The 140,826-nt window shown below is 42.7% G+C and overlaps 7 protein-coding genes and 2 long non-coding RNA genes across 20 annotated transcripts in view; 6 read left to right on the top strand and 3 right to left on the bottom strand.

Annotated features, from left to right (window-relative positions):
- Window positions 1-3,663, top strand: part of LOC116994876 (C-type lectin domain family 5 member A-like) — an 11,591-nt gene extending 7,928 nt beyond the window's left edge. The window contains exons 6-9 of the mRNA XM_033056823.1: window positions 250-381; window positions 1,245-1,387; window positions 2,024-2,133; window positions 2,678-3,663. Of these exons, the coding sequence (XP_032912714.1) occupies window positions 250-381; window positions 1,245-1,387; window positions 2,024-2,133; window positions 2,678-2,804 (512 nt within the window). The 3' untranslated portion in view covers window positions 2,805-3,663. The remainder of the gene's footprint in view (window positions 1-249; window positions 382-1,244; window positions 1,388-2,023; window positions 2,134-2,677) is intronic.
- Window positions 3,664-8,852: 5,189 nt separating this feature from the next.
- LOC116995898 (C-type lectin domain family 2 member L-like) lies at window positions 8,853-13,699 on the top strand. Of its 2 annotated transcripts, none has more exons than XM_033058991.1 (5): window positions 8,853-8,937; window positions 9,053-9,136; window positions 9,752-9,933; window positions 10,632-10,732; window positions 12,325-13,699. In XM_033058991.1, exons 1-5 carry the CDS (start codon window positions 8,904-8,906, stop codon window positions 12,440-12,442), a joined length of 519 nt encoding a protein of 172 aa, XP_032914882.1. In that variant the 5' UTR covers window positions 8,853-8,903; the 3' UTR covers window positions 12,443-13,699. The 2 variants fall into 2 exon arrangements, with proteins under 2 accessions (XP_032914882.1, XP_032914881.1); XM_033058990.1 differs by having other exon boundaries at window positions 8,857-8,937; window positions 9,749-9,933.
- A 1,195-nt stretch (window positions 13,700-14,894) lies between these two features.
- LOC116995896 (killer cell lectin-like receptor subfamily F member 1) lies at window positions 14,895-26,491 on the bottom strand. Of its 2 annotated transcripts, none has more exons than XM_033058988.1 (7): window positions 25,027-26,491; window positions 21,289-21,366; window positions 19,402-19,500; window positions 18,655-18,795; window positions 18,150-18,301; window positions 17,604-17,710; window positions 14,895-16,090 (listed from the first exon to the last, which is right to left on the bottom strand). In XM_033058988.1, the coding sequence occupies exons 1-7, from the start codon at window positions 25,106-25,108 to the stop codon at window positions 15,955-15,957; spliced, it is 795 nt and encodes a 264-aa protein (XP_032914879.1). In that variant the 5' UTR covers window positions 25,109-26,491; the 3' UTR covers window positions 14,895-15,954. The 2 variants fall into 2 exon arrangements, with proteins under 2 accessions (XP_032914879.1, XP_032914880.1); XM_033058989.1 differs by having other exon boundaries at window positions 14,895-16,087.
- On the top strand, window positions 23,106-25,119 carry LOC116995899. Its single transcript, XR_004417815.2, has 3 exons — window positions 23,106-23,437; window positions 23,998-24,047; window positions 24,799-25,119. It is a non-coding gene; the product is annotated as an uncharacterized LOC116995899 (long non-coding RNA).
- Window positions 26,492-41,954: 15,463 nt separating the features above from the next.
- Window positions 41,955-44,295, top strand: LOC116995881. Its single transcript, XR_004417812.1, has 3 exons — window positions 41,955-42,029; window positions 43,769-43,898; window positions 44,067-44,295. It is a non-coding gene; the product is annotated as an uncharacterized LOC116995881 (long non-coding RNA).
- Window positions 44,296-46,686: 2,391 nt separating this feature from the next.
- ARFGAP3 (ADP ribosylation factor GTPase activating protein 3) lies at window positions 46,687-71,864 on the top strand. The gene is made up of 16 exons (XM_033058181.1): window positions 46,687-46,830; window positions 52,194-52,312; window positions 52,791-52,863; window positions 55,218-55,349; window positions 56,746-56,832; window positions 58,085-58,166; window positions 58,458-58,514; window positions 59,588-59,634; window positions 60,608-60,753; window positions 62,688-62,813; window positions 63,243-63,365; window positions 65,870-66,007; window positions 66,681-66,804; window positions 67,675-67,765; window positions 70,165-70,286; window positions 70,936-71,864. Exons 1-16 carry the CDS (start codon window positions 46,762-46,764, stop codon window positions 70,951-70,953), a joined length of 1,554 nt encoding a protein of 517 aa, XP_032914072.1. The 5' UTR covers window positions 46,687-46,761; the 3' UTR covers window positions 70,954-71,864.
- Window positions 71,865-72,182: 318 nt separating this feature from the next.
- Window positions 72,183-91,440, bottom strand: DNAI7 (dynein axonemal intermediate chain 7). 9 transcript variants are annotated; one of them, XR_006162964.1, is made up of 18 exons: window positions 91,210-91,299; window positions 90,722-90,742; window positions 89,430-89,481; window positions 88,711-88,802; window positions 87,689-87,790; window positions 85,411-85,548; window positions 84,546-84,692; window positions 84,013-84,116; window positions 82,635-82,911; window positions 81,411-81,516; window positions 80,207-80,364; window positions 79,376-79,520; window positions 78,939-79,153; window positions 78,194-78,361; window positions 77,899-78,012; window positions 77,093-77,368; window positions 75,461-76,493; window positions 72,183-72,235 (listed from the first exon to the last, which is right to left on the bottom strand). XR_006162964.1 is itself a non-coding variant. In XM_042779201.1 (17 exons), exons 1-16 carry the CDS (start codon window positions 91,210-91,212, stop codon window positions 77,093-77,095), a joined length of 2,118 nt encoding a protein of 705 aa, XP_042635135.1. In that variant the 5' UTR covers window positions 91,213-91,299; the 3' UTR covers window positions 76,152-76,236. The 9 variants fall into 9 exon arrangements, 6 of the variants coding, with proteins under 6 accessions (XP_042635135.1, XP_032914069.1, XP_042635137.1 ...); XR_006162966.1 differs by lacking the exon at window positions 77,093-77,368 and having other exon boundaries at window positions 75,461-75,964; window positions 76,140-76,236; XR_006162965.1 differs by lacking the exon at window positions 77,093-77,368 and having other exon boundaries at window positions 75,461-76,236.
- Window positions 91,441-91,442: 2 nt separating this feature from the next.
- Window positions 91,443-98,937, top strand: ETFRF1 (electron transfer flavoprotein regulatory factor 1). The gene is made up of 4 exons (XM_033058184.1): window positions 91,443-91,537; window positions 92,391-92,495; window positions 92,599-92,844; window positions 98,721-98,937. The coding sequence occupies exons 2-3, from the start codon at window positions 92,451-92,453 to the stop codon at window positions 92,812-92,814; spliced, it is 261 nt and encodes an 86-aa protein (XP_032914075.1). The 5' UTR covers window positions 91,443-91,537; window positions 92,391-92,450; the 3' UTR covers window positions 92,815-92,844; window positions 98,721-98,937.
- KRAS (KRAS proto-oncogene, GTPase) lies at window positions 95,509-119,124 on the bottom strand. Of its 2 annotated transcripts, none has more exons than XM_033058182.1 (5): window positions 118,965-119,124; window positions 117,879-118,117; window positions 112,296-112,474; window positions 110,559-110,718; window positions 95,509-99,041 (listed from the first exon to the last, which is right to left on the bottom strand). In XM_033058182.1, exons 2-5 carry the CDS (start codon window positions 117,987-117,989, stop codon window positions 98,925-98,927), a joined length of 567 nt encoding a protein of 188 aa, XP_032914073.1. In that variant the 5' UTR covers window positions 117,990-118,117; window positions 118,965-119,124; the 3' UTR covers window positions 95,509-98,924. The 2 variants fall into 2 exon arrangements, with proteins under 2 accessions (XP_032914073.1, XP_032914074.1); XM_033058183.2 differs by having other exon boundaries at window positions 117,879-118,001.
- Between the last annotated feature and the right edge of the window lie 21,702 nt (window positions 119,125-140,826).

The following is a 140,826-nucleotide window of genomic DNA, read 5'->3' as shown; positions in this document are numbered from 1 at the left end:
AAAGAACCTTCCATGCAGATGGAACTTGAGAAACTAAATCATTATTGAGATACAACTTGTATAAATGAACCTTTTCTCAGTGGAACCTGACCTGACTATTTTATAATTTTTATAGCAGTATCACGAGCAAACAGGCAGAGTTTACATTCTGTGTTGGGTGATGGGGGGTCAGAGAGGTCCAGCAGAGCTCTGATAGTTCATGGTATAGTGGTCATTCCTTGCAAGTAGAAATTGTGTTCTTATTTCCAGATGGTCCAGTTGCAAACAGTCAACAGGAATCAACAACGTGGTACCCCACCAGCAAACAGGACACAACACAAATGACCCCCACCAGACAAGAGGGCTCAACAAAGTCACCACACAGGCAGGGAGAGGCACCAGGTAGGCAATCCTCTGTCATTCCAAAGGGAGTTGTCAGGAGCCTGTTGGATTGACTGTTAAGGGGGACAGAAAAGGAACTGTGTGAGGATTTGTTCAGAAGGAAAACAAACAACCCCTCTGCCATGTCAGAGCTCTGGAGCCCATGGAGGGTTTGCATTTGCACCTCCTTTGGAAGCAGTGCTGGCTCAGCTCTGCATTCCTGCTGCACAGGGCAGAAGTGATGCCTCTGTGCTGCCAGAGCAGAGCAGTGTGAGGCAGGGCAGGGACAGGAGGAACAATGCCTCTGGTAGCCAGCCCTGCAGGGAGCAGGATGGACAATGTGCCTGTGCTGCTTTGCCAAGGCCCCTCCATTGCCAGCCTTTGACCTCAGTGCAATTCCATGTGGTTTTTAGGAGCTGCTGGATCTCCAACCCAAGTGTCTCCTGCAGGCCCTGTCTCCCTGAATGCCATCCCCCTTTCCTGCTCCCCCTCTCTGCTCCTGCTGCTGCCCTGCCTGGCAATGCACACAAATGTTGGTGCTTTCAGCAGCACCTCTGCTGCCCAATTGTGCATCAGGCAAAGCAGACTCTGGCAATGGGAGAGCTGCTTTTGTGCCCTGAGCATTTCTCTGTCTGGCCTGAGCAAGGATGGCAAAGGCTGGATCGTGTTTGCTGTGCTGCTCCCTGTCTGGCTCCTGCCTGGTGATTTTGGGCTGGGATCAGCTGCAGAGCCTGTGGGGGATCCCTGGTGCTCTGGTGCCAATTCTGAGCAGGAGCACACAGGCATTTGTGTGGCTGCAATTGCCTCTCTGACCTCTCTTTTGTCATGGCATCCTTTGGTCAGTGTGAACATGGATTTTCCACACCTCTTCTTCCCTTCTGCAGGCTGTTCCCCACCATGGAAAAAACATGGGAGAAAATGCTACTTCTTTTCTACAGAGCAGAGAAAGAAGGACTGGAATTCCTCCCGTGCAGAATGCACTGCCCTGGGCTCAGACCTGGTGATCATTGAGAGCAGGGAAGAGCTGGTGAGATCCAAGTGCTGGGGCAGCTGCTCAGGGGCTGGAGCTGCCTGGCCAAGGGCTGAGCAGTGACACTTGTGCCAGCTCCTGCCACATGTCCTTGGGCTCTGGGCTGTGCTGTCAGCCTTGGACACCCCAGTGCTGGCAGTGGGAGCAAAGCCCTGCCCAGGGAGAGGCCTCCTGGGCCTTGGAGTGCTGGTCCTGGGAGCTTCTGTGGCCAGGCCTGATGCCATGGGAAGGAGCAAAGTCCCTGCCCAGCTGGCTGGGGTTCTACAGGGATTTACTCACAGGCCAAGGAGGTTGAACAGACACTCCCTTGTGAGAGCCATGGCTGTGACAAAACCTGAGAAGGGTTTGCCACCCTCATCAGACAGGAAACGTGTGTCCCAGTATCGAGTCACAGCTCTTGAAAATAAATACAGCTTCAATGGCAGCACAGGTGTATTTTTACATTTATTATACTCATAAGGGGCCTCTAAAATGGAGAAATGCATGCTCTGGAGCCTTGGGCAGAGTGGCTGTAGCTGGGTGCACACTGCACTCTCTGTGCTGGCTGTTTAGCACTGAGACTTCTGTGCCTCTACTGAAGAAAATGTCATTTTCATTGTTTCATTGTATTCCCATTGTTGGCTTCCTTTCCAGAGTTACCTTCTCACACAATCACGATATGGGTACTACTTACTTGGTCTCAGATACTCTCCAGAGGAGCAGAAGTGGAAGTGGATCAACAAGGTGGAGCATGACCCAGCCATGTGAGCTCATTCCAGCAAGTCCCTGCCATGCAGTGTCTGGGAAGGGAAAATGCCAAAGGCAGAGCAAAGAGCAGAGAGCCCAAGGGAGATCAGGGCCTGTGCTTTGGGGGAAGCTGATTGCTGGAGATGCAGGTGCTTGAGCACATGGCTGTGCCAAGGCCAGGGAGCCTTTCAGTGCCAGGGAGCACAGGGCTGTCCTGTCAGGATGGCAGGAGAGGACACAGCTGTAGTTGTGCTGGGCAAGGAAGGATGGGAGTGGATGCAGTTCCCTGGGGAAAGGAAGGAGACAGGAGGCAGGGACAAGAGAGAGGGTGATGGCAGCACCATTGGCTGCAGGGGAGCAAAGCAGGGGAATGTTTCTGCAGAGGAAAGCATTGCCCAGAATCTTTTGTGGAGATGTGGGGGGCAAAAGTGAGGAATGGGAGGGAGATTGCAGCAAGGCAGTTCCTGATGCCAGGGAGAGTACCTGAGCTGAGCAGGTGCCACTCTGCCTTTCCCTGCATGTCAGGAATGGAATCACATTTGGCTTTTCTCTCCTGAACAGGTTCCGAATAGAAAGACGTTATATTGACTATTACTGCACAGTCATTGGATTTGGTGAAATAGGAGCTGCACCTTGTAGTGGAACCCAAACAACACAAAACATGTGTGAAAAACCTGTAACAATTTGAAAAAGGCATCAGAAGGAGAGATAAAAACAAGAGCTCCAGGCTGATATGTTATCCCAGCTTCCCGTAGGAAACGTGGATGGGATGTGTCTCATTTCTCTTCACCTGCCCAATCTCTGCTCCCAGGGACTCCTGCAGCCCCCTCCAGACTCATGGCCAAGCTCAGCCCAGCCTTTCCCTGATGCTGTGTGAGCCTGGCTGGATCCCCTCTGGAAGAGCTGGCTCTGGCACACAGGAGCACTCTGGGACTGTCTCATGCCACAGGTGGCACCTGCAGGCAGGCAGTGCCAGGGGAGAGGAGTCCAGGCTGGGGCCAGGGCTGATCCCAACCAGATCCTGGCTCTGCAAGTCCCATCCATGCACAGCCCAGTGTTCCCAGCCCTGCCTGTGCCCAAGGAGACCCTTCCCCAGCTGGTCACAGCCTGGCCTTGCCTGCAGCCACAAGGGAAGGGCAGCACAGATTTGTGGTTGGGATCTGGTGGGGAAGGGCAAGGCCAGTCCTTGCCAGGATGGACAGGACAAAGTCAGGGGTGGGTGTGGATAAACCTTCTGCTGTCCCAGACTGTTCCATGAGCACATGGGATCCCAGAGCCTGTGGGGGAAATGGGAATCAGCCCAAGGGAAAGAATCCTACAGCAGCACAGCTCTGGGCATAAAATCAGCCCCAGTCCTGTGTGGGGAAGGGAAGGAGTGTCAGATTTGGGATCTGCTGGGAAAGGGCACAGGATGGAGAGCAGCAGAGACCACGAAGGCCTGAAGAGCAGAGTGCCAAGAGAAGCTGAGCTGGACAGAAAACAGAACAATGAAAGGCACAGTGAGCTGTGAAGGAGCTGGTGAGAAGTGTGAGAGTGACCCCCAGGGAATGGCCACACTGTGCTCTGCCCTCTTTTCCTTGGAGATTGTGCACTGGAGGAAATTATTCCTGAGAGCTTCTCCTGCTCAGAAAAATTCAAGCCATCAGCAGAAATAGGGAGCACCAGGAAAAGTGAGCTGTGATCAGCAGACAGGGAATGTCACCAATGCTCTCCCCATGTGCTTCAGTGGCTCTTGGGACCCTGGGCCTCCTGTGACTCCAAGAATTTTCCTTCTTAGTGTGTCCTTGGAGGCAGAATCATTCCTCCTTTACTGGTGCCTTTCATGGCTCTCTCCATCAGCTGCAGGATGGAGAAAGCTCTGTGAAGTCCTTGAGGAAGTGACACTGCTGGCCTGGTTTACCACTGGGAAAACATTTGCTCTGTCAAACAATCTCTACCCAGCATGTTGTGGCCATTGGAAGGGAAAATGGAATCCTACAGGGAAAGCTGTCTCTTTCTGACTTGAAAGCACCTTTTGATGTTCCTCACAGCAGCCTTCCTCCTCACTGACTGCTCTCATCAAGATGCTTTGGAAATGGATTTGCACTTCTTTCCCTGACTTTCAATCTGCAAAGAACAGAGGAAGAACATGGAGCTGTAGCAGAACAATGTCAGTGTCAGAGCCCAGGATGTGCAGAGTTATTCCAGAAGGAAGCTGAGCTGGAGGGGCTCTTTGCTTGCAATCACTTTACTGGAGAGGTTGGGAGAGCATTCTGTGTTGTGTTATAGATTTCTGCCCTTCTGTTTTCATATTGCAGCTGCTGGAATGTGTCCCCTGGGCTCAAGTGGGCTCTCCTGAAGGCAGGGCCAGGGAAAAGCCTCTTCCCTGGGAGCCACTGGCCCTCACTGGGAGCCTTCAGCAGGCAGCAGAGGCAGCAGCTGTGCACCAGAGGGGTGGGAAGGGGAAGCCACCCTGGGGCCTCTGTGGAACTACACAAACCCCAGCAAACCCAGAAAGCCACAGCAAGTCTCAGGACTTAGGAGCAGCTCTGACTTGCAAGGAAATCCCTGCCAAGGGCAGAAGTTTGATTGGAAGTGCTTTGTTTCCTCTGCCTCTGTGCTGCTCTTGTTCACGCTTCTCTGATCTTGTGATTTAAATTTTACAATAAACTTATCCTTTAGAGCTTGTGATTCTTGGATTACCTCTGGCATCCCTACTGCCAGGGAAGGGTGAAACATTTCCTCCTCACTCTGGTGGGCTCAGGGTCTAATGCTGATGCCAAGGCCAGGCAATCCCTAAGCAATCCCAGCCTAAGCTCTCGCTGCTTCTGTGCTCAGTGCCTCAGAGAATGCCAGGCTGGTTTAGTTCTTGCTGCAGCTGGGCAATGAGTGACACTGCCTGAGACAGGCCAGGCTGGCAGCAGCAGCCCCAGAGGGCACATCCTGGACACAGGACTGGCTCCATCAGTGACCTTTAGCAAGGAGAACCTGTGACAGGGAGAGCTCCAAGAGCTGATGCTCAGGGCTTGTCCTGTTTCTATAGACCTGTATCCCAACTGTGTCTCAAGCCACCTGTGGAATTCAGGATACACTTGGTGGAAAAAATGCTCTTGAGTATCTTGGCAAAAATCACAACCAAGGGATTTTGATTTTGTTTCAGGAGAAAACAATGAATGAAGGCAAGGTTCTTAAACTAAACCACCTCAAACCATTAAAAATGCCAGAAGATGTTGCCTAGAAGTAAGCAAGCAGAGACAGACATGAATAGACATTGCAGACACAAGGGATATTTTATGTAAACTAAAGAAGTTCCTGCTGTACTGCACATGGAAACAATTTTATCTGACTCTAAATGAGAATTGTACCAATGCAAGGAAAGGACCTCAGTGCCAAATGGGCACTTCATGGAGGATGCACTGCCACTGCAGATTTGGTGTCAGAACAGCAGGCAGGGTTCAGGGCACACAAAGAACACCTTAAAGGTGGCACTGACAGTGCTACAGAGCTCACAGCATCACTGGCAGATTGGTTTCCTTTTGAGCACAGGCTGCACTTTCTGGAGCTGGTTTGGGTTTGCTGCTGCAAAGGCTTCAAATGGTGAGTGACTTTGCAAGGTGCTGAGTGTGATGTTTGCTCTGTGGTGAGTCACAAATTATCTGTAAAGAAATTCTGTTCTTTCATGGAAGTGGCCCATGGGAATCTCTTGGGGTTTAACAGGACCAGGTGCTGGTGCTGCCCCTGGGTCAGGACAAGCCCTGGCATCAATCCAGGCTGGGGATGAGCAGAGGGAGCAGCCCTGGCAGAAGGACTTGGGGGTGCTGTGGGTGAGAGCTGGCCCTGCCCCAAGCCAGAGCCCCCCTGTGCTGGGCTGCACCCAGAGCCCCAGGGCAGCAGGGGAGGGGGGATTCTGCCCCTCTGCCCCGCTCTGCTGAGACCTACCATCCCTGCAGGGCTGCACCCAGCCCTGGGCCAGCACAGCAAGGACAGGGAGCTGCTGGAGCCAGAGCAGGGACACCAAGGGATCAGAGGGATGGAGCAGCTCTGCTGGGAGGAAAGGCTGAGGGAATTGGGATTGTTCAGCCTGGAGAGGAGAAGGCTTTGGGGTGACATTGTTGTGGCCTTCCAGTGCCTGGAGGGAGTTTATAAAAAAAGAGGGAGAGTGACTTTTTACATGAGCAGATAGTGACAGGACAAGAGTGAACAGTTTTGAAGCAGAAAAGATTTAGAGCAGATATTAGGAAAAAGTTCTGTACTCAGGGGGTGGTGAGACCCTGGCACAGGTTTCCCACAGAAGCTGGGGCTGCCCCATCCCTGCAAGTGTCCAAGGCTGGAAGGGGCTCTGAGCAACCTGGGATAGTGGAAGGTGTCCCTGCCCATGGCAGAGGGGTTGGAATTACATAAAGTCCCTTCCAGTCCAAACCATTCCATGATTCTATGATCAGTGAGTGACAAAAGGTAATCAAAGATCATTTGGGGTAGCTGCAGCCAGGAGGCAGCAGACAGCATCCAACTCTGCCTCTTCAAATCAGTCCCATGAGAGCCCTCTTGTCAAATGCCAGGCTTTTTTCTTACATGTTTGCATTTTTCATCAGGGTAGCATGGTAATATTTTAAAGTCATTTTCCAGTGATAAAGTTTGGAAGGTATTTGTGCCTTTAGCCTTGAAGAAATTCCTGTCTTGTTTATCAACTTTCAATTTAGAAGTTTTCTGGAGTCTTCTTGGCCAAATTGATCAGGGAATGTGAAGGTGCTGGTGAGTGTCTCAGTTCCAAGCACCTGGGGTTAATAACAGCAGTTTTGGAGGATCAGATGATTCACAGCATTGTTGACAGCATTTCTCAGGGTTTTTGCCAGCCTGGACAATCTCCTGCAGCTCTCAGAATTACCTTCTGAACTTGTGGGTGAGCATGAAGAGAGCCCTCCCTTCTGAATGCTCTGTGGTTAAAAGCCACAGTGCTATTTTTGAGCTCAGTGACAGCAGCACTGAATGGCAGGAGCCCAAGCCACTCCTTCAGAGTGAATAAATGCTGAAACAGCTGTTCCTAGAATGCCAGCTGTGCACAGCCCCATGTTCCATTGTCTCCTTGGAGGTACAACATGCTCGATATGCAGCAGGTACTGAACCTCCCTGCTGCCCTAATTCCACACCCCACTCTCATCCTCTGCCCCTCTGGATTCATGGCTTGCCAAACCTCTGGAAAAGTCTCCAGCTTGTGCTCTCTGGAGCCATCACCTCTTCCTTCTCCTGGGGATCCTCAGTTCCCTAAGCTCCCTGAAGCCACCATGCCTTAAGCCTTGTCACAAATATCTTTGGGATTCTTCTTCATCCTATTATCTTTCATTTTCTCCCCCGGTGCCTTCCTGGGAATTTTAACCAGTCCATCTCTCCCAGTTCAGTGCTTACATGAACTCCTGCAGCAGGCAAAGGCTAAAATCAACTGCAATTCCAATTATACTCATGGAAGTATAAAGTTTACATGGTTCTTTATAAACTGTAACCATAAACACCTGGAGATGATTTTCAGCACCTCACCAGTGCTCACAGTCCTTGACAATGAAGGCAACTGGAGACTGCAGTGAAAGGTTAAAGTGTGACCCCCATTCCCATGGTTTTGTGTTTGAGGTTTCCTGCCCAGGTCCAGAAGGATGCTCATTGTGGATAAAGCACTGCAGAATTCCTCAGCAGCCTCACACAGAGCCCAGATGATGACTTGGAGAGGGCTGTGCTCCTCAGGCTGTTTGAACACACAGCACAGCCCGGATCTGTTGTAAGTACAGCAGTTATTGTGCAAACCACCAGATGAAATGGATGATATATATGGCCCTGTCTTTATTGCAGTGTTGAAATTTCTGTTGCACCTTCATCCCTGCAGCTTGCAAGCCAGCATCATCAGCCTTTCTGCTCTTCTAGATAAATCACTAGCCAGGTATTCCAAAGAGGTTTAAGTAATCATTGTTTAAATACTTGATTTTACTCTCCTCCTCCATACACAAGAAGAACAAATAAATATGAAATTAATGAAATTGGGGAAAAAACAAAAAAACCAAAACGCACGAAAATAAACCAAAACCAAATAAAAACCCCCATCAGACAAAAGCAAACCAAAGCAGAGCCTTCTGTCATTGTGTTAGTTCCTGGAATTTGCTGATGTCAGAGAATCCAGCGAGATCTTGCAGGAGCTGACTTCTCCTTGAGCGCGTCCCCGTTTCCTATTTCTCCGGAGTTGCGGGCTGACTGTTCCCGGCGCGGGGCCGCGCTCGGCACCGAGCCCACGCTCCGTGGCCATGCCCCTGGGGGCCGGCGCGTCCCGGGGCGTCAGCGGGGCCGGGAGCCAAGGGAGACAAGGGAGCGGGGCCGGGAGTGAGGGGAGCCAAGGGAGCGGGGCCGGGAGTGAGGGGAGCCAAGGGAGCGGGGCCAGGAGCCAAGGGAGCGAAGGGAGCGGGGCAGGGAGTGAAGGGAGCGGGGCCGGGAGTGAGGGGAGCGAAGGGAACGGGGCCGGGAGTGAGGGGAGCGAAGGGAACGGGGCCGAGAGCGAAGGGAGCGGGACCAGGAGTGAGGGGAGCGGGACCAGGAGTGAGGGGAACGAGGACGGGAGCGGAGCCGGGAGTGAGGGGAGCTCAGAGATCGGGACCGGGAGCTCGGGGAGCGGGGCTGGGGGTGGGATCAGGAGCGGCGCCGGGAGCTCGGGGAGCGGGGCCGGGGGTGGGATCAGGAGCGGGGCCGGGAGCTCGGGGAGCAGGGCCGGGAGCTCGGGGAGCGGCTCCCCTCGGTGCGGCCCCGCCGCTCCGGCCCCGTCAGCCCCACGCCCATGGCGGGACACGGCTCGGCTCGCCACAGCAAAGGTGACACCGAGGTCCCGGGCTCTACTTCCCTGTCAGCTGCTTCTTATTTGTTGTTTGCTTTGTTTTGTTTTGTTATGTTTTGTTTTGTTTTTTTAATTCCTTTTTTTTTTTTCAGGTCTGTTCTCAAACATCTGGCTGTGGCGAGCTGTCGCTGCAGTCCTTACTGTTGCTGTCGTTTTGATTTCATGTATTCAGTTTGGTAAGTAAGGGATTTTAAAAGAAAATATAAGTAGCAATAGAAATTCCCAGAGTTTGGGGTTCTGTGCTCAGAGGGTGGTGAGGCCCTGGCACAGGTTGCCCAGAGCAGCTGTGGCTGCCCCTGGATCCCTGGCAGTGTCCAAGGCCAGGCTGGATGGGGCTCTGAGCAACCTGGGATAGTGGAATCTGTCCCTGTCCATGGCATGGGCATGGAGCAAAATGATCTTTGAAGTCACTTTCAACCCAAGCCACTCTGTGATTCTGTGTGAATCTGTGATTTCTGTTGGAAACCGTCGGTTAATTCTGCAAAAACTACTCCACATGCGGTGGGGTAAGGGAGGCCTCAGTTTAGTCTTAGTGTACTTTTGGTATCAAGTTTCTTTACTATCACCTTCTCAGATACTTCTACCAATGTGTCCCTGACCATCCTTTTAAGAATACGTCAGTAGGCAGAAGGGTGCAGGATCCAGAATATATCATTTGTTTGCAACAATTATTCCAGCTGGGCAGAAGTAACACTGCTGTGGCTAGACTGTTTTAGAGGATGCAGTCAGAAGGTAAAACCTTTCCCAGCTGGAAGAAATGGGTAGATTGTTTTTTGTCTTTTCACCAGTAAATCCTTCTGTGGCCAAAGACCTCCCTGTGTGCCCTCCCCTGGAGCTGTGTCCATCAGGCTGGCTGTACTTCCAGAGGAAGTGTTACTACCTCTCAGAGAGTGAGGCTGCCTGGAACTCCAGCCAGAGCCACTGCTCTTCCCACAACGCTTCCCTCCTGGTCATCGAAAATCATCAGGAGCTGGTAGGGGAACCAGAGGGGGATCCTGTTTTCACCCCCAGTTCACTTCCAGGGAACTGCTTCTCCAGCCTCCTCAGCTCAGTTAGGAAGCTGATGTAAGACCACAGTGAGTCACAGCCTGCAGAAAACTTTGTGCCTCTTCTCCCTGAAAACAGGAAACATCAGTTTGAGCAGTTGATGTTTTAGAAAATATCTGAGTGCTTGTCTGAATTGAATTTGGTGCTGCTAACAGCTATAAAATACTCATATTGAAGGCATCTATCAGGGTAAACACTGTTGCATCTCATTTATCTTTAATTAACAACTGTTTTCTCATATTGAGATAGGTTAATGACACACAAGTTGGTAAATATGTTAATTGTGACCTTCGGAGTTAGGAGATAGTTACCCCAAGTAAAGCTTGGAATGTTTTTTCTATATTATACCACAATATTAGGAAAGATTCCACCCTGCACACAGGCCTAGGAGAATACATTCTTCTGTATATGTTCCAGCTAGCAGACCTTGATATTTTAAAATAGCCTCTCTCTAGGTCACTCAACCCTATCCCAATCACCAGTCTCTGTATATTTAGGTTTTAATATTATTTCTTCTGCAGGAAAGGCTAGGTTGTTGTTTTGCTTTTGCCCTGGTTCAAAGAGTTTGTATTTTGATAGCTGGACTGAACATGCAGCTTTTCGTATGTGGGTTTGTTCCTACAGAGCTTTATGATGAAGATAACAAAGCAAGACCCATGGATTGGACTCTCTAAAACAAATGAAGAGTTCTTTTGGGTAAATGGAAAAGCATTAGACAATGAACTGTAAGTTGATGTGGAGGGGTTTTGCTGATGATATTCAATTATGGGGGGTAAGAAAAATAATACAGAAATAGTGACTTGTAGGAAATATCTGTTATTATGTTGAAGGGGTGATTATGAAGAGGATATAGAATGCATTGAAGGTTTCACTTGGCATTGTTGAAACTGTGGCAGATGAAAGTTAGGGGATAAATTTGTAATGTTGAGAAGCAACATGAGGCAGGCTCATGGTAACAGATATTAGAGAAAGTGAAAGTTAAACCAAGAGACATCAACATACCAAAGCAATGAGGGGAGGAAGGACAGATTACAGTAACACAAATTCCTCATATATATATTTGCAAAAATACAAACCTGCATGTAAACTGTGTGAGGTTTATGGCAAAGAGATTTGGGACACTGCTAAGACAAGTTTTCATTTTCATACAATGTTCCTCTGAAAGAGGCTGCTGGAGGGAAAGGAAGATGTGAATTTATGTTGCATGAGCTGCTTTGTGGCCAGAGCCCTGTGCCAAGTGTGAGGCACCCTGTTCCTCTCCCTGCAGCCATCCCCTCTCCTCAGAGGCTGCTGCAGCTCATCCTGGAGCAGCTGCTGGCAGGAGTTGGCAGAAATACCATTGATAGGCATAAGCACTGAGATTTCATAAGTCTGAAATTACCTTAAAAGGTGGAGAATTTAAATATCTGTGGCATTACTGGTGATGTGTGACTACACTCACTTCATCCCCAAGCCCTGAAGGCTTGATCTGACAAAGGCATTTAATGTGAGATGTGAGGAACACGTGGGCACCTCAGATTGAAAACTGCAGTCCTTCCCACTCTTTTGTCCCCTGTCTGCAATACAAACATCCACTGATGCTTTCATTTTCAGTGAGGTTCTTCCCATTCTTAGACATCTGCCTCACTGCTTGCCTCAAACTGCCCCTCCTGAACAGGGGAGGGCAAACACCTTGCTGTCTAAACTCAGGTGTTACTGCACTGGTGGGGATTTGTCCCTTGGCTTTTCCAGAGACCATTTCAGTTTGTTTGGCTTATCCACAGAACTTTACAGCACTTTGGAAACAGAGTTACTGAAGGAGTCCCTTTCCTCTTACGTAGGGACACTTAGAGTGTGGAAACTGAGGTTTGCTCCTTGGTTTCCCCCCACCCCCTTAGCCATGGTGCCTTTTGGGTTCTGAAGAAGGAGAAATTAGAGGAACATTTGCTTCAGAATTTCTGCTGAAACCTTTTAACTGTGTAGGAGTTTGTGGAAATGCAAGGTGGTGGTGCCTTTCTTGATGGCACAGCATTCCTGAGAAGGGCAAATCTGAGTTTCAGTCTCTGCTCCAAGGGTGTATTTCACATAAGTGACCACCAAACAAGATGCAGGAGTACTACAAGTCCTGGATTTTGTATTCTGGGCACAAGATACTAGTAAGAAAAGACAATCTCCATGGTGTTCTCTTCAAGGCCTAAAACATCATCCTCCTATGGTGCCTTGCTTGAGATAAATCAGGCTTTCTTCAAAGACCTGAGATGCCCATAGCTGCCTTTGCTCTATTGTAGCATTTGATTGTGAGTGTCCAAGTAATCTGTCTCCCCTTTCTCCCTGACAGGTTTGAAGTAAAAGGCTCTGGAAGCTGTGCCTATCTGGAGTCCAAAGGAGTCTCAGCCTCAGGATGTTATTTAACCAGGAAATGGGTCTGTAGCTTGGCTATCAACTCAGCACAATAAAGGTGGACAAAGCCACCACCCATGACATTCAGAGCTCTGATATGATGCCTACACAGGCTCTGTCTGTACTTTGGGACCTGGGAATGTGTCCCAGCTCCTACCTGTAGGTGAATGACTTTTCTGGTAGCCAGAATTCTCCAGCCATGGAAGAAAGCTTTAAGATACCATTTTAAAGGCTCTCTTCAGCATCTTGAGAAGTCATTTCCTTGCCCCATTTTTCCAGCTACTGCCCAGTTGTAGCTTTTTCTTGTTGTGTCATTCAGTATTTCTTCATTTACTCTTCTCTTGTAGGAGCATCTCCTTCTTTCCCTTTTGGGTGTGCAGCTGGAGGTTTTTGTTCTGCTTTTCCTTTTGCCAGGCTCTGTGTGCAGGGATGGGTGGTGAAGTGGATCTGTCTGGAGGGCTGCCAATGGATACAGGGCAATGCAGAAGGGAACGCTGTTATATCAGACAGGATCACAGCAAATTCCTCTCTTTCCATTTGATGGGATGCACCTTGCACTGTATTCTGTGTTTTGTTATGTTACTTTAATTTTGTTAAATCCTGGTGATCATGCTGTCAAGCTAACTTACGCAGCTGCACTGCACCTTAAGTTATTCTCACAACACTTTGTTTAGTCAAAGAAATGTCACAATGGATAAGAATATTTATTTACCTGAGCATCTGCACTGATGAGGGGGAGAAGAGTTGGAAGAGTGACAGTGAAGCTGCAGGCATTAATGTGTGAAGGTAGAAATAGTCCTCTGTGCAAGGAGGCAAAATCAGGAGAAGGGAATGAGAAAATTAACATCAAGGGATGTTCCTCTGTGTTTTCCTCATGCCCAGTGCCTGTCATGGTGTGAGGCTTCAGAGCAAGGGGGACATTTGCAGATGGACAGTCAGTGTTTCCTTGTGTGGGTGGCATTTTCAGCAGCAGCCTGCAGTGCTCTTGGATTGCCTGAACAGAATTAGGGCACAATCCCTCTGATTGGCTGAGTCCTGCTCATGTCTAGCAGGTCATCCAAAGATTAAAAGTGTCATTTGACCCAGAGGAAGCAAATTTTCCTGGAAGGAATATGACTATCAAGTTTCTAGAGAAGAAAGAATGGGAAGTTCACGTTCATTATTTTCTGTAACAGATGCACTTGACTGTAGCAGGATCATGCACATGGATACTGTCAGCAACTTGTGACTTTCAGAGGTTTATTTAAATATAATCACGAATTTTGCTGGATTACACTTTTCTTAATTGCTTGTATTCTTTATAGGCAAAGTAACAGGACTCTACAGTATGAAAAGCCCAATTATGTATTAATTTATATGCTGGGGGGAGGGAGTTACTCTGCAATGTTTTTAAATTAACCTGGTTCTGAAGGATATGGTATGTGCAATAGTCCTGAAAAGATACTTAATAAATATCTTTACAGACCCCTTGAATTACAGTGATTTGTATCTAATATTGGGACATTTAAAATATTTTTTTATCTCAGGCACCATTTCGGTGAAAGAGAAATCTGAAGTGAAGTAAAATATTCAGGTTTTGGAGATGAAAAAAATCTTTCATCATAATGTTGGGGCTGACATGGAACAGGACATTTGATTCAAAAAAAGAATGCTTTTCCCTTTCTAGCACCTCATAATGTGTCAGACTTTTAACAAAAGGTTACAGTGAAAGCTCTTCTGGAATCTGACTCCTCAGGGATGCAATGAACATCTTCAGTGATGTTAAGAAAAGAAGGGTCAAGCTGCAAACTCTGCCAACTTTCTCTGCTCTGAGTGGAGTTTGATGAAGTACTTTAATGGTAATTTCTTTTTCTTTTTTTCTTTTTAAATAAGTGACTGCTTGAATTGTAGGTAAGAGCTTCAGTAAGGCGCTGGAAAAACTTGTTTAATTACATGAATAACAGCAAGAAGGCCCTAACAGTGGATGTTTAATGAATATTGTTAAAACCTAAACACCACAACTAGTTTGAGAGAATCCAGCTTGCAGGAGTTTCTTTTTCTTGTTAAATTCAGCATGAATCAAGAAAGATCTGCCATAAAACCAGCAATTGTCAACTCCACTGCTTGGAGAAGGGTGTGCTGTGAGTAGCCTGAAGTGAAAATTTCTCAGCAGTGAGAAATTATCTCTCTATAAAGCATGTGTTATATAGGTATAGATGATTATCTTACTCATTTCACACTCTCCTTTTCTTTGCTTGTCTGTCTAGAATGATGAAAGCAATCCTCTTCCCCCACATGCTGTGCTGAGTTTGGGGGATTTTTGTTGTTTCCTCTTACATAAGAGCAGTTTCTCACGAGTCTTGAGCTGCTGATGCTGCATTCTGGGGGGTAAATCTGTGCTGGGATTTTTTTGTTGTTATTCTTTGAAGGGAAGTCCCTGAAGTTACAGTTCACTTTTAAATCTGCACCCCTAAAGTGCTGGACATTAACCCTCCCCAGGCATGTGCAGGTGTGAAAAAAACATCTCTGTGAAACTGCAGCTGCCTTTATTTGTGTGCATCACAACAAAGATGAGGTAAAGGCTCACCATCTCAAAAACCACATTAGACTTGTTTCTGTTAAATTCCAGTCAGTGCCATTTTTGTTAGAGTAGCACCTTCAATTCATGACATTTCTTCATTCCTGTCAAATATGTGAATCTAATAAAGGCATTAGGTCTTAGCGTTTTTGTGTTCTAGACCCAGAAATAACATTTATTCATGACACTTCAATGCATTTACTGAGTGCAGTCCCAGGCATTAATTTCACCAGTCTTTGTGAAGTCACCATACCATCACTGGTTGGAATTTACAGTGCAAAGGGACAAAATATAGAAAGAGAAAGGTTATCACCTTTTACTTCCTTGCACTGCAATGTTGTCTTACAGTCCAAGCCCCTTCCCTAGTTAATCCCTTCAGACTCCCAGGCTCAGCACCAGAAGAAGATGGGAGCAATCAGCACATCAACCACAAGTGTCACAAGTCACTCCGTGCCTGGGCTGCTGCTTACACCCAGTAGCTGTGCAGCAGCTTTGAATAAGACACTGTCCAATAAATGCATTTTTTCACAACCCTCAAGTGGCTTCTGTGAGTCACAATTATACCCCAAGGGAAAAAAAAAAACAAACAAAAACCAAAACCGCAGACTTCAGAAAACACTAAAATCCTGAAACCCAAACAAGACGTGCTCAGCTCAGCAGCTGCCTGCTGGCAGAGGTGACAGCAGTGGGACCAGCACACCCTGATCCCCACAGGGGCCATATTCCTGCACATCACACAGCTCATGTGCACAGTGCTCTTCCTCATGAGTATTTCTTCTCCCCTGACCTTCCTGAGGCAGCTGCTGCCAAAATCTTCTGTGTGAAGGCTCAGCACCCCAACTTCCTCATGTGACAGCTTGCAGGACCTGTCTTCTGACTTCTTAGGGAGCACAGCACAGCAAAGTGCAAACTTCCCTGTAAGTCTGATAAGAATTATTTACATCACAAGTTGGTTTGTCTGTAAAATGGGTCTCCTGGCAAGAAGCTTTGCCTGTTGTGTGGAAATGGGGCTCAGAGCACCAGCAAAGTTGCATTCTTCTTACAGATCCACTCCTTTAATGTCTGGCAGTTGTCTGCCTGGATCACGTTTTTCCTTCTGTAAACAGCACAATTCTTTTCAGCCTCAATGCTTTTTAGAGCTGTCCTGCTGAGAGACCAAAAGGAATGCCATGGGTTGCTGTGCTTAAACTCAGCACTGGTTAAAAATCCTGGTGGTGCTCTGAGTGAGAGGGGTGGATGATGCCCACTCAGCCACCCCCTTGAAGCACAGCAGCTGTGCACAGCTGGGTTGGGCACCCCCAGCAGGGCCTGCTGGTTTCTGAGGGATGGATGCTTGGGATTACAGTAATTTCACGATTATAAACCGCACCAATTATAAGCTGCACTTCAGGTGTCAGCAACTTTTCGTTCTTTGTCCATACATAAGCCGCACCTGATTATAAGCCACACGTTACAATACAGAGTGTGATAAAAGGTATCTGTTCTATCACCATCTGTTCAGGGTGGGGGCAGTGATCCTTATCTCCATGGCAGATATTCTGCTAATGGACCATCCATTGAAACCAGGCAGGGCATTGTTCTTTATCTTTTCACAACCCATCCTTCCTCCAGCCAGTCATTTTCTGCTAATGGCCATTGAGTCCCACTGTGGGACTGATAAAATTACTGCATCCCATTGGAAGTTGCTCCAGCCAGGGGGAAGAGCCCAACATTTCTTACCAAGATAAAAACAGAGGTTTTGGGACATTAAGGGAGCCCCTTTCTCCACTGGACTCCAGAGGAAAACCGGATTTCTCCACATCACCACTGGACCTCCAGAGGGAAACTGCACCTTGTACAGGAGCACTGCTCCAACTGAGCCACATCTGTCACTGCAGGAGGATGCAGCCACCATTTAATGGGACTGCTACCAACACCCTGCCTGACGGGGTGTCAGGTTGTACTCTGACTGTGTCAGGGTTTGGGGTTTGTTTCTTTGTAGTACTGAATTTCTATTTTAATTTCCCTTGTAAAGAACTGTTATTCCTAATTCCCATATCTTTGCCTGAGAGCCCCTTGATTTCAAAATTATAATAATTTGGAGGGAGGGGATTTACATTCTCCATTTCAAAGAGAAGCTCCTGCCTTTCTCAGCAGACACCTGTCCTCTAAACTAAAACAGCAACTTTTCGTTCTTTGTCCATATATAAGCCGCACCTGATTATAAGCTGCACTTTGGGTTCGGACCAAAATTTTAGTCAAAATGGTGCGGCTTATAATCATGAAATTACTGTAATTAGTGGTACAAGGATAAGGCTCCTCCCCATGCAGCCACAATGCTGAAGAAAGCTGCGCAGATCCCAGCCAATGCTATGTGACAGGCATCACCTTCAACAGAGAAGGCAGCATAGGGTCTGCAAAGGGAGTTTGTTGGCAGACGTGTGTAATAATATCTCTGCATTAATATATATATCAGCTGTGGCTCTGGTTGGTCCTGGAGGCAGAAATCAATTTCCAAAAGTGCCCAGCAGGAGCCTGGAACTGGCCATGAAATAGACTCTGAATACATACCTGAGGTTGCAGGGTCTGTGCTTTGGGTAATTAGATTCAGAGTTGTATTTCCAGGCAGGGATACCACACTTTGCTTTTCCCAAAGATATCCTCCCCCCACAAATCATCACCTCTTTTCTTTTATTCTGTGATCTTCCACTGAACTCCTTGTTTTCTTCATGTCTTCAGAGCCAATCCAGATATATTTGGTGTCTTTGTCTTTGTTGTCTATAAATTCCTGTGGAATGATTAGAAGGATGTTAGCTGTCAGAAGAGCTTTCCTGCTGTGCCTGGGTCACAGTCCTGCCTCTTGCACAGCTTTTATTTCCTCTTGAACATCAAGGACAGGGATGCAGCCATGGCAGAGCAGCCCCTTACATCAGCCCATTCACATGACCAGCCTCCTCTCTTCCCAGAGCCAAGTGGTGGAAATGAGTGGAAAATCCCCAGCATTTCTTCTTCCCAGTCAAAACTACTCTGGCTTCCACACTTGGCACCTCTTATGCTCTGTTCAGCTCTGCTCTGCTGACATTCCCAAACCCAGCTCCTGTGCAGGGAGTCAAATCCTTTCCCTCACAGGGCTCATGCTTGTCTATCATGTACTCTGTACATCCAGGCCATTTTCTCTTGTTCACCTGAGGCCTGTGATGTGTTTTTAGGGCTGCTGCATGACTCACCATCTCAATTTCATCCTCGATGACAAGCAGCTGGGATTTCCTGGCCAGGCAGTTTTTCTGGCTGTCCTCCCAGCTCCTGGTCTCCTCGGAGAAGAAGTAACATCTGCCCCTGTGCAGCTGCCACCCGGGGGGACACAGCTCACATCTTGTCCCTGTGGGTGGGCAGGGGGAACATTTAGCTGCTACAATGGATCCTGTTTATCCTCCTCCCCCTGTTTATGAATCATTGTGTGGAAAGTGTTCTCCGGGACAAGAGGAGGATATATAGCATTTCTGACAGCAGCTCCTGGCAGAAGGAAATGGATATACCAAAAGAGGAGCAAGACTATCATGTATAAAAATGTTAGTTTAGATTTTGTTATCACTGCTCTGCAGGAACACCATGCTTCCTGGGTAGCAGCAGTGAGTTCCCATAAACCACAGGGTGTCAGGGAAACGGGAACAGAGACAACAGAACTGTGCACACCACACGTCTTCTATGCTAGAAAGGACTAAGGTGCCTCACCCTGTCCATCTTCACACAGCTCCTCCATGAGCCATTTCAGGAGCGCTGCTGGGATGGTTCTCTCTGAAGAAATGTCACTGCTGGTGCTATTCAGACCATACTGAGGCAAACTTTCTGATTCTCCCGCTCTACCCTTCAAAACTTGAACAGCCCAAGGCCAAAAGAAATAATAAAATAAGAGAGAGAAATCATGATTAACAACAAGGATAAAGAAATGCAGTCTTTGTACCCAGAGCTGTACTGTGAATGTGAGGATGTCTCTGTGGTACAGGCACAGCCATGAGCAATCTCAGTGAGAAAAACTCAGTGAGCAAAACTCAGTGAGCAAAGCCCTTCTGAGAACACGCTCATGGAATGGCCTGGCTTGGAAAGACCTTAAAGATCATTTCATTCCATAGCAGGGACACCTGCCACTATCCCAGGTTGCTCAGAGCCCATCCAGCCTGGCCTTGGACACTGCCAGGGATGGGGCAGCCACAGCTGCTCTGGGCAGCCTGTGCCAGGGCCTCACCACCCTTACAGGGAACAGTTTCTTCCTCATATCCCATCTAAACCTCCTCTCTGTCAGGGTGAAGTCATTCCCCCTTGTCCTGTCACTCCAGGCCCCTGTAAAGAGTCTCATTTCCTGTAATTGTGTACAAGTTGACACTTTTTAGTGTGACACTAAGGGAATTTTTCTCTCAGCTCTTTCAGAGGTTTAACCCTGTCTACAATGAAGGGATGAAGCAGGAAGTAGGATCTACTCACCCAGCTTGGCTTGTATGACCACAATTCCCAGCAGGATGAGCACGAGGACTGCCAGGACCAGCGCCACGTAGAACCAGGCTGAGCTCCTATGCCTGCAGCCTGCAGGGAAGCGGGGGGAAAAGCAGCTTAAGGTCCTGGCACTCTTAAAATTAACACTGGGGAAACAACACAGAAGTCATCTGCCTAAAATCAGTCTGCAGTCAGGAGGATGCAGTGGCATTTTCCTTACTAAAAATCTGCATCCATTTTGCATACACGGAAGTGAAATCAAAATATTTGATCACACAGAGCAAGAGATTGTCAACCATTAAGAATTTGCCTTTTCTCCTTTAATTTACTTTTCTCAAGCATTTCCTCCTCCCACCTACCTCCACATCTCCTGCAGGATCTTGCAGAGCAGTTCAGAGAAAGTATCAAGGATGGGTGTGGTGTCTGTCAGGGATGGGCTGTGGTGTCTGTCAAGGATGGGCTGTGGTGTCTGTCTGGGATGGGCTGTGGTGTCAGGGATGGCTGTGGTGTCTGTCAGGGATGGCTGTGGTGTCAGGGATGGGCTGTGGTGTCAGGGATGGCTGTGGTGTCTGTCAGGGATGGCTGTGGTGTCAGGGATGGCTGTGGTGTCTGTCAGTGATGGCTGTGGTGTCTGTCAGGGATGGCTGTGGTGTCAGGGATGGGCTGTGGTGTCAGGGATGGGCTGTGGTGTCTGTCAAGGATGGGCTGTGGTGTCTGTCAGGGATGGGCTGTGGTGTCAGGGATGGCTGTGGTGTCTGTCAGGGATGGCTGTGGTGTGTGTCAGGGATGGCTGTGGTGTGTGTCAGGGATGGCTGTGGTGTCAGGGATGGCTGTGGTGTCAGGGATGGCTGTGGTGTCAGGGATGGCTGTGGTGTCTGTCAGGGATGGCTGTGGTGTCTGTCAGGGATGGGCTGTGGTGTCTGTCAGGGATGGCTGTGGTGTCTGTCAGGGATGGCTGTGGTGTCAGGGATGGCTGTGGTGTCTGTCAAGGATGGGCTGTGGTGTCTGTCAGGGATGGTTGTGGTGTCAGGGATGGCTGTGGTGTCTGTCAGGGATGGGCTGTGGTGTCTGTCAGGGATGGCTGTGGTGTCTGTCAGGGATGGCTGTGGTGTCAGGATTTGGGCTGTGGTGTCAGGGATTTGGGCTGTGTTCCTCCTCTCTGCTCCCTAGCGTTACTGTTCCCGTCCCACAGCTCAGAGATAACTTCCCTAATGCACAGCACTGACACCTGTACTGACACCTGCTGGTACAGGGAAGTGAATCAAAGCAAGCATCTCTCCAGCTGTTTGGCATTCACCCTGTGTCACAGGGAAACACTCAGGGAGCCACAGAACCTGAGGAATTTTGGGGTGAAGGTGCCAGTTCCAGGAGTCACAGACTTGCATTGCCATAACCACTGTTTCCCTGACCTTGCCTGCATCAGAGGAGCAACTGCTCCATCCTCTGGCTGCCTGACTTATCTGTTATAATGTTCCCTTTTCCTGGCAGGGAAGTCCTTCAGTACAGGGAAGGTGACAATCACCAGGGCACGAATGGCACATAGACATCTGGGCATTACCCTGCCTCCAAAGCCAAATGCATCCCTGGGACTCTTCCACCACGAGGGTTCTAAAAAGCATGGAATTTTAGTTTGCTTCACTACATTTTCCATGTAGGGCACAAAGGCATTTTTAGAAATTATTTTTTAAACATCTCTCAATAGTATTTTGAAAAGGAAAGTGCAAAATCTGAGCACCCAGTAGAAAAAGCAGCAAAAGAAATGATAGATAAGCCTTTCATTGAGAGAGTGTACATAAAGGCTCTTGATAACAGGTTTCACTGTTAGGCAGTAGGAGAAACTACATCTATAATTAGTAACCAAACAAAATTTCACAGTACCAGAAGCGGAAGTCTCTGCTCTGCTGTTTCCTTGGGGCTGGGGCTTCACATGCAGCTCAGCATATGTGATTGTGTTTCCTGTAAGGAAAGGTCAACACTCACATTTGTGGCTGTGCAAGTCACCGAATGGAGGAACAATAAAGGCTGAGCCTGTGTGAAAAGGGGTGTGTGTTTCCAGGGCTGCTTGTTCAGCATTTTCCTAGGCAACGACAGGCCTGATGATGATTTACCACTTCCTCCTGCTGTCAGGCAGGAAAAGCCTCCTCCATAAGTAAGCTTTGAACTGTTGGGTGCTGTGTGGCTGGAGCAGGAGCCAGATAAACAGGCTGAAGGATGGGAAAGACCTGGATCCTATCCATGGCAAGCATCCCAGCTGTTGCTAAGCCATCTCAGAAGGTACCACAGGGGCTGGAGGGGCACCAGAGCCACGACTGCTTTGTGGGGCAGAGAGATGCCAAAAGGAAAACCAGCACTCAGAGAAATGCTGCTGCAGCAAGGTAATTCCTAGGGCATTCCTGACTTGTGAGTGTTTATCCCAGGATATTTCAGGTGGTGCCTGTAGCAGCACAGGAATGGACATCCTTTTCCAGAAGCACATTTCCAAAACAAAACCCAAAATGGCATTAAAATTTCATGGTGTGGGTTCAAGGCATGTGGATTCTTTTTGAACATGTTTTCAATATAATTTACCTGGGTATTTTGCAGAGCTGCTGGTTAGTGTTGTGGAAGGTATCTGGACCTTTGGGACACTGCTTTTGTTTCCATAAATGGAGAGATTTTATCCATCTGTATCAAGAATGAGCTTCTGTGCTACCACCCCAGTTTGTGACCACTGGGGCTTTTAAAAATAAGTGTTGTATTAAATTTCACTGACCAAGGAAAAACTTGGCAGAAGAGAGTCTCATTAGGTTAAAATGAGGATCATTTCATATGAGAATATGAGTATAGAGAGGTTTTACAGTAAAAAAGTCCACTGAGAACCTGATTGGTAAATAAGGGTTATTCATATAGGGGAGACAATCCATGCTTTAGAGAACCTGACCTAACACACCTGGTTGTTTGTTTTATTTCAATTTATTAGTTCAGTGAACTACAGAAAATTTCTAAATTAAATGTAATTGTTCTCAAATCAAATGCCCTAAAAGCTTTTCTTCTTAGAATGTAAATAACCACTCAGGACTTTTAAACTCTTAAATGCACTAGGCCAGTAAATGGAGATACTTCTAAAATACATACTTTAGACATTCTGCTACTATTAGTAAAAAATTTGTCTCTCAAATGCACATTTATTCTGTCAAAGGGTATCTCTAAGTCTGTAAGGAAAAAGCTCACCTATGCAAGCTGAATATTTAAACAAAATCATTCTTTCTATTGTAGTGTGTATGGGCACATGATTATTTGAATGTGAAGTCTTCAGAAGTCAGCAGGGGGTTTCAAAATACCACATGAGCTTAAATTCTGCCGGATGCTTCCACACCCTCACCTAATTACACAACAAGGTGGAGATCTCAGTCACTAAAACTGAAATTTCACTTCCCTGTGGCTGCTGGCAGGTGCAGAAAAACATCTCTGTTTATTGGAAGTTTCTGCTCAGTGAATGTGCAGACAGAGAGTGCTCCTGGGGGGTTGTCCATTAGGAATTTTGTGTCCAGATGTGGGCCAGCACATCCCAGGGTCTGGGGGAAGCTGGAGAGGCTCCAGGTGGACCTGGCCAACCCCTGGAGCAGCCCAGGGGATTGAGGAGGGGAGCAAGGAGTTCAGAAAACTACAACCACTTGTGGGTTAATTTGGGGATGGAATGGAACTCTCCTTGGTTTGTTCTTCTCCCAAGGAAAGTTCTGTGTCACCACTCACAATTCATAACCAGGCAACTCTCAAATTATCCATGAGGGAACCAGGACAGAAAGGCTGCCAGAGTTTTCTGCTGGAAAATTGATTCCCAGGTGTCTTTATCCTTGCTGGGATTTGGGAACACTTTTCTACGTTTGAACACCTGTTTTGAAGCACAGGTACAGTAAAAGCACCTGCACCTACCAAAGCCTGTGCACAGAGAGTGCCATTGCTAAATCCTTCTCAACACTGGCAGAGCATCCAAGAATCCCCTCATCCTTGTTTTTCAGAGCACCTGAGTGACAGCTGGAGTCCAACTGTAAGTCCAAGCCCAATCAAATAAAATGTTTTTGAGTATAATCAGACATAAAAGTGGGGGAGTTGAGACTGGGAGCTATAAACAGTGAAGAAAATATTAGCTAAGAGATTTTTGTCTCTGTGTGATCGAGACAGCATAACCCAGACTTGTAGAAATACTGGGTGGATCTCTGGTGCCCATTTTTTAAAGGAAATGGAAGCACTGGAGTATGAACAGAAGAACGTCCATACAAATGATCAGCATTTTTGAGAAATAAAATATTTAAAGGGAAAAGGGCATTGAGAAGTCACTTAATTATCATGGCCGGTAAATTCATGCGAGAAAATACCAAAAGTTAAAATCAGTTCAACAAAAGTTTGCTAAGAGCCATCCACATCTTAATGATAAATTTCATTGGAACTGGCCTATCCAAAACTGAGCTTTTCCTTTAGGCAGCATGATCAAGGAATAGTTTTGGATGTCTTCTAATCAAGATTTGATGTCTGTCTCCCTTCACAAATAAGTTTTATCACTTTTGATAATGAGTAAATATCCAGGCAAGCCCTCTTTGTTTTGCACAGGTTACAGCAGTGCAAACAACATCCATGGGTGCATGAACACACAGTCTAAGGTACTATTTTATGTCATATATATAATAAACTCATTTTTATCTTTTGGCTACCAGTCTTGTAAAAATACATAAAAGGTATTATTTTCTGTCATTTAAGTGCATGTATTCAGAGCACTATCATCACTATTAATTTCCATTGCAAGTAGAATATCTAAAAATGCTCATTACACCATGTTGTTTCCTTAAGGGATTAAATACATTAATTATAATGAAAACATGAAAATTGCCTTAGTCTGATGCCACAAGCACTTCCTATTTGCTAATAATAAGCTTCATTCATATTAGATGTGATCCAGAATTTTGTCTAAATGCTTTCATGAACGAATTACATTTTTTTTCCAAGTAGTAGCGATGTCACTTTTTCAGAAAATTTCGTTCAAATCATCTCCTTACCCTGAACACTGGTTTAATCCTTTGGGGGTTTTTTACAAATATATGAAGTGATCACAGGTTGATAGCTTGATTCTGTAAAATCACCACTGGAAAATTGAAGAGAAAGAGTAAGAAGTTTTTAGGAGACATTCAGTACTTCCTTCAGGGACAGTGACTGCACTTTTGACTGCTACTACTTTCCTGATTTACTGGTTAATTTACTGCTCCTTTTCCATGAACATAACCAGTGATCTGATTTTGTGGGCTAGGTAGTAATTCAGTGGAGCATTGTCTTGATCATGTTACTCATTTAAAAAGAAATATTTTGCTCATTATTCAACCAATGAACACTTCTTCTTTCTCATTCTGTTACTTAAAGCCTGGGACCACACCTGAGCTGCTGCTCCTTGGTGGTTGTGATTCGGGAGCAGCTTGGCTGATCTGTACTGCGAGGATCTCATCTGCTACTCCAACTTCTTGCCCTGCCTATGGCATTCTTCTGGATTCACCCAATTTAAAGTGTGAGAGAGAAAGAGAGAGAGAGAGAGTTCAAGACAGCAAACAAGAGGTTTTACCTGGGTTTACCTGCGTGCCCAAGAGGTTTTACCTGGGTTTGATGTCCCTGGAGGAGCGCGTGGCCTTTCCCTCGGCAGCATCGCCACGGCAGCATAGGTGACATCCCCTGCCATCCGTCAGCCTGTCCCCCAGAGCTATGGAAAGAACCTGTCCCTCAGAGCTATGGAAAAAGCAGCTCTAGCACAGTCATTTGCATCCTGTTTCAGCTTTTCCTCCCTCCAAAGCACATGCTCTGTCTGCTATGGCTCTGAGGAAGGCTGAGAAACACAAAAAAAAGGAAGTCACTGAGTTATTTATTTCAGTGCAGCTTCAAAGCCTGTTTTTAGCCACTATTCTGTCTCTTCTTGCCCTTCAAAATACAGGAGAAAATGAAGATGAAAACCTATTATTTTCACTAATATATAAGAAAAAATCTTATTGGTCAAAGCAGAGAAAATTCTCTAAGGAATGCCCAAAAATGGACTTACACAGGTATGCAAGGTTTGCTGGTTCTCACGAGAATAGAGAGCACAATTTTTGTGCTGTGGCTGTTTTGTGCTCCTGTGTATGATCTTACACAGCCTCTCCACCTGAAAGAAAGATAAACAAGAAGTACATGTAAGAGTATGTGCTGGGGTTTTGGGGTTAATGTACTGCGACCAGGCAGCTTCAAACATGTAACTCAAATTCTAACCTGCTCCACCCACAAAGTACTTTAATGGTTTAACAGCTGAATTTAGGTGATATTGATGATGCACTAACATGAACTCAAAATGAAATTTAGAAAAAATATTCTCAACACTTTTTACAAGAATGTTTCCATACTTTACTGTAACAGTAGTTGAACTATTCCCTGCTTGAGCCAACAGCTCCCCAGATAGAAAACCTGAGTTGCCTTTATTACCTTAAACTCCTTTTTCATTACCCATATGCTTGCTGCAGGATATCTTGATGCCAGTGTTTTTGTTCTCTATTTCAGGCGAGGAGGAAGCCTCAGAGATTTTAATTGAAACATAAACACCTTCTAAAGCCTAAAAACACATTCAGAACACTCAGACACTGAGTCCTATGTGTGACATTTCCTGCTAAGAGCTACACTTGATTTTGTACCTTATTCCCACTTAGAAAATTCCCTCCAAGTTCAACACAGAGAAGGTCTGTACATCTATATGGTCTGTTGAAAATAATGTTTATACAGGCTGCTTGCAGGTTTTTGTTACATTCAAAGGGACCTGAAAAAAAACAAAGTTTGGGGCTGTAAGTTTGTATTACTGATTTTTCCCTTCTGATGCTCAATACTGGTAACAGTGTTAAGTGCAGAAACAAAAAGGTTTAGAGGGGGAAAAAAAAAAGAAGAACCTTTGATGGTCATGGAACAGATTAGTCAGAAGTGCTGCCCGAGTATGATTTATAAGCCACGTATCTAAATCATGATGGGTTTATTATCTGATAATAGATCAATACTGTGAACTGGCGCCTGGTGAGGTTTGTTTCACTGACACCTACATAGCAGCCGTATCACCAGGCCCCACATGAAACACAACTTTGTCCTCTGAATCAGTTTTCCCCTGAACTTCTCAGCATCCTTTACAGCAGGATAGTTAGGCTCCGAAATGGAAAAAAAAAAACAAAACCAAAAAAACAACCAAAACCCAACCCTGAACCAAACCCCACTTTCCTTATTTGGGGGTTTTCTGAAACTTTAGTCCATAAAGGAGAGTTAGAAGGCCAAACAGGTTGTTTGAACTCAGTCTCTTTCCATCACTGCCCACACTTGAGCAGCCTTTCCTCACATGATTGCCTCCTAAACCAGTCACAGCCATCCAGAGGTAACCATGTACAGTCTTGAGGCTGTTTCCTTTAATCCTGTCCCTTGTTCCCTGGGAGTAGAGCCTGACATTCCCCCAGCTGCCCCCTCCTGTCAGGGAGTTGTGCAGAGCCACAAGGTCCCTCCTGAGCTTTTTTTCCTCCAGGCTGAGCCCCCCCAGCTCCCTCACCTCCCTCTTCACAAGCTGTAATCTGGGTTGAGTTTAATTTATTGCATTATCCACCCTTGCCTTGTGTCTTTTGGGTTCTCCAGATAGAGCCTTGCCTCATCCTCTTCTTTCCTCCCAGGAAATAAATCTGGGTTAACATGCAGAGCTAATATGCAGCACCAGGGGCTGTGTATCAAACATCCATGTCTGAGGAGGGGAGAGAGGTGTTTTAGCCTTGAATTTTCAGACTTTTGGCAGAACATGGAGATATCTGAGGGTCCAGACTCTCTTGCAGCACCTGCAAAGACAGATGGTGGAATTTTTATGTAGGATTTCTCTGTACATCACGTAGAGGTTGACAGCCTGGAGCTTCAGGGACACTGTGGGGTGAGCAAAGGGACGTGAGCTCGTGTCATTCCCCATCCTGATGTCCTCCTGGGTGCACACAGACCCCCCTCTTCCAACTGCCAAGCCTGGGTGATGTCACTGAGTGATGTTGTGGTGTCAGCACAGTCAGCAGCTCCAGCCGTGCACAGAACAAATGTGGTGACAACTGATGTCACCCCTTCTTGTGGGTGTGACAGCATCGCCTTCAGTGCCTGTGGAGGCAAAGGCAGACTGAAAACAGTGATGTGAGGTGCAAAGCAGAATCCAGCAAAGCAGAATTCAGCCCCTCCTGCCACAGAACAGGCAGCTCAGCCCAGGGCTCCAGCTGCTTCATAATGCACATTTGAAAGAATTTGAACTGCTGGCCTGACAATAAAACAGTTCCCAAAGGCTGAGCTGTAACACAGAGCGTTCCAGCCCAAACTGAGGGAGTCCCATGAGTGAATGTCCAGTTTAGGTTTCAATTCTAAGCCTCTGCTGTGTCACAGCAGAGCCTGTTTGTATGATGAGGTGCAAAAGGCATGATCAGAGCTAGGGCTGAAACAAAAACACCTATTGCCATAAAGGAATAAACGGTGGTGTGCATGGTTATCCCATACTGCAACAGGAAAAAAAGACATCATTTAAACTTTTCAACTCACAGGCTGAAATTTATTTATCTATCCTGTTAGTCCTTCCCTGTTGTGCTCTATTCTGCCACACAGACACAGCCTGCCTTGCCTCAGGTCTAGCTGAGCTCCTGCCTCTTACCCTCATGGCTGAATAGGTCTGGGTTTTGGGTATCACTTTAACCCGTGGGTCTGAGAGCACTTAGCAAAGACCATCAATTCCAGGATGCAGTTGGAAGGGCAAAAATAAAAGGACTTTCCTGAGCCCATCAGTAGGGCAGGGGCTAGAAGACTGCTCAGCACTCCTGTCCCTCAGCACAGCACCCTTTTCTGAAGGTGTGCTGGTTTGGGCTGGGACAGAGCTCATTTCATTCACAGGAGCTGCCATGGATTTGTGCTGGCAGCAGTGTGGGTAACACAGGGGTGTTTTAGCTACTGCTGAGCAGTCATAACACAGCATCTTTTCTGCTTCTCACCCACCCCAGCAGCCAGGAGGCTGCACAGGAGTTGGGAGGGGACACAGCTGGGATAGCTGACCCCAGTTGACCAAAGGGATTTCCCATATGGCATCATGATCAGTATTTAAAGCTGGGGAAAGAAGGAAGGGGGGATGTTTTCAGTGCTGGTGTTTCTCACATCACAGTTATGTGTGATAAAGCCCTGTTCTCCTGGAGATGGCTGAGCACCTGCTGCCCATGGGAAGCTGTGAGTTAAATCCTTCTTTTGGCTCTTCTTGTATGTGCAGCTTTTGCTTTATCTATTCGAGTGTTATCTCAACCCACGAGCTTTCTCACTTTTACCCTTCTGGTTCTCCTCCCCATCCCCCAGGTGTGAGTAGCTCTGTGGGGCTGAGCTGCTGATGGGGTTAACCATGACAGCAGGTCAGGCTGATTGCTGATACCTCATAGGTTTGTGGGTTGTTGCTTCAAAAACTGTAAAACCTGAGTCCAGATTCATCAGTTCCCCTCTTTACATGTATTCCAGAGCTCTTTCTGGATTTACATACCCACACAGACTTAGAAATCTCTTAGCCATTAATGCATTTATTTTATGTCAAAGTGCTTTGGGGTAAAAGATTTCTTTCTGCTTGTGAAATTGGAAGCAAAGCTGTTGTAAGAGTGGGACCATCTATACATTCTGTAGAATGGAAAAATGGTGCTTGTAAGTATAGCTTACAGTTTTTCCAGAAGTTGTTGGAATTAATAGCCAGTGGCAGGAATGAAGAATAAAGACCATTCCCTTCCAGTGCTCTCTAGCCTTACTTCTTTACAAGTATGTGACATCTTTGCATTTTCCCCAGGAGGCAGAAATGCAACTATGAATGAAATTTTCTTGATAATTTCAAGATTCAAAAACTCTTCTCACATTGGCGTCAGAAGAGATTAGTGTAACAATGCAGATGATGCAGCCCCTAAATTATGATGTTTGCATTGGAAGGGGGTTGAATTTAAGAAAAGTTTGATGTATAAGAATCTAGCTTGAGCAACACAGAGGGAGTCAGAGTGAGCAGTAAGACTGTGTATTGTTTGGGTGGAATGAACACATTTAATCAGTCCTGGCTGTAAAATTTGCTGCCAGTGAACTGCAGCAGTGGAACTGGAGAAGGAGGCTAAGTGAGAAGCAGGGTGTTAACAGGAGTGCCCAGTGTTGTGTGGATCTTGAATATTGGAAAACAAGGAAGTAGAAAGAGCAGTACAGAAGAACAAGCAATCCTTTTCAATCCTGAGTTTATCACCACTGAGCGGTTTCAGTAGAAAAATCTTTGTATTTTGTCCCTTGCTGGTCCTGATGCTTTTGACAAAATCCCCAGAAGTTGTTGAAAGGAGCTTGGGGGATAGTAAGTTCCTGTCTTACAGTGTTAATTTCAGTTATTCTTAAATTTTCCTTAGACATTGTTCCTGTAAACAAACCAATGTGAAACAAACCAAGCAAACAAAAAGCAAAAGCAAACAACACACACAGAAAATCCCCCAAAACCTGTAAACTCCCCAAAGCTGAGATGATGTCTAAGGACCCTTCCACCCCAAGGGTTCCAAGTGTGGCTCTGAGTGTGCTGAACAAGAAGGGAGCAGCAGATGGTCACTGTGCTTTGAACTGAAGCCATGCAGCAGCAGGACTAGGAAAGGAACTGTACAGTGGAAATTGCACAAGTAAACTCTTTCTCTCTTCCTTTTCTCTTCCTCTGTCTTTTCCTGACAAACTCCAGACCTTTCTAACAGTGAAATCTCACAATCTTCAAAACCACTCTTTCAATGCACACACACTCCTTCCTGCATGGAGAACAGATTTGACTCCCTTTTACTGGATTGGTGGACTTAATTTCATTTTTCCTACATTAAAATCAGCTGTCTTAACTTCTGGGGTTTTTTTTCAAATGCTGGAAATTGCTTCTTACTTTACCAAAAGAAGATGGTGTGCCTGTGTCTCATTGAATAGCTGGAAAGGACATTTAAATGTATGTATTGATCCTTAGTTCTGCTTTGTTCCTGTCCACTCAAGGAACTGTTGGTACATTTGAGCAGCTTAATGCCATTATTTAAATGGAGACTTGTAAGGTCTGGAACTATGGAAGCAGTTCTGTTGAAACCTTAGAGCTGGCAGTATTTCTATTGCACTTCAAAAGGACGAGCCTGGGCTTTTTGTTAACAGCAAAGATTTGTTAACTATGAAATTCACAGGCAAGGTCTTTTCCACAAAAGTGAAATGGGCATTTTAGCAAGCCCTTGGTGATCTTTCAAGTGCTTTAACTGGAATATTTCTTTCTGGAAATTGAGGGTTCAGTGGAAAGTTAGTGTTTGTTTTTTTTTTTTCTTTCTGAAATGGTTATAATGATTTCTGTCTGCTGTCAGATTCAGCAAGGTTCAACCAGGATTTTTTGGAGGTCAGGATTTCATCCTGACTTCACCTTTATTGTGTCCATAGTGTCTAGTGGTGATAAATCATGAGAGTGCAGTCCATGGAGGATCAACCCTGGAGCAGGGGCGCAGTGTGGGGTGAAGGAGAAGCAGAGAGGAGCTATTATGGACTGACCCCATTGCCCATCCCACTGTGCCTCTGGGGTGGCAGGTGGGGAGGGGAGTGAAGACAGAAATAAAGCACTGAAATCAAGGGAAGAAGGAGCAGGAGCAAGGTGTTGCTTGAATCTTTTTGTCTGCATTTCTCATTATCCAAATCTATTTTAATTTACAAAAGCAATTCGCTTTCCCTAAAGCAAGCCTGTTTTGTGCATGATGGTAGCTGACAAGTGATTTATCTGCTTTTATCATGACCCTTGTCCTCTTATTTTCTCCCCTGTCCTGTTGAGGAGCAGGAATCAGAGAGGCTGGATGGGTGTCTGGCTGCCAGCAAAGGTCAATCCATCATAACCATCTTACCAGCCTGTATTACTTTTCAATTTTTTTTTTCTTATATCTGTTTGCTAAGCTGTGGATCCTGTGGTTATCTAAAGAAACTCTTAGAATTATTAGCAAGAGACCGCCCATGGGAATATTGACAGTAACTGACTCCTAAGTGAATTATTCTCTTGAACAGGAACAAACCAGTTTTAAAAGTCAGGCACCTGCTAAATAAGCTGTTCAAGTATTTTAGTCTTTTGTTTCACTTGCACTAAGCCCCCTTTACATTCTCAAATTAGTTTTTGGAAGTTTGGAGTAGAAGTGAAAATATTTTCATGTAATGACACATAAAGATAGCAGAAAGCCCACCCAGGGAAAGGAAAACCAGTCTTTTAGTCTGACAAGAGTAACACCCCTCTCATCTCCATCCAAGTCAAGTGCAAGGCTGTTAAGAGGTTGGCAGCAGAAATTGATACCAGCATTTCAAGGATGAAGGTCAGAGACGGTGCCAAGCCTTGAATATCCAGAACACTGACTCTACAGAAGGATGAAGGTTCCAAAGGGGAGCAATCCAGGAAAACACGGGCATGTCTACATTTAAACATAATTTTTCTCTGGATTTTTCTGAGTAGGTGTGTACCTGCAGTTGGTGTGCAGTGTTTTTTCAGGTCACAAACCTTGTTCTTCTGCACATTAAGAGTACTGGGTTTGTTTTTCATCCTGCTTCTTCTTACTCACACTTCAGATTTTATTTCACCAGAAAGAAAACTTCAAAGCTACTCTCACACATATATAAAATGCTATATCACTTCCTCTTCTTTTGTGAAGTCCAGCACATGCTTTAACTGAATAAACAAAGAACAATTCTGAGAAATGCAAATCCTTTCTTGGGAAATTTGTGTTGTGAATCCAAGGCAAAAACATTGGGAATTTTCCTTTGTTTCAGAAGGTTTTTCTTATTCCTTTTATTGAGATGATAGTGAAAAATGGCAGAGATAAGCAACCAGGCAAGAACAGCAAGAAGCCAGCCTACAAAGAGGCAGATGTTGAAAGGAAGCAAAATGAGAGAACTATAATTTCTGTCAGGCTGTCACTAGTGGGGTTCCACAGGGCTCCACCCTGTGTTCTTCCACATCTTGTAAATGACCTGGACACAGGACTGGGAGGGGTACTAAGTAAGTTTGCAGATGATCCTAAATTGGCAACAGTTAGCACAATGTGTAAATGCATTGTTCCTTTTGACATCTACTTTGTTCTTCTAGCTAGGAAGCATCCAATTCCTGAATGCTATAATATTGTTAGGTCAGTGATGTTGCCCATAAAATATAAAAGCTATGAAATCTGAAATACAAAACTCCTGAACCACAAAAACTCAGTTTCTGGTCACCCAACTGGTGAAGACTTTTTGCAATGCCTTGACTTTGTCTAAAGAAATCTCTTTACATGCCTAAAAGCAGCCATGGTTCTAGCAGGTCTCAGTGGTTCATTATCACTCAGATATGTTAGGAAAATCAACTTGACTTGTACTAACATTTATTTTTGTAAACATCCTTACAGTGCAACATGTAACAAACCCAAACTTCTTGAAATTCCCCTTCAAAACATGTTTCATGTAAAATTCCTGTAAGTGGCTTTGGCACCATCTAAAGAAGCAGGAAGCTGCCTAGAGATTTTATGATACAGATCAAAAGACACTAAAGGTGCTTTAATAGAATGTAGATGCTCTCATACAGTCAGAACAAAAATCAGAGGAACTAAATTTTGCAAGTATTTCACTTTTCTTGTTCCAATTGAAGCTCTTATCAGGCTTCAGACATTCACAAGTTCTAAACCATTGTTATCTGGTAGCGCTGTGGGCACAAGGCTGGCACCCTCTTTTTCCATCCTGTACTCTGCCTTGGGCTTTCTTCTGCAATTTCCACCTTCATTTTGCTTTCTGCAGAGCAGCCTGGAGCAATGTGCTATGTTGTAGAATTATAGAATGGTTTGGGTTTAAAGATCATCTTGTTCCACCACCCCTCTGCCATAGGCAGGGACACCTGCTGCTATCCCAAGTTGGTCAGAGCCCATCCAGCCTGGCCTTGGACACTGCCACGGATGGGGCAGCCACAGCTGCTCTGGGCAACCTGTGCCAGGGTCTCCCCACCTTCACAGGGAGAAATTTCTTCCTGACAGCCAACATAAATTGACTCCCTTTCAGCTTAAAGCCACCCTCCCTTGTCCTGTGACTAACTTTCCCTCTCCAGCTTTCTTACACACCTCCTTCAGGCACTGGAAGGCATCCAGCTCTGAGGTCTCCACACCTTCTCTTCCTCAGGCTGAGCAGCCCCAATTTTCTCAGCCTGTCCTTGTAGGAGAGATGCTCCAGACTTCAGAGCATCTCTGTGACCTCCTTCAGACCCATCCCAAGAAGTCCCTGTCCTGTGCAGATCCACAGAGCTGCACACAGGCTCCTTTCCCAACCACCTCCTTCTAAAGCTTTGTTCCTGGGAAATAGGTCCCCATTCTGCAGCCACCTCTTATTTGTGGATGATTTAAAGAAAAAGAATGCAAATAGAGTGTGAGAGAGTTCTTGGATGACCTGATTTGAGCCACCAGCAAATGGTACTGTGCTTTCAGCAGCCTCTAAGCCTCTGAGCAGTACAAAAATGGTTGCTGCAGGAAGTGGAGGTAACTTCTACACATGGGTAGCTTGTCTTCTCTCCTTGCCAGGGCTGAGGTGAGCCCTGTCTGTCTCACCCATGGCCTTCCAGCTGTGCCAAGGCTGGATGGTACATCCATTGGCACAAAGTCAGAGATGAAGCCTTGAGAGTGGAGCTAAAACTCTTGACAAATACCCACCTCTTCTGCATACTCAGACTTTCCATTGCTGCACCCTCCGTGTCAGTCAGCACAAGATCTTTAACTTGCCACTTATGTCCGGTTGGTGCTGCCTTTTTTTTTCAGGAGGGATCTTTATAAATGGGCTAGGAAGTTGGAATGTGAGACCTCAGGCACAGTTCTCACATGTGTTTGTTCCTGCACTAAATGTTACATGACCCCCTCCTCCCACCCTGGAGGACTGTCAGGAACCCTCAGGGTTGTTGGGGTTAACCAGGGAAGGAAGGAAGGTGTCTGTGGGTGCAAATAGCCCTGACACAGGGGAAAAAACTGCTGCTGCTTTTGTCAGAGCCCTGCCCCAGCAGCCACCATCAGTGTGTCCTGCCTGGCTACTGTGGTGACACCCACCCTGGAGATCTGCCCCGTCAGAAGGGCTTGAGAACATCAAAACCTCAGAACAACATGAGGAGAGGCTGTGGGCAGCACTGCTGGGCACTACAGTTTCTGAACCCCAAAGCCTCTGGACACAGTAGATCCCTATAACCAAGCTTCTATAGAGTTTCCAGTTAATGCCAGCAGGAACAGGATGATGTCCAACAACCTCTGAACAGAAATAATTGGCAACTAAAGAATCGGAATGACTGTGGGCTTTGAGATGGGTATCTCTGAGGAGTGTGTTCTGTTTTTTAGGTTTGCCTTGCATGGTTGGAAAATAGTTGAAATGGGGTGTTTGCAAGAAGAAAGGGATCTGTCTGATGAGTTCTTATGCAGCTTATAAGAAAAATGACAATTCTGATGGACTTCAAGGAATCATGCATGAGCAGGCATTTAGACCTTCCCATCTCCCTGCAGAAACATTTCAATCAGTTATTGAAATGTTTGATATTTGACATGGGCTTGTGTGACTGTGTCACTGCTGCTGTATCAGTCACTCTTGCATAATTCCCTCTCTTTGTCCTCTGCAGCTGATCCTGAACAGCAATTTCGAGCAGAAGGACAGTGTGTGCAAATATCACTGATGGCCAAACGTCTGCTTGTGCTGCCTGAAGGCTGCTGAGCTCGAGTGAAACCTTTCTCATAACAATAAATATGATCTCATAAATGCCAGCATTGAAAAGGTCTTTGGTAACAGAAAATAGCCCAGTTTGGCCCAGACAAACACAAAACAAAATTTGCAGTTGTACTTAAGTGCAGCTCATTCAAGACATTTTCTGACTCTGTTTGTCTCAGAAATCCAGAGAGAAAATCCAAGGTGCAACAGCTAAAATCCCCAAACTGCTTTACCACTCTTCCTCTCTCAAGGAGCCTCTTCCCAGGAACTCAGGGTGGGACCTTTCCACATTGTAAGTTTGAGACTCACTGCATTGCTCTTAGCATTCTGTTTGCATCAAAATTAATGATTTGCGTAAGTCATAAACCACCTGCACAGCTCTTGAAATGCAGATTATGAGCTCTGATTTCAGCTGCACCAGAGTAAAGCAGGGAGAACCTTAGGGCAGTTGACTGTGGAAATTCCTGGGTGTGAAGCTGGCATCAGTGGGACTTCAGGACTTTGTCAGCAGGTCCATCTCAGTGTTTCTTGTCACCAATGGAACACCCACCACCCTTACCTGAGTGCTTTCCTGTGAGCTATCAGAGCCAGTCAGGCTTTGATTGACTGAAACAGAAAAACTCTGGAAAAAGGAGACTTTATTCATTGTAGAATTACAATTAATAGGTCTTTTCATTCCTTAACATTTAAATAATACTAGTTCAAAATTATGCAATTATGCAATGAAAAATAAACTTAGTTTAGGTTAGCTGTGCAAGGGATGGACCAGATTTCAGTTTAGCTTTTTATTTTTTTTAGCATGTTCAAACTAGGACAGCATGGAATAAGAATAAAAACAAACAGCTATGATGTCTCCTGCACAAACATGATGTTTCCTGCAGTATTAGAACTTCCAGGTAATCTATCTAAAATTTCAATAACCAATTTTTACAGGAAATGTGCCTCAAGTATCAATGCTTCCAGTGGGATTTTACTACCATTCAGAGTTTATCTTAATGCATCTTAAAATCTTTAACATCAAGCCTTTTTGAACATTGTGCATAAAATACTGCATTACTTTTTGGCAGAAGGCAGATGATTATTAATTTCCACCCAGCATCACATCCCTGTTGTTAGTGTACTTTTTGATTTGCATTGTAGATTCATCTGCTCAGGCTCCAGAAGATCTTCAAATATTTAAAATAAGGTTGTCAGAGGAAATCTTGAAGGTACATCCAGTACTGTTGAATTTGAAGTATTTCTCTATGCCCCTTCTAGGAAAACATGTAAGGGAAAAAGTGGTTAATTATCAGATGGGAAGGCCTCCACCCTCCTGAAAATAAGGATTTATTATCCAGGGTACTAAATTTGCACCTGCCAACTCATACAGATTGCTTAAAAGGGTGGGGGGAAAAGGTAATAGTATTAAAAAGTTGTTTTTATTTTTTTTTTTCTTCTCAGCGGCTTTTATTCTGCTTGTTCAGCTTTAGTCAGCTCCTTAGGTTATACTCAAAAGCTGTAAACTTAAAGTGAAACCTAAAGTGAAAGTGGCCTATATTCGTGGAGATTTACATCCATAAATGTGCTTGTTTTGGATACGAATTATATTGATTTATTCTCTATAGTGAAGAGTTCAAAACCATGAAGTAAAAAAAGGTTTCCTACTTCCTACTCTGCCCAGTGCAAGAATAACAACCTGCTATTATCTATTTCAGGGAGGAAAATTGCTGTGTTTTTTAGCCTAAGCCAGAGGATTTCCTTTAGGTGCTGGGACAGAGCAGGCTTGTCTGCAGAACTCAAGGAGTCAAACATCAGTGTTATGTAATTCATACTTCTGAAAAAAAAGGCTACATCATCACCACAAATTTCCCTCAGTTTAAATGGAATAGAAATTCTGATACATTCTATGGTGAAGTGGTGACATCTAGTGACTATTTTGTGTGATTCAAATGCAAAGGATTAATGTAGGCGGGAAAAAAACTTTCAAATTCTTGAATATCCTTCCAACAATAAGTACGTCTTTATATATAAAATAAATTTAGACTGGCTTTGCATTACTGGCACTGAGGATAGTTTAGTGCCTAAATACTAACACAAATCCCTTCCTCATGTTACTTTGTTGAAGAATCTTCCTCAGAACAACTTGGCTGCAATCTCAAGCACAACATGTCTTTTTTTTATTGAACCATCACCTGCCTGCTAAGGGAAGTGGAAGATGCTGGAATCAGAAGGGGAAGGATGTTGGAACTGGAAGTGGGCTGGAATTAGATGATCTTTGAGGGCTCTTCCAACCCAAATCATCCTGGGTTTGATTCCACACTGCTTTGGACAGAAAAGCTTTAACCCCATAATCTTCTGCTCACCCACCTAGATGCTGAATCTCAACTCTTTACAAACTTCTGCTTTCCAACTGGAACCTTCATAGTCCTCCCACTTTCTCCTGAAAGGTGACTCAGTACTGGAATACCATGGGACACTTGAAAGTTTCTCATTATATTTCAGCAACCAAAGAGCACATTTTTCCAGAGTATGAGGGAGTATCACTTTCTCTCTTTGCTGTCCTCCTTTCCATGAAAGAACATTGTGGTTCTTCTCCGCTCTGCTGAGACCCCCCTGCAAGGCTCATCCAGCCCTGGGCCAGCACAGCAAGGACAGGGAGCTGCTGGAGCCAGAGCAGGGACACCAAGGGATCAGAGGGATGGAGCAGCTCTGCTGGGAGGAAAGGCTGAGGGAATTGGGATTGTTCAGCCTGGAGAGGAGAAGGCTTTGGGGGGAACTCATTGTAGCCTCCCAGTGCCTGAAGGGATGGAGATAAACAATCTGCAAGGGCCTGGAGTGAGAGGATAAGGGGAAATGGCTCCAAAGTGACAGAAAGGAGATTTAGATTGGATATTGGGAAGAAGTTGTTCTTGAGAGGGTGGTGAGACTCTAGCACAGGTTGCCCAGAGAAGCTGTGGCTGCCCCATCCCTCAAGGCCAGGCTGGATGGGAGCAGCTTGGTCTGGTGGAAGGAGTCCCTGCCCATGGCAGAGGGGCTGGAATTACACAATCTTTAAAGCCTGTTCTAATCCAAACCAGTCCATGATTAATGCAGAACCTTTCAGTTACCAGCATCGTGAAGGCCCACTCTCAAAACACCTCAGTGATAAAAGCTGAAAATGTCAAAGTGCTCCTCCTTCTTCAAAGTGCTCCTCCTTCTTCAAAGGGCTCCTCCTTCTTCAAAGTGCTCCTCCTTCTTCTATGGCTGGTCCAAGAGGGCAGAATATTGCACTCCTTAACTTGCCACCATGACAACTCCAAACAACAACATTTTCTGCGTTCTTGAGAAAATTTTAAGGTCAACATGCAAAGGAAGCAGTGGTTAGACTCAGCCCTGGTTTAATTCTGAGCTCAGTAGTGCCCCAAGGATGTGAGGATTAGCATGGGGTGTAGAGCTGGTTGAAGAGCAGAAGTTCCTCTGTGAGAAGAACTCAAAGTTTTGGTATCATTCTAAGTAACCAGAAACCCCAAAAATGTAGAAAAAACCACCAAAGTTTAGAAACTTCTATGGGGAGGAAAGTCCAATGAAAAAAAGGAAGTGGGCCTTGTAGAAACATTTTTAAACCCAACTTTTAAAAATAATGTTATTCTGTATGAAATATTTTAAGAAAATGAAAATTCAGAAAAACATTATTTTAAACATACTTAAATTAGTTTTTTCATCAACATCAGATATTCTTTCTGTTTCTCCCCCGATCATTGCTTTCTGGTTTCAACCCTGAAATATGGAAGTTTAGGAGGAAGTGATCTAATAAAAAAGCAATCTAGTAATCCCAAAATTTACAATCTAATAATTATGAATTGTTTTTTCTGTTGAAACACATTTTAATGTCCAGTTGGTTTGAGGAGGATATGAATGCACTCAGTGTGTCGCCAGCTCAGGCTCTAAATGAAAATTCTGTGTGGGTTAAAAGTTACAGTTTGAGAAAATTGATCAAAATCTGTTTTTATTAGAACATACACCAAGAGAAGTGAGTAAGAATTGTTTATCAAAAGCGACAAGGTGAGAATTTACATTTGATAAAAAAAGGGTTCTGGTTTCCTTCCGCTTGGCAGACGTCTAAACACTTCGGTTGGCCTAATGTGGTGTGATGGGGGGAGCTCAGAAAGAGAGGCTGTGTTTTCTTCAGAGTCCATTTGGATGGCAGACCTGAGAGCTGAAAGCAACTTCTCAAAATGGCAAGTGAGGTGATCTATGCCAAGGTGTCGCCCAAGGAAAGAGTGGATTTTGTTTCAGAAGATTCAGATACAGGTAAAAATTGTTTATCTCAATATTACTTCTTTTTCTTTTGCTCATGAATGCTTTCTTAAAACTTTTGCTCTTTTTAAAATTGTTCTCAAGCAACTGAAGTCATGTGGAAAGCCTTTTTAACCTTTAATACCCGACTCTGTTTATTATACATATCTACTGGCATGGCAAATTCATGTTTATTGATACAAGGAATGCTGAATTCTAGCAAAAGTGAAGATTAACCTTTAAAATCCCATTCTGGCTTTCAGTAAGATGCTGAAATAGTGTCTTTATTAAACACATTAATGTTCAGACACTGATCTTTATAAAAATTATTGGAAACTCATTGACAGCTGAAGTTCACTTCTCTCTTCTGCAGTCCACTTAGATTTTGTCTTTTAATTTGATTCAGTTTCTTAGACACTGGAAATATTTTTAAATTCTAAAGTGATAAGTCTGATTCTGTTTTCTTTTTTCCTTCTCTTTTCTTTTTCTTTCTCTCTCTGTCCCTCTTTCTTTCTCTTTTAAAAGTTCTGTGTTGAGAAAAATACAAGTCAAGATCTAATAGAACTTTCTATAATTTTGAAAACTCTTAGTACTGCAATTTGTATGCAACCTTCAACTATAAAACTGCATTACTTGAAGAAATTATTTGCAAAAAAATTAACGTGCAAAATATAGCCATTAATGGATTTGGGTAGGAAATAATTAATGGTTTTAAAAGTATTAAGTTTTACTTTTTCAATTCTGATCAAAAACAGATATTTTGTTTGTTGTAATTGAGCAAGGAAAGTTTATTTTAAATTATAATATTCAGAGGTTCCCACAGGAAAGAAAAATATGTCCTGAATACGCCAGTAAAGCAATAATTATTCTTAAAAATTAAATATGTGTATTCATTCAATGGAACAGAGTACAAAAAGCACCTGTACAGATACGAAATCTTTGTCTTTCATTGTTAACTAACCTTGCCCCTTAAATTATGTGATCAGTTCTCTGCAGAAGAGCTGCACTGCCAGGACAATCCTTGGAACTCAGTGTAGAACTGTCCCCTAAGGATTTATTGGAGATGCACCCTCATGCCCAGTACAGCTCACTCTGAAAATGCCTCGAACTTGGGGAGCATAAAAGTCTCTTCCATCGATTTTTATGTTTTTCCTCACCTGTCCCTTAAATTTCCAGTTCTGTGTTACAGTTTTAAGTGCTTTCACACAGCTTTTAATTGACTTCAATGAATCTTGCTTAGAAATTGCTGTATAAATTTTTTTGAGAGCCCACTAAGCCAAGATCACACTTCTGAAATCGGCCAATATAAGGTACTTGGAAATACAGAATCTAAAAAATTCTAATGGCCAATTATGAGGCTAATTAAGTAACCAAATTTCACACTAAGTGCTTTCCTTATGTTTTAGAGTATGCCAGCATGGTGTTTAGCCTGTCATAATTTTTTTTAAAAAATATTTTCAATTGCAATATCTATATTCTGGTCACTTCTGTGAATCTTCATCCTTGTTGGTGTCCCAATAAAAGCTTTACTTGAATAGCATCCTAAAACAAGGACTTCCACAGGCTGATTGATTTAAAGTATTTCTTTGTAGAAGATATTACAATCTTGAATTGACACCTGTTAATAGCACTAGTGTGTCCAAGTGACATATAGCAGAAAAGAAATCACCTATGTAATTAATATTTTTTCATGTCCTTATAGATATAAAATCATATCTATACATTCTTACAGTCTTCATATACAATTTCTTCGTGTGTTCGATCACTTTTCTACTTGAGAGCACAAGTGCAGGAAACCAAACCCTCATCTTGTGCCAGATGCTGTTAACTTGTTCTGTAGAAGTTGTTGTTGCCAGTGAAAGATGCTTAGTTCTGAAAATGGGTTGGACTAGATGCTTTTTGTAAATGTAAGGTTGATTTCAGCAGCTCTGGCACCTTTAGGAGGCTGCTTTTCTTCAGGCAAAAATATCTGATTTCAAGTTTTTTGAAAGTAGCTCCTGGGGAATGAGGTGAAACATGCAAAGCAGGCAACCCTGGAGGCTGTGGTGTGTTGCAGTTGATATAAAAATACAGCTCCTTCCTGCCTTCCTTCTGCTGCCTCAATTACCAAAAACTGCTGGGGTTAGTGACACATTCCACACCTTTGGGGAAGCAAACCCTGGCAACACTTTTTATGTTCTCTGTTGGTTGCAAAAGTCTGGTAACACAGGATGAAGCATTTTTCATGTTGGCTGTGACCATGTTACACCCTGCTTGTGGCTTATTAAGAAGTGAAAATAATTTAGCCAAGACAGGTTGCCAGTGATTAACTTCTGCTTAAAGATTGACAGAATATATAAATGTGTATGTAAGACATGGAATGACAAGGAAAAAATGGAATTCATAATAGAGTAGTTCAGTGTATGGTAACTGAGAAGGATTTGTAGAATTGTCTAAAATTAAATAAATTAATATGTATGTATGTATGTATTTATTTGGAATACTGCACTGAAGAACCATTGCAGGAGCTCTTCCAGTACTTTCAGCCCTTTTTGTCTCTCCAGGTGACCAAGTCACGTATGCTGAGGTGAATGTGAGATGGAGATCTGACGGACCTGACAGCACACCTGGAATTCCACATTCAGGTATGACAACACCACAGGACACTTCTTCATGTGCTCTCATTATATTTCAGCAGAAAAACATAATCTTTTTCCAGAGTATGGGAGAGAGTAACTTTTGTCTTTGCTGCAGGTGATTTTAATCCATTTTTCCCTGCTCCCCACTCCTGAAGGATGCTCAGAGCATGCTTAAAATTAATTTTGCAATGGAGGCCCTTGAAAATTCTTTTGTTCATTTTAGCAACAATCTCCATATATTGTTCTTCACTTCTGAATGAACTTTGGGTGAATGAACAGGCCAACATTAGTATTTAAAGCAAGACTGAGTTACTCTTGGAAAGTAATAGCCAAAAAGAAAAAAATTCTGAACAGCTTTTTGACAATTCCAGAAAAATTGTCTGGCTTTTCTTAAGTTAAAATTTTAAGATTCTTTAAGCTGTTTCAGAGTGTGTAACCAGCCCTGAAAGAAAATTTTGTTCCACGAAGTGAAATAATATATTGGATATGAGTTTTGACTCTTGTGTATGAGGTGAAAATGAAGAAGAGAATATTGCATTCATGTGATGCATAAGAGCAATTAATATATGTATGGAAAAAAAGTTAGCTAGTGCAAACAAACATTTCCATTGGGGTTTAATTTGGCCTCACAACAAGGGAAAAGAAACTGAAAGCTTCAGATGGTTTCTCTGAATAAAAGTGGCAGTCAGGCAGACAAGGGAGTGGGACAGGTGGACACCTTGTTACCAAGACAAAACTAATTTACTGGCTTCATTGAAATGCCCTATGATTTTATCCCAGTGAATCCAGGCTTGGAATGTAGCATGGAAAGTGTTGTCAGTAATGCAGTTTTGATACACTGACCTGTCTGCTTTTTGGCTCCTTTTTACATCCCAGTCCTCAATTTCTCCCTTCCTTTCTCTGATTCTGGCTGCACCATCCAGGTTTTTAGAATTTTATTCAAGGAATATCAAAATCCATATATGCTCTACATATGGATAAATGCTGCTGTTTTTTCTGATTCTTGTTTAGGTTGGGGAGCAGTTTAAACGGAAAAGCACTAAGGAATGGGGATCAAATGAACACAGTGATTCTAGCCAGGATTAAAGTTGGTGGAGAAAATGATGGAGGCAGAGATTTAAAGACCAATTAAGCAAGTGTGTTTTTGTGTTTAAAATTATGGTAATGTGGGAAGAGACTCCAGAATTTCAAATTGCAATAATTTCAGGACTATAAGGCACACCGGAATATAAGGTGCACTTCCAGGTTTCCACCAAAATTTTAGTCAGAAGGGTGCGCCTTATAGTCGTGAAATTACTGTACCTATAAAATCTTTTTTTAAAGCCTGAATGGGACCTGCAAACTTCCCTTGTGGGTCTTCAGTTGTGTAACCAGAGAAAATTAACACAGGGCAGCAGAACCACTTCAAGCCATTTTCCAAGGAAAAGGCAGGACATATTCCAGTGGGAAGCACTGGCAGTGCTGTGTGTGCACGTGGAGAATACTGGCATAGCAGTGCTGGCAAAGCTGTGCTCTGCCACCAAAGGCAAGAGGTTGCATCTTTAGGTTTCTTCTCAACAGCTGTGATGATAAAATTTAGGACTGGCCAGGAAAAGCTATCTTCTGACCCTGAAAGTGTGATTTTAATAGTTACACATAGGTTTGTATACATACAAACCTATATAGATACACAGGTGCTGTACCTATAGCAGGAGCACAATGATTTCTCATATTCCCACCCCTGTCCCTTGTCCCTTTTTTGGCAGTGACCTGCTTGGAGAACAATCCCTGGTGTTACGTTGTCTTTGCCCTGATCTTCTGTGCTGTGGTTCTGCTTCTCACAGTCATCCTGCTGGCAGTGAAATGTTACAGCCGCTGAGCCTGCTGCCACACAGGGTAAGCCCTTCCCAGCCCTGCTGGATTTCCATACAACACCTTGGCATTCTGCAAGGAAGCTCCCAAATCCAAGGCTGGTATTTTTAGGCAGCCCTGATAACACTCCCAGCAGGTTGAGCTTCAGTGAGGTGCTCACATTCTAGCGGCTTTTGTCTCTTTTGTTTCCAGATAAGTCAGCACAGGAAGGTTTTGCTTCTTCAACGATATGGGACGTAGTGCTTGTTTTATTTGACATCATTTTGGCTGAAGAGACAAAATGAAGACATGCCATCAGTCTGATCACTCCAGCAATGTCATCCCAGATCTCTGTTAAACCTCTAACCTCTCCATAGGTGGACAAAACAGATATTAATTTTATTTGGAATTTCCTTAATTCTGTAATACCAGCAACCATCCACTATATCAGTGCATGTATCAAGACATGGGCTCAAGCTCCTGCATCAAAAGGTGGATTTGGGCCTAGGTTAGGTGGAGACATACTTTTAGTTCACATCTGACTTGATTCTGCATTGATGTGGAATACAGATAAGCTTTTGGATTACATGCCAGTACAAAAACTCATGGACAAAACATGGAATGTGAAAGGTTGCACTGAGCTTTTTTATAAAGCCTGGGCTTTATAAACTTAATTTTTCTTCTGACAGCCTTTAGTTGGATTTGCATGAAAGGGATATTGAAGATTCAAGAAATGAAATATTGTTAGCAGGGAAGTCTCAGTTTCATCTCCTCATTGGCTTGAATTAAATTATTCTGCTGCACTTGTCCAGAAGAGCATCTCACAATATACTGCTTCTGTCTTGGGGTAGTAACTGATTTTTGTATTTGTTTGGGTTTTTTTTTTTTTTCCCACGTGTCATAGTTTCAGTTAAAACTGAGTCCCCACTAGAACTGAGGCACCTCAAGTTCAAATGCATTTGTTTGTAATTATGACCTTATTGTCTGATTTTATATTCTTTTTGGATCTTACCCATTTTCTTCTTTGTGACAGACTGCAGAGGATTTGCAGACCCAGAGTAGTAGGAGTCTGTAGAGCAAATATTTCTAGAATATTTCTTGTAATCAAAAGTTACCTGTACTTCAGATGTTGCTGCTGTTGGGAATGTACCCCATCTTTATAATATATTTATGCACAGAAATCAATAAAGGGATTCAGTAAAGCACTTTTGTTTTGGTTGGTTGGTTTGTTTTCCTCCAGTTTTCTATTAGTCAGACTAGAGGAAAAATAACATTTAGGATATGTATGAGTGTCAGTTTTTGTGGGGTAGCCTGTTTATGGCACACCTGTTCCATAGATCTTGCTACTTACCCTTTTTTTTTTTCAGACTTACCCTTGCCCTCCCATCTTCAAGATAAAAAGGTAGCACATAAAACCCAAAAAACCAGAAATTAGACTCAAGACAAAATCATGAGACTGGACTGGATTTGGTAATATTAGAATATTAGAAGTACAAGATGGGCAGTAGAAGACAGTGCAAGGTCAGGGTAACATAAGACAACCAGTGAGGTGTCAGAAGCAAATATGCCAATATTACTTTAAATAATCTTACAATTTTTAATAGTTGAATACAACTCTGTCTCAGAGTTGTAGGAAGAGGAAGGCTACATGGCTGGTATTTCCAGGGAGGTCCATTTCTTTTACTCTTCAGCTTGCAAATGTCTTCAGCCACAGCCTCACATGTCCCCCGGGTCATACACCCCTCAGATTTCTGCAGTGTGTGAAGGGGGAAAACTTAATTGATTTTATGATAATTTCCTGGACATTGGCTCTGTAGCCTATTCCTTTGTGAAGTATAAGGAGAGACAGGAAAAAAAGACTTTTATTGTTTAAAAAAATAATAAACATCTTTATGTCAGGCCTCCTAGCTCAGTCACAAAATTTCTTAGAGGTCTGAGAGAGGCTGATTCCCATCCTCACATCATGTGGGATCTGGGCAGGCTGGATAAATGGGGTGAGAGCGAAGGAGTGAGGCTCAACAAGACTCAGTTTTGGTCCTGCCCTTGGGTCGCAACAACCCCCAGCAGCTCAGGCTGGGCAAGAGTGGCTGGGAAGAGCCCAGCAGGAAAGGGCTGGGCCAATGGCCCCTGGGCTGGGTCAGCAGTGGTGTGGGCAGCAGGACCAGGGCAGTGTCTGTCCATCCATGCCCCTGCCCTGGGCACCGGTGAGGCCTCACCCCAAGTGCTGTGTCCTTCTGGGCCTGTCACTGGAGATGGACATTGAGGGGCTGGAGCTGTCCAGACAATGGAAGGGAGCTGGGCAAGGGGCTGGAGCACAGGTCTGATGAGGAGGGGCTGAGGGAGCTGGGGCTGTTTAACCTGGAGGAAAAGAGGCTCAGGGTGGCCCCATTGCCCTGCACACCTCCCTGACAGGAGGGGACAGCCAGGTGGGGGTCAGGCTCTGTTCCCCGGGAACAGGGGCAGGACGCGGGCTGAGCTGTACCAGCGAAGGTTTCGTTTGGACAGAAGGTGGATTTTTTTTTCACGCAAAGGGTGATTAGATATCAGAACGGGCTGCCCCGGTGGAGCCCCCACCCCGGGAGCTGCCAGCAGGATGCACGTGGCGCTCGGTGCCACGGTGGCGAGCGCTCAAAGGTTGGGCTCGCCCATCTCCGAGCTGCCGTGACTCTGTGCAGAGCCCAGGCGGTGGCCGCGGGTCCCCCACCACCGCCAGCAGCCCGGGGCCGCCTCGCAGCGCTCCCGTCTCCGCGGTAACCGGGCGGGGCCGCGCCGCCCCTCGGCGCCAGGCGCGGGGCCGGGCCGGGCCCGGCGGGCGGAGCGTCCCGGAGCGGCGGCGCGGGCAGCCCCGGCAGCCCCGGCCCTTCTCCCTCGCGGCTCTCCCGGCAGCCCTGCCGGTTCTCCCGGCGCCATGTGCGAGCCCAGCAAGCAGGACATCGCCGCCATCTTCAAGCGGCTCCGCTCCGTGCCCACCAACAAGGTAAGGGGCCGGGCCGGGCCGGGCGGCGGGCAGCGCTCCGCCGCGGTGACACGTCGCACAGCGGCGGGGCGGGGGAGGCGCGGGGCCCGCGGCCCGGGACAGCGCCGAAAGGCCCCGGGGAGCCCGGCCCGGCAGCGGGGGAGCTTTTCCCTGCTGGCCCCGTCCCTCCGGCCGGCATTCCGCATCCCGAAGGGATGAGCCCTTGGGAAGGGAGGTGCGATGCCTCGCTCCGCTTCGAGGGCATAAACGCGTTCCAAGCAGCTGCAACGTAGGGTTGAGTGTGTGTTGCCTCTTTTTTTTTTTTTTTTTTTTTTTTTTTCGTTCCTCCTGTGGCACAGTGGTAAAAGTTTGTCGTTTTTGAATCCTGTCCGGTGCTCGGGTGGGTTTTTCGGCGGTGTGAGGGTGTTCCTGTGGTTCCTTTGCGTGGGGAGCTGTGGGCTGGCCAGGTGTGGGCACAAGTGCCTTGAGCTGCTGTTTGTGTTGGCTTTGCGATGTGCCTGGGAACGAACACACGTGAGATGTACACCCACCAGGAAACTTCGGATTAGCATTGCAAGGAACACGTTGGGTTTGTTTTCTGGGAAGAGGAATCCGGATGTCTGTCTGTGGTCCAAAATTGACTTCCACTCTTTGAACGCAGTTCATTAAGACTGTACCGAGCTCAGAGGTGAACATTCAGTTTCTAACAGAAGTATTCCTGAAACTTGCCTTTGCAATGGGATACAAAGTTTGTTAAGGAAAGGTCCTAGTCCCAACAACGGGCGTGAGAGATCTCTTACAAGCTCCTGAAATTCATTGGCACTCTACCTCAAAATTGAGTAGTTCAGGGCTACTGTGATGCTTTTTCTGTGTTGGGATCACAGGAGAATCAGAAATTAGTGCCCTGCCTGGCAAGTGTGGAGTGCCCCGAGCAGCTCCCCTGTGCTGAGCTCCTGGTTCCTGTGTAGATTTAATCCCATGGATGTGCTGCCTGTGGTTGCTCAGGTGTATCTGATCCCCATGTCAGATGGCACACAGAAATTCAGTGTTGACATAGCAATGTTAGCACAATGTGTGCTACCAGGGACAAAGAAGTGGCTCAGGCACAGAGAACTCGATAACAATGCAGTGATTCCCGGTCTGGTTGACCTAAGAAGGCACAGAAGGAGAGTGGAAAACAGCAGCTAAGATCTCCCAACTCTCCCATGCCCATCTGTCTGTTCTCCTGGAGTAAAAGTTGTTTCTTCCATCAGTTTCTCCTCTCCTGTTTGTTTCCTCTCTGTATGTTTCTTCTGTTTGTTTCCTTTCTGTTGTGTTCTTCTTAAGCAGTGTGTTCCTTTTATTTGTAAGTATTTTTTTTTGTGTTGGGGAAGAAAGACATGGGAAAGTGCAAATATTGAAAAGGGTTCTGGATTAAAAGTTTAACTGTGCAGTTTATGGAAGAATTGCCTGCTCTAGTCAGGCTTGTGCATTTACACTGTTCTGGGTGCTCTGCAGTAGTTCTTAGTGCACGTGAACTTCTCATTTAAATAAACATGCAGTTTAATTTGTGGGTTAGAGTGTGTTGAAAGCGATGTTTTAATAATTGGCTTGAAATTAACATCAGTAATTTGGTGCTAGTTCTCTTTATGATGAAGTTGTGAGTTCTTGGTGTCTTTGGCTGTTCCATAATGTGGAGCTGCCTGATGACAGCAGACTGGTGATCAGCTGCCTGATGACTTAACAAACGTGTTACAGGTATTAAATAGAATGTATTTTGTACCCATAAAAATGTTCATAGTCCTTAAGCTACTTGATATTGATAACCTGAGTGTTTTGAGCTTTACAGCTCAGCTCAGCTTTTTTCATGACTTGCACACTCAGGCTGTGCTAAAAGTCTCTTATTCTGTCATAGATCTGTTCCTCTGAAAATGTTTTTTCATTCTTTTCCACCTGGTTGTTTTCTTTGGTTGATGATGGTGTTCCTGTCTCTGCTTGGACTCCCAGTGTGTGTTGTGCTGGTGATTTATCAGTAGCTGAGTTCTGTTATTGCAGCGTGTTGGGTGTGGTTTGTGTTTGTGTTGGGTTTTGCCCCAGATTGACTCTGCTATCTTGTGTCCTTTAAGTCATTTTGAGATGATGGCACTTCCAAAACAAGCAGTCCTCTTGCCTTCCTGTGGCCCTCACTGCAGTTCCCTCCCTTCCGGTGGCATTCCCGGCCAGGTGCTGTGCTCTGAGTTGTCCCTACCTTTGCTCTGAGTCCAGAGCCGCTTCCCAGCGGGATCAGCAGCTGGGATTATTAGTGCTGATGCAAGGGAAGAAGGAAAGCGTATCTGGGGACAGTGGCTGGTGACTAAGAGGAGCTGTTTGGGTTTAGATCACCTAGGCTGAGTGTGGCACTGCTTCCTGATTGCAACTGGGTTAGTGTGGCTGCACAGCCTGGGAATGGCGAGGTGTGGATGTGCCCTGGGCTGGAGCCCCGTTCCAGGGGAGCTCCAGAGTGCAGGGGCTGGAAGTCTCTGTGTAAGCCTGACCTCGGGGTGAGTGCTCTTGCTGAACCCACTCACCTCTTCTCCTCTTGCCAAAAATAGCATTTCTGTCAGCTGTTTATTACTGCATTTCCATAGCCAATGTCAATATTTTATTTATCTATTAATGTAGGTGTTTTGTGCAAGGTGGGTGTTGTATGATTTATTGACTGTTATACCCAAATCTGTGTTTGCTCTTGTACAAACATCCAGTTGGGTCTTTGGCTGGTTTATTCCAAAGTGACTCTTACTGAATCTACACTGTGAAGTGTTTCAACACAAAATAAACAAAAAGCATGCAAGTGTACTTTGAAAGCACTAGATTATTTAAGCATATCCTTCAAATATAATTTTAATAAATATTTTAATATTTTAGTTATACCTAAATTTGTACAGAAAATATAATTTGTTTTTAAAATGGAAACAATTTCATAGGGTGGCTGTGAAATTGATTTTAATTGCTTCCTCTTGATTCTTCTAAAAATTTATGTGGTGGGAAGCACTTTAAAAATTGAGAAAACTAAGCAAAATTATTCAAAATATTAATGAAACATGCATCTATTTCTGTTGCATAACATTGATGGAAATAGCAGTTCCTCCTTTGTTTTCAGAAGCAAATTGGATGTTCCTGTTGCATCTCAGTCCTGAAAGGTCCATTTTTCTGCCTGTGAATAATCTCCACAGGTGTCTGGTAGGGACTCCTGTGTGAGTGAAGCTGCTGAGCTGTGGCAGCCAGCTCCAAGGTGATGCAATTGACTTTAAAATGTTGAAATTACAAAGTGCTCCTAATTGGAGGAAAGGAAAGGGAAAGGAGGAGAATCTTCAGGTATATTTATGACTGAATTTTTAAAAACATGGGTTTTTTTCACCACCCACTCCAGATTCCTGTTTCCCATTTGTACTCCAGGGAGTTTCCACAAGACTTCCAGCCATAAGTCAGCTTTGCTGTCCTGTATCAGAAGTGAGACCAGGGTTGCTCTGTTGGCTTTGGTTGCAAGTAGAATCTTCTCCTTTTTTTTTTTGTCCCCATCCTTCTTTGGCCTTGTAAGGAAAAGCCTGAAATAGTCAATTTAAAATGAAGATGAGTCTCATGTTTTTTAAGGACCTGCTTCAAAGAATTTGGTTAAAAAAGAGCAAGTTCTGACTACTTAGGCTGTGTGTTTTCTTGGAACATGGCATACATAAACTCTTACTCATTGTTCTTTTTCCCCCTCTGTGCCGTTGTTCCTCCTGAGCTGGTTTCAGGTACTCACTCTGACCTCTCCTGTTGTCACCCATTCTGTGTTGCTTTCATTCCTGCTGTATGCCAGTGAATGTCCCATTTCCACACACAGCTGTGTGTGTTACCACTCGTTCCCTAACTGAAGCTCACCCTCAAAGTGTTCAGTTGTTGGAAGAGTTAATGCTGGATCTGCTGGTGAGCTGTGCTTGTGCCTGATGAATTTGAACTGCCCAAGCTAAATAGACCCACATGAACTGAGGAGTTTAGCTCAAACTGCTCCTGGGCATGTTCTTGAAATTAATTTGGGTAGATGATGAGTGACATGACTTGAGCCCAGACTCAGAGCTTGTTTGACTGTGTATGTACAAAAAAGTAGAGACAAAATTCTCTATCCAGGTTTACAGAGGGAGTTTCTGGCAAGAAGATTTCTTCATTTATTTTTATTTTGTTTTTCAACTTGGTAAGGAGGTGCTGGAAGCTCTGTGGCTTGTTTGTGTTGTTCCATATGTCCCCACTTGACTTGGAATAAACTTTATTTTCTATATCTGCGTATAACTTGAACTTCCATTGCTATCTGAGGATGCATTAAGTTTAGAGGAGGATGCTAAAGGATAAAGTTGCCAGTTGGAATGCTGTCAATTTGTGTGTAAAAGCTTATCTCTCTGTGGAGTTATTTCTTGTTAGGTGCCACTTTTGGATACTTTTACTGTAAAAATACTCTGCAGCCTTTGCAGATACCTCTGAAAAAGCATTGATCAGATAAAGTCCTGTCATACAGGAATAGGTGTGTACACATGGCATTAACTCAGAATAGCTGTTTCTGTTTAAAATTGTTGTGTTCCTTGCATTTGATAATTGATTTGTATCAGGTAAGTTTTTCTGGTTCTTGCTTTCCTTGGTCAAAGAAGCAGAAAACTCAGAATTGCTGAAAAAGGGCATGAAAGTCATGATCTGCCAACCTTCAAAGTGTATGAGACACACACAGGCACAGCTCTTGCTGTTCTGGCTGAATGTTAGAGGTCCAGTCTGGTGCAGAGGATAGGAAATTCTGGGTCTGTCCATGCAGTAATTGTGGACCTGGTTGCTTTTTAACCAGCGTGGCACAGACGCTGGAAAGGCTGATGTGGCAATTGGTGTGTGATGAATCATGCAAGTATCTGCAGGGGCTGCCCACATGAGCAGAGCTCAGAGGCCTTCTTCACACAGCTGGATTGCCATGGCTTGCCCTGAAGGTCAAGGTTTCAATATAGGAAAGTAGATAATGATGGCATTAGTCCTGCTGATAACCTTCTGGGGACTCACAGGTGCAGCATGAGGAGAGCCTGCCCTTGGGGAAATATTTCTTAACCAGTTTGCTATTCCAGCAGTGCTGCAAGCGCTGTGTTAAACGTGTGTTTGAACTAGGCTGATGTGGGTTCTCTGACCTGATTTCCCAACCTGTGTACAGTGGCTATTTTTGGGAATGGGGAGGCTGTAGCTGTGTGGGCAGATTGTGTAACTCCTCCTTAGATGTCTAAAATTAGGACACATGGAGTTGTCATGTCAACAAACACCCTAAGAATGAGTTAACGGAGTTGGATCACTGCAGGGGTCTTACATTGCCCTGTAATTAAGGCCTGGTTGTGCTCAAGTTACTGATGTTTGTTTGCTTTAAGGTGTGCTTTGACTGTGGAGCCAAGAACCCCAGCTGGGCAAGCATCACCTATGGAGTGTTTCTCTGTATTGATTGCTCAGGGACCCACCGGTCCCTTGGCGTTCACTTGAGTTTCATCCGGTAAGTATTGCTGTGTTCTGACAGCAAAATCCATCTTCCCATAGTTTTGTTTGTGCACAGACCTGCTCAGAGACAAAAACCCATTCTTCCCTCAGCTTCTGATTCAATCCTTCTTAGTGTTTGTGTTGGCTCTGCTGTATCTGACAGCTTCTTGGGAATTGTGTTCAGTTTGCCAGCTTTGCTTCCTGCAGCAGCGCATTGTGGTGGCACCTGAGTTCTGCCCTTCCAAGACAAATTATTCTGTGGTTCTGGTACTTGGGTAGAGCTCAGGCAGTCAGTGGTGCAATAAGTCTGCACCCTGAGCTTGTCCTACTCCAGGTGAATGTCCCAGCTGCTGACTCAGGGCCTTTTGGGGTCTGATAAATAACTACAGATCACAAAGAAAAAAAAAGTGGGGACGCAGACACTTGGTAAAAACGCCAGAAGCAGAGTGATTTTAAATAGCATTGGTGGTAACTAAAAGCTTTTTTGTGTTTAGGTCTACAGAACTGGATTCCAATTGGTCCTGGTTCCAGCTGAGATGCATGCAGGTTGGAGGAAATGCAAATGCTGTACGTATTCCCAAGTGTTTGCTTTGCGCACTGAAGCTTGGTAGGCTTGGAAAATGTTGTCTGTCCTTACTGCCTCTCTTCCTGGACTTATTTTTATTTTTCCAGTCCTTTTTCTTTGTTACAGCCCACCCCTCCCCATTTTTTAAGAATCCATTTGGATGCTGATTTTATCTTCCGTTCTTGCAACTTCTCAATTAGTCTGAAAATGGTTTTTTTTCTTAGAAGTCAGTGATGAACCTCACTGAAAAGGCCAGAATAGATTCCTTGTCAGGACATGTCTAATTTAGCAGCTGCTCAAAGGTGGCTTGTAAATCAAGCTCATGGCCTCTTCCTGTGACCATCATTCCTTCCATGGCTCATGAAAAAGCCATGCCAAACCCATGGAACTGCCAAAAGTCACCCTGGAGTCGAGGTCTGACTTTACCTGAAGATAAGACATGCTGCATTGTTGGAAGGGAACTAGCAGTGTCATGGTTTGGGCCAATTCATACTGGCTGTTCCTTTCAACTTGACTTTTATGTAATTACACAACTTGTTTGTAAATTCTGTTCTGTTGACAGTTGTCTTGTTCTCAGTCTCCCTTTTGGTATTCTTTTGTAAGCTCTTTGGCAATCTTTTCACAGCTTTTTTTCACAAATAACTGAGAGTGCTTCCTTAAGTTGGCCCACCCAGTGTGGGAACATGGAACTTCCAAAAGCAGTTTCTGCTTTTCTTCTAATTCCTGAATGCTTGTCACTTATATTTTTTTATTTGTGCTTTAAGAAGCTTCACCCAAACTTGCTTTCCATAGTCTTTTCCTTCACACTTTTAACCATCTTTCCTTAGGTCTTTAGGGTTTTACTAATTTTTTCCTGTTTACATACAAAAAATGCTGGGTTTGGGGTCATTGTTACTTATCTTCCACTTCTGTGTATTTCAAAGAAATATTTTTTTTAATTGGGCATGCAGCAAGTCACTATCTCAGTCTTACAGGTCTGAGCAGTTACATGGTGTCTTCTCCCTCTTCTGCCTGTCCTTGCAAAGTTATTCCTTTCCATGTTAGCACTGCTGTTATGTGAATGTCCTCATCAAGTTATGCCACTTAGTACATAAAAACCACAGTTCTGACTAATGACAAGAAGGAGATTTAATGTTAAGAATAGCTTCTTTTGTAGCCAAATGCTTGAAGGCTTTCATTAAATTATATCAGTTTTACTATGTAAAAAGGGTTTGAGGCAGTTGGAAAGAAGGGATGGCAAAGTCTGAAAAAATCTTCAGTTAATCTTAGAAAACCTATTAGCAGATGAATAACAATAAACCTTAATTGTTTATTTTATGGGGTTTTGTCTTCCTGCTTGGATGTCACTGTTTCCTATCATACATTGTACCAAGAGGTGCAATACACCCTCAGCAACTCCCCAAATACCTTAAATTCTCAATGGTCTGGTTTGGATTACTTCAGAAGATGAATACTCAAAACTTGAGAAAGCAGATTGGTAAATTGTCTGGAAATTTGAAGTAAAATTAACACTTTTAATGGCACTAAAAAGCCATTCCCTTTTGGTTCCAGTTAAATACCAAATCCCAGTTTTACTAACTATTGACTAGAAGCATTGCTAGATTAAAATCAATCATTTGTGTTCTGTAATTGCCTGATGATGCTGAATCCTGGATAACAGTGGTCCTGAGATGCCTGCTGTGCTTTAGATAGGTAGAAAATCTAAAGTGTCCTTAGATCCTTGTGCTTTCAGGTAAGATCTCTATGGTAAATGAATTAAGGTTTCTAAGAACCCCCTCTGACTACCAAGTTAATAGGTGTATATGTTTACTTGCAGAAATGCGCAATCTTCATTTATTCATTTTATTTAACACCTTTATGCCTGTATCTGGGCACAGAGATATGTGCATAAACGCCCCTTTCTCTTGAAGGAGGATCATTTTTGAACACTCATTTTGATGCTGTTAAACATACATTGATCTCCCCAACTTGACAGAGATGAATCCAAGCAATGTCTTTTAGAATATTAGGAATGTCCTGTGGGGCACAGCTACTGGCAATTAATTTTACCTCTTCCTTCCACTTAATCACTCAATTTCAGAACAAGGATTTTTTTTGTATGTAATGGAAGCTTGCATTTGTGTATGCTCTTAAAGCATCACACATGTTGGGTTTTTTTCTGTTTTATTCATATGTAAAGTACTCATCAGAGTGGAGTTCCCTTTGTACTTTGCAGATTACTTAGACTCCATCATTTAAAAGATTAAATTCAGGCAGAGGAGCACAGCAGTTTGCTGCATTGCAATATATTTTTGTGTCAAATGTCATTAGCTGTTAAGCCTGTTCCTCATAGCATTTTCTGTCTTCTGCTTCCCAGTCTGCATTTTTCCACCAACATGGGTGCACAACCAATGACACCAACGCCAAGTACAACAGCCGTGCTGCTCAGCTCTACAAGGAGAAGATCAAATCTCTTGCAACACAGGCCACAAGGAAGCATGGCACTGATGTGAGTAATGTGTGTCCTGAGGCCTGGAGAGTCCTGAAGAACTTCACCTTCTTTCCCTCTAAAGTCACTTGAAATTTAAGTTAATAATACAAAAGTTTATCAATGTTCAGATAACAAGGCCGTTTCTCCATGAACCGTGTAGTGGTTTTGTTTTTGCTTGTCTGAAATTGAATATTGAGAGGAGTACAGCATGAAAAATTGTAGTGGAATTAATTGCAGGCTGTGTGTGATTTAAGTGGGGTTTGTTTTCAACAGGTAAATAATGTATTTTTATTTTTTTCCCTACAAAACTTAATATTTGGTGTAGAACTTGCTGTTCTCCATCAGAAATGCTGAGGCAGTTCATGCAAGCTGTCAAAACATTGTTAGGTTGCTGACAGGAGTTAAGCAAAGTATCCAGAATTGATTTCTGAAGTGTTAGCTAAGCTTGACAACAGTTCTCTTCTCCATGCACAGAAAACATGTTTTGATTGTTTAATTCAGGTTGTTGATGTTTGTGACTGGTTCATTTGAAGTTCATCAGATGAGTGGAAATTAAAAACAAGAAGGCTTGATTTTTTTCTCTTAGCATGAAATTTAATGCATGATTCTTAATTTTTCATACTATGGACAATATGATTCACATCACTAGGTTCAGATAATATTTCTTTTGACTTAGTTAACAGTGTAAGATGTGAAATGTGTTCAGGTAAGTTCAATGTACTGCATGTATCTTAGGTTTATGGCAGGTTCCCCAAATGACTCTGTGAGGAACTCTGATTATCTTGCTTCAGTTATAGATTCCATCCAATTGTTTGGTATTAAATAATTGAAAAATCCACTAAATATTTAGTAAGTATTTTTAGCTGTGCACTACAAACTTAAGTGATTATGTGCTGTTTAAATTACTGAATTATTCAGATAATTGCATTTAGTACCAACCATACTTTCACCTATCACATGGCAAAAATTTCCTTTTCTGGTTTACTAATAGAGCTGGTTATTGAATGGTGAGGTGAGCTGGTTGTACCTTCACTGTCCATTCTGACAGAGGTCATTATTCCTGCATGGAGTAGGAAGAACCATGAGAAAAAATTTGCCTGTGGGTAATCTTGAGGTGCAAGTCACAGGTTGGAGTTGCAGCCCTGTGGCACTCTGGGGAGCCCAGCCCTGAGATCTGGCTTTGCTCAAAGTTCTTGGCTGATCCACCAGGAATACATGAAATATGTATGAATTTCATAAAAAAAGGAATGTCATCTGTTGGACATTGGATAAATTTGTAAGGAAAGAATATGGACAAAAAAAAATCAATACATTTTTAACCTGAAAACAGAGTATAGTCATTTTAAGATTAATGCATTGGAAAAAATAATGCATCCATGCAATTAACCTGTAAAATTCTGTCCCTTCATTTCAGCTGTGGATAGATGGGTGTGGAATGCCACCAGCATCACCTCAAAACAAAGAGGAGGAAGATTTTTTTGCATCCCATGTTTCTACCAAGGTACAAATTACCTGTCTAATTCTTGTTTGGTTTCTAAACACTTTGGTTGACTGTGAACCTTATGGTGAAGATTAAACCCTGAAAGAAAAACTTTATAGAGAAAAGGTAGGTCAGGGAGGTAATATGTATCTGCTTTTCCTTCTGTGAACCACTTTCTAAGATGATCATTTTAAATGACCCAAATAGTAGCTAAATGTGGAATGAAAATCTGTTTTTTTGTAGACATAACAATTCCACTTGGAGCCATGATTTCTTGCTTAGAAGTGATCTGATATAAATGTATTGTGTTGTACCTTGGGTTTTCAGTCAGCAAAGTGTAACAGTTCTTAAAACATTTGTTGTGACCCGGTCACAGACCTGCCTGGTTGAGGGGGATGCGTTTGAAGGGAGTGGGAGGATTGCTCACAATCAAAAATGAAATGTGTAGAAAACGGGAAGTGCAAGAGCTTCTAGTGGAGAAGGTGTGGTGATTATACGTGGTGGTTCTGGTTTAATTGGGTAGAGACATGAATTTTGTGTAGTGGTTTGGGTTGTTAATTTGAAAATTTGTGAGATAGGATTGGGATGAAGGCAAAACAGTCTTTAAGTGGTAAAAGGAAAATGTTATTATTAGAAATTATAAGAAAAAGAAAAAACTAAAACTTAGAATAGAACTTTTAGAATACTCTTTCTCTCTTCACACACTTACTTTTTTTCACACTGACAACGTACAGATTACTCTGAGTTAGTTTTCCTGAGATGTTTTATTTTTACATGTGTGTTTCACCAGAGACCCATAAACTTTCTCATTACTGTAACAATGTGTCAGTACTAAAATCCAACACTAATTAGTCCTTGTCAAGTCCAAAAAAAAAAATACCCAGGTCTTAAGAGGTAAAAATTTTTAAAAAATCTTTACAAACCACCAGAGTAAGTTAATCATCCATCATACAATAAATAAATTTAAAGCACACTTTAAATGCGTATTACTTTTTCTGATGGCAAATGTATGGTAAACAAAATTCCTGAGGCGGAAATAAAAGTGCTCAGGAGTAGATTGAAACCATCTTGTCTTTAGTAAAGGTGGTAGGCATTTCTTGTAATTTTAATAGCTGCCCTTCTGAGTACAGGTTTTAATCCTAAAAGTTGTAATTGTAAGAATTCAATGTTAATAAACCAGTGATGCTTAGGCAGTCCTTAGCTAAGTGCTCATATTTATTTGCTATATTCTATTTTCTGTACACTTTTGATTTTTTTTGGGTTTTTTTTTAAGGCAAAGGATACAGAGTGGATGTCACCAGAACCAGTTTCTCTCCAGCAGAAAAACTCAGAAAACATTCCAGAATCCTGTGAAGGTACAACTGGTTCTCTGTTAACAAGTTGCATTTTTCTGATATTCTCTTAGTTTAGTCTCTTTTTGCCCTGCTTTAATAGTTAATAATAATGCTTTAATAGTTAAATGACCTAACCATGATTAATAACACAAGAATTTGGGGTGCCTGCTGCTCTTTTAGTGACTGGGGAAAGCTGTGGTGGAAGTACCACATTGTGGTGTCTCTACCCTGAGTACAGTGAGATGTTTTGGTACTTCATGCATTCTGAAGAGCCTTCTGATATTCTAACCCTTGTTATTCCTTTTCTTTTAGGACCAGAACATGGACCAAGTGTTGATGGCCTTAGCACATCCCCACAGCCTGCATTAGGTAACGAGTGTAACCAGCAGAAAAGAGTAGCAAGTATAGGGGACCCAAATATCCCTTTGGACAGAGAATGTCTGCCTGGGAAGAGCTGTGGAAATAGATTTTGCTCCCTTTTCAGAAATTTGAACATAAAAACTTGGGCTGGAAAAATCCTGTGTTGATAATGCAATACCTTCAATGACCAGGCTCTCATACTTAACACTGAGCAGTTTATCAAACTGTGAGTAAGGAAAAAAAAACTGATGGAAGTAGAATAGAGTAAAATAGCTCAGTGATTTGTCACTGTGAGGCTTGCCTTGCAGGAGCAGGTTTCTGAGAACAAAGTGTTGATTCTCAACAGCACAGAGGTAGTAAAGAAGTGCTGTCTGTACTTTAGGCAGGTATGGTCTTCATCACTGTTTTTATTTGGTTATTTTAGAGCTGGAGACTACAAAAACTTCACTGGATGCACTTCCTGCTTTTCTCATTTGTGTCTTGAACATGTTCTCCTAAAACAAATGCTTTTCTTGGTTGGTTTGGACATCACAAGTTCTGTCTTAAGGGAAGAATCTCAGTTCTGTGTTTGCCCTTTTCCACACAAATTTGAGCTCAGGGTAGTTTTTTTGTGTGCACAGGCATCCAGTAGGAGCTGTTCATAATGCTTGTGATGTTCTAGTGATGCAGGTATGTTTTTTGTGTGCCACTGGTGGTGGATTTGAACACAGCCAGTGCCTTTCTAGACAGGAAAAAACTCATCTTGGAAGTGATACAAGGTCAGGTGGAGCTCAAGAATGATTCAGAAGATCAAGTTCTGCTTTCCTGTTCTGTTAACTTGCAGCAACCTACAACAGAGAAATGAGCTGCAATTTTCCTCCTATTGGATATTTTCAAGAGATGCCAATCAGAGGTAGCTCTCCACATTTTCTTGGAGATATTCACAGCTCTGTTCTGTAGCTCAGTTTAGTATCTCAGCCCCTCAGTGTAGAAAGACATGAAAATAAATGGCAAAAACTATTTTGATGTTATGGAATTTTTCTTCTGCAGTTCTGGAATTAATAAAAATTGTATGTTAACTAATGTACATTTAATCCTTGCAGAGAACACCACCTTCATAAAAAAGAAGCCAAATCAAGCTAAGAAGGGGGTAAGTGTATGCAAACAATGAGTATTCTTAACTGTTTTATGGGTCATTTATTTCAACACAGTTTACAGTCTTGCTTCTGCATGGGATTTTAGCACTTTCTTAGCATCTGTAAAAAGACATGAAGAGAATTGAGTGTCTCAGAATGATGTTTCAAGGCATAGGAAAACTGAGGAAAACAACCCTAAAAGTCACCCTAATGCCACCCAAATTGTGGGCTATCAGGGTGACAGCTTGTTGCAGGGAGTCACTCCTTTAAGTCTGGACCACTGTAGGACAGAAGATTTTAAAGGTTCATTGAAGCAGATAATATAGAATAAATCCTATTATTTTGTGCTCCCACTGGAAGACCCTAATACCCAAGAGGAATTTTTTATTCTGAGTGGTTTGTGCAGATCTGTTCCCTTCCAGTGAGAACAGTAGAAGTGGGTTGACAGGTGCAGGAACAGCTTGTGATCTGTGTGTGCATGGCCTGGAGCTTTTACAGGGAGACTTTAAAGCAATTAAAGGTACAGATAAATGCATTGTGAATCTTATTGTTGCTGCAGTGTTGCAGGTGAGGAATTAAACACAGAGGAGACCAAGAGCAGCAGTTTGAGGACCACTGTATCCATATTTGCAGTATTAAGTCTGATAATGGTTCCATTGCAGCAAAATTTACATTATTCCTAAACAACGAAAGAAGCCAAAATCATTCTACGTGTTATATTATTTGAGCCTGCCAATCTCTGAACAATTAAAACCTGATTACTTCCATTTTTCTGTGGGACTTCACTGCAAAGCTAACTAAATTTGTAAGAACAATTAGCAGGAGCAGAATTTTGAAGTCCAAAATATGGAAAGAAGTATTTTCTCTGCTCCTAATTGTCTTTGCTGTCTGCAAGGACTGCTCCCAGACAGGGTGTAGTGTTTGCTGAGGTGGTTGTCTCAGTTATAATATTGGACCTTCTGGTTTTTTGTTTTTCAATAATTCCAGCTTGGTGCTAAAAAAGGTGGTTTGGGAGCCCAAAAAGTGAGCAGCCAAAGCTTTAATGAGATTGAAAAACAAGCACAAGCTGTAGATAAAAGGAAGGAGCAAGAGGATCTTCACAGTAGTAAGAAAACTGAGAAGGAAGAGCCACTGTAAGTATGAATTAATTATACAATGATAAACCATGAAGCCTAATTTAATGAGCTAATGTACAGCATTTTAAATACTGCCATAGATTAGCATATGCCAATAAAACTTCAGTTCTCAAAAAAAAAGTCTGAACAGACATGGTTAAGATGAGCCAAGCAGAAATTCCCCCAGTGCCTTTTTTTGACTGTTAAATACATGTTTATACAGGTGATGAGGTAGTGTAGAAAATTAAGTATTTAGAAGACTCTTGGCTCTTGAATTTTTTTAATCTCATGCTAGTTACCTGGTTTATTTTGGTTTGGTGTAGTGACCTCAATACTATTGAAAACAGTTCTTCTAAGAGCATAGGAATATTCAGCATAACTTGTGCTTACTGGGTAAGAGCAGAGGAAGTTTAACTATGTCTCAAATTGCCTGATGAAGTTTTCAGCTGATTTATACTGAACTGCCTTCATTTTCACCAAAACCCTTTGAACAATTCTGTCTGAGGCCTTTAATCTTAATTAAAGGTCCATCTTAATAAATACTCAGCCCTAAATCTCAGAGGGTGCTGTTCCTGATTCCTTCCACATTCCTCTATGTGCTTTTGGTTTTTAGTATTTCCTTAGTTGTCACTAAAATTAGACTACTGAATAGTTGGTTAGTGTACACTTCTGTTACAGTTTAACATCCTGTCAGGTGCTAGAGAATCCTTCCTATAACCTTGCAGAAATGAGTGTTTTGGTTGCATTAAAAATGCCAGTCACAAGGGGATCATTTGAAGTGTTTTATCCACATCATGGTTCTTGGTGATTGCCAAAAACTACCAGTGGAGAGACACTGAATATCAACTAAATAATCAAAAAAAGGATTGCTCAAGTATTATTATTCTTTAGCAATATTGTCTTTGATTGTATAATTTAGTTTGGAAGGAAGTCTCAAGTAGTGTCTTGGGTTTTGTGTCAGAAATGTCTAAATGTAAAGATCCAAGCCAACTTTTATTAAAAGTTCTTCAACCTTTTTGCAGTAGCCAAAACCCTCTAAAAATGCTTGTAAACACAAGGGATGCACATACACTGAGTTTGTGGATCCAGTCCCAGTGGAGGCAAGAGAACTGCATTTCCTTGAGATTCTCATTTGGGAATTTTATCTGTAGGTGGCAGCAGATCCAAAATGAAAGGAAGGGTGAACTCTGCTAAAACTGCATTTGCTTCCAGCTAATTTGTGTGGTTTTAATTTTAAAAACTTGAGTAATAAGCTTTACTAAATTAATTCAATATTACTTTGTTATGTGGCAGGAGTGGAGGTGATTCTGTTGTAGAAGGAGGAAGAGATCTGAGATGTCAAACTTTAAATGTGATTTTAAATCTGTAGACAATTTCCTTCTGCTGTGCACTGACAAGAACAGATAGCTGAAATTACTTTTATGAACTTCATCAGTATTCCCATTTGTTTTAATCAACAGCAAATAAGATTTTGATGCTCATAAAATAGATTTCCTGTGAAGGGCAACTGATCTTACTGCTTAAAGTGCTGGGTAGATGTTAATCAGTTATTCCTTTCTGTTTTGCAGCACATCTACCAGCAGCATCCTGAATCTCATTTGCCTTTCTTCTTACAGTTCATTTGTACTTCATGATAATTGAGACATAGGAATTAAAATATTGCTGAGTTGCTCATTAAAATTAATGACAAATTTATCCCCTCTGACGTGACAAATTAAATTTAAGCAGTATTTATGCAATCAAAATGAAAAGCCTCAGTCTCTGCTGCACTGGAAAATATTAAGATGCTTTAGAGGTAAGGATAGAGACTTAGCTGGGCCCAGATGTGCCTGAAGGGAAGACATTATAAAATACAGTGCTACAATAAATATTGTTAATTTTCTACTAATATTCCTGGGTTTATCATTCAGTGTAGCATTGGACATTTCTCTGGTAACTGTATTTTTCTCCAGAGTATCATCCCTAAGGCTGGCCTACAGAGATCTTGATATTAAAGCAAGAGAAGAAACCTTAAACCTCTCTGGTAAGAAGAAAACAGAACTGGAGAGGCTTGGCATGGGATTGGGCAGCAGCAGGAGGTATGTGAAGTTCTGGAAACTGTATTTGAAATACTCTGTGGTTTCATGCATTATCCCTCATTTTACTCAGGAAATGAAGAAATGGACTAGAGCGTGTTATGGAAACTTCAGCAGTATCAGCAAAAAAATCTTGTCCTTGTCAAGGGGAAGCTTGTGACAGATTTAAGTTCTAACCTGGCAGACAGAGGTCAACCTAGATTGTGTTTTCCAGCTGTCAGAGCAGGCTTTGTGTTCAGAAGTCCTGTCTCTACTTGAGAGAATGAGTTTTCCAAGTGTTTCCTTTATTTTAATTCCTCTTTCCTTAAATGTTTGTATAGCTTGGGCTTTCTCAGCAAGCTACAGAAACTAGATTTGGGGTTTGGTTTCTTTTTTCTTCTTTTAGGGTGTGAGTTTTGTCATGTCTTTACCTGCTTGTTTTCTTCCTGTCAGTAACATCTCTCACTCAGTCGCCTCAGATATGCAGACGATAGAGCAGGAAACACCTACAATTGCAAAGCCAAAGAAGAAGTACGTGGATGATGTGGAAGACTCTTACTTCTCTTCTAGCTCAAGGTATTCTGTAAAGCTTTGGATTTTGGGTGAGCCCAGAAGTATATGCAAGTTCCATAATAATATGTACAGTGATTTTGAAAGCTGAGGTGAAGGCAGTTTGAACCTGTGTACACACCCAGCATGTTTTCAGGGGACAGCTGAATCAGAAGAGTTGTGGAAGAGTTGGCTTTGCCTCAGGGTCAGATGGATTTGTGAAGGAGGGGAAGTAGCTTTGTTGGGAAAGTGGTCTGAACTCTGTGTTTGTAGATTTTATCTTGTCCAGAGTCTGGTCTCTGCTTGCACAGACAGTTGCCATATAAACTTGTATTTGCTTTATTCCAAATCCAGTGACTTTTTTTGTCAGAATGACTTGTGTTCATTCCTTTTTGCTTTCTTTCTTGTGCTATTATCTTCAAATTAAAAAAGCATTGAAGTCTGATATTGGATGCACTACAGTTGCATCATTCTCTGCATGCCAAATACAAAAACTTCAGTCTTTTTGAGATGTTGTGCTGGGTATGTTCCTATTTCAGAGACGTTTATGAATCTGGAAGTGAAAAATTATTGAAACATTTGTTATCAAAGGATAAATGCAATGCGCACTATAAAATATTGCTCTTGGGAGAAGAAAAATAATTAAATCTTTGAGGCACTAATTGCAATGAACCAGCTGTTTCTGGACTGAGAGATACAAACAGGTGTTGCTTTCATAAACTGCCTTTATTGGATCTGTGCCACAGCAGCATGAGACATTGTACCTAATTGCTTGTAGACAGGCAAAAGCACAAAGGCTTTTGTGTCACTATCTTGTAGTGCAGTGACTGCAGCAGAAATACAAATGTGGGTCCAAGGAAAGTGGCAGCAGTCTTGTAAAATAAAACACAACATTTCAGTGCTTGCCTTGTTTGTTCCCTGAAAAGAACTGTTACTGCTCTCAAATTATTCATCAGCTACCAGCAGGCAAAGGATGAATTATGGAGGAGGCTTTTTATTGTGCTGTGGTTCAATGGTTCAATGATTAGAGGATAAATTGTAACCTGGCTGTTCCCTACTCTTGTTCTGGATTGAGCTGGGAGGATCTAATTGGAGGTGGCACACAAGTTCATTCTCTTTAAAGAAAGAACAGTCAGATTTGGGCTTGTTAAGGGTGTTTATTTCAAGCTGTGACTTTGAAATAGTAGCTTTAGCATCATCTTAGTATATGTCCAAAAGCAAAATAATCATACTGCATATTAGAGTGCTGGTAAGTGAATTAAGCAAGGTAAAGGTCTCATGGTTTAGACATAAAATTGAAGCCTCTGAAAGTCCTGAATTTTGGTGTTTTGCTTTTGCTACAGTTAATGAAATCTTTATTCATGTCACAATGTAAAATTTTGTTTTCTGTTAAATGCAGTCTTTCTTTCTCTCCCCCTTCCCACATACTGAAGAAGTATTTTGCAAAGCTACAAAATGTTTGAGAGGAAAGATTAGAGAAAATAAACACTTTTACTCAAATCAGCTCATGCAGGCCCTGCCCAATGCCATGGTTTTGGTGGCCATTGTGAGACTGGAAAGCTTCAAATCCATTAAAACACTCTGTGCTTTGTATCATGAAATTTATAAAATTGCTGTGGTTTTTTTTTTGTCAGGGAAAAACAAGAAACCTGTTTTTCAGGAACCCCAGGAGAGAGGCTCCTGCTTTTTGTAGAAGTTCATTCCAGATCCATCCCTCATCTTTTTCATGCTCAGTGCTGTGACTTTGCTGGTGCAGGTGTCACATTTCTCATAAACTGCAGAAACAAGTGGCCTGACCATTCATAGTACAAACATGGAGAACTTTATTTTTTGAGAGGATTTTTCACAAAATACAGGTGCAAGCTTTAATATCCTATATTGTTCTACTGAATGGTTCCATTCTTTCTCCTATGCCCCTGTGGTTTTGATCATCTTTCTCCCTATCCTGGTCATAGCCAAACTTCAGGTAAATTTCTTCAAGCACAAAATCTTAATCTTTGGCATTTTAATAGGTTTTGGTGGTATATTTTTTTAAAATACTTTCCACGTATGCTGAGATATGTGTAGGTAATCAAAAGGGGAAAAGATCCAATAATATATCAGAATTGACAAACATGCTTCATTTTTTCCCCTTTATTTTGTTTTCCCTGTAGTTTTGATGTGCTTTTTAAGGCAAGAGAGGACTGCCTTATTAAATTCAGGCTCACCTTCAAGTGAGTCTTTAGCATTTAACTTTAATAAAATGTTCTGCAAAACTCACAAGTTCTTAATATATGGATTTTTTAAAATTACAGAACCAGAAATAAAGGCTTTCCTGCCTGCTCTGAGCTGTTGGATTCAACTGTACAAAGCTTCTAAAGCAATATTGTGAAATCCAGATTACTCAGTGACTGCTGTAATTTTGGTGAAAACATACTTGCTACTGTATACTTGTAGCAATCATTATCTAACAACAAATAAATATATTCCCACTTTTCAATAAATTAATAAAGTTCTGACTTTTCAATAGATTTTTCTTTGTTTTATTCTAGGTACTATGATTGCTCAGATTTGAGGAGCAGCACCTTCTCTAAATGGGATGACAATTCAGATGATTTTTGGAAGAAAGAAAATAATAGTAAAGACATTGATACATTGTTAACTTCAAAAAGCACAGGATTTTCAGACAGGTACACCAAGAAAACCAAACTGTTTTTTATCCAGAAAGCCCAAGTTTTAATGTGATTTGAGTCCTGGTCATTGTAGTGGGATTTTCTTCAGTCAGTGGAAGGAGAATTTGGCCAGAAATTCCATCAGCAGTCAAGAGATCTCTTGACTGAATTTCTTTTGCAAGCTGAATTTCCTCCTTACATTTTAAGCACTGTCTGTTGTGCTCAGAGCTGTTTGGTGCATGTACTGGAGGTAATTCCCACTTTCAGCAAAAGAGGAAGTAGACAAGAGATATGGGGACAAACTCAAATATTTGCCCTGTTCTGAGCACACACCTGCTTTGTTTAATGTGTGATGAATCAAAGGAAACCTTGTTAACAAATGAATGAGAATTTGGGGTGCTCAGTTCTGTGGATGGAGGTACTGCAGACACAAACAACAGGTGTGATTGTGATGATAAAAAACATCTTTTCTCTATAACAACTGTACTTTTGTCTTTGTAACCAAGTAGAAAATGTAAGAAAGTGGGGGGTGTGCTTGGTTAGTGTGTCTGCCTCTCTTCTTACTACTTTTAAATCATATTTTTCATTTACCTGTGCACTGTTTGAGCACTTCAGTGCTTCTTGTTTGATTCCTTTAATTCTGTGCATGAGGTTTCTCTCCCTGATGCAGTTGATTTTATTTTCCTTCCAGGCCTGCGTCTCGGCGTAAACCTGAATACGAACCTCCTGCAAACACAGATGAGGCACAGAAAAAATTTGGCAATGTCAAAGCCATTTCATCAGACATGTACTTTGGAAGGCAAGATCAGGCTGATGTAAGTGGGAAACAGTGATAAGTAGTTTTAAATGTTAAAATATTCTGTGACTACAAAAATGGTGTTCTTGTGAGTAAGAGAGAAGGCAATAAATCGTTAAAATTGGCAGAATTAGTGAGCTTATAGAATTCTGTCCCCTTGATTATTTCTTTGATAGAAATGTACAAATATCTGATCATTTAATTTTAAGGAATTGCAGTTGACCTCCATCATTCTTTCCTGATAGGAGTGGTAAACTGTGATTCAGCACTCCTGATTTTTGATAGAATCAGGCTTAATTTGTTCTAAATTCCCAAACTGATGCCAACAAACTGCTGCTGAAACATCTTCCTGCTGTGTGTTTGCTACATGAAAACATCATTAATGTTGTAAATTGTTCAGTGAATTGCATGGAGTAGAATCAACCTAGAAAAAAAAGAGATTAATGTTGTGCTGCATTTTGGAGGTGAAATTTTTAATGAGAAACTAGCAATGTAAATACTGAAAATAAAATTACTGTTTGCAGGGAACTTGGAAAAAGTTGACTTAAAAGTGTCATGTGGTTGGAAGGGTCAGCAGGATGTAAACTGCAGTGCTTCCCCCTCTGTTTCACATTTTTTAGTTGTTGTTTTTAATGGTTGCATAGCTTTTCAGCAGTTGTAGGGTAACTAAGAGAGAGTGGGACCTTTGGGGTTGCAATCATAAATGTCACTCTTGGGTAACTCAGAAATGAAATAGTGACAGAACCAGTGTAAGTGATGTGAAAACTGAAGCAGGCACAGCTTTCAGTGTGGTCCACTTCAGTTCTAAATGTCTGTAGTCTCTCAAATTATCTGACATGACCTCATAAGGTGGCAGCAAGCTGATAAAATCCTTTTTGTTCTTTTCCAGTATGAGGCAAGGTCTCGGCTAGAAAGGCTTTCTGGAAGCACATCCATAAGTTCAGCTGACTTGTTTGAAGACCAGAGAAGACAACAAACAGGTACATGTCAAACAGAGTGAGAAACTGGAGCATGTGGGGAATGCAGCCCTCACTCTGCTTCCAATCACAGCCATCATCACTGTGTTCTGCAGGCAAAATGCTAATAATCCAACAGGCACGGCAGGTGTAGTTGTTGTTTAAAAGTTAACCCCTTAAATTTCAGGGTCTCTATTTTTGATTCTGCAAGTTCAGTATTTTATACTGGGAGGGGTAAGTTGCAAATAACAGACTTTTAAATAATATTTATGAAAGGAAAATGAATACTTTCCAGTGAGGTAACACCTAAAAAGACTCTCAGGTAGGTTTTTTTGATCAGTTACCATAAGTAGCTCATTAGCTGTCATAGTAATAGTGGATTTAGGAAAAATCATTAATAAAATGTTAGTGGACTTGAAATTCTCATGTCATGTGTTGCATGGCATACCCATTCAGTGGGATATTTGCTTCTACCTCTGGCCTTGCAAAATTAAGGAGTATCTTCACTTGGATTGTCTGTTTCAAAGATTTCGTGGAGCGCCTCACTTTGGAGAGTGTAGTTCATCAAATCAGTAAGGGAGAAAGATTAGATTGAGTGAAAAGGAACCCCTTAGGGTATTGAAAATATCTCATGTTTTCTTTCCAACACTTCTTGGATTGTGCAATAATGTGTAGTGGAAAAGGTGGGAAATACTGAAATATTCTGTAGGCTTAATCAGCTGAGTTCATTCCTTAACTTTTGAAGAAATTGGAAAAGGAAGAGTTACTGAAGAACTTGAAATGAGTGAATAATTATTCAGATAAGCTGAAAAAACAAAACAGTGTGCAGCATCTGATTTTACTTTGGAAAGCTAGGAGGGAAAAACCCCAAAACATGTGACTGTTCAGTTTTGTTCCCCTGAAAGCAATTTTTGAATACACTGACTAGCAGAGAAATAACTCCTATTACCAGCTGCTTAAGTAAAACCAGGGTTTTGGAATTTGAAATGTGAAAAAAAAATTAAGGAGGGAAGGAGCTAACAAGCAGAAATCACAGTCAGTTGTTTTAGCCACTTGAAACAGCACTTGCAATATGGTGTCATAAATTCACAGTATACCAAATGTACAGAAACTTCCTTTCCTGCATGTCTCTGCTACACCCCTCACCCCAAAAACTGAGATCACTCTTCTTGGAGAAATGCCACTGCACTGACAGTTTGTCTGGTGTGGAATTAATGCCCAGACTCTCAATAGTTCAGTAAAATGAACAGAATCAGGACAATGTCAACAAAAACACCACTGTAGTTCTGGAGTCCTTGCTGGGATAAAACATCTTTGCATCTAAGGTTGTTTTTGTGAGCACTGGTGAGATGTCAGGGTAGAACAGTGTGGGGCTCCTTGCTTGTGTACAGAATGCTGTAGGGAGTGTTTTAACCAAAGAGGGGCCTGCAAGAAAAGGCCTTTTTGCATTATTTCAAAGCTGATGCTTATCAAAGTCAAGTGGCTTGGAGGTGCTGATTTGGAAGGAAACCACAAGAAAAAACAGTTGCTTTGCTGCCTTGTTTACAAGAACTTATTTAGCCCAACCAAATTTAACCAGCAAACGATGAGAGAATTCTTGTGGCTGAGAAGTGGTTAGAGCTTCTCAGGTTATTTATAGCTGCAGATGGTGTTTCTGTGACTGGTTTTAGTAACAAAAATGCCTGAGTGGAATAGATTGTAAAAAGACCAAATGGCAGCTCAGAAATAGGGAGATCTTGAAGATAATCTGTAAAGAGGATCTGTAATATCTGTAAACCATGCTGGGCTGAAGGAGTGGGGTTCTCTGAATGTGACAAAGCATCTGTGCTGCAAACCAGCCTCTTACCTTATTTATCTTTGATTTCTTTTACATTTAGACCTGCACTTTCCATAATAACAGCAGAGCTAATTCTGTCCAAAATATATGGACTTTAAGGAAGGCCAGATTGCCAGCATTGTTCTGGAGTTTTAAAACCTAATTTATTTACATTTCCTGTAATTTCTGTGGATTTTTCCAAGCCTCAGGTGTAGTAAGGCAAAATATAAGTGTTTATACAGCTTGGAAATCAGCCCTCTGCATGCACACAAATAGGGTTCATCACTTCAGCCACCTCTGAAATGCATTCATCTTTAAATTGCAAGGGTAACAGCTGTTGGGGATACAAAACAGGCTTGTCACAGGCTAGAAGCACAGAATTGGTCATCTGCTATCCCAGCATGAATTGCTTAGCTGGGAATACAGAGTGTAGAGGATGACACTTGGGTGCAATTATGAAAACCTGAAAACAATCCAAAGGAAGATGCATTTAAGATACTGAGATCTCTGTCTGGTGCTCCTAGTCATACATTGTACTTCAGGGAGGAGAAAAAAAGGTTGATTTTAATACAAAATTCTGTTTCTTCCATGCGTTTTCTCCTTTTAGGAAGCTACAACATTACCAATGTCTTGCCTTCAGCTCCTGATATAGCTCAGTTTAAACAAGGAGTGAAATCTGTGGCTGGAAAACTTTCTGTCCTTGCTAATGGAGTCATGACATCTATACAGGTGAGTAAAAATGTCACAATCTATTAACCATCACTTGAAGGCTTTCTGTAGGGATTTAGTACCATGGATCCTGCCACTGAGTTATCTTAAGAGAGGAAAGAATTAATTTGGTTTTAAGCTCTGTAGACCTCTCCAAGTAGATAGTAAATCTTTATAATTTAAAAAAATAAATCTCTATCTGCTAGCTCACCTTCATTAGGATATCCTTTCTCTTACAATTAAAACAAAAAAAAATCATGAAAGTTATTTGTTGTCACTCTATTTTTAAACTCATCACTGTTCCTAACTCAGGATGGAGTAGTTTGGTTGGAAGGGATCTGCAGTGATCATCCAGCCCAACTCCGGTGTTCTTGGGCTCTTTCACTAACCTTTAGTCCATGTTTTTGCACAAAATAAGCCATCCTGGCCTCAGTGTCCAGCATGGTTTGTGCTCCAGACACTTGGCAATTCCTCTGTGAGGTCACTGGGAGCTCTCAGGTTGATTATCCAGGAATTCAGCCCTTAATTCCAATTCTTGGAAGTGCTGGTCAGTTTTCTCAAAGTCTTGAAGAAGTCAGCTGCTCTTCATTGCACAAATGGAAGTAAAAGTGATTTCTTTCCGTGGGAAACCCACTCATACCTGGTTTGTGGTTTGTTTTTACTTTTCCAGGATCGATATGGTTCCTGAAGCTAAAGAAGGATTCTTCTTCAGGCACACAAGTAATCACTCTGCTGATTCAAATGAAGGTTGCCTTAAGACTGATGATGTTTTTACCTGTTTCTTAGTGCAGATTTCTGACTCAGCCTCTTCTTAGTGCTGTTTCATCTTAACAGAGCAGAAATCTTGCAGCAAATTGTTACATTGCATATATTTTTTCTTTTTTTTCTTCCTTTCCTGTTTTTATTTCTTAACAACCTTATTGTTAGATAAGCTGGGAGCTTTATTTCATTACTGGCTCTGTCTGTGAGGCAGGATGAGAAAGGTGGTGTTTAGTAGACTGTAGCAAAATACACATTTAAGTGAAACCTGTGCTTGCCAGGATGTAAAAGCTCTTAAAGTCATAAATTGATGTGCATTAAAATGGTGGGGAATTAGTGGTTTAAAACAGTATTCCAGCTAGAAGGTTCTGTGCTTAGATGTGAAGTGTGGAGAAGTCAAAATGTGGTAATGCTGAATAGTGGATTTCACCTTGTTGTGGGGACTGTCTATTTATTCCTAGTTCTGAAAGTTACAAAAAAAATTGCAATATAGAATCCTTAAGTGCTTTTAAAAATTCTGTATTGTGTAAAAATTGAAAAAAAAAAACCAACTTGAAATACACTAAGGGCCTAATAGAGTAGTTAATTAAATACTTGTTAAAATGTTTAGCACAATCTTAGATTTTTGATAAATTATAAATTACTGAATAAGGTAATAGTGGGGCTGTGTTTTAGACAGTCTAGAATTTATTGCTGATGACATCCTGCATAAAAATTATTATGACCTTAAAGAAAAAACTTTACAACCAAGAATGAATTCAAATTAATTCTGTTCTGTAATTTTCTTAATTCAAGTTTGTAAACTGCTGATATCTAATAAAAACAATTGATACAAACTCAGTTTTGAATTCAATTTCTATGTGTGGTCATCAGCATCCAGCTTTCTAATGCTGTCCCTCTGGTCTGCTCCACATCAATTTGTCCCACTGCTGGGAGATGGAATTCCAGAGCCATTCAAGATATTTTTAGAAGGATTTTGCAGTGCAAGAAGGAGCTGAGTGAGTCCCCAGCACAGAAGACGGTAAGTGTTGGTGTAGCTGCCTGTATTTTCACACCTCAGGTGTCCAGCTCCAGCCAGAGAAGTCCAGCTGTCATTGTGAATCAGAGCTGAAGGCCACCTAAAACAGGCTGTGCTTCTACAGAAGTCAGGACTTTTTACATATCCATGCATATGAGACTGGATTCTCTTGATGAATAATGGTGAAGCAGACCTGGAAGAGGTACAAAGCAGAAAAGTTGGGACTATTTCTTGTTCTGCTGCTCACAATTCCACAGACACTCAGTGGCAGTGCCTTTGTCTTCCTGCAAGATCAGCTGCAGCTGCCAGTGCTCACTTTTATTCTCCAGAGAAGGGAACAGGGCTGGGGAGGGGACTGGAGTGCTCAGAGGAATTGCTGGGAGGGCTCAGCCTGGAGAAAAGGAGGCTCAGGGGGGATCTGGCTCTGCACAACTTCCTGAGAGGAGGGGTCAGCCAGTGGGGATTGGGCTCTGCTCTCACAAAACAAGGGACAGGACAAGGGGAAATGGTTTCAAGATGTGCCAGGGAAGGCTCAGATTGAACAGCAGGAAGAAATTCTTCACAGCAAGGCAGACAAGGAATCAGGTGGTGGAGTCCCCATCCCTGGAGGTGTTTAAAGAAAAGCTGGATGTGGCACTCAGTACCTGGTTGATAAAGTGGTCTTTGGTCACAGGCTGGGCTCAATATCAGAGGTCTTTCCAGCCTGAATGATTCTGTGACTGTCATGAAAAGCTTTGTGCTGTGGCAGTCATCTGCAGCCTTTCTGGCACCCCAGGCTCTGCCCTCAGCTCTGGCTGTGGGTGTTCTGTCACAGCAAGAAGACAGACCATGACTGGAAACCCCATCTGAACGGACTCTAAACATTCCTTCCCTGCCAAAGCAGATCCCTCCTGGCCAAGCTGCTGGGCAGCAGCTGGATCCATTCTGGGGGAAAATACCCTGCCCCTGCCAGGAGCTCTGACTCTGCTTTTCCTCCCAGCTCCTGAGAGGGCCACTGTGAGGGAGTTCAAATCCAGATAAACCCCACAGAGTGAATAATCCCAACTGAGAAATGCAGTGTTGTCATTAAAAACTTAAAGATCTGTTAAAATGCATGACATCACTGTAGTGGGGTTCCCAGAAGCCTTCTCAGTGCTCCTGGTTCCATTTTTATGTATTTTCAGTCCCTCAATGGGCAGCCTGTAGAATTTATTCTGGGACTTAGAGGTTAAGCAGCGTTGGCTTTGGATTGACCTTCACCCCTGGTCCCACTTGGTGCAAATACAACTTGGGCCAAGCTGGGTGAGCTCATCCCCTCAGCTTTTCCCTCCAAAATATCCCCAATGTGTTTCCCTGCAGGTGAACTCAGATTTTGCCCCAAAATGTTCACTCCTCACCTCACAGTCATTCTTTCACCTTGGCATGACCTTGGGTTTTACCCCATTTTCCCTTCCTGTGCACTAGTGATTGCCTCAGTTTGGCTCAGAAATATCCATTCTTTCATCTGCAAGTCTGTTTTATGACCAAAATGTCCATTTTCTCCCCAATGTATCACCTAGGTTTTTAAAAGCAAAAAACATACAGGTTCTGTCTTATTTCCAAAATGCTCATTCTGTCCCACACATGATGTCAGATTTTTTTCTCCTAAATAATTCTCATTATCTCAGGTTTTGCCCTCAAATTCTCCCTTGATGTCCACTTCTGATCAACTCATTTTACCTCAAAATATTCATTCTTGCACCTAGAGATTTACCTTTTTTACAGGTTTACCCCCCAAATTTCCCTTTTCTGTCTCCACTACTGATTATCACATTTTTCCCTTGAGATGTTCATTCTCTGCCCTACAGATTATTTCAAGTTTTACCCCCAAGCTTTTCCCTACCTGTCCACTACTATTTATCTCATGTTTACCTCAAAATATTAATTCTCCATCCTGGAGAAAATATCACTTTCTACACCCAAGATTTTCATTATGTGTCCACAAGTGATTACCTCAGTTTTCATTCTCTTCCCTGGGGATTATTTCACATTTCCCCTCCAGATTTTCCCTGTCTGTCCATTTCTGCTTCCCTCATTATTTACAAGCAAATATTCTCTACTCTGGACATTACTTCACATTTTCCCCCAACATTTTCTTTACCTGCCCAATAGTGATTACCTCATTTTTCCCTCAAAATATGCATTCTTTCCTCTACAGGGGAATTCAGATTTTATGACCAAAGTGTCCTTTTTGTCCCATATATACTAACTAGATTTTAAAACCAAAACTACACAAAAATGTTTCTCAAAAACAATCATTGTTCTGACATCTTATCTCTCAGGATTTGCCCTGCAAATTCTCCCTAGATGTTAACTCCCAATCACTTCCTTTTTACCTCAATATGTTCACTGCTCTCTGCCCTACAAATTTTTCCAAGTTTAACCCCCAGAATTTCCTTGCCTACCCTCAGTGACTGCCTCAGTCTGAGTGTTCACTCTCCCACTAGAGATTTACTCAGGTTTTACCCCCACAATTTTCCTTACCTATCTACAACTTATTACCTCATTTTCACCTAAAAATATTCATTGTCAACCTTTAGATTTTTCACATTTAGCCCCCTAAATTCCCCTACCTATCCATTCCTGATTCCCTCATTTTTACTTCAATATTGAATTTCTTCCATGTAGCTTTTCTCAGGCTTTACTCCCCAAATTTTCCATCTGTCTATTCCTAATGACCTCATTTTTACCTCAAAATGTTAATTCTCTGCCCTACAGATTATCTTGTATAATTTTTACCCCCCCAGATTAACCTACCTGCCCATAACTGATTCTCTCACTTTACCTTGCTATGTTCATTACCTCCCCTAAAGATTATCTCAGACTTAACCCCCAAATTTTCCCTACACACCCACTACTCATCACCTACCTCATTTTTCCCTCTAGAGGTTTGGTCAGGTTGTGCCTCCAAAATTTTCCCCACCTGTCCACTTCTGAGTACCTCATTTTCACCCCAAAATAATATTCAAAATTATCTCTCCTGTAAAATATTTACTCATTCTCTCCCCTGAACATCACCTCAGCTTTTCATCAAAAATATCCCCGTACTTATTTCCCAATGTAGATGAACTCAGATCTTGCCCCAGCTCTGCTATGAATTACCTCTATTTTGCCCCCAGAAGTGTCCATTGTGTCCCCACAGGTGCCCTGGTGACACAGGGAGGTCCCTGTGCCCACAGTCCATTTCTGCTGCCCCTCTGCTCCCTCCCTCTGCCTCTGTCCCACACAGTGGGGCACCAAAGGGGAAAAGTTTGAGTGCACATCAAAATGTTTCTATGTTTCACAAAATGTCTCATCAAGTTATCTTTGTAACATGTTCCAAGTGAGGATTTAGTGCAAAAAACCCCATGTTTTCCTATTCAGACTAATTTTGAAGTTTTTAAGAAAATCATGATCTTACAGGGATGCACAGAAATTCTTTGAGCGGCGTTTGCCGTTTCTCTCTCTGCCAGGCACCAAAAAGAAGTTCTGGGTCAGTTCTTGTTCCGTGCTTGCCAGTGACCTCGAGACAAAAAGGTAAAAGTTATTACTATCAATTATTGCCACAGGCTTTGGGTTCACATCTGGGTTACATTTCTATAATATTCTGTTAATATAAGGAGACAAATATCAACCTGCTGGAGCTGACTTGTCCATTCCCTGCTCTGCTCTCACAAACCCTTCAACACAACAGCACTTTATTCACAAGGGCTTCTCCTAAAACACATTTCCCATCATGTGTCCAGAGCAATGCAAGTGCTCACTTTGCATCTCCACAAGTGTGGTCAAAGCCCAAATTTTAAGAGTGTACCAACAGAAGCACCAACAGATTTAAGTATTATTCTTCACACAATAAGTACTCCAATTAACTACTGTGCACTTGGATTGCTTGGTGTGGGAAAGGTCAGTAGAGCTTCTGTGTATCCTGAAACACAAAACATGAAAATTAAATCAATTTTTTCCACAAAACAAAATGGAAAAAAAATCATAGAAAATGCAATACACTATAAAATGCCTTTTTAAGTGTCCTAGAACTCAAACATCCATTAAAAATAAAAACCAGACATGAAACGGACAAAAGCACCAAATATTGGACAAACCTTCAAAGCATCATTCTGGAAATGGGCTCTTCAAGTCTCTTCACCTCATCCAAAGCCTCTCTCCATCCTCAGGGGTCACTGCACTCACTCCAGGGTACTTGGCAGGGAAAAAGAGCAAGTGGAGAGATGTCATGGCTTCCCTGGGATCTCTTCTCCTTTGACCAGTGCAGGCAGTGACCACTGACTGGGAAATGCTCTGTCACTTTTGATGTTTGTAGGTTCTAGTTTCCTTCAAGGTTTTTTGGGGTGGGGAGAATTGCACATTTTGAAGAAACACTGAAGAGCTCTGTGCTTTCCTGTCCTGCCCATGTACAGGTTGATGTCAGTGTGGGCATTCCACTCCAAGGCTTCCTTCTGCAACACGAACAAAACCCTCTGGATGTCTGTGTCCATCCTGGTGCTGCTGGCTGCTCTCCTGATGGGGCTGTCCCTTCAGAGGCTGTCCCTGTGGGCACTGGGGACTCCTGGACATCCCTGCAGCAGCTGCTGTGGCCCTACACAGGACTGCAACATCAATGCCCTCCCCTTGTGTAACCCTGGCCCCGCTGCCACGGCTGCAGGACAGGAGCTGAAGCTGCCATTTGTTCAGGTTACATGCTGGATTTGTTCTGCTGGGTTAAGGGTATTTTCCAGGGGGGAGGTAGATGAATTTTTTCTTTAAAGCATGACTTGAAAAGGAAAAAAAAGTATCTTTTTCCCCTTCTAACCAAAGTTACCTTTAAAAGGGTCTCAGTTCTATTGAGGTTTACAATAGAACAGCAATTTTGTTCTACAAAACACTTCCAGGTGGTCTAATCACAATTGAACAAAGCATTTATTTTGCTTGAGCAAAGATAAAATGTTTGCATTTTAGATCCTGTTTCAATGATTTGAATAGAAAAGGATTTACATTTCAAGCCTTGACTTTATTGCAAGTTTTTGATAATAAAGTTTTAAAGACAAGCATGCAGTACCTAAGAGTATGCTAAAACTCTGGTAGCATGGAGCAGCTGATACACAGAATCAATAAACAGGAAGCCAGCTCTTTCCACTTTATCCAGGGCTTCGTTGCTGGCAGAATCCTTGAGCATATGGTAGAGTGTGGAGTGAAATTCAGACTCTTCTTCCAGCTCTTCTGAAAAAGCTTCACTGGTTTCAGAGAGCTTGAGGTTTTGCACTTTGTCACCACAGAACATATAAAGAGACCAGTTGTTGTCTTTGGCAGAGCCTGCTGTAAGATGTTCACTTACCTATTGCAGGGAGAAAATGCACAGTGAGGTGAAGCCTGTGCCATTGCCAGAGTACCAATTCTAATATTTGTGTCACATGCAGTTAACCTGAGTGAGAGCCACCCCAGCTTTCAGCAGTGGGTGTGTTACCTTTGTCCAATCACATGTGGGAGTGTTTGGCTGGCTGGGAGAAGTTTTAACCCTGTGCTTTAGCTCCCAGGTGGAGACAGATCAACACTGAGCTTGCAGTAGGGAGCAAAAGAAACCCCACAGGCAGGACAAAGTCCAGCTGTTCCTTAAAAAGTTGGTACAGTAGACTGTTGATTTTCAAGGGGCCTCTGTAGAGCATGAAGCTCTGGCTAAAGCCTCACTTGGTGTCTCATCAGTTCCATCTTCCTTTGCAAGTGTCTTGTTGCTGAGACCTGTGTCCCCCGAGAGCTCTCTCGAGTGCAGTCTGTGACTGAACTGAGCAGGGGCTGAAGCCACCATGGGTGAGTTAATTCTTTCTGTCTGACTGGGGAAGGGCTCAGTGCTGGGCTGACTCCACAAACCTTGAACACAAATCGTTCTGGCCCTGCTGCTCCATTCCACTTGCTGTTAGCAAAAGCAAAAGCAGCTGCAAGCAGAGCCATCTGGTCATAGGCCTTCACTTCTGCCAGGGCAACCTGCAGTGCACAGGTACAAAGCAAACAAACAGATCTCACTCCATTCCCTGTGTTACAGCAATGTCAGAGCCTGCTTTACTCAGTCCCTGGCTCAGCTGGCAGCACAGCAGCTCCCAGTGCAGCAAAGGGTGACCTGAGAGAAAAACAGGGAAAAAACACCAGGAAACTCTGTGGCACTCACCTTCCTGGACACAGACACATACTCAGGAGAGTATTCTGCTGGGAAAATGTTCACTCCAGCTCTTTTCAGAGTTTCTCTGAGGGCAAAAGGAGTCATCCATTTTCCTGTGATGTGGGAAAGCACCTTCTCTTCTTCCACCACTACTGAAGACAACATACACTGATTATCCTGTTGTACAAACCAGTGAAAGCAACTTACTGGTCAGGGAAGCTCCTTTCTGGCTTAGGCTTCAAATATTGGTATTTTTGCTGTACTGGGTCATATCCACATCATCTGCTACTATGGGCTGTGACCTTTCATTTACAGATCCTGAAGAAAGACAGCTTTGTGTAGGAATTCAGAAATGACACTGCTGTACTGATTTGCACACCAATGAACAGGTGGATAATCAGGAGTGGCTGAAACTTTAACAAACAAGGAGCATCAGCAGTAGGCTGCTAGAAATCCTTGTGTTTGTGGTGGCAGAGTTGGGAGGAGAGAGGAACAATTTTCAGGTCTCTAACAGGTGGAACAATCCTGAATGCAGCACCAGCAGCAAAGCACTGACTGAAACTTTCCAGAGCAAATGCACAGATGCTTCCTTATAGTAAATAACTGAAATTAAATATCCAGTCCAGTGCTTGGGAAGGAAGAGACATTCAAATTGCTCTTGTGGCAGCATCCCAAATTCTTAATCAGGGACACTGCAATAATTATGGGTTTTTTTAAACTGCAAATGTTTGATTAAAAAAATTATTGACAGTACCTTAATTTGTATCTGAATGGTTGCAAAGACTGCAGTAACTGTGAAGAGTCCTTCATCCACACCAGTGGGGTGCAATTCCCAGGCCTGATAGGGCAGGTTCAGGTGAGCATCCTGGAGAAGGGCCACTGTACAAAAGGCACCCAACCTAAAGGAGATCCTCTTTTCTTCTGCTTCATAGGTTATTTTGCTGATGCCATCAGTTCTCCACTGCTGGCCTGGACAAAGAGGATGGAAAGATACAGTGATGTTCATGGAAGGCTTCTGCCAGTAATGTTGAAGTAAAACTAACAAAAAAAGTAATAATAAAAAAACCCCAAATCAATTAACATTCAACTATTTTTGGGCTCCAAACTGGCCCTTATCTTTACAGCTGGATTGTAACAACAGTCCAACTCAGGTAGAAATTCCACTATTGAATTTATGTCCTAAGTTCCTACCTGCAGGCTCCCATCTGGCTACCACAGGCACTTTAAAATAAATCACATTATCAGGAAGCCTCAGGGTTATGTGTACTGCTTCCTGTGTGCCATCTTCAGCCTGTCCTGCAGAATATGGATACATCTCCAATCCAACATCCAGCAGCTTTGGCAAGAGAGGAAAAGGACAGATCAGGGTTTATCAGAAAATGCACTTTTTTTTTCTTGGAGTTCATCTAACCACAGCAAAGTTCTTTAATGCACTGTTTAAAGGGTTTGCTAATATTGCACATTTCCAGTTACAGCTTTGAAGGCAACAGAAGAGCAGCTACCCCCAGGCCTTGGAACCCTTCCTGTGCTGCTGAAGGCACCCTCAAGGCAGGGTGGCACAGCCATTTCTACCTGAGCCACAGCCCCAGAAAGCAGGAGCAGCTGGGAGGCAGAAGCAGCTGTAATTCCACCCTGTCCCCACGGTGTCACATGGAAGGAGAGGTCACAGGGGGCTGGGGATGAACAGCCTCTTCCCTTGCCCACAGTCCTGCTGTCTGAGTCTGGCTTATTGGGAATTCTGCCTGTTAAAGATTTCCAGCTTCACAGTGCAGTCTGGGGGGTAGCTCAGCACTAGAGGAAACCAGAGCCCAGAGCCCACAGTCCTCAACCAGCCTGCAGAGCCTGCAGCTGAACCAGCAGTGACTTTTGGTACCACTGTGCTTTTACCTTTCACGTAGGAAAAACTGATGATTGCAAACCTTGCCTCATTAGTTTGCTGCTCAGGAAGTCGTGTCCAGTGCCTGTGGCAGCAGTGACAAACCTCAGGAGCAGTTCCCAGGGGTGATCCCTGTCCTCCCTCACCTCCACCATGCTCCAGTCTCCAACATCCTGGGCCTGGGGTGGCAGCTGCAGGACATCAATGTGGAACACACCCCCCACAGGCACCAGCTGCTGCAGATCCACAACCCTTGGTGCCTCTTCTCTGCCTCCTGGCTCCTCCTGCAGCAGTGCTTCCTCGTCTGGAAAATTCACCAGACAGCAGGATTAAGCTGGTGCTCCAACTCACCGGCATTTCCCACCTCTCCTGATCCTCACTGTGTGTGCTGGAAGTTCTTCACTGCAGCATCTCAGCCCCATCTGCTGGTGCTCTTCAAAAATCACTGATGTGGGGAAAGGCAGAGAGCTGGGCAGTGAAAAGCTCTTCTTGGTTTGAGGCTGAGCTTTTGGATTTGTGGCCAGTTCCACATGCTTTCTATAGTAATAAGGTTTTACTGACAAAATGAATCAATCATTACCCACAGGCACAATAATACACTAGGTTCTGGACAGGTTAAGGAAGATTGTATTGGTATGAAAAGAAATGAGGCAAATAAAAAGATATATAAAAATAAGGCACCAAAAGGTCATGTCCTGAAGGTGAAAGACATGGTAATTAGGAAGAGCAAGAGGGATTTAACATGAAATACAATTTTCAGATAACAAAGATAATTCTTTTTTTTTTCTATGCATAATTACATATCACAAATGTATGAACTTAAGGTTAATTAGTTGGAAAATGTTAGTAAAAGGCAGAAATACTGTGGACAAAAATGGCCATAAATATTTTCTTTAAAAAAACTAAACCAGCCCACATAAAACATCACAGGGGATGGTACAAGAGAGAGAAGTTACTAGTGACAGGAATCAAGAAAAAAGTGTTCAATACTGTAATAACATTACCTCTCCACATTTAACAATCATTAATAAAAATGTCAACAAAATCCAAGTGTTATCAAAACATCCCTGTATTTATAAACTTTAGAGATGTTGCAGTGTTTCCATGGATCATAAAATGGCCTGGGTTGGAAGGAACCTTAAAGTCCAGTTCCAGCCCCCCGGACACCTTCTGCTATCCCAGTTCCAGCCCCATCCAGCCTGGCCTTGGACACTGCCAGGGATGAGGCAGTCCCAGCTTCTCTGGGCAGCCTGTACCAGGGCCTCAGCACCCTCATAAGGAAAATTTTTAACATATAAAATACTTAGCCTAAGTCCTAAGTAGTGCTGCATGTAAAAAACAACCAAATACCTTCTGATGGCACATCCAAAATGTCTGAATTCTTCTCAGTTTCCTCCTCTGTCTCTTTTACATCCTCTGTGTTTTTGCTGTTTTCTTTCAGTGAGGCAGCACTCTCCTAAACAAAAAGCAAGAGACATTTTTCCATTGGTTAGAGACAAACACAATGAGGTAGAAGGTATCACCTCCTTCAAAGAGGTCAAAGGAGAAGGGATACAGAAACATTTGTAACAATCTTGCTACAGGGTCAGGGCTTTAAGAGAAATAATTTTTACCTAGTCAGCAAAAATATTTTGATTAACGTAGTCTCTGATTTGGAACTAGATTTATACTTCATTTCCACAGCAAATTCCATCATGAGGTCCCTGAGTATCAAGGAACCAAGAGAAGTAGGCTTTCAAGCACTGATTCATTACAAGGGTGTTGGGGACTGAAAAGGCAAAAAGCCATGATCATGAAGAGAGGTTCAATCCCTGTTTGATCCCTGTATGGATCCCAGAATTTATTCACTTAAGAGTTGGACTCGAGGATCACTGTGGATCCCTTCCACTCAGAAGATCTTTTAAAATTGCTCTAAACATACTAAGAAGGCCTAAAAGTTGATGTTTTGTCAGTTATTTCTGCAGAAATTTTAGGTACAGAACACAAGGCATTTATCTGAAAGCCACAAACTGAAAACCCCAAATGCAGCACGGACAACACAAAACCAAGCAACCTCTATCACACCTAAAGCCAACACATTCCATGAAGAGAGCTGAGGAAGAGGACAGGCAGCCAGAAATAGAATTTGAAAAGCCCACTAACAGCAAAGGGTCAGCACACAGACATGCAACAGCCAGGCGCCTGCACTGCTAACACTTGCTGAACTCTGAGTCTTACTCTGCACACTGCAAATTCTCCTAAAATTGGATGGATTCCTGCAGGGATTTTGTGGGGCTGTCAGTTTTGCAGAAGCAGAATGCATTCATCTGTACATATGCCAGAGATTTATACAAATATCTTGCAATGGCACTTCATGCCTGATCCTACTCTTAAACCACCAACCAAATGCCAACTGCACACCCTGTCCAAACTTCCCTTTCTACTTTCCATCTCCTTGAGAAGATCTATGACATTGTTGACAGAAGCTGCATTTTCCTATGAAACACTTAAGGATTTAGCTGTCCTGCATAGGACATTGAGTTCCAAGTTAACAACAACAGTGTAGGATATCCTTTGAAGAGTTTTTTTACCTACCTTTCTCTCATCAGAAGACGTTTCTTCTGCAGCAGGCACGCTGGGCTCCTCCCTGCCTTTCTCCTCTTCTCCTGGTTTCTGCCTAGTGTCTTTTGGATGCTCAGTTAACTGCTGGCTGGCTGAGGCCTCCTGCCTTGGCAGCCCTTGGAACTGCACCCACAGGGGGGACACGTGGTCATAGCAGGTGTGCAGCACTCGAACGGCCACGCTGCTCAGAGCCAGGGATTTGGGCAGGTCAAAGCCATGCCCTGCCTCCTGGAACACGTGCTTCTTGAACCTGGGAAGGGCAGTGAACACAGCAACAGGCCCTGGTAAGATTGGCAGTCACAAAAGGTTAAATCTCTTCTGGGATTTGTTGCTCTGTCTGGGAAATGTGGGATGTCACAGTGCCTGTGCTGGCAGCTGTCTGTAACAGCCTCCAACAAAGCAAAGCGTCATACTTCTTCCTTTACTTTTACACATTAGGAACTTTCTTATGTAAACTGCATCAAGGGGATCAGAAGTTTCAAAACTAAGTCTTGACAGGATGACAATGAGGCAGGATGGGATGGCAGCTCTTCTAGAAACCACATTCCTGGTAAAACTCTAATTTCCTGGGAAAATCCCTGCAGAGCTGATTCAGCACCTTCCATAATAATTCTAATAATACTTATTTTTGGATAAGATAAGCTGGTCAGAAGTTCTAAAAACCTTCTGGTAAAGCAACACCTTGCTTTTAATTGTTGGTTGAATATTTTAAGTGCATCTCTCTGCTGGCCAAAAGGCTTTAGCACTTAACTGGACCACCTGCAGGTCAGTCTGACACTGCTCAGCACCCACCCTTTCACTTATCTTCACAAAACTCACAGCAACAGGTCCTCAGTCAAGCTAAAATCCTTTCAGTAACTTGTTCCTTATATTTATGGAGTGTGAGTAGGAAGTCTGCTCAAAAATCTCATTTTGAAAATGTACCATTTAAATGGTAATCCAATAAAACCCACAGAACTCGAGATTCAGAAATGATAATGCATCCCTGGCTCTAAAATGCTTTCTCTAACTGAGCACAAAGTATCATAGAGTGCTTTGCAAGCAACTGGAACAACTTAGAAAATATTAAATGCATCAGCAAGAAACACTGCTTCCAGAGCAATTTCAATTCTCTACATAAGCTTTACTGTTTTTCTTCCAAATTTGTTCTGGCAGTGACAGGGTTCTGTTGTTGCATTTTAAAAAACTTTATATATAGTTAAACCCCTTCCTTAGCAACAGCCAGCACTGAGAGTCTATAGAATGGATGCTATTCAACAACAACAAAAAAAAGATGATGAGACATTGATTCTTAGTGTTTACTCAACAAAGCCAGGCCTCATTTCAAATTAATAATTTCAGTGTGCTGTACCTTGCTTTCTTCTTCAGATTGACCCAAATACAGAAAGTACTATTTTTATCCTTTATGGCTGTGTGCATATTCCCAGTTTCAGAATCTTCATACATACCAGCTATCTACAAAGAAAAAAGCCAATTAAATCATGTGTTATTTATTTCACTTTGATTTACCTACATTTACTTGAATAAATAGATTTTAAAAATACATGTAAGAATGAAAATGCACCAGGCCAAGCTCAGTTGTGTTGTATTTATGTACTAAAGCACTCAATTCAGTTTCTCAAAATTTGAACTGCATTCCTCTTTTTCCTCTGACTTCATAAATTCTGTGAGCCAAGTACTGCCAAATAGGGGTTCTTCCATTATTTCCCTAATTCTCAGGATAAATTATGAAAAATAGGAAAAGGATTTACTGAGCAATAATGGACTCCATATATATAAAGTATGTTTAGCCAGTAGTTTATTCCTGCCAACCATCATTAAAGGACACTTGGAGTTAAGCTTATGTGCACATATCACAACTTTGAAGCAGTAAATCTCACTCACTTTGAGCAGGTTCTGTGTAGCCTCATTGTATTTCTTATGAAGCAGATCCTGCAATTGCAGAATAAATTCCTGGTACTGGTCTCGTTGTTCTTCTGAGATCTCATCTGGTGAGGTCTCCAATATAAGAGACACCAACTTCTCAATCAACTAGAAGACATTTATATGGGAAAAAAATTATATTGTGTGTTCTGACATTAAAAAATGAGGCAAACCTACTTCCTTTGTACCCAAACAGATTTTAGTCTTTTTTTTAACAGACAGGTAAGAAATCTAACTCAGAACCAAACCAGCCCAATGAAACCTGTTTACACATGGAACTTTCCCTCCCCAGTTGCCAGAAGACCCCATTTAACTTTCTGAAAAACACCATAAAGTCAGCATAAATGAAAATAAAATCCTAAATTTACAGAGTGGGCACAGATTGCTTAAAATTGCTTCACAAGCTATCCATGGCTGGTGACTTCTGTTGGTAAAAATCAGTTCTGGGAACTTTTGCTCTTACATGACATTTTACTGGCTCAAGTGTTACAAAATGAGGTTATTGTCCACCAAAGCATTTGTATCTGACATGAGCTTGTGTGCTCTGGTTTAAAATGGAAGGGAATGTGGATGTTGGAATGCTAGACCTCAGTGTAGAAACACAGCAACAAATCCCTTAAATGCATATTGAAAGTCAATACACATCTTCAGGGTTAACAATACATCTGTAATGAAGGAAAAATAGAAAAATTGAAGAAAAACTTCTAGCTGTTGAAGGTCTTTCAGTCATTTGGTTGTGCAAAAAGGGAAAGTTTTTCCTTTTCTTAACAGGGGACTGTTAAGAATATGTTAAGCTTAAACTGAAATACACCATTTTAACACTCACATTTAGGACCACTTCTTCCTTCTCCTTCACAAGCTGAACATCCTCATCTTGGTTATCATGCCACAAGCTCATGAAAGTGTTCATTTCCTGAGTTACAGTGGGGTCAGGAGTCCCATCACAGCTGAGGTAATGCTCCCACTACAGAAGAGATCAGAGAGAAGTGGATACAGGTATGTTGCACACTGCTATTACAAGAAAAAGGAGAATTCTGAAAGACAAATACAGTGACAAATTCCCACCTGCATTTAAAGAGGATTCTAACACCACCTGGTTTGTTATCCCTATGCCAGGAAAAAAAGGTTTGCTTTGATATTAATGTGTTACATGCTTCTGCTGTTTATACCTACTTATCAGTGAGCTCTGCTTTGCTCACAAAAGCAATGAATCCTGCACCTGCCACAAGGGAGGGGCTGGATGAATAAAATGACAGAACAGAAATGAGGAAGGTGCAGGTAGAAGAGGCAGATGGGTGTCATATCAGATTCTGTAAAGGAAACAGAAAACTCCTGCACTGGCAATAAAGTTGATTAAGAGCCTCTACTGCAATGTATTTACTCCTCCTTTCTCTGCCTCTGAAGGAGATTTCCTCTCCATTGCCAGCATCAATTCTCCTGTTGCAGAAACCCCTGGTAGGAATGCGAAATCCTAGATTAGTGAGTTTTAAAAATAATTTTATTTTGAAATCAACTCTTGGTCATTCCTATAAGTGGTGGAAAGAAAAAATCAGTGGCAGACTAAACCCACTTAATTCCAAATATAAACCTGACATTGGCTCCTGGGATCAAATTATCACCCATAATGGAATTTTTTTCATCCATAGAATAGGATATTAAGGAAACATTGCCCACATGTTTGCTGTGAAGATTAATAACCCTGTGTTACTGAAAATTGGATTACAAAGGAAAATGTACCTTTTAAAGCAAAAGCACTTATAGGATTGCATTCCCAACCACTTCCATCAGCATTCCCACTGACTTCAAATAAAACAACAGTAGGGGAGTGCTGAGTGCACTGGAAACTCCTGTATAAAAGACTGATCAGTTTCCACTAATAAGACATCTGATTTTTTATTTGTTTACATATTTGCACTTAAAGGAGAGCTTCACTTTTATCATCACATTCTTACAAGTAACAGCACTTGCTTTGAGAAAAAGGATAAATGCCATGGTAAGTTGTAAATGCATGTCCTTATCTAAACTGAAATTGTTCAGAAACAGATGTGGAAACTCAGTATTTGGTATTGTATATTTCTTTTGCCCTAAGCAATCTTATCAACAAACTATTTCCCATAATCTACCAGTGTTTTATCAGCCTTATTTTAAAACCAATAGTTCTAGTTTGTCAAAAACATTCATAAACAACAGCTGGCAATGATGACAAGCTGTAACAGGGAAATGCCAATTGCATTCAGAGAAAAATTGTTATAGTGAGAGTGGTAAAGCTGTCAAAGATGCTGTGGTTCCTCCAACTTCTAAATATTTCAAAGTCCAACTGAGCACCTTGATTTACATTTCAGACTTTGTCCTGCTTGGTGCAGGAGGTTGAACTACAGGAATTTCACAAGTCCTCTCCAACATGATTTATCCTATGACTGTGAAGTTGTTCTGAAGAGACTTTAAAAGGATTAAGCAATCTACAAGACAAAGAGAAAATCTTTGTGTGCACCAACCTGTAGGATATTAAACCTTTGGTTCCTTACCTGACCAAATCTCATTACCACACCTTACCACTCAAAATTCAACTTGACAGGTACAAAATGCCAATTGGGTGATGATTCTACCACCATGGATATCACCCTGAACTGCAGACATCAACTTTTAGCTGCATTTTCACATGTTTCCAGCCCAGGCCTGGGTTTGTGCCCCATCTGTCAAAAATCTGGCAGACCTCTCTCTCTGAATGATGACCTGTGATATCCAGGAACCACTGAAACAAATGTCCTACAGAATTTCTTTTTAAGCCCTGGCAGAACTTTTTTTTTTGGTGAAATGGTTAAAAGTAGAATGAATTAAAGAAATAAATGAGGAAGAACAGATAGCAGAACATCTGAAATTACAATTCCTTGTGACTCTTGGAGTAAGGTGTGGGGCACTGATATTTTGATCACCAAACAGGCTCCTCTTTGCCTACATTTCTTTTCTGTGTGCTCCAAAGTAAAAAAGATCAAAGAGTGAGCATGGCCTGTCATTGCTTTGAGATGGAATTTGAAATTCTGTCACAGCAATCACCTACATTCAAGAACTGAAACCTCTGGGCAGATTTTGGCAAGAAGGCTTACCTTGGCTTGTTCTCTGTAATCCATTTTCCACTGCTTTGCAGAAAGAAACTTCTGTTCCAGTGACTTAAATTCTACTAGTTCAGACTCCCTCTTCTCTTGAAACTGTTAAAAAATATATATCAAACAGAGTAGTTAAATATTTGGCTTATTTCTTACAATTATTTCACATAGAAGAAACAAACTGGGGATATTTGAATTAGTTATTATTTAAACAAATCCAAAACACTGAAAACTTGCTTTTTTTATGAAACATCCAATTGAGAAGACTGCAGTGGTTTGCAATATGTTATTGTCATCACAGTAGCTGCTGAGCCATATGATAAACATAATGTGACATATGATTGTAACCTCTCACTTGAACAGTTTCCATAACAAAATCCTGGAGATAGCTCTAATGGGAGCTGCCAATAAATGTAAGTATAATTTGGAAAAAGTGTGTAAATTGTTTTTTATTCCCTTTTAAATTTCTATTATTTTAAGCTCATCTTCTCCCTAGGAGGAAAAAAAATATTCTGTGAAGTACAAGAGGAGTAGACAAGAGTGACTCTTTCTCACAAAAATTAGGTTACTGCAAATCTCTCTTTTTCCTTTTTAAACACAAAAATATTTATGTATTACCAGTTAGTTTTAGCTCTGAATGCCAGACTGCTCAGAAAAATAAATATACATAGTCTAATACACACACATATATACAAACAGAAATCACTGTATCTGTCTGAGCAGGGAATCAATCAAGGAATTTGTACCAAATATCCTCATGGGGAACATGAAAAATACATTCAATTGAAAGCACAGTGGAAATGGGGAAAAAAAAAAACAACAGCAAACATTTAATCAAACTTAAGAAACACGTATCACAAAAGGTGATGTCTTTAAATTGATCAAAACTGGAAAATTTCCTCAATATTGTTCCCAACAATAAGTACATAAGGAAATTAATTCCTATAAATGACTGGTATTCTACAGGTTTGTCTCAAGTTAAGAAATAGGATTAGATTTTTTTCACTGAGTTAAAGACTAACCTTTGCCTCAAGAATTTTCAAGTGCTCTTGACGTAGTCTCTCCCTTTCAAGCCTTTCTGCTTCTTCTTGCTCAGCTTGCAACTGGGCCTCCTCTGAGCATTGGCAAAGAGATTAATGGCATAACTATGCTTTCCTAAATAAAATCTAAATAATGACTTGGCTACCAGCTGTAATGATTAAACCACTATGAAATGAGCAACATAAATGTTTATCTTTCACTGCACAGAAATCTCCCATATGAAGATTGATCCAAATTAATTTGAATTTTACTAAAACAGTGACTTGATGTCATCACCTCCAAGTAAGTCATGTCAAGTGTGTGTGCTGCACTGAGGCAAGAGCAGCAGCAGTTCCCAAATCTGCCTGTGCCCACCTGAGCTGCCACTCCCACCACAAAATCCTACCAGTGATGAGCAGTCACTTACTGGCACTCACAGCGTGCCCAAGCCCCCACCAGGATGGATTAATGGCAAGTTACTTCTTCCCAACTTCCCAAGTGCAGCACTAAAACTGGAGAAGAGAGTATTGCTCTGATAGGGAAGTGAGATGTAGCAGCAAGGAACAGGAAATTTGGCCCACACCAGAAAAGAGGGAGGAATCATTTGTACTTGTGAGACAGAGACAGCAATTCACATCTAGTTCATGATGTCATTTTCTGCCCATTTATCTAAAATAAATTCTTTGTCCACCATATTCCCTCTAAATGAAGTGCACAGTACCTCTAAGCTTCCTTTCCCGTGCTTTCTTCGATTTTCCGCCTTTGCCACCGGACTTCACGTTTGCAATAAGGGAGAAGAAAACAAATGTCAGTATTATTTTAATACAATCTGGCAGTTCCATAGCTCTGTGACTTTGCCCTTCCAATGGGACCCCTCAATTAAGATTTCAGACTCTCCAAGCAGCCAATGAAGCCCCCAGAATAGTAATGCACATTCTGGACTCAATTTTTTTCTCCTGTTTATGGTAAGATCTTACAATTAATGTATTTTTCTATGTTAGACATTCCCAAACACAGCCACAACACAAAAGTATTAAAATCTTAGAGTACTGAGAAGAGTGAGATGCACAGCTGGGCAGGGGTAGATTAAATTCATTATCACTGAATTAAGAATATAACCCACAGGATAAATTCATGCCATTCAGTTTCCCATGGACTTCTGCCTGTTGTCCTTTCACCTCCCTTAATCTGTGTCTGGACTATGGGTCAAATAACAGAATCCCAGAAGCATTCAGGTTGGAAAAGATCTCCAAGATCATCAAATCCAAGCTGTGCCTGATCCCCACCTTGTCACCCAGCCCAGAGCACTGAGTGCCACATCCAGGCCTTGCTTGGACACCTCCAGGGATGGGGACTCCAAACCTCCCTGGGCAGCCCCTTCCAGTGCTTGACAAACCTTTTATGATGAAATTCCTCCTGATGTCCAACCTGACCCTCCCCTGGCACAGCTTGAGGCTGTTCCTCTTGTCCTGTCCCTTGTTCCCTGGGAGCAGAGCCTGACTTCCCCTGGCTGCCCCCTCCTGTCAGGCAGTTGTGCACAGCCAGAAGGTCCCTCACTGATCCTCCTTTTCTCCAGGTTAGCCCCCCCAAGCTGCTCCTGGTGCTCCAGTCCCTTCCTCAGCTCCTTTCCCTTCTCTGCACACACTCCAGCCCCTCACTGTCCATCTTTGCAGTGAGGGGCTCAGAACTGGACACAGGACTCACAGTGTAACCCCAGCAGTGCCCAGCACAGGGGACAGTCCCTGTCCTATCCTGCTGCCACCTCACAGCTGGGACAGAGCCAGGACATTGCCTGGACACCCGCTGCCAAGCCCAACACACCAAACAAGCAGTGGCAGCGCTGCAGGAACACTTGTGCAAAAGGCACAAAAGCTCGGTGTCCTGGAGACGCCTCTTCCTCTTTCAGATTCAATTAGCCCTGGCCAGTTCCCTCCGGAAAAAAAAAAAAAAGAAAATCAATTTTAAAAAAACCCCAACACAATAGTGAAGTACAGCGTGTTTCTGCTTACCTACCTTTTTTTTCGGTTTTGGACCCTAAAAGATCAGAAGGAGGGGAAAAAAAGGAAAGAGAACATCAGACAACATTGCATGAAGCTGGAAAGAAATAATTAGAGAAATACTGCTATTCCTTAAAATTAGGTGTGATCATCTATTGAAAAACTATAACCATAATAATTTCAATACTGTAGAAAATTAGCCACTAACACATGGCTGATGGAACGAAGTTTGTTACCACAGAGCCATTCTGGCAACAAACGTGAGCCACCTCCCGGCCGGTTCCACAAGCAGCAACCACAACAGAAAAAAACTGCACCAGGACTTACACCGGGGCTCACACATGAGACAACGCATCCTTCAGGTGCTTCTTTCCCCCTTAAAACCTTTTTATCACCTCCTGGGATTTGGGTAGCTAACAAGGAACGCCCCGCTCTGCTCCACCACCTCATCCTTCCCCATCCCACCATCCTTCCCCTGCCCACCGTATGACCCATATCCCTTACCATGTCCCACGGCGGGGGGCGGTGTCCCTGTCCCTCAGGATGATGATGCCGCGGGTGGCCGTGTCCCCGTCCCTCAGGATGTCAATCCCGTGGTGGTGCCCGTGCCCCTGTTCCTCAGGATGCCGATCCCATGGCGGTGTCCGTGCCCGTGTCCCTGAGGATAACGATCCCGTTCCCGTCTCTAAGGACGCCGTTCCCGGGGCTCCCCTCAGGCCCCGCCCGCGGCGCAGGCGCGGCTCAGGCCGGCGGCGCTGCCGTAAAGCGGCGCTGCCGTAAAGCGGCACAGCAGTAAATCGGCGCTGTCGTAAAAAGGTTCCGGGAGGAGCGGGTGAGATCCCGGTCCGGCCTTGCCGGGATCGGCGGGGAACCGGGGGTGGTTCCGGGGGGAGCGGGGCGGCAGCAGAGCCAGGGGGAGGTGGCGGCCCGAGGATTGGGTTCCAGTCGCTTGCGATGTGGTTTTGGCTGCGGCAGTGTCCAAGGCCTGGCTGGACGGGGCTCGGGACAAGCTGGGATAGTGGGAGTGTCCCTGCCGAGATGATCATTAAGGTCCTTTCCAACACAGGCCCTTCTTCGATTTTGTGTTTACAGAAATAAAAATCAATTACTTTGCCGCTTACCCTTACATTTTGCTCGTGCACGCTGGACTCAATTTGTAATGCACTTAAAGAGTCCTTAAAAAAGCAAAATTTATGAATGCGACAATTGCAGGAATATACATTTATAAAATGTATAGGAATAGGTAATACATAAGCATATAGAAGATAAAAATAAATAATCAAAATATGTTGTTATAAACATTGCTATATGAATATATAAAATACTTAAATATGTATTCTACCTTTTAAATCTTTACCACTTTATATGTGTGTATATAAAGGTACAATTTTTTTGGCAGACTGTAGAATTAGCCAGGCCAGCATGTACAGAATTGTAAGGGTGTGAGAAAGCACAAAGTGTCCCAGTTGTTGAAAGTTATCAGAAATTTCTTGTTTTCTGTTTGAGGGGGGAGGGGAGAAGACAGTGCGAAGCTGAATGGAATAAAAAGTAAGAAAGAAAAATAAGACACATAGTAGAACCAGAATGAGAAGAAACGGGGCTCAGTAGGATACAGAACTTTTAGGAAGGCTGAGGTGGTTTATTGACTCCCAGAGAAGGCTAATTTCAAATTGATTATCCTTCAGGTAACAAAACCCAAACAAACCAAAAAATCACACAACGACAGAGTTCACTGAAATGTGAGAATGGCCAATTCTTTAAGAGGTGAAGTGATAAAACTGTACAAAAATGTAAGTGTCTTAAATGCCACCAGCACTTTCCTTAACCAGAAAATGAACCCCCTTTCACTGTGCACTCAGTTAATTAAAAACACATTATTCTTTTCTCTCCAAGTTGCTGTACCTTGGAAGGGAGTATCCCAAAGGAGCAGACTACTTCAGAAGCCGTTTGAAAGCTGCTTTTCTAAAAAACAAAGATGAGAAAGACCCTGAAAAAATTAAGCAACTGATTGCCCGGGGAGAATTTGTTATAAAGGAGCTGGAGGCTTTGTACTTCCTGAGGAAATACCGAGCCATGAAGCAGCGCTACTACAGCGAGGACAAACCCTGACCGTGCCTGGAACCACACCCCCCAGGAAAGGTAACAATGAAACAGCTCTAACTGCAAAACAAGTGAAATGTAAATCCTTCCCAGCCCTCTAGAGCACGAATCGGGGAGCTGCTTCCCCAGCAGGAGTCACTTGAAGGGTTTGGGGTGTGCAGGTTGTGGGTAATAGGTTTTCCCTTGCTGCTTTTGACCTACTCAGACTAAAACTTCAGGTATGAAATGATTTTGCAGGAAGGAGTTGAACAGAAACTCTTCTTACCCCAAAGCTGTTTGTTTGGGTGTCAGTTCAAGGTGCTGTGCTTGTTACCTGAGAGATGAACCTGATTTTAAAAATCCTCCCTGTTGAACAATCTGTTTCCCCTGGAAATGAGCACCCTGTCAAAGATGAAGTTCCCAGCCCTGGAGAAGGAGTGCTGTGTTCAGTTCTGCCCTCCACAGCTTAGGAAAGACAAGGAGCTACAGGAGAGCATCAAGCAGAGGCCATAAACATGAGGAGTCTGGAGCATCTCTTATGAGGAGGGACTGCAGGAGCTGGGCCTGTTTAGTCCAGAGAAGAGAAGACTGAGAGGAGATCTCATCAATGCATATAAATATTTTAAGGGTGGGTCCAAGAGGATGGTGCCAGGTTCTTTTCAGTGGTGCCTGCCACAGAACAAGGAGCACTGGCCATAAACATAGTGCAGGAAGTTCCACCTCAGCATGAGGAAGAATTTCTGCACACTGAGGGTGGCAGAGCCCTGGAACAGCTGCCCAGGGAGGGTGTGGAGTCTCCCTCTCTCTGGACATCCCAAAACCACCTGGACTTGCTCCTGTGTCACCTGCTCCAGGTGACCTGCCTGGGATAGGGGTTGGATTAAAAGGTTTTCAGAGGTCCCTTCCAACCCTGACTATTGTATGATTCTGTGAAAGGAAATTCTTGAAGCTTTTAACCTCATCTGCTCAACTTGCAGAGGCACCACCTATGTCAGGGAGACAACTGCAGGGTCAGGAAAGGGGGTGTTTGAACAAAAGTGCTTTAAGCACTTGGGCCCTGAAGACAACTCCTGCTATGGCTGATTTCTGCTGTTGTGTAACTGCTGCAGCAGGAATAGAAAACTTGATCTTTGCCCCTGGAAGAGAACTTTGGCTGGCCATGGCTGTTTGCTCCGGGCTGTTTCTGTAGGCCTTGGCTCAACTCACACTTGTGTCAGAGCTGATACTCTGTTGGGTTGGTTGGTGTTTCCACCAACTAAATGACACTGGAGAGAGAAATAATCTTTGAAATACAGATAAGGAGTCGCTGCAGTAGAGCTGTTGGCAGTAGTAAGTCTTCACACTGGCACTAAGGAGTGTTTTAAGGTCACTCAAAGAATTGCCAGGAAAGGCATCAGCAAAACCAGGTTTTATATTTAAGTGAGTGTGATGAAGTCCATTCAACAAGGTTCATCCACTATTTACTGGGGGGTCAAAGCACACAGATGAAAAGCAAACTAAAATCTACAATCAGTCAATCTAAAACCAAAATCAACCAAAACTTATCTCTGAGGATGTTGGGGATACAAAAAGGGTGAGGATGGAAAAGGATATGGATAAAAGGAATAAGGGAGATTCTCCCATTGAATCACAAAATTCAGAGTGGACCCCCCTTGCAAAACTGAGCCCTAGATCTGACCAGTGGTTTATGCCTGAAGGTTTAACAGCACTTACACTTAACAGCACTTAGTCCATAGTTTAATTTAAAACAATTTAACTAAAGATTTATACAGAATTTCCTGTAAGCATAACAGCAGCTCACTCATAGGCCTGAGTTACTTGCAAATTTACAGTACTTAGAATCTCTGAGAGCACTACCCATGATAGATTTTCTACAGCACACCCACACTCACAATCAATCCTGAAGGAATATGTACAAGATATAAAATTCCCCTGGAGTTCACTGAAAACACTCACCTTGGATACCTTGCATCTTGTCAGTGGCTGAAGGGTTGAGCCTCGAGGAAGGGGGCATCATTCCACACTCTGTTGTCACTGCTGGTCCTCCAAATACAGCAAACAAGAGCTCACTAGTGCTGAGGGAGACTTCTGGTCACTGCCCACTGCAGTCCAGGAGAGCTCTGAGAGCCTCACTCAGGCCCACTCTTTGTAGGGTCTCTTGTTCAGTCACAGCTATTTTTCATCCTGACCACAATCCAGGGAGGTAACTTCCTTTGAAATTTCAAAAGCAAAAACACTGTTCCACTGGGGGTGTTCTTCAGGCAGGCAACGTAAGTTTGCAAGGCTGTTGGTTACAAAGCAGGAGTTCTTCAAACAGCCCCAGTTCCTGGGAGCTGTTCCTGAAGAGCTCCAGAGGAGCTGGATACAGCTGGCCTGAGGAGGAGGGGATGCAGCACCATCCTCACAGAATTCTAGGGCAGAATTTAAAAAGGGATGGCAAGAGTACAGTACCTTGTGATGACACACACATGCTGCAGTTCCTGCCACCACACTGATGTGAAAAACTCCTTCCACATCAGCTGAGCTCCTCTGCACTTCCACCTGCTCTGAGCAGCTGCTGTTCTCACAGACAGGGACACCAAAGGGGCAAGGACAGCAGCTCTGGGACAGGCAGCACCAGCAGAAGTACAAGAAAGAATGGAGAAAACTGCTGAGCACATGGAATTCATGGGATGCTCTGTTACCTGAAATCCTTGCAGAGGAAAAGGAAACTGGGACAGACACTCACAATAACTATTTTTTATTACATTACAATAAATAGGAGCAGTACAGTTTGACAAAAAAATGACAAATTCCAGATCACCTCACAGCACATACTCCTAAAAACATTAAAAATTTTAAAACAAACAGTGGTCTTTTTTTTTTTTTTTCCTTTTTTTAACTTAATGTCTGGCATGACCAACATTCCTAGGTCACACAACCAAATTATGGAAAAACTGGATCACACTGCATATGTTCCACATCAAATAAAGCACAATGTACAAAATGTGCATGTTTCAGTTTACACTATACAAAAATAGTTAAAATACATTCCAGGTAAACATATTACATTAAGAAGTCATTCTAGTAAGAAGTTGGCACTCAAGAGGAAAAAGCAGAAGTATTTTCAACATGAAAACACAAGACAGTGGAATAAAGAAATGTTAGGAAAGATTTACCATCTCTGTAGCTTTATGTAAACTTGAGACACAATGATTTGTTTTACAGTTTGATGGTCTTTGAAGGTAATAATTGTATTGCTTCATAGTCTAGACGAGAGCAGAAGATTGTGTGTGTCAGTATTTACCCATTATCCTGTTACTGTAACAAAGCCCACACAGCAAAAAAGTAGCAAAAAATTTCAGGGCATCGAAAGTGGCCAGAATAATTCCTTCTGGAGCAACCAATCCAGGGATTGAGCAGAGTTACATAAAGCTACTGTAAGAAGGTGTTACTCCCCGACACATGGCAGTTTGACACGGTGACATGGGCAGTGACTCCCAGGCTGGCTCAGAGCTGCTCTCAAGACACACAGCACCCAGGGATGTTCTGTGGAAGCATCTCAAACAGGGCAGGGCAGTGATGGAGCAACTTGTGCAAGCTGCAGTCCAACGTGCTTCACCAAATCTCAACAAACAGGAAGACAAAACTGCACAACAGTGGCAAGGATGGGGTTGGGTTGGGTTTTTTTCAAGTAAATAAGGGCTAATCTAAATGCATTTTGTTCTAATTTAATTAGACTGGCAGCTACAGCTCACTTTTGCTGAAAAACCCCAACATTGGTTCATATATAGCTTTATAGTAGAGCTGTAGAAATCTGCTTTTGATGAATAAAACATTTCAGCTACAAATTTCTCCTAACAGCTTTTTTTAAATTAAATTAACATTAGAATTTTAGACCAGCCCTAATTTGACATGCAGTGTGACTCAGTTACCAAAATTAAAGTAACCTTAAGATTACTTCCATTTGCTCAAGGCTTACAACCCACTTCTGCTATGTTCTTCTTGTATTATCAAGAGTGTATAAAATGTGCAAATAACTGTCTCCAACACATTTTAACCTTGGAAGCTCTGAAATATTTTGTGACAATAAGAGTCTGTTCTTACTCCTTATTGGTCCTTACAGTATAAAGTTAGGTTCTCTGTTCTCCTGTTACTGTTTTTCAGAATATTTCATAACCAACATTTCATATTGAAGCTGAGAGGAGTGGAGGGGTCTGGGTTTTAGTGAAGGGTGGGAAGGGGGGGCACAAGCAGGGAAAGGCCTGATTTCTCCCAGACACAATTAAATTAAAGAATATGGAGCAATCCACACACTCTGTGTTCCTTGCCAGCTTTGCAGGTCCCCACCTACAACAGTCACTCTGGCATTTTTCTGTAGAAGCAAAATAATGCTTTTCACAGAAATGGTCCAAGTTACACAGTGCAATTTTTGCATACCTGTGTACAATTTCCATGGAATACCTTAGGTTAGGGCAATGCTGCTACTCCCTGTTCCAAATTTTCCAGTGTCCCCAACAATCCTACTTCAATGTCTTGTGCTTTATTTTTTGGGCACAGCAGAGTCACACCTTGCAGTGTCACTCTGCAGCTGAGTTAGCTCCTGTGAAGAAGTGCACCTTCAGGGACCAAAGCTTTCCTGAAACAAACTCCACATTTACAGGGAGACACCAGGAACTGCAAACATTGGAACTACTGGCTCCTACTTCAGTGGATAACTAATGCTAAAGCTCCTGCAAAAATCCTGCATTAATTCCAATCAGAAAAAAAAAATTAAAAAGTGGGGGGAGAAAAGAACAAAAATCACAAGAGAACTTAATCACAGAGAAAGACAACATTAAACTCTTGGTGTAGCTTCATGACAGTCTAGACACTGGAATGCCACTCACCAACCATTGAATCAGTACTTCACAGACATCACACAAACAACACTGACTCTGGAAATCATGTTCTATGCTGACAGATTGTGCAAATTCCACACCACTTCCATGGCATAGTGGATTTCCAAATTATTTGCATGAAGCAGCTAAATTCAACTCTTTCATTCACTCATCTGATGTTGCTAGAATTTAGAATTTCTCCCCTATTTTGCACAAAATGGGCATCTGGAAATATTTAATGCCACTCTTGGGGGAAAAAAAAAAAGAATGGTTTTACTCCACTAGGTAATTTAGGATTGATTCTGATTTAATTCTTATGGCAAATTCTGGGTCCATGTATGAATTAACCTAAGAATTTTAATCAGCTTCTCTGTTAAGGCATTCTAGTATTTCCTAGGGACATAGGGTAAAATCCTGACCCTACTGAACAAAGCTATCAAAGTTTTGACACAGAGGGATTTCACCTTGCTTTTCAGACACAAAAAGTCAGTGAAGCTCTTAAAGCAATGCATTAACAATAGCAAATCAACCTAATTAGAACTTTTACTTTTTCCATTGCCAGGTGTGCATTGTTGTATTTTTACATTTTTTTCTTTTTTTTTTTAAATTTTTTATAGAAAAAATAGAGTATTTAAGGAGTGACCGTGACAAATTGCAGTGAAATTTTTTTTTTGAAAGTTTTCTCTTTACATTCATTAAAATTGATCTGAAATGCTACAAGACTAGATGCCTAGAAGCAAAATCTACAGGAAGACTATAAAGGCTTCTGGTCTCTCTCTATTGCAATCAGTCTAAAATAAAGGAAAGGCTGAAATGAAAGTTTCTTTTGCTAACTAGTCCTTTTTCCCAACCAAATTCATAAACCCAAAAATTTAGAGGGGATGTTAAAATGTGTAGAGCATCATTTGTTTGCTTTGCACACAGAACAGAAGTTCACAATCAGTAAGAAAAATAGGAAGTTAGCAACTGTGCATGCACCAAAGAGTCCTAAGACAGTTCTCGGGTTTTTTGTGGGTTTTTTTTTTTTTGTTTTGGGTTTTTGATGTTTTTTGGTTTTTTTTTTTTTCATTTTCACAGGCATTGCTAGTTCAAGAACCAACAGTCAAAGAATACTGGCACTTTAAGAGGAATGAAGTTTCCACTGTCATTTAAAACAAGCATTCAGGTAAAGCTAACAGGATCATGAAGCAGAAAATAAAGTAATGCTAAAACAAATGCTAATAATTTAGTGTAATGTACAAAATTACTTCAGTACTTCTTAAGAATAGGGATAAATTGTATTTACATAATTATACACTTTGTCTTTGTCTTCTTTTTCTTCTTTTTACCATCTTTGCTCATCTTCTCTTTGTGTTTTCTGATTTCTCGGACTAATGTGTAGAAGGCATCATCAACACCCTGAAAAGATCCAGAAAATACAAATTAGGATCAGGTTCAGACTTACAGGCCAGCTGAGGTACAGCCTGTGTCCCTCCCTGGCCACCTGAGAGGGCTTCCATCAGCTCATTTTGCTGCCTACCTGCCATCCTTTGAACAATGAATCCTGGCTGCAGGACTAATCCTGTTCCTCTCTGGAATTCTGAGCAGCACTGACACAAGCACCTGAGGGAACTGATTTGGTGCTGACTCCTACTGCCCTATGCCTCAGCTGCTCCTAAACTGGGCTTAGGGCATCCTGCACTTACTCTCAGGTAAAATTGCACTGTTGATTTGGGAAGGAAGAGTGTGCTGCCCTCATCTCCATCTCCAAGACACAGCTTACCCACCCCAAGATAGAAAAGCATCATGTGCAGAGTGTGTATTTATATAATAACATCTCACTAGGTTATAAGTATGTATTATTATAGAATCACAGAATGGCCTGGGTTGGAAGGGACCTTCAAGATCCTCCAGTTCCAACTCCAACACCTTCCACTACCCCAGGTTGCTCAGAGCCCCATCCAGCCTGGCCTTGGACACTTCCAGGGATGGGGCAGCCACAGCTTCTCTGGGCAACCTGTGCCAGGGCATCCCCACCCTCAAAGAGAAGTTGTGAAGCATTAACTATCTTTATTTATGCTTTAATGGTCTATATGCAGCTCTGGAATTTGAATTCTAGTATTTGTACCAATAATTCAATACCAAAGACATAGTTATGGTGAATCCACGTATTCTGATCATTTCTCAGGCACACTGGTATAGCAATCACACCACAGTTTTATAAATCTTTCCACATGCAAATCAATCAAATCAGTCCCATGACCCAATGATAAATTATTTGAGAAATCATTCTATTCACTTTGAAAATTAAGGGCACTTGAAACACATTCTCTCTGGTGCTGTATAGTCACTGAAAATCTCCATGGCCTCAAGACTTAAGCTAGACACAAAAGTTAAAGTTCACACTGAGTAGTTTTTCACTATTTTCAGGAGTAATTTCAGCTGACCAACATTAACTCTGATCTAAAGAGACTAGCAAATCCAAAAGCCTGATATGGACCACTACCAAGTACAAAGCTGTACAAAGTTGTACTTTGGTGCAACTTACGGGAAACAATTTATGGCCTTGCTCTGAGGTTGCTTTAATTCCCACTAATGTATTCATGTTGTCAGTCTGCCCTTACACTTAACAATTTGAGTACAGGCAGTTATAAAATCCTTAAGATAAAAATTTTCATGATTCTTTGCTGCACAAAAGTTTGCCTTCAAGCTGCCAAAAAAAAAAGTAGCACTCTGCATTTCCTCCTCTATGGCTACTTCAGGAAAGAACTGAAAATAAACTCTGAAAAACACAAAAAGCCAAAAATCACCAAATTCATTACTGTTTCAGCCAAACTCCAAGTGCTGATGAAACTTAATATGAAAAGTCCAAACAACAGGGAAGTGTGAAACAAGTTCACTTAAAAAGCAGCACTCAGTAAAAGCTAAATTTATTTAAAACCTTCAAGTTCATAAAACATTTATACACAACTGATGTTCAAAGTCCTTGGCAGTGCATCTCTCAATATTAATAGCACACTTTTGCATATTACAAGACCTTGCAAACAACTTGTTCTATATTTTGAGGCACTATTGACCAATATAAAATTGATGCAGCAAGCCTACTGGGATAATAGCCTTATTTCTGCAAAAGGTCATGTCACTCATTAGTTTTTGGAAAATGAAAAATACTTGGTATTACTTTAGAGAGAATTAATGTACTTTGCTAACAGCTTCAGCATTAATGCAAAAAGAGAATATTTAGCAAGTAGGCAAATGCTATAGAAAAAGCAACATTTCATGATTCTACTGCAGGTCTCAGTATTAAGAAGGAGGAGGACAGCACTAAGCATCTATCACAACAGACAAAACAACAGTTTCATTCTTGAAACTCAAGAACCATGGAAGAACAACCTCTGCCCAAGACTGTTCACGCTGCCTTATAGAACCACCTTTCAGAATTGCCTGTCAGTTGGTGCCTTCAAATGAGACACACCTAAAGGTTGCAATTAAAGTCCTCAAATGAGAAATCCTCCTTCATTAAACTTGTTTTAAAATACATGCAGAGAAAAAAACTTGTACAAAGTAATACCCAAATACTACAATGAACCTTTAAACATATGACTTCCCAATCAAACTTTTTCTACCTAGTAAGATGATGATCTTTCAAATACAGCACATGCTGCAGCATAGAACCATAGAATGGTTTGGGTTGAAAGAGATCTTAAAGATCATCTCATTCCATACCCCTGCTGTGAGCAGGGACACTTTTCACTAGACCAGGTTACAGAACTGACCTGGCTTTCATCCTTGCATTTACACCTTTGCAGACCAAGCCTCACTAATTATTGATTATGTTTGGTCCTGCCACAATTTGTCTTCAATTGAAGTCATGAATAGAACATGACATACAAAACTGTGCTTAGACCATTTGTGAGTTAGAACTGGAGAACAGAAGGTAAAGGGAGGTTTTGCACTTTTCAGCCTGCCCATTAAATTTTAAACGTAAGTAGAGTATACTCTGTCTCCAGAAGGTCCCTGAAGGCATCAGTGCTGTGAGATCAAAGGCTGCCAACCTTTCCAGTCAGCTATTTCAGTAGGAAGGGACTGCAGGCAGCTGACCTTCCTCCCTCTGACAATGCACTTATTGTGTGCAAGCCTTTGGGGAAACTAAGAGGTACTGAATGGGAGCTTTACATCCAGGCTTAGATTAGCAACAATTCCCTGTGCAGGCTCAGAACCAAACCCCAGAGCTTCACTAAAGGTGCACTGACAGGCCTTGCTCTTCCAAAGGGCAGAGGGAACAGGAACAGCAGAACTGATCCCACAGGATCAGCCTGCTCCTGGCTGCAAATTTGCTTTTGGAGCCCCACGTGGTCCCATGGCCGCAGAGAAGTCTGGAGATGTGGCTGCACCACAAGCAATAAACCTGGCTGGCAATAACAAACACCAAATTCATAAGGAATTTGGAATTCCTTAAAGTCCCAGCCCCCAAAATAACCCTTAAACAAGTTCTAAGTTCTAGGATTTCTTTATATTTCATTAACATATCTAATGCATATATAAATACAAACCTATCAGTCATGAGGAATAGAAATTATTTGTACACCTCTGTAGTACTGTGGAAAGAAACCATTAAATTGCAGTTTAATTATGTATTCAGGCATTTTAAAATTCAAATCTAGAACTTTTATAATTGAAAATTTTCCCTATTAACCCAGCTCAGCCTGGATTACATTATCTAGACATCTGCTTGTAGCATGCTTTTTATTTAAATAATCTGCTGCTTTCACAAAACGAGTTCTTTTGAGGATTTATCATGGAGTTTTGGCAACTACAAATGGAGCAAAAGATGTTTTGTCCTTTCTGCTTTACTGTGTAACAGCCAAAGGAATGGAACTCTTGGAAAGTGTCAGCAGCTCATGGCAGTCTGGGCAGTCAAAGTTTTCACTTTCCTTGTGCAAGACTAACACAACTTAAGAAGGCATCCCACAGGCAGCAAGAAGATAAACAATATTCCAAGAGGGAGAAAAACACTCTGAGCCATCCAACTGGATTTTTCACAGAATACTCTCATGGCACTCTGTGTTACAATGAATATTTCTGAAGTCTAAAATCCCAGCTGTAAGGCTCACACCATCAGGTGCTGCTCTCCTTAGCCACCTATTACACATCAGACTAAAATAATACTTTTTTTTTACTGACTGAAAAGTAATACAGGCAAGGCTGCTTTAATTATCAGACTTCTCATTCCACTCAAATCACTACTGAACTACAGCTGTGCCATAATAATTTTGGAATATGCTTCCTCCAGCTTAACTCCCTAAATAGAAAGCTGCTAAAAATGCCTATCAATACCATGTAGAATTCACTTGGCAATCAAGGCAATGATTCCTTCCCTAAGCAGACTCCTGAAGTTCTAGAGCTTTAGATCCAAGACTATTTTCTAAACAAGGTGCAGGAAAAAAAGCAAACACAACAACAAACATCCAAAACTCAACAATATTCACTGTTGACAAAAGACTTCCCTCATGGGGAACAAAAAAACCGAGGTGCAAACCCCCCCAAAAATACTTCTCCTGGACATCATCAACAAGAAACTAGGAAGCTAGTAAAAAAAAAAAGCATGTGCATACTGAGAGATAAATAAGAACCTTACAATCTGCAAAAATCCTTCCACCAAAAACCACAATTCCCAAATGCTGTTCTCATTCTCCCAACACGAAGGGAAAGCAGACAGGACTCAGGACCTTTCAAGTCCCAGCATAAAAAAAAATAAATTCTACTTTGTGGTATGGTTCCATCAGTAACACACCAAGTAACTGCAGAGTTGGTTTCCAGAAGGCTACAGGGCTTAAGCAATTTAATTTCTACTGCTCTCATCTAAAGTCATCTTGCCCAGTTTCTGTTGTTTTTTGATAGCCAGGGAAGGATAAAACAAGGTGTTTTGATGGCATCAATTTTAGTAATACTTGGATGCAAGACTAGGGAGCTTCATGACTCAAGTTTCCAGTTTCCTGCAAAGGAAACCTGTGATGGAAAGAGTACACAAAGTGATTGAATCACATAATTAAAGTTGGAAAAGACCTCCAAGAGCATCAAGTCCAACCTCTGACTGATCAGCACCGTCAGCTACGTCATGGCATTAAGTGCCACATCCAGTCACTTCCTGAACATCTCCAGGAAAGTGGACTCCACCTTTTTCTTTAGAAAAAAAAAAATCTAAAACCTCTGAGCAGTCATTCATCACTTAAAAGCTGAAACTAACAAGGCTGAACAGATCTAGTAAAAACTGAAAATTTCTTCCCCAGAAAGAGAAACAAAACTCACTCACTGAAGAGAATGTGACACTGGAGCATGCAACCCAAATTCTACTACTTCTCTGCCACATATTCTGAAGTACACACACCTTGAAGAATGAACAGTTTTTCTTTTACACAATGGGAAATTCCAGGTTATCATCCTGTGAGTAACAACTCACACTCTGCAATGGTGCAGAAAGAGGTAAAGAATTCATGGGATAGGAATATCTGCAAGGAGCTGCTCTGATGGTTTGCTCAGAAAGCACTGGAAGTGATTTAGACAAGCACTTCTTTCTGTCCTCATCTCCTGCCTTTTTTCTTCTTACAGTGGAATATATAGATTACAAAAAAGCTTTTGTGAGAATTTGGGTATTGGGTTTTTTGGTGCTTTCTTCTTGGCTTTGGTTTAGTACCCTCTTCTCCTCCTGTGCTCCTTCACCCCCATCTCTTGTAAATACTGTCAACAAAAGAGGAAACCTTATTTTGTCCAAATCTGGATCACTCATGGCATTACAGATGACCAAAAAAAACCCCACCAAAAAATGGTAAGGGTAATTTTTTTAAGCTGGGAAAAAACAAGGAAAAAATAGCATGGCATAAGGAAAGGCCTGAGCATTAAAAAATCCTGTACACCAGACAAATAATGTTTTGCTAGATTAAGAACCTCCTGTTTCTGAATCTGAGGAGGACTTATAAGTGTTATAATCTTCTCCCCTCAGTTCATCACCCTGAAGCTTCAACCAACATTCACTTCAACAACATCTGCAATATAATCCTAATAAAACTCCTTCCCCCTAACTTCTTTCCACTCAGAACCGTGCCTCCCTTTCCCAGCTGTAGAATTCAATATGCAGTAAAGACTTCTTGTTAATCCATTTATCAAAACGCCACGAAACAAAGCAAATCCATATTCAGGACACTTCCATGTGATTGGTTTTGTATGTGAGATTATGTCATTGATTAGCCACAAAAAGTCTGATTGGCAAGACACCCTCAATCAGTTTTATTTGGCAAGTGATTTGCAACCCTTACCCTGGTACATGACAAACTTACCCTGTTACATTACAAGGCATTTTTTAATTTTCACGCACCCTGGAGTCTTTTCTTCTTTGCTGAGTTTTTTCACTCTGTACTGTCGGATCTCTCGCACCAATGTATAAAAAGCATCCTCCACTCTCTGCATTGTAAAACACAACTCCTTAAAAATCGCTTTGTTAATGGTTGAGACAAATTGGGACACCCACAGAAGGGGAAAAAACCACAACAAAACCACTGAAATTATGAGCTTTACTTGAGAGAAGTAGATGGAGCTTCATTTATGTACCTAAAATGCTGGTCTTGCTCATTTGCTGCTTGATAAATACTCAATTCAGTATTTATTGATTACCAGATATTGTGAATATCTACACTTTTCTTCTCTGCATGGTAACACTAAGCCTAAAAAAAAAAGTAAGACATACTTTCTTCCATTGCTGAAAATGATACTGCTTGTGTGACTGAATCTATTCCCACACTTCTGTGGGCATGGATGCATGCAGGAGGCACAAAACCTTATTAGACTGTGAACTGGGGAGTGCTTATGAACACACACAGTTAAACCACCCACTTGCAGTTTTGAGCCAAAGTGACAACATGTTACTGTTTGGGCAAAGAAAAGCAAGCTCCTTTATGCTCTGTTCTTTAGGTAAGAAGGTGAACTGTGCAAAAATCTGTGGAACAAGCTAACAAAGTTATTTAATAAGTCCTTCCAGGTGATTTCCTAAGTGGTTATAAAGACTCTCTAAGACTTTGTAAAACTTTCTAAGAATAATAAGTTTGGGGCAGTGTTGTTTTTAAAGCTGCTAACTTTACAAAGCAAGTGCTGTGCTATTAAAATTTAGGAAAAGTGGTACCTGAGCCATGACAGCAAATGTTCATTACTGGAATCTTTAAGAGCTTTGTTATATCAACAAGGCACAGCTGATCTGTTCCTTTGGGCCAGGGTCTCATCACAATGACTAAATGCAACTGAATGCAAACAACCTCTACAGGGCAGATAATTTAATACAAACTCATCATTTGAAAATAAAACCAGAACACAGTGATGATCATGGTAAGCAGCACAACCACTTAACCCCCAAAGCTGTATTACTACCAATGGTCAGTCTGGGTTTTTATTTGGCAGATTTGTCATAAATTCTCTCTCCATTTCATCTTTGTATTATGCACTGAATAACAAAAGCCAGCCAGCATTTACTGCCACAATTACTGGGTCATTCAGCATGACCTGTGCCACAGGTTATCACACTGAACACTTATTTTTAACACACTGCCCCTTAACTGAGGGTTCTTCTGAACTGCAGCCTATTCAATTTGAAGATTGAATGAATCAGACTTATTTCTTGGATTTTATTTCCCTGTATATACATAATGTGCCCTCTTAGGAGTAAAGTATGTAAAGTATGGACAAGTCTTACATTCCAGGTCTGACAGGTTGCAAAATGTAAAGAAAGCCACTAAAACAGACAAAATCCAAGTAAAGCTCATACTTCCATGTTTTTCTGAAAGGAATGGAAGTTTCTTTCTGAAAGATTGATCAGCTGCTATGTGCCAAAGCACAGGCTGTACAAGAATCAACATTTTTGCAAACCTACTGTTTTGCAGCAGAAAGATGTAATTTGATTATGGAGCTTTCACACGAAAAATCAGGTAACAATTGTTCAGCCAACATTTATTGCCAACTTTCCCATCACCAACAGGAGCTGTAATTTGCTTTAGCAATGCAGAGAGATGGAGAGACACAGAGTGAGAAAAGAAATTGCTATTAACTGCCACCACCAAGAACAGACTGATGAACCCTGCTCAACAGGATTATTCTGAAAGAAAATCTGTACAGGCACATATTTGCTCATACCATTAGCACAAGGTGACATTTTAAAGAGCCAGATGCCAACCCTACAAACTTAAATACCAATTTAAGACTCTCAGTATTTTTTCCCTTCAGTAAGGAATGACCATATATACAAAATGGGACTAACCAGTTCTTTTAGCTGTCAGAATACCCTTTGGCAGTTATTAAAAACTTCAAAATCTAAACAGCCCAGGACCCTGAGGCAATGTTTTAGAGGTGATTTTGCCTCCTGATTGACAGCCAAACACTCCATTTAAAATATGACCATGTGCAAAGAAAGGCTGTTTCAAACACAGACCAAAGTATCCCAAACAGGAATTTTCACAAGTTCTAATTCTGTAGCACTTAAAGGAACCGAATGAAAGTTAGCCCTGACAACTCAAAATTATTCTGTGCCTATCCTTTAACACTTGATCACAGCTAAAAGCAACCTGGATCTTTGTCCCTGAGGGAGGACTAAGCTTTTCCAGAAAAGTTCCAACTTACAACAGACAAAAAGAAAAAAAAATTCAACCCCCAGTGTAAAAAGTGTGAATAAGTTAAAACTCACTGAAAACAAAGCTTTAAGATGAAACCTGTACACAGGAGCTGGATCAAAGATGGCTTGGAGTGATACAATTTCATTAAACAGATATGACAAACCCCTTAAAAATGGTTCAAACAAAGTTATCAGTTAGCCATGAATTTTAACTGAGTTACAGGAATGCATTTCTGTAAATACAGGCACAGGTTCTCAACTTAGCTTCATCACAAGGCTGGGGCCTAACCCAGCCAGACAGCTGAAATAACCAAAATGCTTTTTTAACATCATTCTGGTGATTTAGGTCAACTTCTTCATTACACACTACAAGTGTGTTTAAGCATATATTCTACATAACAAGACCTTAAACTTTGGGAAACCCTTTACTATGCTTGCAATAAAATAATGCTCATTCATCTGCTTTTCTGGGGAATCCAATATCAGCAGCAAAGCTGAAATGTTCCAGGGGAAACCAAGCCCTACAATCAAACCACATTGGGGTTTGCCCTGTGTAATTCCCAGACAAGGAGAAGCCAAATAAAGACTGGCAGGTGAAGCTTTGGTGGGGATAAATCAAGTTTGTCCCTCATCTCTCATTAATACTATTGATAACATTGGGAGCTACATGCTCATGTAGACAGGGAAGAACCTGAACATAAAGCTTATGTCAAACAGAGAAAAGCAAAATCAGTAATCAAAATAAACCTAAGCCCTTCATCCCCCTTCTCCATAAGGATTGTGAAAGGATGAGTAATTGCTCAGGGCCTTACAAAACCACCAGTACTGCCACTTGCTTACATTCAGAAACAGGACTATCACTGTTTTTCATAAATGACATGATACTGATTTCAGTCAGTGCTCTAACTCAGAGCATTAATAATCTGTAGCCTTATACCCAAGTTCCAGGGCCCACTAAGACAAGGTTTCACTACTGAGTTCAATAATTTGTTTAAAAATTAAAACACAATCTTCTTGCTGTGAGTTGTTTGCACCTTTATTCTCAGTCAGAACCCATACACACTAACTTATAGAAGAACTTATTTCTATACTTCATTTCAATATTCTTTTCTTTGCGTCCTTGCTATCGTTTTTTGAAAATCTTAGGAACTTAGTTAACTGAGACATCATCCTGCATGAGCATGCAATGCCATCCTTTAAAAAAGTGCCTTGGCAATCAAAAAAGTCTATCCTGACAACTGCCTCCTATTTCCATCTTCCTGGTTTCCTTCTGCATATCTGATTCCCTCTGAGCTCCAGCAGAACTGGGCACAGGAAAGGGCAGAGGCAGGGAAATGGTGCCTTTCAGCAGGGCATTAGTGATGTTTCTATGTGGTGGAAGGTGAGGATAGGAGAAAAGAAAAGTTCCTAATTCTTCCCACAGACTCCAGAAGTCTACCAGCTGCATCTGTTCATACTTGCAAGTTCTCCATGAGGACAGAGAGCACCAGAGTTTTATTTATATATTGACTTATAGACAAAGAGTAATTAAAACTACAGCCCATGCACCACATGCAGCTCACAAGATGCTTTGACTCCCCTAATTTAAAATTATTTTTGAAGAAGGTGTGTGTGTATATATATGCATTTATATATATAGACAGTGTGACTGAAAAATCATTCTGTGCCCATACACATGTACATACAATCACATACACTAATATTTAGATGCTCTTACTGTAACTAAATTCCAGTTCTTTCTCCAATGCCCCTTTTTCTTCTCAAAAATACTTTATTTACATGGCATCCTGTAAACATCCAAGCACAACATGCTCTGGACAGCACTGGGAAAGAATCAGCAGCCACCCCTAGTGGTGCCAACTTTTTAAATCCAACAGATTCTAAACAGCCCCCTGGGCATCTTTATTTTAAAATATCCCTTTTAATAGAAGTGGCTAAGCAAAAGGAATATTTCCCCAACAAAGCCTGCTGCTGTATAAGACAGACTGAACAAAGTAAAACCTAGATGTTGGAGCAGCACTTCTATTGTTTCAAACCTTAAATGTAATTTCAGAGTTATTTTTTCACCCTCCTATCTCCATGACAGCCACTAATGCAGCACCTTTCAAACAAAGCCACTGTCATTATTCAGTTCACTTGTAATGCCCCCTTCTTCAGGACACTTGTGTGGCCTAATTTATTCTGTCATTCAAGTTTGGTAATTCTGCTTTGTTTTTTTTTTAATCCTACCTGACAGACTTTCTTTGTTGCCAGAAGTTAGCATTGCTTTGTGAAGTTTCACTAATTAGCCCAGGTTTCAACTTGTCAAAAACTTGGGTCGGTGGAGCAAGTTTGCACTAATAAAATATTCATTTCTCAGATGCAAAAATGCCTTACAAGCTATGAGGAAATTCTGCCAAGTGATGTAGCTGGATCTCTCCAGAAATTCTGAGCAGTTGCTCAAACTGCAGCATTCTGCCCTTATTTACCTCCTGGATTCCTGATTCACAACCTGCACATAACACTTCTGATTATGCAGAGTAGGAGCCACTCAGGCCTGATCTAATTTATACTGACAGTAAAATCTTTGCACTTAAAAGAGAAAGCACCAAGCAGCATTTTTCAAGATTGTTTTCTTCCAGGAGTACTGAATCAGTTCCACCTCTATCCATAGGGTTTCTTTTCTCCTGAAAGCTCAGATGTGCCCCTGTCACCTGTGTCCTCACACAGCCCAACAGAGGCACTGAAAAGAACAGTGAGCTACAATAAACCAACAGTTTAGGAAAAATATCATTTTACACAAACAACAAATTCAGGAATTTCACAAATAGCCTTAAGATCAATTGCTTAGGTGTATCAAGCATGTCCCCCTAATTAGAGAATCAATGCCTCAAGGAAAAATTCCTTTGTTATTAATGAAAACACTTAAACCAGAATAAACCAATGAGCTGTTTGTTTGTTTAATCCTCTTGTTGAGGGGAAAAAAAGCATTTCACCTCTAAGAAGAAGTGCTTTTATTCTATTAAAACCTCTCACAAAATTAAGAATACTGCAACAACCTAACAAAAAAAACCCAGCAGGCCAGGTCTCACTCTGAGTCTGCCCACTTGAAGCCAATCAATCACTCATCAATAAACAATTAACAATTATAAGCAAGTTGACAGAAAGAAGAAACACCCCAAGGATTTCCAATCTGCAGAAATGCATCCATTGATATTACTAAGCAAATGTCAATGCCTAGAATAATTAACATTATGGTAATTCAGGTGAGAGCTCTGCCTTTGCATCTGGGAAGTTTTGAGCTTTACCTGTCTTGTCTTTGCTGACGTTTCAATGAAAGGAATTCCATAACTTCTTGCTAAATCCTGAGCTTGTTTTGTGTCTACTGTTCTGGAAGGCAAATCACATTTGTTTCCTACTAGCACCATTGGGACATCTTCTGAGTCTTTAACTCTCTTTATTTGTTCCCTAAAAACAAAGGAAAAGACTGCATTTAACAAATAGTTTATAACAGTTTTCTAACAGTTAAAACATTAAATTAACAGAGTTGAACATCATTCATGTTAAGCTACGGCACATGCACTATGGGAAATCAGTAAAAAATAAATTGACCAATCTTGTCACCATCAAGTTTAGCATCTTACTAAACAAAAACAAACCAACCAACCAAAAGCCTGCCATTTGACAAACTGCTATCTTGACAAGCTCTGGTGTTAATCTTACTACTTACCTGCCATATTCAACACTCCTAATACTCATTTCATTTGCCAAAACACTGCCAAAAGCTCCATGTCTGCTGTCTTGATTTTGGTTTGGTTTTGGGAGGAAGCTGTGACTTGATTTTAAAGACAGCATTAAAAATTCTGCACTTAGGGAAGACCACTGCTCCAGCTCTCTACAGAGAGAAATTTTAGGAGTCCTTTCAAGCACTAGTTAGCAAGCATCTTGAAAGATGTTTGACATACTTGTGAAGAATCTTGAATAAAAATCATTAATTTCATTACTTTTCATTCATTCATTATTTCCTAAATAATCTAACAGTGTGTTAATTAATATAGACACTGTTTCCAGCTCTTTATGATTGTTCAGCTTCAAGCCTGGAGTGTCACCCACAGGTCTGTCAATGCACAGAAGAAATTCCAGCACTCAACTCCCAACACTCTGAAATAAACTGTGAAGCTCTTCTTAATCTGCAACTCTCTTTAAAAACAAAAATTCCTCATGGATGGAAACCTCTGTGCTCCTCCTTCCCCTTACAGCAACATCTTTCTTGCCTTTTTCCCTTCCTCCTCTAAACCTACAGGAAACTTGTTTGTGATAATATTATTATTATTATAATTATTATTATTATACCTAACTGTGGATAGATTAACACCTGTTTGGGACTAACCTTAGGCTGATGAACTCAGTGATCTTTGGTGGGAATTGCATTGGCTTCTAATAGAATACCCAGGGAGAATTCAGGATAACAGTAAGGTTAAAGTACTAAGTTATAAATGATCTGCTATGGTACTCACCAGAGATTGCTTCTATTTCTAAATTAGTGTAGTTGACAAAGAAAGCATGAGTTGGAATTCTTAACTAATTATTTCAAAGAAGGTAATATGAAGAAATGAAGAACAGGCTGGTTTTTACTGTCATTTTGGAGCTCTAGTTTTGTGTGTCCATCCTTCTCAGGACATTCCCCAAGCATTTCTCCCTCCAGTCCCAAACAAAACCAGCAACTGACATTATTGCCTGTACAATTACAACAGCTTCAGTTTTTCCATCTTAGCAAATGATTTTATCAATGGAATGGACAGAATGTCTCCTTGGGTAAGTCTTGACTCAGAATACTAAGTCATAATAACATTTACACCTCATTTTTGAATGAGGCAGATCTTCAGATTACCCAAAATTGCAGGTAACAGATGCACAAATAAATTGCAATCTTGTTAATTTTCAGATTTTCCTATTTCATGAGAGATCACTGTATTATCCAGAGGAAGAATAAGCCCCTGCCCACCTAATAAACAAGCTGGTGGATCATCTCTTCATATACACACCTATAATGGTGAATATCTTCAAAAGACTTTGTATTGTTTATGGCAAACACACACAGGAAGCCTTCCCCTGTTCTCATATATTGGTCCCTCATTGCACTGTATTCTTCTTGACCTGCTGTATCAAGAATATCCAAGAGACAGGTTTCTCCATCAATTACTACTTGCTTCCTGTAGGAATCCTAGGGAAAAAAATACACCTTGGTTAGCCACAAACAGGTAAAGTTTTGAAAACATCAGTAAATCTGGAGATAATCACATTACTTACCAGCAATAAGAGTGACTGAAAAGTTCTTAAGCTTGCTCAATCTACTAATTTTGTTTTTTCAACTACAATTTGTCCTTCATTCTATGCTACAAGAATGCACAAAATAATCAAGAAAGAACAGACAAGCAAGACAACCCCAAAAATCTTTGCCACTGAAGAGGAAGTGAAGAATAAAAAGCCTTCAGTGCTTGGGACAGGAAATCTGTTATGTATACCAGAGCAGGTGTGTATAATGATATCTGTTATTAAGTTATCAAAGCTGAGCTGACATATTTGAAATTCAAGCTTTTCAGCCAGGACAGACCAACAGAGCCATATTAAAACCCTGATGGGCTGGTTCACAGAGATGTCAGAACAAATTATTTCAGTGCTATCAAATCAAAGCTTTCAGGTCACTGACTCAAGTGACTAAAATCTGTACAAAGTCCCACCAGCTAGATTTTCTTACATCCCTGTTCTGGTGCCAGGCCTCTATGAGTACACAGTAAGAAGGTGAGCTTTACATGCCCAGTGACTCCTATAAACACCTCTGAGTTTGAAATAAAGCCATGGCAATGAGCTTGGAAAAGGTGTCATCAACCAGCACCATGAATTATTCCCAGTAAGCAGCCCTTGCAACAAATAACAGGTATGAAGACAAACTCCTGTTATCACCTTTCAGCTTCCTCAGCTACAGAATAACAAATCATTGCTGCTGTTCTGACACTACACAGCAACAAACCCAAGCTACTGGGAAGGGAATTAAAGAATTAAAATTGCAACTGTAACCAGCTGCAAGCTGTAGCCAGAACAAACTTTCTCCCTTTTCTACCCATTTTTGGGTATAGTACACCTACTCTTAGGCACTTTATATCCATTTGTAATTTTACAAAAGACTCTCTTCTTTCCTGTTGCTTATGCTAAGAAACAAGCAGGAAAGAATTGTAAAAAAACCAGTATTTTAAACTAAACCAACTCTGTAACATCACTTTTACTGTTAAATGCCATCCAGGCTCACATCCAGGTAACACAATACTTACTGTTTACCTTAAAGATAAAAGTTTGCCTCCAACATGATTTTGGGACTATTTATTTCACAGAAGTGCAAATTCAGTGTTCAGGTAAGAAGTGGGTGAGTTACTTCAGAAACTTATAAGCCATGTTTAAATACTGATACAACTGAGAAACAGACAAGCTTCAATGTGTTCTAAAATAAAGTTAATATTTTATCTTGCTCTTCTAAAAAGAAAAAAAAAATTACAAAAAAAACCCCAAAACCTAAGGATGCATCTCATTCCAACACTTCTATTCAAGAGCAGATCCCCCTTGTCCTAGGATACCTGTATCACAGTTGTAGCAGAATTTCTATCATTATACCAGACATATTTACAAAGCTTGCATTTTATCCTCTTGCAATTTGACTGCTAGCTCAAAAATATGAAAAGCAGTTCTTGAAAAGCCTGTACTATTCCTTTCCATCTTAAGGACTTCAAAGGGAAAGAAATTCCCCTCAACTGAGCTGTAAACAAAAGCTTTAAGTAATTTTCATCAAAGAACATCATTTTTTAGGAGAAAAGAAACTCACTTTTAAGAACTGCCTACCATGTTAGCAGCAGCAACCAAGAGGCACCAGCAGAAAGCACAGCACAGATACAAAATTTATTATTCTGAGGTGTTAAGTTGCTTTGCCATTTCTAGGGAGAAAATCTTTGACTACCTAGTGAGGGGATTTGAAGCAGAATGAAAAGAAACATGCAGGAGAGAAAATTTAAGCTTATGATTTCCAGACAAGTGAAAAAAATATTTTCATTTCTGGCCTTTTTCCTCCTCTTCCCTGCAAAACATCAAACCTGAAATCACATTTGACACTATTAAGTGGAAAAAAAACCAAACCAAACCGCAAACTAGAAATAATACAAGCCAGGAGATTAATTCCTTATTCCTACCCAGCTTCAAATGTCAAATTCCAGTTTTTCCCCAGTACATAGTATGTAACTTTTAAAAATTTCATTGGTCACTTAACCTGCTTTTATTGGCCTTTTGCAAGCCATAAAAAACAGCAAGAATTATATTAAAAAAGTAATAATTCCATCTGCTCACAAGCACTGATAAAGAAATGTGATTTGAAATCTCAGCTTTACACTACATACAGAATTCAGCTAAAAAAAAAAAAACAACCCAGTGCTTAATAAATCCCATCTAGGCAAGTAATTATTACTCCACAAAACTCCATTATACCAAAGATTTAATGCTAAAATATCACAGCTGCTGAGACTAAGCTATTACTAAATATTGGTGCTTGTTTCACGAGGGCACAGGTCATTTAAGAACACGGACTTAAATATCAGTATTCCTAAATCAGCCAAGGGATTTGGCTAATCCAATTTCAAAACCTCTGACAAGCAGCTAGGAAAGCTGCTCTTGCTCTGGGACGTTTAAAAGATGACACATATTTAAGGCTGAAATGTCCTGAAAGTGTAAAAGATCTAAAAATTAAAGAATTCCAAGTGATCACAAGCAAGATTTACTCAGCCTCGGCCGGTAGAGGGCACTGCCCCAACTGCTCAGGCCAGATTTACACTGGTTGCTACACATTTAATTTAAAATAAAACATTTAAAATTACTTGGCTATAAATCCTTGCCCGGACACCTCCTTCAAATAAAGCGCTGGACTGTGAAGCACACATAAAGCATCGATATCTGAACAACTGCAGCCACCCAAACACTCATTTTCAGTCCTCCCCCTGCCCTGCCATCTGCTGTGCTCAGATTTAAGTAATAAAACACTCAAGCAGGCTCTGAAACTCGACGTTTTCCAGCCAGGTTCTTTGTTAAACCATTAGGTTTATTCCACCAAAATACAGCAGCAAAATTAATGCTGTAAAGGCGCCTGTGATTAAGTAATTAGTGTGGTTTTTCCTCTGCTGCACCATGTCTTCACAACATGAGAATTTTAGAAGTGTGGAGTTTCATTCTTTTCATCACAGGAAATATTCAGGATTATTCAGTAACTGTGTAGTTATGAAATATACCATGGACAACAAATACTAAACTATCTTCTCTAGCTCACCCCAAATTATTTAGCTTGATTATCTGCAGGGAAAAGGAATATTCTGCTGTATGGCAATGAAAGAAACACCAGTAAGTGGAAAACAACAGCAGTGACACTACTGAACTATCCTAACTATTTAGGATTTATCTCCTCATACTGCCTAAAACTCAGTACACACCCACTGTTCTTTAATCAGCATCACAACTGCACCTTCACAGGAAGCACCACCACCAACCCTTCTCAGCCAAGTGGGATTCTGCCCAAGCATGAACTGGAGCATTTAAACACAATTTTCATTGTTGTCTGCCACTCCAAACCATAGCCTGCCCTTGTTGGCACTGAATTATTGCCTACCCACATGTGAGCACACACAAGGCCAGTTATCAGGAGGAGGAAGACACAGTTTCTGTCCTCGAGGTCTCAGAATTTACAAGATAAGAATAGGATGTAGTAGACAAGAACTTGTAAAAGAAGCAGAAATAAATGCTGCTGTTGCATGTGACAAGCTGTAAACGCTGGCAGAACCTATTAGGCTGCTTAATAACCAGTTAATTTGGTGTCATTCTTAAAGAAGAACGTATGGATTCTGGACCACAGCACTGAATTTGTGGCTGCCCCATCCCTGGAAATGTCCAAGGACAGTTGGACAGGGCTTGGAGCACCCTGGTCTAGTGGAAGGTGTCCCTGCCAATGGGAACAAGATGATCTTTAAGATCCCCTCTCCAACCTAGATGAGTCTATGATTCCATGAATAAAAGACACAGTTCTGGGATTTTTAGGTTCATTCTATAAGGAACTGTATTTTCATTGTATTATTTTAAATTTTAAATGTATTTAATGTCCTTCAAATCACTCAGCTGGTTGAACAGCAAAATCCCTCAAGTGCTTCAGGAATACTGGCATTTAAGTTTCTGTGTTCCTAAACTGTTTACACAGTGACAACTTATAAGATGGAACCTGCACACCTCTAACCTATGAGAAACTCAGGTAATTATGAACAAGCATCAGACCTACAGCCTCCAAAGGTCCTTTTGCAGGAAAAAGTAAAACCCCATTTGGCTTGTTCCTCTTAGCAAGTTTTGTGTGATTTTAAAGCGTTTGGGGTTGTTGTCGTTGTTGTAAGACTTCATCTCTCAGCCATTGAAAGAGCTGCTCTGCTGGTGTTAAGTCAGAGTTTTCTGCACATCTAGTCACAAAACCTGCAAGCAAGACGTGATTTGGCCATGCAAGAGACACACAAGAAGACACACAGGCACATGAAACAACCTCAAGTCAACACACCTCTGTTTGGGCTCAGGCCCTCACTGAATTTGTGCCACTTCGGGGCACCAGATCCTCATTTGTGTCTCCCTGAAAATTACTACCTACACACTTCCCAAGTCTCCATTTTAAGCCCAGATTTAAACCCTTGTGATTCCTTCAAGTGAGCCTAGAAGTGCATTGCTGGATAAACATATAAATGAAGTCATGAGATGCAGAGCTCCAGTGCTGGGAACATAAAAGCTTAGGGTAAGTTATGGTATCATTTTTCCTTTTACAGACTCTGAGGTTGTTAAATGCAACGATCCACACGAGATTTCAGACAACACCAGTATTTTTCTTCTATTTAAAAGGCTGAACTTGTCTGCTCATTATAAACCTTTAAAACAGCACAACTTTGAAAGCTTAAATATCATTTCAAACTTTGAGGTACTGAGCCATGTATTTCAAAGAACCCATTCCTGAAGCTATCCTATAACATTTTCTCTAGACAGGGAAACACGCACTGCTGTGTTTAAACACAGAAAAAAATAAACCAAAACAAGCTCCAATTTTTGCTTCATTCACTGCAACATACCAGGACACATTTCTCCCTGTGTGTGAAACAGATCCCAGTGATAGGAGCTGAGAAAGGTTAGCACACACATTTCCCAACCGCTAATTTTCCTTCTTATCAGAGGAAAAATGTCCCATTTAAGAGGTTGCACAAAGCTATGAAGAGTTTCACCAACCATTTTCAAGTGAGTTTGCAAATACTTTACATGGAGATCCTAGCATCCAAGCTGCCCAAGGATACATGGCAATTAACACCACGCTATTAATTGATCAAAACTGGTAATTTTTTACTGCAGCTGTCGTTCCACAGCCAAACCAAGAAGCACAGCAATTCTGTCTCCAATGCAAAACATTATCTCTGAGCTTTTTTTACTCTAAAGCCCTGTCCTTGTGGTAAGGTCCAAAGCAAATAAGCACCATTATTAACTGATAATCTCCCCTCACAAAAAGTATAGGAGATGAAAGTGTTTACCTCTATTGTGGGGTCATATTCATCCACGAAGTGATTCTGGATTAGCTGTATTGTCAAGGCGCTCTTGCCTACACCACCAGCTCCAACCACCACAAGTTTATACTCTGTCATTTTTTAGCAGACCTGATGACAAAGAAACCAACATTAAGCAGAGCTGGGTTCCCACTAACGAGGATGCTGCCGGTGCCTTCTCATCCAGCGTCAGGATTCTCTACTATTACCGGGAAGCAGCTCCCTCCCTGCAAGACAAGACAAAACGGGATGAGGGAATGCTGCTCCTCCAATACTGCACACACAGGGAGTGTAGAGGGGGCACTCGGCCGACAGGCAGCGGTCACACACGAGATTAAAAGAACACGAAATAAGTTTAAAAAAAATTTTAAAAAATTACACTAAATAAATTAAGAAGGCATTGGATTCCGGGAAGGGCCAAAAGGGTATTTCGTGCGAGGAATTAATCTGTGCAGGGATTTAGTTCCCCGCTGCTTCCTCCTGGTGCCGCCCGGTTTTCCCGGAGCGTCCCAGCTCCCCTCGGGATGAAGCTCAGAGCCGGGAACGCGCCTCCCGTGCCCGGACAGGAGCCGGGGCGAGCACAGCTTCTCCCACCGGCTTCCCCCACACAGTTTCGGTAGGTTTTATTACATTTTAATCGCCGGGCGAGCCGTGCGGCGGGACCCCCGCGGCTCCGGGCATCGCCCGCCCCGCCCCGGCTCCCTCTGCCCCGGCCAGCGCCGCGCCCGCGCCGCCCCAACTTTCCGGCTTCAGGGATTCGGGAGAAAGGCTGGGGAAAGAAATACATAACCCAGGAAGGCTCGGGGAGGGGTGGGGGATGTCTGGGGCGAGCGCCGGGTCCCGCAGGGCGTTGGCCACCTGTCCCCTGCCGCTGGGAAGGACCGGGAATGCGGCTCCGGGGGATGCCGGCGGGAGGGCGGGATAGGAGAGGGAAACGGGGACGGGAGGGGAAACGGCGGCAGGAGAGGAGGGGGGCGCCGGCTGCGCTTCCCACCTCGAAGGGAAAGCGGGGAAGGAGGGAAGGAAGGAAGGAAAAGGGTCGCCCCGGCTCGGCGGGGTGGGGATAGGCGGTACCTGGCTGGCTGTGCCCCGGGAGCTCCCGGCACCCGCCGTGCCCGCGTCGCGTTCCTTCCTTCCCTCTCCTTTCCCTTCCCGCTCCGCGTCCCTTCCCTTCCCGTCCCGGTGCGAAATGGCGGGGGACGGGCAGGGCTGGGCGGGCGCTGCCCAGGGAGCCGAGCACCGATGCGCCGATGGGCGGCCGCGATCGATGCGCTCGGCGCTCCAGCGCCCCTTGCGGCAGCGCCGGCGCCTCCCTCCCTCTGCGAGCGCCGGGCCGCGGGTTCGAGACCGCATCCGGCCACTCCCGAAGCCACTCCTGGGATCCTCAGGATGGGGGAGACGTGCGGCTCCTGGAGCGGAGGCTGCGGGGATGGAAAGGCTGAGGGAGCTGGGACTGTTCAGCCTCGAGAGGGGTCCTCAGCCCTGGGTGTCCCTGTGTGCAGGGAGGGCTCCGAGCAGGGCCCAGCAATGGCACCAGAGCCACGGGCAGGGACTGAGCCCAGGGAGTTCCACCTGGGAATTTCCTTCACTGGGGATATTCCAGAACCATCTGGACACAATCCTGTGCCCTGGGATGGCCCTGCTGGAGCAGGGAGGTGGCACCACTGAGGTCCCGTCCATTGTGGCGTTCCATGGGTTTGGGAGCAGGGAGAGGCTTGGAGGAGACATTGGGGAAGAGTCTGTGCACGGTGGCGAAGAGAAATGTGTACAATTCCAGCAGATCCTCACTATTTCCCCCTTCCCTCACTACCCATGGGGACCCTGGAGGGGAAGAGGCTCCAGAGCCACTACAGGACAGAACAGGACAGGCAGGGCCTGGTTACACACCAAGGCCAATTTTATCCATCCTGGAAATGTCCACAGAGACCTTGTGCAACTGCTGTGACACTTAGAAACCAAATAAAGCTGGTCAGCTTTCAAAATAAAATTTGCAGTGTTTGGTTGTTAGCTCTGAATAAAAGTTAAAAAACACGGTGATTGGGGTTTTTAAACAAGTGAACAGATGCATAGTAAACCATGATTTCTTATTAAAAGGCTAAAACTGTAACTCCCTGTAACTCAAATACAGAATCACAGAATGGCCTGAGTTGGAAAGGACTTTAAAGATCATCCAGTGCCTGCCTCTGCCATGGACAGTGACACCTTCCACTATCCCAGGGTGCTCCAAGCCCCATCCAACCTGCCCTAGGACACTTCCAGGGATAGGAACTTCTTTATGATCCCCATTTCACTTCTCCCACAAATTTAGGTGTCAGTAACCTAGTAATTTTTGTGTTAGAGGTTATTAGGTCGTTTCCCAACAGCCACAATAAATAAATAAAAGGACCTCACAAAAAATCCATGTGACAGAGTAACATGAGATCATCTGGCAAATCAGGTTATTAATTAGGCTGCCTCACATGAGCAGATGCAAAACCCAAAAGTCAGACTTGCTTTCAAAGAACAAGTAGCCTGGTGGTAAAACCACAAGCCTGGGATGTGGGAAACCCTGAACCCACACGGCCACAGCTGGGATCAGAAGAGTATCCGGAGAGCAGCTGCTGTTGGCAGAACCTTCTCCACGAAAACTTCAGGTCCTGATGACAGCTTGTGCTGTCCTATCTCCATAGGATCTCAGTGAAATCTGCAAACAATCCTTTTGCATGTCATGTGGAGGGAAAATGAATTGTTAGGATTCTGGAAAGAGCAGAATGCAAAGCTGCTTTTTTTTTTTTTTTTTTTTTTTTTTTGTGCACGGATTTTGTTTATAAATATCTATTATGAAGCTGCTTTTTGCTGTATTTGCATTCAATTTTAGAAGCATCTTCTCATGCTCATGTGTGGAGTGGTTTGAAAACAAGACCAAATAAATGAGCTGATGAAGAACGTTGAGTACCATCCCACTCACTGCATTGATATGAAAACTGGTGATAGTCAGCACAAGTGATGGAAAACCTCTTAGATTCTATGGAATTTTTTTCCTATGGGTTACCATCTTCATTTTAGTGATTGTCTCTTTGGTGTAATTTGCACAGAGAGTTCTGAACACGTGCAAAGATGATGCACACCCTCAGATCCCAGAACTCTTCAGTGTGCTGCAGCTAAATACTTGTGTTAAGTTAAAGCATATTTTCAATAGAATATCCCAGTCCCTGTGTTCTGGATCCTCCATGGACATGAAACATTGAGGGCAACACCACTCACTGCTCTTTACTCCAAGATGCCTCCCTTATGATATCAAGCACTAGGCCAAGTATAATCCCACATTTACAGCACTCAGATTTGCCTGTTCCTAAACATGACACAATACAGTCTGTAACATTTTAATTTAGAGAGTATAGAAGCATTCCTCACCTGTCAGGAGTTGTGGGCTGGAGGATCAGGACATGTGAAATTCAGCTCCAGCCTGGGGATGAATAGTAAGCTTTCCCTGTTAACAGAGAGCATCAGACAAGCTGGGACAAGAGTTCATTTTCCTGTGGCTTTTCCTGGCATTGGACTCTATGCAAAGCAGATGCAAAGCTAGTGTTAACACAGAAATGTAAGTGGGTTTTGTGCAACTTCAGGTTTGCCTGCTGTGAATTAGGAATATTACTAATGGGATTTTTTGTTTTTTTAATAGGCCAAGGGTGTAGTGATACTTACATTGCCAGGCATGCACCAGCAGGGATTCAGTCCTGGCCACCCAGTGCTGCTTCTCTGGGTTTAGCCAGAGGTCATTTGGGATCTGCCAGCCTTCAGGTTTTACCTTTGCCTCTTCTCCCTCCAGGAAAATTAAGACTTTTAAGGAAGTCCTGCCAACTTCCTTCTGCTGCTCTCTCGTTGAGATCACCTAGACAAGATTTTTCATTTTAAGTTCTATTTAGAACAGTAAAATGTGCTTGCAATTTTTCGTCTGCTGACACAGCAGGATACAATTATATTCCCCAAGATTTTTAACTCACTAACTCTACTCAAGACAGGATCTACAAGACATTTATATGACAATGTACAGTGAACTTAAATATATAAATATTTGCATCCACAGATAAATAGCTCTATGTGTGCAATTTATGAGTTTACATTAAAATAAAGGCTATATTCTCATGAGATGGTGACTTTTATGCCCTGTCAAATTTCCTGGAGTGGTATGGGGGGCTCCAGTAATTGTAAATGTATAGATTGAAGTCTAAAAAAGCTGAACTCACCCAAAATATGAATACAGCATGTAGGGGCTCACCCTGAACGTGTATTGCAAACCTCTTTCAATTTATCTGATAGACCCCAAGAAATCCACAAACACTAAACCAAAAATTACATTTCAAACCCCTCAGCTATGTAAATCACAAGTCTAGGTCCTGCTCCCTTAGCCAGTACCCACTTTAAGCACAAGAATAGCACAAGGTCCTGCAAACCTTCCTTCTTTTTTTAAGCATGTAGGCACTAAAGGAAACGTGGATAATGTATTTTTCTGCAAAAACATTAGATTTGGCTTGGAAATAACATGCTAAGATACGTGGTATTTGTGAATGGTTTGAATTTTGGTTTAATTCAGCTGTCTTTGAATTTTTTAATGTAGTTCTCTACTAAAAATGGGGTGGGGAGAAAGGAACAGTTCAACTGTGAACTATTCTTTACAAAACTGGATGCTTTTGCCATCCCACTAATGTCATCTGGCATTAATTAACATAGCATCTCCCTAATTATATTGTCAGCATACAGCCACCAAATTAAAATACAAAGAGAATCGTTAAAATTTCCCTATTTAACTTGGGCATTTCTTTTAAAGCACGATTTTTCAACTTTTGTGTATGTAGGAAATCATCCAAAGCACCAAAGTTAATGGGTTTCATCCCAATGGGGCCCAGAAATGTTTGGAAAAAATCAGTGGAGTGTCCAAATTGCCTCTCTAAACCAAGTGATTCGATGCCTCTTTTCTGCTGTCGGCAGCTCAGCACCCAAAACTGAGGGTGCAGGGCTGGTGGCTCCCTCAGGGCAGTGAGGACCATCCTGTGGGGAGGAAAAGAGGGCATTAGGCACAGTGGAAGTCCACCATCCCTCTGCTCCCTAAAAGGAACACAAGGAAGAAGGACTTCAGTAGATCTCTGCTCCCTGAGCATGGAAGAGCAGAGGGGGTGCAGCATAACCTGCCTCCATCCCAGCTTTCTGTGTCCCTTTCTGCCACTTGTTTGTGCCTGGCCTTGCACATGAGCACTGTTCTGCCCTTCAGCATCGCTGGCCTCTGCAGGCATCCCTTGGAGTTATTAAAATCTTTGGGATCGAGCTGATTTCTACCTCACTAAGAGCTTCACCTCTCTGGAGTTTGGAAAAACTATACATTGCCCTAAGATGATCAGAAACACATGGAAAAATATTAAAATGGTTCATAAAGAGGAAAAAAAAAAAAAAGAAATATTTTCTTTCCAAGACTTTTACCACTGAATTTTTTACTTCAGGGGGAAAAAAGAAGATCCTTGTCAGCACTTTGGAATCGATGTTCCCTTTTCCACCTCAACAGCCCTTTGCCTATTCTGCCCAGACCTGTTAAGCTGAGTATGTTGCTACAGCTCAGGACAAGGCATGGAGAGCTAATATTTTTCAAAGAAATAAAAAAACGTTCCAGCAGCAGTAGCAGCTCACGTTTTTCTTGGACAGGATGTATTTCCCCAGTGCCCCTGGGAAACTCGAAGCAGAATCCCAGGGTAGCCCTTCTCACTGACTGCTGTGCTTGGGCAGTATGAACCACACTAGGAAAATTATTCTTTGGAGATACAGGACAATTTGAAGGCTTAGGGAAGGCTGGAAGCTTCTTACCTCAGTGATCCACAGATCTGTCAAAGCTTGGAGACTGAAAAGCCAAGGCATGCATGCTTGCAGTTCAGGGAACTGCCTGGTGCCTTTGGAGCAAGTAGTTTAAATTGAAATCATCAGCTCCACACGGAAAATTCCAGGTGGCAAATCCATGTTTCTCCACAATCTGGATGCAGTTATTTGCCATCAGAAGGATGTGTTAGTTCCTGCTGGGAGCCCTGAATGCAGAAGGCAAGAAGCACGCTGGGCTCATCTAATGTGGCCTTTCCCATGGAAAATGGGGTGCTGCCCCTTCCATGAAGATGTCCGTGTGTCTTACTGTGACCTGTCAGTGATGCTCATTCACTGCTGTCCCAAAAGCTAAAGTATGGCCCATGGAGTGGCATTTCTGTGGCTAAATATGTGCAGGCAAGGCACATGTGCAAGGCCATTAAATGTAAAATGGGATTTTACACAGGGACACACATTGCCAGGCATGAGGAGCTTAAAACACATCTTGTCTCTGAGCAGATCATTCTGTGAACTGAAACTAAGCTTGAATATACAAATTTTGTACAAATTCCTCTTGGTCACATAACACATTCTGGTGGGTGGTAAATGGTCAGGGACAACCCCTGCAGCCAGACCTTTCACCAGCATAAAGGAGTGAAGGGTGAGCAGAATGATATGAAAGAACCCTCTTGCAAGGTTTGGGCTTCACAATGTTATGTTTGGAACTAAGTTTTGGAACTCAAATGTGTGGCCAGAAGCAGAGAGGACCCTTCTATCCCTGCAGTGGGAGACAGAGATGTGTAACGAGGACACAACCTCTGGTGAGCTGAATTGGTCATTCCTGTTGCTGCCCAGGCACAAGGAGGCATTGGACAGTGGTAGCTTCTGGGTATGGCCAGTGCCAACCAGATTAACCATCTGTATTCCAAATAACCAAGCTCTTCTCAGCACAGCAGCTTCCACATGCTGCCAGAGCTGTGGGGAAAAAAAAAAAAAAAAAAAAAAAAAAAAAAAAAAAAAAAAAAGAAGGCCCACACTACTGCCTCTTCCCATCCTGGTTTGCTGTCCTCACTCTACACCTGGGGCCAACCTCAATAAATTATACGTATTAATATGTATTTTATATCAACCTACATTTTTTTTCGTTTTGTTCTCAGTTTATGCCTTTGGTTGTTACTACGATAATAACCAAACAAACACAGGAAGAAACAATGTCTGTCTGCAGCAGCAGTTTGGTTACCTGCTTCCTCACACACTCAGACACAGGGCTAGAATTTCATGTCAAGAAAAGCTCACCGTACTCGAGGTTGCAGGTCCTGCTTTGCTGTGCAGTAATTCAGTTTTCATGCGGCTTCATTTCAGGAGGCTGCACTGTCCATTCAGCAGCTTACACATGCAGAATTTTCTGGGAGTGGCTGCCTTTACTCCAGACTTGAATTAGAATAAATTACAGCCAAGTGTGTCTAATGGGGGTTAATAAGTCCACAACAGTGTGCAGCCCTAGGAAATACATCTGGAAGCACTGCAAGAATCATCCTAGAATGTTGAAATCAGAATGGTTTGGTTGGAAGGGGCTTTAAGGCTCATCCAGTCCCACCCCTGCCATGGGCAGGACACCTTCCACTGACCAGGTTGCTCAGAGCCCCATCCAGCCTGGCCTGGAACACTGCCAGGGATGGGGCATGTGAACACACCAGGAAGTATTGCTGAGATCTAACATCTTTAGATGGTTCTAAAAATAAAAGAATCTTCTGTTTAATACCAACGTTGGCATTTTTAGGATTGCTTGCTCCTGCAGAGGCAGCTAAATAGATCCTGACATAGAGTACCAGGGAAGGAAATGTACATGTTTATTTTGGAGTGTTTGGATCATTGGATAGAAAACCTATAGGAAAATGGAAAACATGCAGCAGTAATTTATTTCTTAAGGGAAGGGGGAGAAAAGTCAAGGAAATTCCCTCACAGCCTGCTTGGAGCCAGGTTTTCAGCTGGTGTAAATCTGAGGCTAGGTTAAAATTATTGGAAGCAGCTCACATCCTGTACCAATAGAAGGCAATAGGGCAGTTCCCTGAGGAGCTGGCACTACCAGAATTAGGGTCTGCCCAGGCTTCTGTGCTAGGATCAGCTCCAGCCCTTGTTATATGTCAATAAACGTGTCCTGTGTTACGTGCCAGCATCTGCCTCCTCCCACCAATCTGTCAAGGCCCTCCCTGGCCACATTAAAACACCGTGTGAGCTTTGCAGCAATGCTTCTCATCCTCTTGTCCTTAGGTCTCAGCAGCTCTGCAGACTGAGAGCATGTTCTTTGTGACCTCCTCAATACGTTTGCGTTATCAGCTATTACATCTTTTATCACACATCATTGAATTTGATGCATCAGGGCTTCCACACAGCTTGCCCCTGCTCTCTAGGAATTCCACAAATAAATCACTGCCATGCACTGCAAACTGTCAAAGAGTTGCTGACATGGTCTGCAGGAGAAAACTGGATAACCTTTGGCACCAGAACGCTATTTTTAAGTGCTTTAATAAAGAGCTCCATTGTATTTGAAAATGTAAAGCTATGGTGAGAGGAGTTAATGGTTTGCACATGATGCATCACACCCATGATAAAATTCTTCATCGAAAAGTTAAAAATCCCAAGCACTAACCACACACACAAAATCGTTAAGGATACTCTGTGGCTTGAAGCTCTTGCCTCTGTCTGAGCTTTCTGAGCAGCCTTTGTGAAACTGAGCCCAGATTTATAAAAGCCAAGCTTAATGATCCAGATGCTTTTCCACACCACGGGGTCAGAGCCCTGGGCAATGGTTCCCCCCATTCACAGTCAGGGGTGGGGGAGAGAAAGGGGTGCTGGATGTGTCCAAACAGCTGCCTCTTGGTTTTGTGAGTGGCCCAAAGAAAAAGGACACCAAAGCATCTGTTCCTTGGGACAAGGCTGTGGTGTTTCTGCAAAGGGGAATTGACTGTGTGCTGTTTATAACCACGCTTGTGGTGATCAGCAAGTGTCTGTGTGTTCTTAAAATAGACACATTACCCTAAGGAAACACCCAAGTCAGCACCTCTGTATCCTGCTGTGAGAGAGGAAACCTGACCTACAAGGCACCAAAATTTGCTGTCTCTTGGCTAAGGGGCCGAAATATTCTAGCTAAGGCCTGACTGCTGCTTGCTTTTCTTGGAGAGTTTGCTTCCTTCAGCACTCACAGAAGTCAGTTTTACTCTGGGGTGACTCCAGTTAGAGTTGCTCAATAATTACACAATTGGCAGTGAGAAAAGAACCAAGCCTCAAGGAACTACTTCCTAAGTAAAGCAAGGATATGATCGAGTAATTGATCAGTTTATAGATTCCTCATTTATTCTTACTAATTGCTGTTTAATATGGAAATATTTCCCAAAATGTTGTCCCAGGAAATTGCTGCTCTTTTATCTGATGCTGAAGTCTGACTCTATGAATAATTCAAAACTAGACAAGACAAGTCACCAGAGAGTGTGTTAAGCAAAGTGAGGATAGAGTTGCAGCTGATCAGAAGAACAGAGAAGATGTTCCTTCCTTCTTCCTCAGTGCCTGCAGAGGAAGGTTCTGTACCACAGTTGGCTAAACTGATGTGCTCCAAGGAGAGAAGACTGAAAGCAGATCTCAAAAATGCATGTAAATATCTCAGAGGGTGTCAGAGGACGGTGCCAGGCTCTTTTCAGTGGTGCCCAGGGACAGGATGAGGAGCAATGGGCAAACTAAACACAAGAAGTTCCACCCCAAAAGGAGGAAGAGTTACTGCACACTGAGGGTGGCAGAGCCCTGGAACAGCTGCCCAGGCAGAGCCTGGAGTCTCCCTCTCTGGAGACATTCCAACCCCACCTGGACACGCTCCTGTGTCACCTGCTCCACGTGCTTGGGCAGGAGGTTGGACTGGGTGGTCTCCAGAGGTCCCTCCCAACCTCAACTATTCTGTGATTCTGTGACAAGGAATGACACCTACACACTTTTGAGGAATTTCTCTGAAATTCCCGTCAAGCAGCACCACTGGTAAAGCTTAGAAATCTGTCTGGGACCCAGGAAAGGAAGATGACAGAGGACTGCAAGATGTCATTGTACAAATGGTGTAGTTCACCAAAAATAAGCCCCTGAAGACTTACCCCTGTCCTCACCCTACAATTACAGGGAGGGAGTGACCATGGAACACAGTTTTTAGGACTCCATGGAATATATTTGAGCACCAAGCAGTTCTCAAAGCACCTTGTCAGACGTAATTAGTGAGGATGCTGGTGTTTATTTAGGGCTTGTGGTTGTGAAAAATAGAACAAAGCAATTTGGGGGCTGGGGTGGGGATGGGCAATAATCAAGGCAGTAAAATAATTTCTCTGCTTTTTATGCTTTTTCTCTCAGACATTCTATCCCAAAATCAAGTCAGACCTCACCTTATCCAGTTAGCTCACTTAACTCTTTTTTGACAGCACATGCTGTGCAAGACTTTTTTCCTACGTTCCCTTTTGCCTTCCATCCTTCCATTTGATTCTTGCTGCATCATCTTAAAGCTGGAAGATCTTACCATTTCAAACTGGTTTTGAGAGCCTGTTGTCAGACTGACAGAAGGCAGCAGGGAATGAGCTTACCTTGCTATTTTCCTCAATAGTTCTCTTTGAGATGAAAATTCCTCCTTGGCACATACAGTCCTAAATAAAAGAGCATTTCTGACTTGCTTGCCTTTTGATTTTCTTCTTTAGTCTGCACGTGTCTCACAAGCATTTCTATAGCCTGTGCTCTTATGGGCCAGTTTCATCTTACCTCACTTTTCCATTTTTATCAAAGCTTTCCCTTTAACAGAGAGATGCTCTGTAGAAAAAGTTCAAATCAAAGTTTCCCTGAGCTTTGTGAGAGGAATCACCCTGAAATTTCATTTTTTCATGACATCCAAGTCAATGGTCTAATTTTTTAATTTTTTTTTTAATTTAAAGGAAAATTTGGTTGGGGTTAAAATTAACACTACTTTTTGAAAACAAACTTGTATTAGCAACTGAACTTTGCAGCTTGTGCTCAACCATTCCTTTTAAGTGTTCATTAATAAAATACTTAGTGAAGGCAGAGAAATAATTAGTATCATCTGACATCACAGGCAGAAATGGAAGTTGTGTGTGGCTAAACAGCACAATTAGAGAGCATTACAGAAATCTAACTCAACTGCCTCTCTTTAAGCCTGCTCTGCAGTTCCTTTGTTTCAAGGTAAAACAAGATAAAGGCTGGCTAGGTGAGTAATAAACTTATATCACAGACATTAATATACAGTAATCAGATAGTAAAGTCTTATTCACAAGACCTACTGTGCAAGACTCTGTACAAAGACAGAGTTCCTGCCTGGCAGCTCCATAAAGACAAAAGAGAGACTGAATTAATTTAACAGAAGATTAACACAAAGCAGAGTAAAGTCAATGCTGGTCTCTCCATGGGCTCTCCTTAACTGCAGATGCCATGCCCATGTGTGCACAGCTGTCTCCTGCCTGTGTTTCTAGACTTGAGATGCAAGTCTGGCACTTCACACGTGCAGCAGTGCATGAGGTCATAGGGAATGGGTTGTGTTGGGAGGGACCTTAGAGATCATCCATTCCTCACCCCCCTGCCATGGGCAGGGACACCTTTCGCTAGCCCAGGGCTCCCAAACCCCATCCAGCCTGGCCTTGGACACTCCAGGGATCCAGGGGCAGCCACAGCTGCTCTGGGCACCCTGTGCCAGGACCTCAGCACCCTCACAGGGAACCATTTATTCTTCATATCCAATCTAACCCTCCTCTCTATCAGTGTGAAGCCATTGCCCCTTATTCTGTCACTCCAGGTCCTTGTCAAGAGTCTCTCTCCATCTCCCCTGTGGGTTCAGGCTCTGGAAGGCCACAAAAAGGTCACCCCAAAGCCTTCTCCTCTCCAGGCTGCACAATCCCAATTCCCTCAGCCTTTCGTCCCAGTAGAGCTGCCCCATCCCTCTGATCCCTTGGTGTCCCTGCTCTGGCTCCAACAGTTCCCTGTCCTTCTGCCAGGGCTGCTCCCTCTGCTCATCCCCACCTGGATTGATCCCAGGATCACTTGTTCTTGTTGAATCTCAAGGAATGTCCATGGGCCACTGCTCGAGCTTATCCAGGTCCCTCTGGATGCCATCCCATCCTTCAGGTGTGGTGACAAACCACTCAGCTTGGTACCATCTGCAGTTTGCTGAGTGTGCACTTCATCCCTGACTGTAGTGAAAAAAGAACCCACATTTCTGCTGGCAATGAAATCAATGCCTGCTGTGTTCAACTGCTGCCACTCTCCTGGAATGGCTTGGTGTCCTAACAGTTGTAGTGTGAGAGAAATGGAGTGAGGAAGGATCTATCTTGAGCAGAAAAAGAGGATTACATTTTAGAAAAAAAGGTATTTTTATGGAAAATAACAACATGTATTTTCGTCTATGAGGAGGAGAAGGAATTTCACTATTTGAATTTTTGGGGTTTAGTGCAAGCTGAGGTACTCAAATCCTACACCAAAGGCACGAGCTACAAACCTAGCAAAGTACGGTTTTAGCAATGTGGGGGCAGGGTAAGAATGCATCCTTTCTCTTGCAGTACTTCAAGAACTAGTTCTCACAAATTTTTGAAATATTTTGTGTGGCATTTAGTGAAGCCACATCAAGACTCCCTCCTCAGCCCTTAAGAGATGCTATTGTCTTTTTCAAACTCGCTTTTTCAAAGCATACTCCTTCTCTGCTAAACTCATGATAAAAACCAGTGTGAAAGGCACAGAGAATTTCCAATAGATGAAACATTCCATTTGTCTGGCAAACAAGTAGCTCAGGACCTCGAGGAAAGACACCAGTGTCACAAAGGCTCATGAGCAGGGGACAAGTTTTAAATGCTGTTGAAGGAAAGTGGGTGCTCTTCCTCAAAAAGATTGACTGAACCCAGAGTGAAGTGCTCCTGTCCAAGAGAACTTCCAGAACCAGGGTTTTTTTCTTGGATTTGGCTTTTATTTGTGAATGCTTATTCCCTAACTGCCCTTTGGTCCCTTATGGAGGAGGCTGGCTCCTACAGAAAGATCACTGTACCTTTTACCCAAATCCTACTTCCCAGCCTGCTCCTAGCTCTCCTTAGCCTAGCAGGAGTCATCTCAGCCTCAAAACCCTACCCAAACATCAGCAAATAAATGCACTCTGCCTACCCAGCTCTCCTACTTTGTTTCTGTAGGAAAAATTCATGCTGCAGATTCTGAATTGCTGTGTTTTGTAAAGTTTTTACAATGTAAATGTAATACCAAATTTTTACCAAAATATGCCCTACTTCTCACACAGCCACAAAAGTGAGGGGGGAAGGTTGCTCAGTGCATGGCACACACTGATGGCTCTGAAATGTCTTTGTGTGAAGGAATTTCTATAAATTATGTATAAACCTGTTTTTGTTCATTTAAAGGCATTTCTTCTGGTGGCTTATTGTCTCAGGCTAATGTAAGCAGTTATCATCGTGTATTTACAAATCGGGCTATGAATAAGTAACAATTAAACTGTTTATACTTTCATTTTCAAATTTAACATCCTACTGGCACTGAGAATGTATAACTTGAAGGTTGAACCCAGGAATTCTATAAAGGAAGGATGCACATGGCTAAGCCATGGAAACATCTTGCTTGCAGATATTTCCTTTTGCATCTAGTGGGAGGTGAGGGAAGATCCATGTTTCAGTTTATCTGAACCACCAAAGTTTAGAGAGAAGGAAAAGAGTGGGTGGGAGAAGAGGAAAAGGGAGGGGAAAGAAAAAAAAAAAATCAGCTGTTGTCTATCTGTATTCTAAACACAGAATCCTCTGATCTACTGATATGTCATTCATACCAGCAATTTGATGCCTTGAAAATATTTTGCACGGGACTGATGATGTTACAGAGAGTTTTCCTCCACCTCCTTTAACAAACAGGGCCATGGGATGATTTTCCTCTCTTAGCCTGAGTCATTTCCTCTTCCGTGGCCTCGAGCTCTTTCAGCTGCGACTGACAGCAGCCATCTCTCCATCAGGGGAGCCCTCCAAGTGTCCCTGCCCAGCTGCAGCTCGCAGGAATTCCTCATTGCTCTTTGGGGAAGCTGTTGTGACACTTGCCAGGGTGTCAGTGGAGTTATTGTGGTTGAACTGCCCACGTGGACACTCTTGTTCTGCCTTTTTTTTGTGGTTTGATTTGATCCAGTTCCGAACGAGCCTGTGCTAAAGCCACATGGACGTATCTACATGGGAAAGTAGCTTGAAATAACTTGTAAGAGCTTGTATTCTTTCAGTGTAGGAATATCATTCCCACCCTAATGACCCTCTGGAATTACCCACTGAAACCTTGGGTTTTACATAAAAAATTGTTTTACATAAAAAAATGTTTCTATTATCTCTTTTATGCTACCAGCTGCAAGCAACTCGACCCAGCTATATAAAATGAGAACTTCCCTGATTACCCTTTTTCACAAGCATTCTGAAGCGCCTTCAGTGACTAATATTTTATAGATTTTACTGGAATACCACAGATAAAACACTTTTTAAGAAAAGATCATGTAGATGTTGCTACAGAAATACTTAAAATATAAAAGGCTTTAAACTTCAGCCATTGAGATGAAGGGGGAAAAAAGGACCAAAACTTACAGGTTTTTTTGGCACTTCAGGCTAAGTCTGGAAGCAGTGGGGTGACAGGAGCAGGTAGCAGGCAAGGAGAGACAAGGTGTGAGGCAACAGCATTTCATCAGGCAGAGCTGGAGGAGCTGGAAGAGAGGCAGAGCATGGTTAGTGAGAGCCTGGAGCTTCTGAGGAAGGGGTTTGGGCTTGGGAAGGAGTGGAGTGTGCTTTGGAGGAAAGACAATCCCAGCAGAAGGGAGGGGGAAGTGGGGAGGGCTGAAAGGTTCTGGAGGGGTAGAGCAAGGACAAACCTTGTGGCAGGCAACCAAAACAGAAGTCCTGGTGGCTGGGAGGGGCAGGAGGGCTCTGAGATGAGCTGGGTGGGAGCTGGGGCGTCTGGGGCTCTGAGAGACTTGGATTCACCAAGGATTACAGTAATTTCACCATTATAAGCTGCACCATTTTGACTAAAATTTTGGTCCGAACCCGAAGTGCAGCTTATAATCATGTGCGGCTTATACATGGACAAAGAAGGAAAAGTTGCTGTTTTAGTTTGGAGGACAGGTGTCTGCTGAGAAAGGCAGGAGCTTCTCTTTGAAATGGAGAATGTAAACCCCCTCCCTCCAAATTATTAGAATTTTGAAATCAAGGGGCTTTCAGGCAAAGATATGGGAATTAGGAATAACAGTTCTTTACTAGGGAAATTAAAATAGAAATACAGTACTACAAAGAAACAAACCCCAAGCCCTGACAAAGTCAGAGTACAACCTGACACCCCATCAGGCAGGGTGTTGGCAGCAGTCCCATTAAATGGTGGCTGCATCCTCCTGCAGTGACAGATGTGGCTCAGTTGGAGCAGTGCTCCTGTACAAGGTGCAGTTTCCCTCTGGAGGTCCAGTGGTGATGTGGAGAAATCCGGTTTTCCTCTGGAGTCCAGTGGAGAAAGGGGCTCCCTTAGTGTCCCAAAACCTCTGTTTTTATCTTGGTAAGAAATGTTGGGCTCTTCCCCTGGCTGAAGCAACTTCCAATGGGATGCAGTAATTTTATCAGTCCCACAGTGGGACTCAATGGCCATGAGCAGAAAATGACTGGCTGGAGGAAGGCTGGGTTATGAAAAGATAAAGAACAATGCCCTGCCTGGTTTCAATGGATGGCCCATTAGCAGAATATCTGCCATGGAGATAAGGATCACTGCCCCCACCCTCAGCAGATGGTGATAGAACAGATACCTTTTATCACACTCTCTATTGTAATGTGTGGATTATAATCAGGTGCGGCTTATGTATGGACAAAGAATGAAAAGTTGCTGGCACCCAGAAGTGCGGCTTATTCTCAGTGTGGCTTATAATCGTGAAATTACTGTACTCCTTCCCAGGCATTCCCAGGGTCTAACAGGGGTGACCCTATCAATCACCTTCACCTTCCTCATCCTCACTGTGCTTTGAGCAGGGCAGGAGCTCAGCTCAAGGCTCTGTGCTTGCTGCTGGTGAAGCCTCTTTGAACTCGGAGGGTTTTGGCAGCAGAGCTGACAACCCTGGCTGCTGCAGCCCTGGGGAGCCTTGAGGGGTTCAGGGCTCCCCCAAAGCTGTGTGAGCCACAAACCTGCTTGTGGACAACTTTTGAATTCAGAATTGAACTGAGTTAGGCTGGGACACTCTGAGGAGAGCTTTACATGCTGGGAAACCACTGCAATCCAGGGGGATTGAGGCTGTGAGACCCCCAGGACATCCCCTCCAAGGAGAATGTCAAAAGATGCAGATGTTCCTGTCCACAGACCTAAAGAGTGAAGTCTCTGTCCCACAGGGGTGGAATCATATTTGCAGAAACTACAGGGACTCCTGAGCAACAAGTTAAATTCTGGTGGTGCGCTGTGACTGCTCAGGAGTCCCCTTACTCATCACTGTATTTGGCAACATCTTAAATTACTTCTCATCATTTCATTTAGAGCATGGAAAACCTTTAGAGAAAGAACTGAATGATAATGGTCCTTTGAGTTGGTTTTATGTTGAGAGCTTTATCTTTTAAGAACCTAAGTTATGACATATTTTTTTAAATCATTTGTCTGTATATCAGGTCTTTACAAGAGTTGGGAGGGAAAGGGAAGAACAACAGACATTCCATCCTGAAACATAAAGGAATCATGTGGATCTTGGCTTAGTTCAAGTTAATTTCTACTTATGTGATAAATCTATTTTTCATAGATTTGTAACTTGGCTATAAAAGCACATTTGAAACCTTCAATATTAGCAGTCAAAACTTTCAGGTCAGGAGAATATTTTTAGCAATATTTTATTAAAAAAAAAAAGAAAACCATAAAAGGTTGTTTTTAAGTCTAGAAAGTTAAAGGGAGAGTTTTAAAAAGCATGGGTTGGGTCACATTTTGACACCCATGTTTATTTTCCCTTAAAGAAAAGAAACAAAAATCCCATCCAACACGCTTCCAGCCTGACAGATAATAAAAGATATTTCAGACTGATCCTTTCAAAAACTGCCCACAGGCTTTTTTCATATCCAAGAGTAAATAGTCCATCTCAACTAATAACCCATAAAAAGCTGAAATCAAGGGTGTAGTGTGAATTTTAATGGCTGGGTTTAATGAGCGGATCTTCAGCTTGTGCATATCATTGTAACTCCAGGAATGGCAACAGCACTCGCTGAAGATGGGGATGGCAAATATACACAACATTCCCTCCCTCAAAACACGTGACTAATTCAGCAATTAAGGCAGTAATTAAGGTAATTAATACACTGGAAGGAATGAAGGCCCAAAGAGAGAAGACCAGTCAGCTCAGCATGCCACGTACCAAAAGCACCAGGACAATTTTGGCCGCAGGTTCTGGGGCAAACACCTCGCCACAGAATCTTTGGTTTCACAGTTTCCTTCAGCCTCACAATTACAGAGGGGCTGAGTCAATCCTGCCAGGATTTGAGTTAGTGGTTCCAGGGAGAGCAGGAGCTGAGCTGGGGGGCAGAGAAGGTGGAGCACACAGAGCAAACAGGAAGGTTCATTTCTGCCCTTTCACTCACACCCTCTCGGGTGGTTTTTTGCTGCACAGTGCCCCTTCTGTGATTTAGGCTCCCTTTAACATTCTGGGCCAAATGCAGCTCTGGCTGCCAGGGTTCACCTCTTTGTGCTGTCCCTGTAGGGCAGAGGGGTGTCCTAAAAGAGCAGCTGCTGTTTTGTTGACACGAAGAGAAATCCAGATTTGGTCTAAAGATGATTCATCAACCTGCTCCCAGCTCAGACCAGGAAACTCTTTACGACACTGTCTGGGCCAAACCTAAGGCACCCCTGCAATGGAACAACCTCTGTGAGACCATTCTAGAGAAGTTATGGCTTTAAATGCTCTGGAGCCAAATGGATCCCAGCCCTGCACAGTTTAGAGGGATCAGAGGGATCACTTTGACAGATTTTACTCTCACCACAGGTTCTGTATTCAGTTCAGCCCAACCAGGCATGAAGACCTCATTCTTCTAAGGTGACCAACATTTAAAAGCAATTCTCACCCCAAAGGAGGTATTTGAGTCTATCTTCAGATGTTTTACATCCAGCAGTGACTTTTGCAATCCCAATTACTACCTTAGCCTCTGTCCCTCCACCCCAGTTCCTTTCACCCTCATCTTGCTCTCCCTTCCCTGCCTCCTTCCCCCTGTGGCTGGGTCCCTCCCTCTGGGCTGCACACACCCTGCTAATGATTTCTGCACATCTTCCAAGCACACATCCTTCCTCCAGCGTGTCACCTCCCCTGCTGAACAACCGGCCTTTTCTTCCAGCTTCTGTCCACCAGCTCGGTCCCAGCACCTCGCCACAGCCCAAAATAGAATAGAGCAAGGAGGGGAGAGTGCCTGGGCAAAGTTTGGGCTATGCTGGGCTCAGTCTCACGCCCAACAAAAGCGTGGGGCAGCAGCTGGGATGTTTGCAGCCTGTTTGCAATTAGCTAGGTAGCTGTGGATGTGCGCTTTCACCTAAAGGTAGGGCTCTGCTAACATCATTTAGGGGGAGAATCTCACCACTCAGCTATTTCAGGCAGGCTTTGAGCTGCTGCTGGAGCTCTTTCAGCTCCAGCCTAGGTATTATATAGTCCCCCTCGCAGCAGAATTGGAGCACCTCCCAAGTATTTGGAAACAGAAGTCGCAGTAACAATCTCCCTTTCTGACTTGGCAGGGAGAGGGAGAAATACTTGGCGTAACTTATGCATTTGTTTGCATATTCGTGGGTGGGATCAAGTTATTTGTTGATGTGTATATGGGAAGAATTATATTCCTCTCAGTAAGTTGAAAATATTTTAGCATAAGGAAAGATGACTTCAGAGGCAGTTTTCCACACACGCACAGCGCAGCTCAATGAGCTGCCTTGTGTCCCCTTGTGTTCTGTTAGGTGTGGTCAAGGAAACGATCTGGACCTCATCCTTCTAGTTAATTAGCTAATGGGGTCCCCCCCAACACCAAGAACTTTCTGTCCCGTCCTTTCTGCTTCCAGGCAAAGCCACAGCACTGCTTTGGAATCACTTCTGTGCTCTGGAAAGCCTTTTGAAAGGGCTGAGCAGCCCACCCACGTGGCACAAACACCAATTGTTTGTTTGGAGAAGTCTCTAATAGAACATTCTTCACCCCACGCCCTCTGTCACCCAGACAGGGCTGAGTGCCCTGGGATGCAGTTCCTATCAGGAGCTCACACATCTGTACCAGGAGGGAGGACACACCTCACCATGAGGTCAGCACAACACAAATACAAATACAAACACAGCTTAAACCTTCATGGGTTACCAACTTAGCAGGGATCAAACCCAGAAGGTGACTGAGCCTGGAGAATCAATGGGAAACGATTAAATTGCTCACAGATCAATATTGGGAGGGGAGGGAAAGGGTGGAAGTGGAAGAATTCAATCCCGTGGCCTGCCTTAAATATAAACTCCAGGTAAATATGGTGGGCATAAATAAATAGGAAAGCTGGAATATCTTACCAGACTGAGATTTTTTTTACTCTCTGAACACAATGTAAAGATATAGGATGTACTCTAGGACTGAATGTGTTTACCAGGAAGTTTCTCAGCTGGAAAAGGATAAAGAGCAAGGGGCTTTTTCTGTCTGGATGTGTCCTTGAAGAGAGTAGATAACCTTAGATTTCTTTCCTTTCTGTCCCCTATTTACACAAAAATGAAAGGCATTGTTTCTTATTGTTCTCTTGATATTAACTAATTTCTCAAAGATACAGAGTTTAACATAAACTCCCATGATACTGGCATCATTTCACTTCTTGAAGCTTCAGCTTTTCTGGTGAAAAGTCTCTGGAATAATGCAAAACTCTGGCAAAAGGAGATCTGTAAGTAATGCCCATTGAGGCCTGAAAAAGCCAAACTTGCTCCTTGTCCCTGTGACTTAACTGGGGGGGTGTGGAGGCATCTCCCAGCCTTTGGAAAGGTGTGAGGTACCACCCCACAGGAGTGTTCCTTGGAACACTACAGACCCACAGTGCCCTACAGACAGGTGATGCAACAGCTGAGCAGCTCCTGGGGTGTTGGATGTTAATTTGCCTCTGTTGCAACCTGTCCCACTCAGCCTGTCTGGCTCCTTGTCCCTGTTGCCACAGCCCCACTCACCTCCCCAAAACCTGAACCTGGGGCTTCCTGGTGGGTGTCTGCTTTTCCCACACCTGACCTAAAATAGCTTAAGCCTCCCATGTTGCCTGCTTTGCCACCAGTCCCTTTTTGCCACACAACCAGACAGGTGAGCTGAAGGTGCTTTTGTCTGTCCCAAATGGTGGCTGATGGACCAGGGATGAACCTGACCTGGCAGCCTCAGTATGGTCACGGGCAACCAGCAGCACCCTGAGCTCACTGGGGCTTTTCCTCACACCATCAAGGCTCCCTAAGAGCTTTCTATAGTTTTCAGAGTATTTTTTATTGACCCACATGGTACATCATGGTTTGGCTACCTGGTCTTACAGGTAATCATTTTTCCAGAGGTCAACTAATCCTACTCTCTGCTCAAGGCAGGATCATGCTGCTCAGGACCATGCCCAGCTAGATTTTGAACATCTTCAAGGTCAGAGACTCCACAACCTCTTTGGGCAACTTGCTCCAGTGTTTGATCACCCTCACAGTAAAAAAGACTTTTTCTGCTTATGGTAGATTCTCCCATATTTGTCCTTGTCATGTCCCTGGGCAAAGCCTGTCTCCATTTTCTTTATATCCTCTTGTCAGTTCTCTATACACATGGATAAAATCCACCAAGCCTCATCAGCCCGGCCCTCTTAGCCTCTCCTTGTGGGACAGATACACCAATCCCTTAATCACCTTACTGGCCCTTTGCTGGATTTGCTCTGTATTTCCATGTCTCCCTAATGCTGGGAGACCCCAGGACTGGACCCAGTGCTCCAGATGTGTCTCAGCAGTGCTGAACAGAGAGGAGAGATCATCCCTTTGAACCTGCTGGTAAAGCTCTTCTAATGCATGCAGGGAGGCTCTTGCCTTCCTTGCCCTGGCAGAACGCTTCTTTTTCAGACTATTTTCTGCTAGGAAAGGTGTACACCCAAAAATGCACAGGAAAAATGAAACTACTATAATTTTAATTTCCTGTCACTGAAGCACTACAGCTGTCACTGGACTTATCAGGAATAGACTGTGATTCATGCTCACTGGCAAACACGCACGGATCCTACGCAATTCTACCGCAATCAGAAAATCCCTTCCATGGCTCTGGGCTGCTGGCACTGTTCTGACTATCATGATTAACAGCAGCCACCAGAAAACACTTGTATCAGGGCTCCTGAATTATGAGATGCCAACACAGCCCCATGTGGATCACTGGAGTTATTCTGCAGAAAGGTTTTGAGCTGCTGGGCACAGAGACAGCGTTCCAGTACCCTCATTTTAACACTTCCACTCATGCAGGTAGCGCTATCTCCATGGGAGACCTTACCTTGCAATTGCCTTTAGCATAAACCAGAGTGAGGCAACAGCAAGTAAAAGCAAAATAAGCTCAAAATACAAGCAATCTAAAATCCATAGCATCTTGTAAAGATTTATAAAGGCAGAGGTGACAAAGAAGACAGAAAAAAGCCATTTATCATGTGATGAAATCCTTAAATCTTCCTCTACTTCTCCTTCCCCCCTTAAGCTGATAAGCTGTAGATCCACTCTTAACCCACATGGTGAGACTGGATCCCTGTGCACACTCCTGCCTTCAGGCAGCATTTACAGCTGGCAGAACCACAGCAGCTCTGTAGTTTCACCTTTGTGTGGAATTTGTGTGGGAATTGCTCACATTTACATCTCACGCTTCTCCCAGCTTGGCGTTGCTTCCCGGTTTCAAACTTCACCTCCTGAAAATCTCTTTTTTTTGGGAAATGCCAATCCCTGTGCCAGGCCTGATGTGTCAGAGCTGTCTCTGAGGGAGTGTAAAACACCTTTTTTACCTGACAGGAACCAAGTGCAAATACTCAGTGAGCAGCATTCCCCTACACTTGTACTTATTTTTCATGGGAATATGCGCATGGCAACCACAATGAAGACAGATACCTGTCTGAGAGGCACCCAGGCTGAGATTTCACGTGACAGTGATGATTACTTCACACAATGACATACATGGGAAAGCTGGGCAACCAGTTCTTGCTTTGGGGAATGCTGTTTGCAGCTGCAAATTTGCCAGGACAAACCCAAACTAGGGTTACGTACCTCAATTTAACACTGGCACCTCCTTGTCAGTGAGAAGGGGGAGCCTTGTTTTTCTTCTCCTTCACATGTCTGCAGTGGCATGACTGGGGAAGATGAAGAGCAGCTTCCTCTCTTGAGGAATTTTTCCCCTAATAATAATAATAGAAATAATAATAATAGAAATAATAATAATAATAGTAATAATAATAATAATAATAATAATAATAATAATAATAATAATAATAATAATAGAAAAATAATATAAGTTACAATAATGTTGATGATAATAATAATAGTAACTTAAATAGTGCTTTTCATCCATGAGCTGCCTCAGCAGTGTTAAACAACTAGCTAACTTAATTTTCCCTCCTCCCTCCCCCCCAAGGTGCATAGAACAGGCAAAATGAGGTGCCAAAGGAAGTGTGAGAGGCCCTGGCATCCATCCCTGAGGCCGCTCCCTCTTTGAGGCGAGTGACACAAGACCTCCCCTACAATGCCCCACTCCTCCAGCTCAGTGTCCTGAGCACCTTTAAGCAGCAGCTTTTGTTCTTTATCACCCAAGGCAAACAGCTCCTGGGAAGGGACACACTCCTGTTTACCTTTGCTCTGTGTGCTCCCCAAAGCCAGGCAGGCAGGGAGCAGGTGCCAGGGTTGTGTATTTGAGTCACCCTGGGTATAAAAGCTGACTCATAATTGCAGTGAAGGTAGAGTCTGCTTTCAGAGCTTAGGGGAGAGATGTGAGAACTGATTGTCACGTTAAAGAGAGGCTGTCAGCCCTCTTGGTCTCTAAGGAAACAGGGTTTGACAGTGAAAATGGATAATGATATCATTTCTGAAACATTTTTTAGAGTTGATGACTCCTAG

The sequence above is a fragment of the Catharus ustulatus genome, chromosome 4, assembly GCF_009819885.2.
Source record: "Catharus ustulatus isolate bCatUst1 chromosome 4, bCatUst1.pri.v2, whole genome shotgun sequence".
NCBI classification, from domain to species: domain Eukaryota; kingdom Metazoa; phylum Chordata; class Aves; order Passeriformes; family Turdidae; genus Catharus; species Catharus ustulatus.
The sequence above is the reverse complement of the archived record's forward strand: the minus strand, read 5'-3'. Positions and strand labels throughout refer to the sequence as shown.

Coding starts and splice junctions, on each gene's coding strand:
- LOC116995898 (XM_033058990.1), top strand. CDS start 8,904: ATGGCGGGACACGGCTCGGCTCGCCACAGCAAAG. Junction 9,137..9,748: donor GATTTCATGTATTCAGTTTG/GTAAGTAAGGGA, acceptor TCTTTTCACCAG/TAAATCCTTCTGTGGCCAAA. Junction 10,733..12,324: donor AAAGCATTAGACAATGAACT/GTAAGTTGATGT, acceptor TCTCCCTGACAG/GTTTGAAGTAAAAGGCTCTG.
- LOC116995896 (XM_033058988.1), bottom strand. CDS start 25,108: ATGGCAGGGGATGTCACCTATGCTGCCGTGGCGATGCTGCCGAGGGAA. Junction 18,796..19,401: donor GGTCATACAAGCCAAGCTGG/GTGAGTAGATCC, acceptor GGGCTGTTCAAG/TTTTGAAGGGTAGAGCGGGA. Junction 17,711..18,149: donor TCGAGGATGAAATTGAGATG/GTGAGTCATGCA, acceptor ATCATTCCACAG/GAATTTATAGACAACAAAGA.
- ARFGAP3 (XM_033058181.1), top strand. CDS start 46,762: ATGTGCGAGCCCAGCAAGCAGGACATCGCCGCCATCTTCAAGCGGCTC. Junction 55,350..56,745: donor CAAGGAAGCATGGCACTGAT/GTGAGTAATGTG, acceptor CCTTCATTTCAG/CTGTGGATAGATGGGTGTGG. Junction 60,754..62,687: donor ACTGAGAAGGAAGAGCCACT/GTAAGTATGAAT, acceptor ATTTTTCTCCAG/AGTATCATCCCTAAGGCTGG.
- DNAI7 (XM_042779201.1), bottom strand. Junction 79,521..80,206: donor GAGACTGGAGCATGGTGGAG/GTGAGGGAGGAC, acceptor CTCTTGCCAAAG/CTGCTGGATGTTGGATTGGA. Junction 78,362..78,938: donor CCATTCAGATACAAATTAAG/GTACTGTCAATA, acceptor TTTGTACAACAG/GATAATCAGTGTATGTTGTC.
- ETFRF1 (XM_033058184.1), top strand. CDS start 92,451: ATGGCCAATTCTTTAAGAGGTGAAGTGATAAAACTGTACAAAAAT. Junction 92,496..92,598: donor TGATAAAACTGTACAAAAAT/GTAAGTGTCTTA, acceptor TTTCTCTCCAAG/TTGCTGTACCTTGGAAGGGA.
- KRAS (XM_033058182.1), bottom strand. CDS start 117,989: ATGACAGAGTATAAACTTGTGGTGGTTGGAGCTGGTGGTGTAGGCAAG. Junction 110,719..112,295: donor GAAGATATTCACCATTATAG/GTGTGTATATGA, acceptor CTTTGTTTTTAG/GGAACAAATAAAGAGAGTTA. Junction 99,042..110,558: donor CGTCAGCAAAGACAAGACAG/GTAAAGCTCAAA, acceptor GGATCTTTTCAG/GGTGTTGATGATGCCTTCTA.